The 121896-nt window shown below is 38.0% G+C and overlaps 1 protein-coding gene across 2 annotated transcripts; it reads right to left on the bottom strand.

Annotated features, from left to right (window-relative positions):
* Positions 1 to 411: 411 nt before the first annotated feature.
* KLHL32 (kelch like family member 32) lies at positions 412 to 87397 on the bottom strand. 2 transcript variants are annotated; one of them, XM_065731042.1, is made up of 10 exons: positions 87352 to 87397; positions 84630 to 84810; positions 66141 to 66248; positions 56320 to 56418; positions 34259 to 34474; positions 15504 to 16230; positions 7572 to 7630; positions 4971 to 5163; positions 3469 to 3563; positions 412 to 1737 (listed from the first exon to the last, which is right to left on the bottom strand). In XM_065731042.1, exons 1-10 carry the CDS (start codon positions 87372 to 87374, stop codon positions 1576 to 1578), a joined length of 1863 nt encoding a protein of 620 aa, XP_065587114.1. In that variant the 5' UTR covers positions 87375 to 87397; the 3' UTR covers positions 412 to 1575. The 2 variants fall into 2 exon arrangements, with proteins under 2 accessions (XP_065587114.1, XP_065587115.1); XM_065731043.1 differs by lacking the exons at positions 56320 to 56418; positions 66141 to 66248; positions 84630 to 84810; positions 87352 to 87397 and adding an exon at positions 35355 to 35360.
* Between the last annotated feature and the right edge of the window lie 34499 nt (positions 87398 to 121896).

The following is a 121896-nucleotide window of genomic DNA, read 5'->3' as shown; positions in this document are numbered from 1 at the left end:
GTCACTAGTTACCTGGGAGCAGAGGCTGACCCCTCGCCATCTGTGCAAAGCAGAGCTTACCTCTATGCAACCAAAGGCCGCTAAGAAAACCCACCAAAACAAACAAATGCAAAGCTGTATCACCTGAAAAGGGCTGGAAAAAGCAAGGTGATATGCTGTGACTCCCCTGCCGGTCTGGAGGCTGACAATACAAAGCTGTAGAGCAGGCCCATGGAAGATGTGTTTGTCCTGGAAGCACTGCTCGCCAGGCAAAGCCAACCCATTCCCATCTGGCACACACAGGCTCTTGCTGGGGCATCTTCTGCAGCTGATGTTTGTGTGAGTGTCAGCAGGAATGGCACAGGCCCTCTCAGATAGCACAGGGAACAGATCAGCAGGTAAAGCAGAGAAGTGCATAGTGCCCGTGAAGCATAAAGAAAGATTTAATCATACGCTTGGTTAATATTTACAAACATCAAAGTTGCTGTCAGATATGCAAATAAAAGATGAAAATAAGAGACAGGGGCTGCAGTAGCCAAGCAAAGCCAAGATATAACAGGCTGGAGTATTTATTGTGAAGTGGCATATGCCTGAGTAGGGAAGGGAGACACGCCATATAAACCCAAGGAATAAATAAATATTGACATTGTTATACACCTGTTTAGCCTCCGGAGACCAGTGATTTGTGGGACCATATGTTGGGCAAAATGAGACCGTTTGCTGATAATTGTAAATGTGGTGACCCCTTGCAAACTGAATAGTAAAAATATTAAGTAAATGGCATATTTTAATTACACAGTAAAGAGGCTGTTCTCCACCATTAAAAGACGGCAGCTGCCAGGAGGAACTGATCATGTGACTGAAGGTAACATTTATTTGAGAGTAGACCTTGATAAAAGACATCCCACGTGATCTTTGACTCTCAGACAAACACATCTGGTTCAGACTTACACTTAACTGTGAAGCATCAGCATCTCTGTCTCTTTGCAAATTTTCACATGCTCCTCAGATACCACAGGGCCTTTTTTGGTCTTTAGTTTTGTTTTAATCTGCTTCACAGTATTTAAATTTAAAATGAAGTATTATTAAATGAGAAACTGTAAACAACAGAGTCTGGAATTGGAAGTCAGCACATTTGTTATTCTTTTTGCCAAAGGTATCAAGTAAATTGCATAATTACCACAGTATCATACCAACTTTGTCAACACAAACAGTACTTCCCATCGCCCTTGAAAGTGCCATTGGTGAACAACAGAACGTGCAGACCCCAAAGAGGAACAGCCCAGGGAGGAGCCGAGAGCATCACAATGCCTTATGAGTTGCATAATGGAATTACATAGAGACAGGCAGCAAGTAGTCACCAGAAATGCCAAACGCTCTCATGTACACACCTCTGCAGCTGAAGCAGAGGGGAGAAACCACGGGGTTTGTAGTTTCCTTCCTGCCTGTTGTGATCTGACTTTAAGACAAACGTGCGACAGTTAAAGCAGCAGCCCGTGGGCATGGGTTCTTTCCACATCCAAAGACCCCTTCCACACAGGGGGTTTGATTTTCAGCCTCCACGTGTCATTGTTGATGATGCCCATGTTCCTCATCTCACATCGTGCCGATCCTATGGTGAGGCACTTGCAGGGTCTGAAGGTTGGGGCATGTGAAATAGGGAGCTGGAAGAAAGCACGCTGCTATCCCATTGGAAGCAAATGGCAGCGTGGGCCCATAGAAGACTTCCTCCTTCCCTTCCTTGCTGACATCCAGCACCTGCAGGGCAAAGCATAGAAAACGTTTCAGGGATCACAGAAGCAGTGTGAAATAAAGTTGCTGGCACAGAACGCATACAAGTCCTACTAATTTCAGCAGAAATGTAGTTTCAGATCAGTTCTAGATTGCACGAGGGGATCTGGTGATTTATTGCAGTCCTTATCACCCAACTCTCATCCTAGCTTAGCCACTTCACAGCAGACAGTGACATTTGGCGGTGCAGCCACGCAAGCAGAGCACAGAAATGCTGAGCAGTTGTCACAAAGCACGATTCATTTGTAAACCTGGTGCACAGGGAGCAAGGGAAGCTGGAAAGACTAAATACATGAATGACTTAAAGACAATGAAGATATATGGGGGAAAAAAAAAAAAGGGGGGTTTATTCCAAAGGCAACAGCAAGCTCAGACTTTCTGGATTTGAAGATAAAAGGGCTGATTTCATCGGTGAAAGCCAGGCACAGTGCCAACAGCTCTGCCACAGCATCCTTACCCTCCTTTTCCCATTAACGTTGGGACTGTGTCAGGCAAGTTTCCAGCTCACAGCCAGTTTAAAGACATTTTGAAAGTGAGATCTCAGGCTTATCGTCTCCTGTCACTAAGCAGTACTTAAACCCGGGTGCAAAGCTGCAAAATACCCAGACTATAAACAAGCATAGTTGTGTAGAACGGCCACGGCCTCAATACTACGCTGCTCATTACTCCATTCAGAGTACTGTACTTTAACCAGTGGTACTCAACCTACCTGTGTGATTTTTTCCAAGGAAAAATCATTAGATATGGTACCTGACATCTTAGTAATGATACTGTCAGAAGAGTAAGATTTTTTAACTGCTCATCTCGCTGTGCTCTTTACAAACTCCAACTAATGTGCATTCATTATACCATCAGCAGCTCAACGTGTGATGCATTCCCTTATGCTGGGTCTGACTTCCATCCTCGAGGGACGGCTTGAAGGTTCAATTCTAAAATGTTTAGTTGGAAGCTAATGAAAATATTGCTTATCAGCAAAAGTGCAGCAACTGAGATGGAACCGAGAGCTCCTGTATGACCAGCTGGGCAGGTACAGAAAGCTATGGCCGTGATGCAGATTGGCTTCACTCAGAAGACTGCAGGAAGATAAGAACTCCTAATTTCTGTATGGGAACATCTGAAGGATGTGGATCTGCAGGTAAGCTGCTCTTACACAAGATGAGAGAGCAGAAGAGTTTATTGAACAATCTACTGCCTACAGCAGGGATCAAAACTTCCATTCAAGCTTTGAAGCAGTAAGCACTAGGGCAGGTTGCAGGCTTACTGAACTTTGCCAAAGAACAACTCATTAACTCTGGCTGCTCTTCTGAAAGACAGCTTGGAGAGGAATAACATCACAGGAATGGCTGCAAATGTGTTAGCCCACATCTCACTGCCCATTTCTGCATCTGTTTTACTTTGGAACTCTGCTGTGTAACCTGAGAATATACCCACTGTTTTATGCAGCTCTTATTTAAGAAGAGATTCCTCAACCCTGTTTCCTAGAATATCTCACTTAGAATAATTAGATTTAATTGCTAACCTGGAAATATTTCTTAATATCCGCATTTCCTCTCTGGTTTATAGAGACTCAGGGGCTACTTAAGAAACATCCTTAATCTCTCCACTTCACCCGCATTTTCCTTTTTGAATAACCTCTGTGCAAAACATCTCCTTGCAAAATTATTGGAAAAGACTTTAAAAGAAACCTAAATCACTCACCTGGATACACGCCAGAGGCTCGTTTGTCCAAATTGAATAGCCACCAACTAAATATATTCTACCATTGTGGACTGCAACTCCAGACTCATTTTGACCTAAAGGAAAAAAAGGAATAGAAAACACTTCCAATGTTTAATTAACCCTTCTGACACTCAGTGCTGGAGTTCTGCAGTAAGATGCAAATGCACTTGGCAGTAGCTTGAGTTTCAGAGCTGCTACCAGCTACCATCACACTCACCCCTCTAACACAGACATGCCGAAAGACCTGAACTCCCCTCTCTCCCAATTACAACCACAGGTACAACAGGGAAAACTGCTGGGGCTGCTGTGTAAGCTCACGGCAACAGCAGCAATCTCCTTAACTAATCTGGGAGTTTTGAAGTGTAAATACAGCTTTAAGATCTGCATTACGTGGTGCAACACTTACTGCCAGTTGTGAAAAGAGAAAAGAGAAGAAGAGAAAAGTTCAGGTGTGGGCTGTGGGAACACAGCCAGCTCACATCTGGGAGAGGCTGCTGTCTCACAGCATTTGGTGGCACGGGGTCAGCTCCAGAGCAAGGGCACCTCCAGTGCCAGCACTTTTGCAGTTACAAATCAGGAATCTTTCCCAAAGGCAGTCCTTTTCTCCAAATCATAAAATAGAAGGAAATTAATTAAATGGAGAGCAACACGAATATGATAAACTAGTTCTATCTGACAGCATGCAATTCTTCCTTTTCGATCCAAGCATCTTTTTCCCTCGTGTCCATGAAGGACTCTGATGATCTAAATCAGAAACCAAGCAATCCTTCTGAAGATTGCAGATTAACAAACCCAATGCAATGTCTTAAAGGAACAAAGATGCCACAGAACAGCCGTTAAATCTACCAAAAGGGAAGTGACACCACGTGACTGCCTTATTTGTCAAGCATTCATTTCTCTGACAAGTTGTTCCCAGTTGTCCTGAGCTTCTAGTCAATTTCCTAAATCTTCTGTACCCTTTTGAGCAGTAAAGCAGAAGTTTCGCACAGAAGTGAACGAAAGATTATGAGAAGTGAGGTAGGCTCATTTCTAGGATTCCTACAGCAGTCTGTGCTGAAACATTTTGACAGACAAAACTGTTACTCAGGGAGCTCCAAGTCTGCTGCAGAAGAGAACACCCCAACATTAATGTTGGCCTGTCCTGGAAATGCATCCTCTTCTGCCAGCTACCGCCGGTGCTAAGAGTACTCTGAGAACGTGTCACTTGCCTGCCTCTACCAGGGATTCAAGTGGCAGTACATCTGGGAGTCACATCAGGAGGTGGTGACATTTGGTGAATGGTATGGCAGGGACAGGGAGTTGCAGCGTAACAAATGTTTTTCTAGAATCATGAAGACCAGAACCAGTTATCAAAACTCTCTTGCATGTCAACACCGGCCCCCGAGATGAAGGCAACTCTGGGGAAATTGGTGAAAAGGGCAAAGGACTGATGCTTTAATTTAATAGTAGCTATTTTTCTCCTTTCGGTACGCAACGCTTGCCTGTCAACATGTTGAAGTTGCAACGTGTCCACTGGTCAGCATCAATGCTGTAGGAGTCTATGTGCCGAACCAGGATCCGATCGTTGTTGTAATCCAGGTCGTTCCCACCTAGCACGTAGAGCTTCCTTTGGACAGCAGCCATGGAGTGATACACCCTCCTCTGCAGCATCGGGCTACGGCTTAACCACTTGTTCTGCAAAGGGAAAACAGAACTTGTCTCATCACTACTTGAAGCCATGCCTCTATTAGCGGTACAACATCAGCATTTATTGATGTTCTCTTCACCCTGGCTAGAGATCCCACATGTATATAGTTGTGTTATTCATATGTTAAGCATGCATGTTGGTGACAACATCCATAGACTTTCAACACGTGGTTTACAGTTCTCACATTCAAATTTAATAATTTAAGAGTATTTCTTGCTCCGTTTTTCTGTTTAGCTCCTGAGGCTTCAAAGCCTTTTTCATTTTTTTCCTGCAGAATTCAGTAGCAAATCCTCCTTAAGCAAGACTATTAGATCATGCCTTTGTATACAGCACTAACACATCTGTACCAAACAGCTCCGAGAGAGATTCTTCCACTTTTCATTATTCAGAAGCTTATTTGGTCTTATCCTTCTGGGGTGAAGCAACAGGGAAAAAAATTCCTAAAGAATCTTCTTAAGTGATTCGTGTATTTGGTTTAACACTAACCCTTTATTTGCAGGCACTCATAGAGTAACATCCTTCTGCATATTTTTCCTCCTGTTAACAATATTCAGGATTTCTACTATTGGAGGGGTGGAGGGAAGACACAAAAGAAGAGCAATTACAGCACTGTATTTTAAACGCAGGAAAGCAAGTGCTTCTACTACGCTTACAGAAGCAAACAACCCGGCAATCGACAAGATTAATTTATCTACGTGGAGGAAGTTAAAATCTGTGAGGAAATTCTTAGTGTTACACGTGCTAGTGTTTGTGGTAGCTCAACAGTCTCTAATAACGCTGCCTTTTAACCTCTGCGATATATAGCTATACGTCTCAACGTGTAACAGTTGAGTATTAGGCATTAATGCTTGCATTAGTAGTCCAGTCTCTTAACAAGAGACTATAGGCACCATCTGCTTTGCAAAGCCCGCCTGCATCCCCTGATTATATCTCCAGGTTCCTCCACTGCGGTGCCTGCCAGGTGAGCCGCCGCACACTGCAAAGGCAACGAAAGCGAGGGGCCTGGCGGGGTCATTTCTAATAAGGCAGTGTGTGCATGCTAATCAGTGGTGGGGAAGCAGAGGTCACCCCGGCCGGCTTGCTGGCAGGTAGCTGTGTGCTCTGTGGCAGATGGCAGGCATTATCGACTTGCCACAAAGGCCTCGCGCAGAAGCGAGCACGAGCGCTGAATGATGGAGTTATTGAGATTCTGTGCGAGATGCAAGCAGATGTGATGGTTTCCAGTACCCACCGTAAACAATATGCCAGCAGAATTTTTAAAAAGAGCATGTGTGTACAAACATGAAGCAGGCCTCATTTGAAGGAGGCAAACGCAAGCTTCCTCCTTAACTCTTTACACATCGAGCCAGGCTTCTCGCTACCTGCACCACACGCTCTTGATATTTTGGGGTGCAACTTCCCAAGCCACCTCAGCAGAAGCCACAACAAAAGGACATGTGACAGAGAGATACAGGAGCTAAATGAGTGCCCCACTCGTGAGTAGAATGAGATTGCTGCCTGTAATTATGGTGTGCTGAGGTTAGGGGTAGTACTGACTGCACATGTGCCAGTTAACTGGATGCACCTCGTAAAAGACGAGGCAGCTCTGTGAGGGTCTGCTTTCTGCTACAGCACACATTTGTAGTGTGCCTTCAAAGCCAGTGGGAACCACAGCAAGGTGTCTCTTAGCAGAATTTGGTCCCACACGCTACAACCAAAGGCCCCATCCTGAAATCAGAGAAGTCAACACCTTCCCACACACAGGTGTAAACCAGGCTGTAGAACTCTGATTGCAAGCTTAGGTCTTCTATTTTCTAATGCTAGTGAGAGGGCATAACCATGCCCTAACCCTCTGAAATGCTTACTGAGCCATGCTAACCTAATCAAAACACATGCATAATGTATGAAATAATCCCTAAAAAACATTTTAGGTACTTGAGTAATGAAACGATAGGCAGTCTTGCAGTCAGCAGAATATAAGGTGCTGACAGGTAGCATAGTTCCAAAAATATGGAGAAAACAAAAAGCTTGTGTATCTGTAATTGTAAGCTGAAATGTGAAAGATAAGAAGCAGCTTTGTGACACTGGTTTTGAGTACATGTTGCTCAGGGCTGCTGGATTACAAACAAATGAACCAGCAAAACAAATACTGGTAAGCAGAGGGGCTTAATATACATTAAATGCTTAGAATCTTAGGACAAATCTAAAATGCTTCTATAACATATGGGCTTCATAAATATAATATTCAGTCAGGGTGTCCGTTACTCTGTAAACACACATCAGTGCAAAGGGAATTTACAACACCACCAACTCAAATGGACAACATTTTAAACTTAAGAAATCACAGCATGCATTTGCTAAGAGATCTGTTTTAAACAAAAGATAGGAGAGAAATGCATGCAACACAGATACCCACCTGCTTGGGATCATAGACCATGAGCCTGTTCTGATACTGTGCAGTATTTGTTACTCCTCCTGTGGAAGAGTTTATACAGGTTACATATTTTCTCACACAGGCAAAGCTAGAACCAAGTTGTGGTACAGTAAAATAATCCACTGTAGGGTCCATTTGCTGACAGGGTTACATTGCATACTCCCATGCCACTGCACCTTTTTCAGCATTCCATGACTCTTTGTAGGAAATTCTACATTTGTCATGTTTATTCTGTACTGCAGAGCAAACAACTTCTGGCTTGGACATAGCGTCACATTAGGAGGTTCCTCCACAGTGATCAGAAACAAAGCTGACCATCTGGTATATGAACTTCTTAGTAATCTATAGGGAAAAAAAAAGGTATACCTCAGCACCTCAGGGAGGTCCAGAATAGGGACCTGGACACAAGTTCCTGTCATCCTCACCTGATCTTAGGAATCCCCATTTTGCCAGAGCCCAGCTGCACCTCATCCAGTATTTTGGAAGACAACACGCAGTCTTGCCATGCTGTGTCACACAACGCCTATCCCACATCTGTACATCACACACGAGAGCATGCCTTGGAAAGCAACAATTGCTGTCAGTTCTGACCTCACGGTGTTATTTGTCTCCACACAGTCGTGCAGCCTTTGTTAGTGGCCAGCAGCCACAAGTACGAAACAGTATTTTCTAATATCCGAAATTAGATACTTTTACAAAGCTACTTTCACTCCCAGTGTTTAAACATGGGACATCGGCTTAGTGCGTTGCAAAAATAAAAGCCACAGTTGCTTGGATGGTTGCCTCCAGAATACTAACCTACAGGAGAAACACAACGCTGGGTCTCTTCTTGTTCTGAAAGAACAGCTCCACGTGGGGGGAAAGATGCAGAGGAAGAAAAAGAATGGGGTTGCTCCCTTATAAAATAATGGAATAAGCAAACGAGCAAGATTATTTTCCTCTCTTCACAAAGAGCCCCTCGTATCAAGTACACAGCTTACATTTTTTTCCCCCTGCAATATTGCTCATCTGTGGTGTTTTATCATTACATTCCCTTCACATACCGCTCTTCACTTTTAGATTAATCTGCCAAAATGAGATGCTAAGGATTTGCATACAGATTTGACTACACAAAAATAGATCTGGAATTAATAACAGTCTCTATATGTTTTAATTTCTTCTAGACTGGAGTACCCTTGCCTCCAGCAGTATTCTTGGCTTTGAAAGTCATCAAGCTGATTTGTCTGCTCTTAGGTTATGATGCCACATGCTGCTACACTGTCCCCTGCAATCAAAGTGCTCACAGAGATAGATTCCATGCCTTCCCCTAACAAGTATATTTTATAGATTGGCAGTTTTGATCTCCCCTCCCCAGGGGGATAATCTGCATCTTAACAGGTTTCTATAGATACATCTGTCATTAAATATGCCATCTTATATCTGCATCAATTTTCAAACTCGAGTTCCTCCTAACTTTGAAGTGCTATAGCAAAAGTTTAAAATTTTCTGCCAAAATTCAAATTTAACAAGTCTGTAATGTCCTCTTGAACTATTTTTTTTTTTTAATACTCCAGGCAGTTGGGGAAGGGCAGAAGATAAATATATTTCCTAAAAAAATAGGATAAGGAATAAAAACTTTAAATGGTACTAAAAATAATACATTCTTTTAGGAAAAATAAAAATAAAATTAAAAAGGGTAATTCTGAAATTTCTTTAACTGCCCTGCAGTACTTCTTATGAGGAAAGAAGTGAGATGTATGGTAATAGCACTCAAAGACTTGTAACTACAAACCATGCCATGAAAGCTGATGTTCAGCAACAGCAGCTAATTTGGTAGCAAGCCAATTAAGGGAAGCGAAGAAAATGCCTAGCTGCTCCAACGGCAGCAAAACTGAAGCTCAGTCAGTGCTCAGTGCTCAGTGGGTTTTACAAACCATTCTGGTACGAGCAGCTTGATCTGAGGACTAAAATGTCGGGAAGGCAAGGAATGCCCTCAGGAGAAGCCTGCAGCTTCCTTGTTCCTGCTGGATGGAAGCTATGGGAAGTCCAGCTTACAGGGCCACAACCGCTTCTTGTTCCTGCTGGATGGAAGCTATGGGAAGTCCAGCTTACAGGGCCACAACCGCTTCTGCTCACTCCTTTCAGAGATGCTGTGAGGTAGGCCATAACCCTGCTTTTTAAGCCTTCCAGAACCCTTATCTTCCTAGCACTACAGTGCCCCTTTGCATGAGGAAATTCCTGGAAGTCTGAGGCAGGATGGGATTTATCCCACGTGCAAAATATTTTGGTTCGTTACATCACCCAGACAATCCACAACCTGCATCGAAAGACACCTTCAGTAAAGCCACCTCAAAGATGAGAAGAGTGGCAGGCAGGAGGCTTAGCACCATTTTCCCAATCAGACACTTATCATCCATATTTATATCGTGTCCTAGCAAGACCCCCCATCTGACTTGAGAAATCTCACCCAATCCAAATCCCACAGAAAATCTCACCACTCTCTCCGAAAGTCCCCGGGTGCTAGGCTGTGCACATGAATCCCAGTTTGCTGGGAGATGTGTAAAACCACATGTTGGCAGAGAGTTCCCCGTGTGCGCTCCTTCCAGCAAATACATGGAATATAGCAGGCTCAGGAAGTGTGCCCTACGATGCTCTGCTGTTTTAAAATAGAAATCTCTCTTCTCTCTCCTGTCTCTGTGTTAAACAGGAGATCGTGCAAGCCTCCTATTCAGCCAACATAGGTGCAGCGATGGCAGCTGAGCTACTGGACACAGGACTCCAGGTGGGGTCTCATGAGAGCAGAGTAGATGGGCAGAATCACCTCCCTTGCCTTGTTGGTCACACTTCTTTTGATGCAACCCAGGAGATGGGTGGCTTTCTGGGCTGCAAGAGCACATTGCCGGTTCATGTTGAGTCCTTCATCAACCAGCACCCCCAAATCCTTCCCCTCAGGGCTGCTCTTAAGCCTGGGTGCTTACTTTCAATCTACAAAGACAACGACATCAGATCTATAATGTCTGTGCTTGAAAGCTGTGAGGTTGGAATTAGATATCTTTGAGGTCCCTTCCAACCCTAGCCATTGTATGATTCTATGATTATCTTTATTAAAAGATAATAATAATAAAAACGAAACACTATCCCACATCCAGACAAAGACTAGGTCACAGAGACAATTCATCTCCTTATTAAGCTTCTATACATGGTATTTTTTGTGCCTGCTGCACCACAAAATTGGATTTGGTTAGATACTGTAGACTCCTATTTATTTCAGATCCATTTTTCATAAAACAATATTACAGGGATTTACTGGGGGAAAAAAAATCTCCCCACACTATACAGCATACTAATAGTAATGTAATAGTTTTCACTCCAAATCACTTAGAAATTCAATAATTCTACAAGATACGTGATCTCCATAATTTCATTGATCAAAATCTCACCATTAGGAAAGTCTCAACATTAAAATAAACAAGCAAACTTTGAATCTTGTTATTTGAAGAAAACGTTATTAAATACGAAGCAGTTGTAGGGGGTTGGTTATTTTTCCCCCACGGAATTGAGTTTCCCATGCATGTCAAGATGAGATTTCAGCTGGCAACCTTCAGGTCAGGCAGCTCAGACCTCTCTGGAACAACAGGGCGGTACTGGCTCTCAGCAGCACCTCTCGTGCTGCCTCCTGAGCACTTCACCATGGGGAAAGACTCTCATCTCCCTGCAGATGCAGAAGTGGCACTGAGCTGAGGAAGCTGAGGGCCTGGCAGAGGTCCCCCCCCCGTCTCCACACAATCCAATCTATACGTTCAAGGCACCTAGCGGGAGGAGAAGGGCTGACCCCTATAGAAAAGGAAGTCTCGAGATTTGCATGCACCACGGAGGATGAAGGAAAAAACAGGCAGAGTTCAAGTTCCTGCTGTTATGGAAAATGTTTCACTGCTTTTATAGGAAGTGACTGTTAGTAACGTTGAACTCCAAGGGGCTCGGTGCAGTTTGTGGCTCTTTCACTCAAATAGCTTGCTTTGCTAGCATGTGGCACGCAATTCATTTGTGAAAGGGATCACGGGGTCAGATGAGAACTGGGGCCTCTAAGATGCATCTTTCTGTAAAATTTCAAAGCCATCTGCCTGATGCTGTACTGTCAATGCAGATAACTTAATGAATTATCATTCACTCTTTAAAATAAGAAAGTAAAAATAAATAGAGGGTTGTTTAAAATTTAAAAAAGATGAAGGGAAAAAAAAAAGGATGTTTCACGATATATGGAACTGAATCCAGTGATGCCATCTAGAGAATCATGTTAGTTCCAAAGTGCACCTGTCCCAAGATTTCAAGCAGGTAAAGGGCTCAGAGGGGTGGAGGCATCTTGAAGTTCCCCACACCACTGACCTCCCAGCTCCTGCATGCTCTTGTGCCATGTACTTTGCTCATTGCCCTACCCTTTCCTGCCATCACCACCAAGATTTTAGATTACGTAGGTTTTTATTTCTTCTTATATTCTTTCCAAAGGAGTTATGAAGTAAAGCCAACAATGAATCCCAATAACAAGGACAGAAAACCCATTAGTCAGCCTTTGATTAGCAAAGCCTGAGAAGGCAAGGGCTTGTAGCAAAGGTACTACTGTTCTGACTACTAAATAAGTCAGTAGTCTGTGTGCAGATCATGTTTTGATGACTTCCTCCACAAATACAAGGTCTAAAAATCTACATTACTATTTAATCTATTCACTTGTTAAAAAGCTGGGCAGATTTTCATAGTAGTTGTGCCAGCTAGTAGCATCGGGATGACTTTGAGAGCTCTGGCTGATGACCTGCATTTCCCAGAAAAAGCAGCAGGGATACTGCTCAGAAACATCCCTCACTCAGACTAATTTTTTAGTCATACAATTTTAGACCACATACTTAAAAATTAGGTTCCCTCTCCATTTCTGATTACTCTTACATTAGCATCTTATATTCGATAGTGGAACAGCAGATCTTTTCATCGGTGACTACTGATATTTTAGCACAATAGAACATCTCTATGTACCTTTCCTCTACCCTTGAATATACATATACACACTAAGCAATTAATAGTAGAAAGCTAGTTACAGTGAAAACATCTCCATCTACCTTTGTTTTAAAAATATTTTCAATGTTCAATAGATAAATCCCAGCTTTCAGTGTGTGAGTACATAATTCAGACCGATTTCCTCAGAAGTATTACATAATATGCTCTCATAATCTCCAGTAAACTGTCAGAATCTAGCAACTCAAAGCTGCTAAGCATTTTCCCAAAAGCTATAGAGAAAACAACCAAAAGGTTTTGTCTAGCATACTCTGCTGTCAAAATTTCACATACCATTGTTTTTTCACACAGGAGCAATGTTGCCTTTTCAAACATGCATAGAACAACACTGGTAAAATTTGTTTTTGCTTTCCCATTTGTTAGCAGTTCATCTAATAGGCTTCTATGACTTCTTCTGCCTGATTCTTAATACAAATTTATTAAATACCTATCCTTGAACACAATCTCATAGTGTTGCATTATATAAATGCCAGCAGCATCCGAATACATAGGCACACATGTATTCCACTTCCATAACTAAACATTAGTTATTTCCCAGCAAAATACCATAGAAGCATAGAAAGGTTTGGGTTGGAAGGAACCTTTAAGATTATTTCATTCCAAGCCCCTCTGCTGTAGGCCTTGCTCTAGACCTGGATGCTCAAAGGCCCATCCAGCCTGGCCTTGAATGCTTCCAGGAAGGGTGCATCCGCAGCCCCTCTGGAAAACCTATCCCAGTTTCTCACCATCCTCATAGTAAAGAATTTCTTCCTAACGTCTAGTCTAAATCTACCCTCTTCCAGTTTAAAGCCATTTCTCCTCCTCCTGTCACTACCTGCCCTTATAAAAATCTCTCCTCAGCTTTCTTGTAGGCTCTCTTCAGAAGACCACCATAAGGTCTTCCCCAGAGCCCTCTCTTTTCCAGGCTAAACAGCCCCAGCTCTCTCAGCCTGTCCCCATAGTGGAGGTGCTCCAGCCTTCTCATCATCCCCATGGCCCTCCTCTGGACCTGCTCCAACACCTCAATGTCCTTCTTGTGTTGGGGACCCTCTAACTCATCACAGTACTCCAGGTGGGGTCTCATGAGAGCAGAATCACCTCCCTCAACCTGCTAATCACACTTCTTTTGATGCAAGCTAGAATACCGTTGGCTTTCTGAGCTGCAAGAGCACATTGCCAGCTCACGTTGTGTCTTTCATCAACCAACACCCCCAAATCCTCCTCAGGACTGCTCTCAAGCTATTCTCTGCCCAGCTTGTGTTTGTACTTGGGATTGTCTTGATCCAGATGCAGGACCTTGCACATGGCCCTACTGAACTTCCTGATGTTGGCACAGGCCCACCTCTCAAGCCTATCCAGGTCCCTCTGGATGGCATCTCTTCCCTCTATGGCGTCAACTGCACCATTCAGCTTGGTGTTGTCTGAAAATTTGCTCAAGGTGCACTCAATCCCACTGTCCATGTCGCCTGCAAAGATGTTAAACAACATCAGTTCCAGTACTGATCTCTGAGGAACACCACTCGTCACCAGTTTCCACTTGGACACTGAGCTGTTGACCACAACTCTCTGAGTGTGACCATCCAGCCAATTCCTTATCTCAGTGGCATATGTTGAGAAGTGAAGGCTTAACTATCTTAATTAATCATTTATTCATGCATCACCTATTCACCATAGGAATCTCAAACCACACTAAAATCCTCAGAGACTAACTATAGTTAAGACAGTAGTCGCTGAACATCTTCTTCAAGGGCTGGTCCCATCTAATCATTAGCTTCCACGATATATATGACATTATCACCTTCCATGACATACTGCCTACTTAAAGGTGTTTTCATTTTGCCTGCTGCTCCTTCTGCAGACAGCATCGACCTCGTTCCAAAGCACCTGATACCAGAAAAGTCACTAGAAAGACTGATGACATGATGTCCTCAAATCCCATCAATGAGCACATGTAAAACAAAAAGCATATCAAACTGAGTTGCAAATGATATGTTAGTTTACAATTACAAGGCCTATACTTTCATCTACCTGTGCCACAGTGCTATGATTACATCTAGCCAGTCCTGTGCACTTGTTACTGACAGTCTGAGTCACACAGGATTTCTAATGAAGGTTGTTGTGGCCTGTTAATATATCCTCAAGAGCAAGAAGGAGGAGTTCAATCACCTGCCTTTAAGCCCTGCAGCTACACAAGCCAACAAGCATTTAATTCTCCATTTCAGGAATAAACACAGTAGTACCTGATCATACTACAGAAAGTGGGTTTTGCTTTCTTGTTTTTCAGCAAGCACACAGAATTTGTAATTCAAAACTTGTCATAAAGTACATTACCATTTTGATTCACTGTGAGTTATGGATGATGATTGGAAGTAGTATACATAGCATATGCAACTTCAAACTCAGAAATCACACAATCACAGAATGACTTCAGTTGGAAGGGATCTTTCAGACCATGCAGCTCCAATTCCCTGCTGTGGACACAGTCGCCATCCACCAGATCAGGTTGCCCAGGTCCTCATCCAACCCGGTCTTGAACACCTCCAGGAATAGGACATCATAGCCTCTTCCGGCAGCCTGTGCCAGTGCCTCACCACCCTCTGAGTAAAAATGTCCTAATATCTAATCTAAATTTCCCCTTTTAGCTTAAAATCATTCCCCCTTGTCCCGTTACTATCTGCCTGTGTAAAAAGTTAGTCTTCTTCCTGTTTATAAGCTCCCTTTCACGCTTAGTAGACAACTATGTTCTGCCCTATACTTTTAACCAAGCTTGATTACATGCTTCCACTCTTTCTCACTCATGAGACAAGTTATCGTGACAAAGATGACTTACTAGCATCATTCAAGACTACATTTTGATATCTTGTTAGTACCTTAAACCGTGTGAAATGTTTCTACCTGATATCCAAAGAAGACCATCCACCACGTATCCTGCATGGCATGAAAGCGATCGGTCAAAGGACTGCACAAAGGTCCACTTGTTCTTCTTGGGACAGTAGCGTTCCACAGTAGGTAGGACTTGACGCAACTCGTTTCTGCCTCCTACTGCATAGAGGTATTCATCCACTGCTCCGAGCACAAAGTGCTCCCGGCAGTTCTTCATGGGAGCTATCTCTGCCCAGGAGTCGGTTCGGGGGTCATAGCGACAGGCAGTTCTCACGGCACAAGTGCGCCCCGTGGAGTGCTCAGCTTCCCCACCTGCCACAAACAGAAAGTCTCCCATGACAGCAACGCAGTGGTGGCTTCTCCCCACGGGCATCGGTGCAAGCTCACTCCAGTTTGCGATTCCTGCAATGTGAACGTTCTCCTGATCAACTGGGTTGAAGTAGCGCAACTCCTTCACTTTACAGACTTCACGCTTTTTCCCACCAATAATGTAAAGAGTGTCTGACTGGAAGCGGGGTTTTGTCCTTCTGGTTTGCCAAACTGGCTGTGCATAGATGCTCTGGTGGTAAGCCAAGGCCTCATTAACAAGTGCTGTCGCAGTTTCACTAGCTTGGACGAGAGGATGAGAAAGAGCTACAGTATGCAGTGTATCCACATCCATAAGGCCAAATCGGACATACTGGAGAAGCTCATCCATGTACTGGTAGTGGCAGTTGTGCTCCAACCACCTTACAGCCAGCTAGAAGTGGGGAGAAGGAAGGGAAAAACAAATACCAATTATTTGCATGCAATTCTGTCATAGTTTGGTCTTGAAAAAACTGTTGCCATCCCAAGCAGAGCTACATATTTGCCGCAACAGAGATATCAGTCCATACAAAAAGTAGTCATGAATGCACGTGAGTCAACATAAAAGATACATACTAAATATCCACCTATAATACACATTAAAGTGTTGTGCTGCATCATTTCCCAAAAGAATTTCCACAGTACTATCAGATTGTAACACCACCACGCAATACTCCTACAGCTAGTGATGCCACAGGAGACCACAGTCTGGGAATTAAGCTGCTGAAGCAATAACGCAAACACAGGGACTATGTGATCACTGGAGAACACTGGTCTACTAGAAAGAAATGCAAGATTACAGTTAGATGATTAAAAAAGAAACACAACCCTTTCTTCCCTTTATATTTAATTTTATTTATGAGAAAAAAATAAGATAATAAATCCTTCAATTTTTCTTCCTGCTTCATTTATTTTATTCATAAAATTGAGAGAAGCGTAAAAGGATCACAGAGGAGTAGAAACAAGGTTCTGCTGGTTTGAGACTTGGAGAAAAAGGAGAGAAAGACTCTGACACTGATCAGCAATTGCTTGTATCAACAGCTAAAACAACACACCAACTTGAAATAACACAGAGATATTCAATACACCCAGATCTGAAAAGAGACTAGAAAGGGCCTAAACCATTTCAAGAAATGTAGACGTTATTCTTGAAAATCTCCAGAGATGAAAATACCCTAAGTGCTTCAGGAAAACTGCCTCCCATACTCAGCTATCTTCTTGGCAGATCTTCCTTGAACCCATGAAAGAGCTCTACACCTTTGAACACACTTGCCTCATTTTCCATCTTTGGGTTTGTACCCAGAGCCCAGGAACCACCGTTCAAACTCTGAGTTTGATGATCACTGTCTCCCATCCATAAAGGATGAAAATCAGCTTCCATTTAGGGCAGCAGTTGTAGAGAACCGATTGAAAAGATCACTGACTATAACAGTCTACGTCATTCTTGCTTGTATATCGTTACATGAAACCATTAACATATTACAATATTGTTGACCTATGCACTACGACACTGCTGACCTACTCTGATTTCCACCTTTTTCCCCAAAGAACTTCCACAAAGTGTCACACTTTCACCGTCATTATTAACTTTACCATTAACTTCAGGTCACTGCTCCAGTCTCCCAGTAACAATTCTCAATTCTAATTTTATTTACAAAAGTGAATACCATTCCCCCTTCTGATGGTCTCAAAACATAAAAACATATTTACATCCTTAAGTCATTCATAAAGACATTGAATGGTTCTAAATAAGGACAGGCTCCTCTGCTTGATTTTTTCTGTTATCTTGACATATCCTGGATGGGGAGCTGTCAACTAATCATGCAATAACAGTAGTTTCATCTAAAACTCACTGCCCTGTACTGCCCATGAGGAAGTCACACGAAAAAGCTGAAGACTTTTGTCTTACTAAAGACTTTCATATAAGCACAATATATCAACATTATTGCTGCTTCTGTATTCTACCAGAGAGGGAAGGTGACAAACAAAAAACACTTTCTCATTAAGATTAATTTGAAATCTTTTTTTTCATCCACTGTTCTACTCAACCCCTGTGAAACAAAGAATCAATGAAGGGCATCAAAAATTGCAACAGTAGTTTAGCGAGTTAAATTCTGAATTGAGTTTCAAAACATGCATTAGCTGCGTATTCTTAGTTTTGAAGGTAAATGGAAGTCAATTACATATACTTAAAAGTGCTTATGGATTTGAAGTCATTGAAGATTATATTCACACGTTCTAAACCCACCAAATCTATACATCTGGTATGTTCCATTGAGAGGTTTTGGTTAACTCCCTACCCTATCTCATTCCTCAAAGACTTCAGATCCACTTCTCTCTTAATTGACCAACACTTGAAATTCAACTAGAATTCAGGCTGTCTTCATTAGAACGAAGACAACAACTGAATTCACACTGAGTGAATGATTTGTGGGTTGTTATATTAAAGAAGAATTTACACCTCTCTCACAAGGACAGGCTGAGAGAGCTGGGGCAGTTCAGCCTGGAGAGCAGAATGCTCCAGGAAGACCTGAAAGCAGCCTTCCAGTACCTAAAGGGGGAATATAAGAAAGAAGGGGATAGACGCTTCAGCAGGTCAGTTGTGATAGGACAAGAAGAAATGCTTTCAAAATACTACAGGGAATCCTTCAAAGTCAGCACCTGAAGGTATCTTCAGTCTATACCATGTCCACGTTTCCATTTTGATGAGCAACTGCAACCAGAGAATAAAGCGCATCCTGGGTTGTGTTTTGCGTACAGGAGCTACTGGCCATCACCCAGTACTGCTCAGACTTGGCAGGTCTGAGGTCAGTTTGCAGAAGAGTACTGCAATTCACAATGCTAATTTAGGAGGCAGGACATCACTGTATCACCAGGACTTTCTGCAGGCATTTGATAATCAGCAGAGATGTTCCCTTGAGTCTCAGGGATGCAACTGAGAGGTGGGAATCACAGTCTGCTCAGAATCACTTGTCCAGACTAACTCAAGCTACTGCTGAATTTGACTATAGTGGATGCTGTATTTCTGTGACCAGCACCTAATTCCTGGCACCCCAAGGCAGAGAAGAGGTGGTACAAGCTAAAAATCAATACTGTTTTTATGTCTTTGTCTTGGTATTGATAGCAAAGACTTCAAATGCCATAAACTCAATCTGAGACACTCCTTAAAAAATAGTTAGGCTATATTAAAAGCTACAGATGTAGGCATTTATATGTATTTTTCAGAGAACACATGACAGTCTCCTAGATTGTGACACAGGGCTATGGAGCTGGTTATATGGATTTAGGGGCAATCATAAAACGAGCCTTAGACTCATACATTTCTGATGCAGCGCGCATTGTTACAGTGCTCTCTAGCAGAATGTGCTGTCTCACACCGTGGAGCACGGAAGAAAACTGAGTTATCTGTGAAGTGAACTGACACTCTAGTCAGTGGATGGTTTGACAGCTAAGGGAAGGCTGAAGGGGGAGAAGATCAGAAGAAAGAAAATTAAATTTCCAAACAAGTCTTTTGCACGTAGAAGAAATAGTCACTGATAGACTGTAATACCATTCTAAATTTCCATTGCTGCAAAGGAGGCAAAAGTAACTCATGTACACATAATGGAAACAAACTTACACATAATACATCAGCAAACATCTGTATATTTATCAACGTAAGTTCACCACCTTTACTAAGCTTTTGTTTAATTTGGTCTTAGAAGCTTTGTGCCTTCAAAGAAACTAAAAAATTAACTCTATCTATGTACTAATTATAGGCTGAAAAATGGACACAACCTGGCAGTAGTCATTAGCAACTACACTCAGAACTGGCAAAATAAGCTCAGCCATTGTACACTGTACGACACTGCAAGGAGAGACATTCAGACATTCCTAAGGAGGTACCAGTAGCACTGGAAATTATGTTTATAACGCAAACAAGCAAGGAAGCGAAAACAAAGAGACTGTCCACAATTTTGAGTTTTAAAATATTCGTATCTCTGCTAAATAATTTACAAAAATAAGGAAAGACTCCTACTGCTGGTGCTATATAGGAAAATTCTGTTTAAACTGCTAGCAGCTTCTTTTCCTATTAATTTTAATGTATGAGTGTGTGTAAAAAGGAAGCTACAGCCAAGTACCTATATTAACTTTAATAAATAATATATTTTGCCATATTCATCTTCTAAACTAAGTAAATGACAAAAGTAGACTCTCAGAAGGACAGGATTAATTCTCTTATTCTGAAGCCTTTACCTTGAGGACTTTTCTGTTCCAAGGTTACGTTATTTGACACAGCAATGGAAAACATTCTCAAAATATCAGAAAACAGATGGAAAACATATTGTGTGCAGCTGCAGTGCACATCTAAGCATACCTGCATGTTGGACTGTGGTTTCACTGTATGTACAATGGCAGCTTCTGCCTCCTGCACTGTGCTTCAACAGCCTGACTCACACAGACTAGGAATGCAGCCCTTCCCACTCTGCTGTTTAATGGCCTATGTGCCATATACATACCACAGATGGAGAAGGCAGAGGGGCAGCACAGGTTAAAAGACAAATCAGGAATTTCACTCCTGTTGAAGACATCCCTGTAACAGTTAGCTGTTTTTTGGAGGCTGATAATTATAGCTTTGAAGGGAGATGCTGAACTGGCTAGGCTACAGTGCAAAGTTTAACATACTCGTTAGAACCAAATTCATTTGGAAACTACTTTAAATCACGAAGTCAGCAACAGCAAAAGTTTATTTCTACAGAGAAAAAGCTCCTCAGACCCCTTCCTCAAGGGGCAGGGGTCTTGGAAATTCAATTAAAGTCCTCTCTGTCTGATCTTCAGCTGATGTATTCACGTCAGAGACCCAAAGATTGCAAAGGAATTATGTTAGTTTATACCACCTACAGTTTCTAATAACTGAGATGAGGCAACGAATTGGTGGAAAAACTGAGGAGTTTTTCTTTTTTCTAACAACAACAATTGAACAGAAATAGTGTGTTGTTTTTTTTAATTTTTAAAAATGAACTTTCACTTTCCCAGTAAAACAAATAATCTTAACAAATAATCAACAAATCTTAAATAAAATAGCATAGCAAACATCATCATTTTAGAAGAAAGGATAATTTTAAATATAGAAACAAAAGTAGGGGGAAGTATTCTCCCGGAGTGCAACCAGATATATTCAACATGAATTATCAGCTTTCTGCTTGATAATCTGATGATGATACATATCAGGCGAAGAACGATAACAAATAAACCAAAAAGCAGCCACAAATCTCTCATTTCAACATAAATGTCACCTGAACTGTCTTTGTATCACTTAACATAAGAAACAAACAGGCTGGAAAACTAAATCAAATTTACATCTTTCTAACATTAGTATGTTGGCCAGTGCTACAGATCTGATAAAGAAGACAAGCTGTGTTCTGGAAGCAATGCAGCTTCTACAGCAATCACTTTAAGAGAGTCCAGGGAACTTCACAAAGCAGAACTTGGAGTTTACTAGTTCAGCATTTGGTTTCAGCTTACACTGTATTGCTGCAGGTCCTCTTAAAATGCTGACTACCAATTTGAACATGACTTGGTGTCTCTGTGGAGTTCATCTATTTCAGCAGACTTTGTAGACGGGAACCTCTTGTCTCAAGACTACTGCCTCTTAATGGCTATCAGCAGCATAATTCTAACTTTTCACATCAAGTACAGGCACATAATCTATGGATAAGCCAGGACTTCTACCAAAGCTCTGATCTGAAGTCTGCAAAAAACTGTTGAAATTTTCATGTACTAAAATGAGCAGAAATTTCCAATCTGTGGGCCTGAATTTGGATCTCTAAAGGGCCTCAGTCCTTCTTTCTCCAGAGACTACAGGGGACAAAATCCAGAGAGTTTAGGATACCAATTTAAGCACCTTACTTATGGTGAATTACACTGGACTGTATCAGCCATACAATAAAAGCATACGAGCGAAGAATTCTTCCTGTGGAAAAACAAAAACACACAGGTTTTCAAAGCCACAAGTTACAAGCAAATAGTTAAAGGTGACTTCCATGTTAGCTTTCAAGTAAACACAAGTACAGCAATTGTATCAGTCAGATAGTACATTACATTTTCTGGCATGGGAAGTGAGTGACCTGAACCTAGATGCCATGGAGCCTTAAGGAAAGAAATCTTCATCTTTTTTATTTGGAATTAAGAATGTGCATAAAAATAAGACTGTAATGAGCTGCATGTAGAACAATCAGAATTATGAGGTATTTGCATTTCTTTTGCACCTTGAGCCAAACAACTACAAAATTATGCATAGGATTCTCTCAATCTGAACACAGTAAATATTAATAATCCCTGAATCGGTAATGAAATGTCTTTCGACCCTGAACCCTGAAGAGAGACTTTCCAACTCTAGAAGTTGTACTGCGGTGACGGAGGCATACGTGCACAGTCTCTGAAAATACTGCTGTGCCATCCCCCAACCTCTTTACACAGCAACATTTTAACGTTACCTGTTTGCCTGTTTTACAAATGTATATATGTATGTAAGCAGCACCCAGTGTGGTGCTGCACTAGCAAGCAGGCAAGTTTTCATTTGCACATTCAGATTTTACAATCAGAATTAAAACATTTACTCTGTTCGGGGTGAGTAGATAAACAGGGATTTTAAAATGTCCTTCTTTCCCCCCTGCCCCCCCCCAGTGTGAAAATGAAAGAAAAATGTTCCTCTAGATATATTATGCCTTTGGGCTCCATTTGAGGGAAGGGAAAAAAGACAGAGAAAGCTACTGTGAAGGTCACGGAGCGAAAGAACTTCCTCAGGGCACAGAATAAATTAAATCCCAAGGAAAAAATAAAATGTGATTTCCAGAGTGTGAGGCACAAACTCAAAATGACAATGATTGACAGCCAAACTATATCCGTGCAATATCGAAGACTGCACGTTCTCATTTACCTCAGTGTAGCCAGCAAGCGCCCATTAAACATCCGTCTGATGCCCAAATTAACCTTCTTGGCAAACTGAAAGAGGCACAAACTATCATAATCAACCTTTCATTATCACAGCAGCCTCTAGTTAAAGGGTCAGAATAATTGTGCCATCAGAGCCCTGATTGTTTTCAATCAACAGACGACTGGAGTGACAGCTCGGTGATGGAGTAGTTTGATGAAACCGCACCAGGCCTAATCAGAGCAGATGAAAGGAAGGCATGATTGGTGCAAATGAACAGTCGTGCCTCTCTTTTTCATTTACAATCTGAAATTACTCTTAAATTTACAGGGTTTTTTCTCCCTTATGAGTACCTCTGAAAGAATGTTTGACTTATTATGAGTTCTGACAGTGCAGAGTTATAAAACACAGGTAGGGTTTTCAGCTGAAGCCTTAAGTGGATATTCAGCATAATTTTAACAAATTCACTCTTGAAAAGCACAAAATGACTAAAGACTTCCAATGACCTAACCTTTCAGTGCTGTTTGATTAGCAGAACAATTTATCACTGCTCACATTCTTCATGATAAGAGAAGATTAAAAAAAAATGGGCAAGGATCTCTTGCAAATGTTTTCTCTCAGCCAATACATTTATTGCAGTATTGCTCTCCTGCTCACACACACACACACCAAAGGAAAAAAAAATAAAGAACACTGCATTAATAATCCTTTTCTGCTTAGAATGAATAATGGAATCCAAGCAAGGGATTGTTTAGAGATGAAAGCAGAGACCAATTATCAGTGCAGCAGACAGCATCAATATTTAGTTTACTGGTGGGTTGTTCATTCCCACACCGTAAAGGATGGGAAATAAATTTATCTCATTTTTACCTTACTCATTAGCACAGAATCAAGTGCCTCACTCGTGAAAAGTAAGCTTAAAAAAAAAAACAACAAAAACACACCCCAGAGCTGCTTTGGCAAGATTTGGAAAGGATGGAAGATCAAGGGTTCCTGCATCTCCTCAGCTACAATTCCCTTCCACTCCTGGCCTCATCCAGCTTCAGACACGTGGTTTCCCACCCTCCCAAGGCTCTGTCAGGAAGGTACTGTATATCAAAAGGAACTATTTGTACCTTTGAAGGAAACAACTACTTCAGGTGATGAATGGAAAAATCTTTTGTTCTCTGATCTTGGCCATCATCAGATGTGATTTATTCTGTCAGGCATCACAAAACACATGCCAGTGCTCAGGTCAGCATACCAAAACAAGAAAGCAGCTGAAAAGCAAAGATTATTGTTCAAAAGAGAAGTGGATAGAGAAGACAGATCCAAACACCAGAAGCTTCTAAGAATTGTTGGTTCTTGTACCATGTCCTCACGAGACGGAATGGAAGTTTTAACTCCTTAAAAGCTGTAAGTAGAACATCCAACCAAGTGAAAAACACACAGGTGTCCTAAGCTGAAGTAGATGAGAGCAGGCTTGAATATTCTTGCTGACACAGAAGATGCGATTTCCACTTGTTTCTGTTTCACTTTCATTTACTGATGTCCACTGGTGATATAAGTAAACTCTCAGTAGCTGATTTTCTGGAAAGAAAAGAAGCTGCAAACTGATTTTAAATACCAAACAAATAATTAGCCAATATTTTCAAATTATCCCTCTTCTGGAGGTTGCCTGTATAGGAAAAAAAAGTCATTTTACAAAAAGTTAGGAATTAAAGGTATACTTTTCAGAATTGTGATTATCTTTAAGGTCCCCTCCACCCCAAGTCATTCTGTGATTCTTTTAAACACTTCACCCCTAGTATTTGTTTTACTATTCCTAACTGCAAATGGAAATGAGACTTGACAGAAGCGTACCCAGAAGACATTGACTAACCTCAATAAAAATATTTCATCTCCTTAAACTTGCAATAAAATTACTATGATCAAAAATCAGCTTCATAAAAGGAAACTGAACTACATTAGTATATAACATTATAAATGGTAATGCATCATATTATATTAAAGCAATGAGTTGCTGTAACAGAAAAAACTAAACTTTTCATCTACTCAAACACGAAGTTAAGTAAGGTAGGGACAGAAGGTAAACTCTCAGCTGTTGTAAATTATCACAGCTCATGGAAGTTTGCCATTTTACACCTTCTGGGGAATCTGAACTTCAAAATTATATTGCACTTTCCTTCCAAGTATCTCAAAGCAATTTATAAGCACTAAAACTTGAGTTTCTCTGTGAGAAGTGTACATTTCAATCACTTTCTTAGACATGGGAACTGAGAGAGAGAAAAATAAAGCGATATGACAGAAGACAGCAATGGCACAGCTGACACAATCAAATTTTCTGCCCCTTCAACCTGTCCACAGCTGAGTCTCATCTCCACTACCAAAATTTCATGAAGATTTTGAGCTCCATGCCAAAGAACGAAGCCTGCTGATACATAGGTATCTGAAACACCACAGACAAAATGGATCATCTGACAAAAGTATTTAATAAATTTTGGAGCTGAAAAAAACATTTCCATCCTGACTATAAAACATTGCATTCTTAACTTTCTTTGAGTAGCACAGACTATTTTGTGTTGTACTTCTAGACAATTGCATCCCTGTACAATTGGGTCCTCAAACCATGGAGCAGTTTCCTTTGTAATCAATTGGAGCTCCTCTACAAAGGCAAGTCTACAGACGTGCGTGCTTCTTGCACCTAACTCATTTTTCTGCTAAGATGAATGGAATGAGCAAGGCCCAGTGTGGCCTGTAGCAATGACCCTCCATGTGTACAACTGTGTTTAAAACCTACATGAGCACACAGAGCCCCTACTGCAACAGCCTTCGCGAGAATCTCATCTGCTGACAACTTGTGCATTGCGATAGCTATCACACCTGGATGTGCACAAATAAACCGAAGAAATGAGCTGGGCGTGATCACGCTGGAAAGGCTCTCCTCTCCTTACTGATGTAATCAAAGTCACTTTTGTTCTTTAACAAGATCATCAGAAAAAAGTGGAAGGCGATAGTCTAACCTGAGCAAAGCAATGAAACCAAACCAGATTTTGCATCTGAACCTTGCTTCTTCCTTTCAAAAAGGTCCAGCCATACAGAGATACAGAGTATTAAAGAAGACAAACAATCCTTCTCTTCAGCTAGGTATTTGTTTCTTTAAGTTGCAATGAAGAGGAGCTTATCTCTTTATAAACAGAGCTATCTAACTAGGGCTTTTAATTGTGATTTGATACTTAGTTTACAGGGATTCAAGTTTATCATAGCATTATGCCAACTTAAATAACCCTGGCTTCTCTTTTCTCCAACAGGATGAGAATGGTGTGCATGTGACATGGAGGCAGAAAACCTCACATCAGCCCAGCAGCCATCAGTTCAAAATCTAGAATTGCTCATTGTTTTTATTGATTTCTTTATTTTAAGAGGAAACATTCAGGCTGACATCAAATGGGCTGAAACTTTACACAGCCACACTTAGCATTAAAAATAGGTTCTAGTACATAATTGTAACTGGAAATGATACTCTTTCACAATATGATACCTGTTGTTTTTATTGCTACTCCTCTATTTCCTGCGAAATATATTTTAAAAGTATAGTGGCTCTCTATGGAGACAGGAACCTACAAGCTTTCATCAGTAAAAATGGTTAGAGAATGAAATAGGTACAAAATAGACAAAATTCTATAAAATATGCAGTATAGCTCTAGTGAAAATTAGTCTGAGTGGTTCTTGAATACAGAAAGATTCCTATTCCTTTCCTCCCTATTGTTAGGGTATAATTTTCTATGGATTTAATAGGCAAATCCAACAAATCACATAAAAATGTATCATTTTCTATAATAATCTTGACAACAGCTATACAGGACTTGTATATCATTAATACCTTAGGTCACACAAAAATACACATCAAAGTACATACTCATCTTACTTGGTCTATATACATGGAAGCTCTCAACATGCCATCCTACCACAAAATAACCAAGGTCAACTTTTCCAAGTGAAATCACCAGGTTGTTTCTGTTCTGTTTTGTTTTACACCAGCAATACTACCAGCACCTTAGCTGCAAGAATAAGTTTATTTCTGTTTTGTTCTTTACTATTTTAATGAATTCATCTCTCTGACAACTGCAGTATTGGTTTACCTTTCTGGGTCTGCCTGAGTTTCTTCTTCCTCCTATTCACTTAATTCCTGCAACTATCAAACACCAGCTGCTGAAGTCCAGGTCATGCATTAATGAAGTTGATACTTCAGCTCTGAAGCATTGCTGGAACGTTGCTGTAATATGGATGGAGCCACTAATATTAATTGCAGGGGCATTTAAACCTTTTCCTGTCAACAGATCATTTACTTCTACTTTCTTCAAATTCCATGAAGAACTTATATGAGTGTAAGCGTATGCTACTATGAAGGTATTTCTTTCAGCTGATTTTTAACTTAGGGATTTTCTCCTTCATTTCTTATTTAAATACCAAAACAAAAAGCAAGCGTGCTAGCAAAAGCTCACTCAGCTTCTCTGAGAACAGAGGAATTTCTTCTTCAGTCAAATAACATCTTAAATATAACAGTTTTATTGATTCTGTTTTAGTCCTTAACCCCTACATTATGGGCTTCAGATTAATGCAGGACTCATTACTTGTAAATGATAAGTTAATTTTTCAATATCAACTAATTGTCCTAACAATATCATTTATTTTTAAAATTAATCTAAACACTTAAATGAATCTGCAAACGTGGCTCTAAGATCTCAAGTGTATTTTGTGAATTGGTAACGTCAGAGCTTATCTCCTGTGAGATTAAAAGAAACAAGTTTATTACTAAAAATTAAACCTTATCTGAAGCGAGCTGAAACAACAGCAACTGCTGGAATGTGAACCTCAAAGTGTATATGGTTTTAGCTAACCTGAAGCTTAATTTTCTTTCTGTCTTCTTTGGTTCCAAGTTACATACAGAGGCACTGGCAGCTTTCAAAAGAAAACTGAATGAAATACAAAGCTGCGGATTCTCTAAAGAGTTTCTCATTTTCTATCGTTTTCAACAAGCTTAGACCCATCAGAAACAGCATTAAACAGTTTTACAGGGATTTTGAAAGTCTAGAGATTACTGACATTTGTACCTGAATGGAAGTTGTTAACTAAGGTAGTAACACCAGACTGTCTCATCTGATCATTAGTATTTGTGGGTCTTAAGATTTTTTTTTAATGCTGTTCTTTAACTTAAAAATGAAGATAACGTGTTTTTCCACCCATGTCCGGCTTTCAACACACTAAGGCAAAAGCAGCTTTCTACCATGTAACCATATATCTGTATATTACACAATTCTACAATTATACTTCAGATCACCTCTAATAGACCTATGTCACAAAGAGCAAAGCAGTCAACACAAAAGCCACCGTAACAGATTAATTCAAATGCACAACACAATATCACTGAAGCTGTCCAGCTGCGTGCACACCTTGATGTCCTCTTTTTGGCTTTCTAAATCAAAACAGACATCCATTGCTTAGCTGAAAAAGTGACCTAAATTCAATAGCTGTGGGCACAGCAGCCTTCCTAAATACTTTTCTGAAGTTAATCTGGGATAAATAAGGTGAGGCAACGTTACTGTAGGACACTGAGGCAAAAGTAATGCCCTCCAGTAATTCCACTATTGCTCACAGCAGTGGCAGCAAAATAATCAAGTTTTCTGATAGGAACTGGCACGTAACAAAAAGAAAACTAGGAGAACACACAATTGGTCCTAATATAAACTTATTCTTAATATAGAAAATCCCTTTCAATACTGCTACTGTTGATAAAAACAAATAAGATTAGCCAATATTCAAAAAATTACATGCTGAAACTTTGAAGAGTTAGACCAAAACCACATATAAAGCTCACAAAACTTTCCAGAAAGGCTAAGCCTGGGAGAAAACTAGATTGAAACTAACGAAGAACAAGGGAGAAATGTGTTTCCTAAATTAAGGGGACAGCACAAAAGAGGTAGCATTTATTTGCATCATAAGTCAAAATGTGAATATTTTATGAATGATGCAGGAATTCTTCAAGGGCCCGTTCAACCTAATCCATTCTATGATGATTCTATGAGAATATGAGGAAGTACGTGTGTGACCTGAGCCTATCAGCAGAGCATGGTGTGGAATTCAGTTGCCAACATGCACTGCCTCAATCCACTGCAGCAGGCACGCACCCTGCCCAGCCTCCAGCCCCAAAGAGCTCAGGCCTCCTTGAAGATTCTGTGCTACAACTGCTGATTTTCCCCATATATCAGTGATATCATCCCAAAAACAAGGCACGTGCCTACCTTGACAAAAATGAATCGCACTCAAATCGTCTGGAAGGACTGTAAGGAATATTACCACTGCACACAGTCAGTTCAGGTGAGATACCTGCTACCACGATTAACCTCCAATGAAATTTAAATCCTACCACAGGTTCTGTTTTCACACGATTTTTGTTTGAGGGTAACGTAATCTTGCTTGCAGCTACTGATGGTGGTTCTGTGGTGGTTGCACTAATACAGTGGTCGCAGTGATTCACAAGTGGCTCTTTGGAATTTTTACACTGACTGCTCATGAAAAGGGAATTTAATAGGAGATGAAAACACAGCATAATATGCACAAGAAAATGCTAATTTTCTCACATAGCTTTACCAATTCACCTCAGCTTTGATGTGCATCAAACTCCCTTTTTTTCTCCTATGCCTCTCATGATGAGAGGCTGACAGACACATAAACGTGGTGGTTTTCCACTTAGGCTAAATACTCAACAGGAATGAACATTAGACCACCAGACACGATTGCCCTTATTGCCAAAGAGAGCACTTAAGCTTATTTCTTGAACAGTGAAAGACTAACACACTGTTTAAACACAATGTTGATTACCGAAATGCTATCCTTCGCTTGCTATTTTATACTGTTACTTATTTTGCAGTAAAACTTAAGTTCACATTTACCAAGGCACTTAGTCCACAAGTCCACATTTCGTCACAATATACATGTACCCCTGAGAAACATGAATCTTGCTCTCTCCATACTTTTCAGAATCAAATGATCAATAGCACAAAAGATTGAAGTACTGCACAGATGGAATGGCAAGATTGTAAGTGGAACATGACAATAAACTTCTAGACACTTGTGTCCTCCAGAGGAAGATGTAGGCATCACTGGAGATGCATGGGAGATGTCTTTCCCTGGCAGAGAACTGCTCTATTGTAACAGTCAGCTACTATGCATACATAGCAACATTTCTAACAGTGTTGAATTCTGGGGTTTCTGCTGGAGAATACACTTAGCTGTTCACAATTGTCACAAGGAGATTCCATATGGAACTGAAGTGTAAGAAAACACAGTTAAAAATAGGTCACTTTATTCTCCCCTAAGAAGAGGATAAATAGATGCGTAGTAAAAAATAAAAAAAAAAAAGAAGAAAAAAAGTTGAATTTATGAGTTAAGTGTTTTATAAAATTATATGACACCTGTAACATGTAGTCTTCCTGTCTTATTTTTCAATTTGTTCAAGCAACTGTACTTTTCTAATATAGAAAGAGAAGTCTGTTTTTGCAATTACCCTTCATAGTAATGAAAGGAATAACTAGTGCTACAACTTTCCATGATGAACATCTGCTTTACAAATACAAGTTCAAAAGCTGAACACAAGAAAGTTCACAGGGCTGGAACACCTTGGGAACCTGGTCATGGAAAAGAACTAGCTGCATGCTTTTCTGCTGAATAAACTGCTCATGGAGTTTCTTCTACCCATTGCTCCTAGATTATTTGTTAAGCAGTTGATAATCAAGAAAATCAGTTGAATAGCAAAAGAAAAAAACAACAAAAAGCTTCTTAACTTCAGAAGCAGCACTGACAAATACTAAAATTGATCTATTTTAATGTTAACTATTCAAAAATATATCTTTCAACAATTTAATTAACCAGTAGTAGCATGAGAGGAAAAAAACTGATCTATATTCAATTAATGTGAAAAATATTTTTGCTTGATTTGATTCAAGAGTTCATCTTAGATCAAGTGCAATCTTAAATACAACATCATTTCATCAATATACTGCTAATCCCCGAGAATTATCCAGTAGATATTTCCATTTGTCACTATTGGTATATATGAACTATGAACAATTAAGCCTCATAACATCAAAGTTTTTAATCACAAATACAATAATGGATAACTTTATTATGACTAACTTTAACATGAGTTTATAACTTAAAATTTGGGGGTTTCTACTTTCTTTGTTGCCAACAAGAAGCTCTCCCTTGACAGATATCTCTGAGAACTCTTTCTGTTGTACAATATCAGTTCCCTTATCAATTATCAAGAGAAAGAATTCATCTACTTCCATAGAGACAACGAGCCTTTCTAGTAACGGCCAATTAGGAAAGGATTCACTTCTCACTCTGTGATAAGCTAGACATTTATGTTCTCATCATGATTGCTTCTTGTGAATAGAGCAGCTCACGATGAACAAAACAAATATGAAAGAATTTGCTGAACTGTGTAGTTTGTCTACTTTAACCCAGTTTGGAAGTTGCCTTTTTCTTTCTTAAAGATTCAAAAGGAAATGTCAAGTCACACTATGCTAATCCGCATCCTAATATATTGACATGAATATTACTGATTCATTTTCTGAAGTTGAGTTTGTTCAAGCTAGTGTTTTACAACATTCACTGAAATAAGGCAACTCATAATTGTTAGTCTAACAAAAATCCCAGATGTGACAGATGTGAGGTGCAGTCACTTCAGTGTAAATCACATTCGAGCACCATTCTGTGTATTTTGATGCATTAAAATGACTGCCTTAATCTTTATGTGCAGCAGGATTGAATTGCCCAGTGGACATTGGGAATTTAAACTACCAAAATAACTGTCACTGTCTGGAGAGCACATCTTTTCCAGAGGTTTGTTGAGGGAAGCTTGAATTTGTGCTTAGGGCTCCACTGGAGCCCTCCTAGTAAAGGTGCCTTGGGGACATTGTGAATTTATATAGCCATAACACGCATGAGCATGTATGCACAGGAAGCACCACTAGTCACAGGTAAGACAGACAAATCAAATGGCAGCATCCCCCATCAGCTTTTCTATTATCTGCCCCACTTTGTGGCAATTTCCTCTAGCTTCCCCAACACCTCTTGCTTTGCTGTTCTTCCTTAAGACATGGGATGGGGATTTGTCAAAGTCAATGAGCACTTTATTACAGTGAGAGTGCTCAGTAATGAACAATTCAGCAATTTAATGAGATTCTGTAGATCTGTCTCCAACCTGTCCATCAAGTTTCACTTCTATAAAGCACCCTGACACTAATCCTCTGGCATACCCAATCTTCACCCTGGGCTGAATATTAGATTCTTCCATGGTATATTGCATTACCACTATAACCTTAGCAAAAATGATGAACTTAACTACACTTGAGGCAATACAGTCGGTCTGATTTGATTTTCCACTATGGGGTTGACTATGAGGGAATTACTTATTTACTAAGATAAAGCAAAACTGGTTTCTTATTGCCTTCTGAATGCCTAAATTGGTAAATATGTATGTATGTCTTTTAATTCATTCCAGAGACCTAGAATATTTGTAAATACATACTTATTCCCAGTCGTACAGACTGAATTAAAGACGCACATGTTTTGCCTGAGGCAGAAAAGTAGTTTATAAAAAAAAATCTTCATAACAGCATTAGTAACCTTTAGAGAGGCAATTATGATAACACTTAAATGGACAGCATAGAGTTTGTTGTCACTCAAAAAGCAGCATATTACCTATGAGTATCTCTCCTCAGTACGACCCTGTGACAGAAACATAAGCTTTTTCTCACAGTGTGTCCATTGACTGGAGCGTTCACAATTAAGAAAACTATTTCTGAGTTCTTCCTGCAGGATGGGAGAATCACACAAGATTTAAAAACCCAACTTCACAAACTCTGTTTCAGCAGGTTGCACAGTGCATACAGTCCTGTACATGCTTGCTCATTACAGAGCTGGCATTATATAATACCTGAATGGCTTTCTGCAGCTACTTTTCTAGCAAAAGTATCTACAAGCATAGAGCTAGGAGATTTTGGTGAATCTGCAGGAAAAAAAAAAACAAAACAAAAACAAAGCAAATCAGTCAGACATGCCTCCTATACAAACTTGTACATCAAAACCTTATATGAGAAATGGAATATGGGCTAGGACTCCAGAGTATCCTGCCTAAAAACAAAACAAAATAAAGCAACCAAAAAAATAAAACATCACAGATAGTTTGCTGCAGTTTCTCTTATACAGACATCCTCCAGAGATAAGCAAAAAAACCACTCTAGCTCTTTATTACTATCTGCAGAAAATATCTTCCTAAAATACTTCATAGCCTAGCCTCAAAGTTTTGGGAAACACTGCATCAGTTATCAAACTGAAGGGTTTAGTTACACCTGCATGCTGTCTTTGTGGTTTGAAGAGTTTAACAATACATCTTTATTTTTTAAGAGTACTTTGCTCCTGCATGAAATTATTCATCCACAGGAGCCTGATTGCCCTACAAATGAGCACACATTTTACACTTTGAGAAAACAATGGTATATTCATGAAATAATGTAATTAAAATAATCCAAAAGATAAGTAGATAAATAACAGACATGCAAAAATTGGTAGAAAGCCTCTTACTCTTCTCTGATGGACCAAGATAACCAGCTTCCTAAAAGAAAGGGTTCTTTCAAACAAATGACATTCTACTTTAAAATACCCTGTAATACTTTCCTTCTATTAAACAGCAAAAAGAACCCAGAAGTGTTTGGGCAACAAACGTTGTAGAGATTTACTTCCACTATATCACGAGCTGCAATTTTAATAGACATCTGATAGGACTGTTTCCAGTGACGCGTTTAGTTTTAGGTTTTGTGTTTCTCTTTACAGTCTAGATGGGCTTTTCCTCCCCTCACACTAGAGCTTACAACACAATACTTTAATCTTGTTAACATTCTGTGGCTGGCAACCTAGTGCTTTTCAGGATCCAACTTAATTTAAAGGAAATGTTTGCCATTGACAGCTTATTGCTACAAACCTTTCACTAAAGCTTCCACTCATCTTTGATTGGAGCAGTCCAGTTTCCTCCAGGCAAAGTCAATTGCAGTACAGGATTTCAAGCGCTACCTGAAGTAATGCAGCTAAGTTTGTCTGAAGCAAATGGGACAGACTACAGAAGCAGGTTTACCACCAGCCTCATGGCACTAGGCCCACCAAAGATGGTAACAACTGAGTCACATGCATCAGCCATCTCTTCCCACAAGGCTAAGTTGCATCTGGAAGAAAACCTCTGGCCATAGTCAAATAACACAAGTTACCCAATAAAACAATTTTCTTTTAACAAACTGATTGCATTCGTTTTTGTTTTTTAAATAAATAGGAAAAAATTCCCAGTTGTTATTCACAGCTTTTTCTCAAACATTTATTCTCACTTGAGATTGTTTCAGGGATCCAAAACAACAATGTACTGCAACGGTTTAAGGCAATATCACATGTTCTGCTCATTCACCAGTCTTCTTACCTGCCAGATTTGTTCCTCACTGAGTGAAGTGAGTCTATCACTTTTAAAAACCTCTCGAAGGAGACAGTATGGGAGTGCCAGAACTTCTTCAGGATGATTCTTCAATAGCTCAGAGAGATGTTTTACTAAGAAGTCAACCACTGCATTCTCCAACAAAGTGAGGTTGAAGAGGTCCGCGAGCTTATACAGGTCCAAGTAATTAAAACTATTTAATTCCTAAATGGGTGAAGCAAACAAAATACGTCTCAGAAGCAAAAAAGAGAGCAAAAAAAAAAAAACACCCCACAGGTCTCAAACAACGAAAAAAGGCTGTTCTTTTGGAAACTGAGGAGAAAGAAGGTAATACAACTTGAAATTAATTAACATAGATTCATTCAAAATACACGTGCAAATATTACCAGGATGCATGCAAATATACACGATACTAGTCATTTATACTGCAACAGTTACAAATGCAGACAGCATCTATATGGCTGTATAGATCATATAAATCTATAAAAGTATTGATATATAGATTCATGGATAAAATAATATACCAGTACGGCTTATGACAAGAGCTCACAGGAGTTAACAAGTGTATTTTTAACTACTGTAGTTTGTTACAAAGCAATTATTTGCTCATTATTTACCATCCAGATTAATCTAGACCACCTGTGCAATACAAACTTTAGTACCATGAAACTTCATACAATATGAGACAGTGAACTACATTTTATTATGCATAAGTTTATCTTCAATGAACAAATAGACCCTTCTTTTTCAAATCACTAACAGCAGCCTATAGTGGATGATGGCCTCATATTCTTTCTCCCCTTCCTTTTAAGGAGCAGGAAACCTGCAGAGACAAAAGCTACAGACCAGGTAAGACATTTTCTTCATCCTAGTACCAGGTAACTTATATTTACAGATTAATATTTTTGTCTTGGCACCCCCTGTAAATTAGTGCCAGTTGCTCTAGACCACAGGCTCCTCAGAATGCACTTGTTAGAGAAAAGCACTTAGGCCATTTGGGAAAGAAGTTTGTTTATCCATTCTGTCTGTTCTTGCTGTATGCTCACTCATCTCTTCTTCTCCCCTTCACAGCCCCAGTTTTCACCTTCCAATTTCCTGCATTGCTCCCTCTCAGCAGCCTTCTCCTTGACCAGCTCCAGGTGTGAAAGTGACAAGAACTGTTGTCAGTTCCACTCCACGGGTTCGTTAACACTGGGACTAGAGCAGGGAAGAGAAACAGACTGAATTAAGGCAATTTCACTTTCGCTGCTCTGCTGGATGGGATGGCAGAACCAAATGAAACTGACAAGAAATCTTGTAAATGTCAAATGAGCTGCACGGCTGGCAGATCGAGCAGAGCAACAGGGAAGATGGGAAAGTGCGAAGAGGGTTTTTTTGGAAGGTTTTATGGGCTACATCTCGAACGTGTGAATTGGGTGGCTGTCCCAATGACTGTGGAGCTGTTTATGCATATGCAATGGAGAGTGGAGAAAGAATTTTTTCACCTGCTTGGAGGAGTCAGTGCTGGAGAAAACTGAATCAAATTCCTTCGGAGACCCCTATTTGCTGCATTACCTCCCAACCTGAACACCCGTCTTTACTGCCAGGGATGTAGATTAAAGACAAATCCCATTCATTATCTACTTAAACTGTTGCATAGAAGCTTCTCTTTCTTTTCTCAGAAGAACAAAGAGAAGGTGTTTAAATTGCCAGAATAAACACGGCCATCAGCCCCAAAGCCACAGAAATTTTAAACAGCTCTATGGTGTCACTTCCTCGTCACATTAACATAGAGGAGGCAAGGATAAAACCTCCTGAAGCTGCAGAAAACCAAAGAGCAGGGAAAGAATTTTATATGGAAAGTATCTGGTCTGTGCTCTTCCTCCATGATTTAATATCTGCAGATCACAGACAGTTCCTCATAGCACCATGCAGCAGTGAGACCAATATCATGCAGCATAATCAGAGTACATCTTGCAGTACTTACGAGGAAACAACCATGCTTTTATCGTGGCTGGTTAGGAAGAATATTTTCTCAAAAAGTTCCTTGACTGAATGAATGTAAAACATTTTGAAAGAAATTTAGAACAACTTGGTGTATTATATTGAGCATTTTAGTCAACTGCTCTATCTGGGGAAGATAAAAATAAATAAATGATCAAGTGTTATGATCTGAAGAAAAACGCTCCAACTCAATGGAGAAGGACAGATGGCTTAAAATGGTCTTCAGAAAATATAACAATGTTTTCTCTTTACAGAGACTAAATGCAAGTTTTCCCTAAAAATCCTTCATGTTTTCAGTGAAATCTGGAAAACAATGTCACCCCTGCATTTTTTGTTTTGGTATTTTTGATGAACCCTCAGGCTCCTCTACCCCTCAAAAATGACACCAATGAAAGCTATCATACAGCAGAGAGGCTGAAGAACTCCATCGATAAAAAACACTCTCATCACCTGTTTGTTTACAATATTATTTATTTACTTCTATCTATAACTGTTCATTTACTCCAAGTGCTTATTTATATATCATATGTCTACTTATTTATTTATTACGAGTTTTATTTGTTTACTTAATTTTCCTGGTAGGCTTCAGCAGATTTTCGATGCTTTGTCTAACATAATGTGTTAGTGACCTGCTGGACTCATGGTTTACTGCTTGATGAATACCGCAAGCACATTTTGTCAAAGCTGACCTTGGCCTGTAGTCAAAAACACCTTTTTTTTTTTTTATATAAAGTTTAGATTGATCTATGGGTTTGTATTTCACAGTATAAGCATCAGTGCATTAGCTTGTACGAATGAAAACTATTAGAATGTCATACCAATTTTCCAATCAAAATTATACAGTACTATACACTGCTGTCTCTGAGATGATATCAGAGGGCAAAAAAGTCATGCTGAGACTATAAGACGTATCCTACAGATCAGATAACCAAGCTCTCGATATCTGGTAAGACTTTCAAAAACATCAGAATAAAATGCACTATGCAAGTTATTTGCAAAAAGAAAACAAACAAACAAACAAACAAAAAAAAACCCCAGCTTATCTTCTGGCTTAAAAAAAGCATCAAAGCAATCACTGTTAACTTAGTCTGACTGGCTTCTGATGAACACGTCTTCAAGCTGAATTCCTAATTGAATGAAAAAATTTGTTAAATGAAAAATGAAACAGGTTACTGAACAGGAAATTTAGTTCTGGTTATAAGTAAGAGTTATGGCTGTTTCTGGTTTTCATACATTTTATTATATTGTGCTAAAGTTGTGCACATCTTACTTCTGGAACTGTATCACAATAAACGTTCTTTTAAAAATATATATACTAAGAAGGCCTTGTAACTTTGCATCTTGTTCATAAAAACTTTTAAATATAAGCCACTTATTTTTTGAACCAAAGGATGAAATAGGAACACAAGCAGAAACCTCACAAAGAGTTGAAAAGAATTAGGGAAAGTAAGCAATCCCCTCTTTTCTAATACGACATATGTTACACTGATGAAACATTCAGACTAAGAAGATATGTGCAAGACAAAAAAAAAAAAAAAGCAGATCTTCAACTAACAGTTGAAATGGTTCTAAAATCTCACAGAGAAGTCAAACCAGCTCAACCAATTGAAGGAAAGAAGGAAGCCTGAAATAGACATGTAACACATACCAACTCCTGTCTACATGACAAGTCTCAGCGCACAGGTTTTGGTTTTTATGACATGTAACTTCCTGTGAGGACTGTAACCTGTTAGGAGGAATGGGATCCACCTGTCTAGACGAGGCAGGGCAATTTTTGGCACCAGTCAGGCTAACCAAATGTAACAGGCTTTAGACTGAAGGTTTTGGGGGTTGGGTCCAAAACAGTAATGTTCACATTATTGCAACCAACTGGGGAATAAGCCAGGCCAACCAGATCAATGACAGAAGTTCCTTCACTGCCTTCCATGACATCAGCCAGGCCAGTCACTTCAAGGGTATGTATAGCTATCCAGAATCCTCAACAGGAAACCTTCATCCTCTGCTCCCTTTTCTTCTCTGAAGTGTCTGTATACCAGTGCACACAGCATGGTGAATAAACAGGAAGAATTCGAGACTTGTGTGTGATTGCAGGGCCATAATCTCCTTGCAAACAGGGAGACATGGTGGGACAGCTCACGGCTGAAATGCTGTCATGAATGGCTTCATACTTTCCGAGAAGGACAGACCACCAAGAAAAGCCAGTTGAGTTCCCTATGTGAGAAAACAATTGGAACGCAAGGAGCTCTGCCTAGGGAATGATGAGGAATGAGTGGAGAGCTCATGGGTGAGAATTAAGAATAATATGAGTGACGTAGTTGTGGGTGTTTACAACAAGCTGCCTGATCAGGAGGAGAAAGCTGATGAGGCTTTCTGCAGACACTTGAAAGCATTCTCACAATCACAGGCACTGGTTCCCATAGGGGATTCCAGTAAAAGGATAAAGGATAACTTTCTGACACAGGTGGTAATGGAGCCAATAAGGAGAAGTGTGCTGCTAGACCTTGTCCTTAAAAGGAAGAGAGGAGTGGTTGGGAATGTGAAGGCTGGGGGCAGCCTTGGATGCAGTGACCACAAGATAGAGTTTGGGATCTAAGGCCATAAGTAGAACTGAAGCCTTGGACTTAAGGAGAGTCAACCTTGACCTCTTCAAGGACCTACTTAGAGGTGTCTCATGGGTTAGGTCTTTAAAAAGTAAGAGGGCCCAAGAGAGTTGGCTGACATTTAAGCATTGATTTTTTCAAGATGAAGATTGGTGCATTCCTAGGAGTAAGAAATCAGGTAAAGGCCAATGGTATCCTGTGGTACATTAAAGAGAACACAGCCAGCACATCACGGAAGAGTCATCTACTCCTCTACTCTGCCCTGTCCATTTCTGGAGTAATGTATCCAGTTTGTTTTGTTTTTGTTTTGTTTTTGTTTTGTATGGAAGAGTACCAAACAAAAACAACAACAACAACCAGGGAATTTGCAGTGGGAGCCCAGCAGAGGGCTACAAAGATGATTAAGGTCCTGGAGGAAAGGCTGAGAGACCTAGGACTGTTCAGCCTGGAGAAGAGAAACTTAGAGGGATCTTATCAATGTTTACAAATACTCATTGGGCAGAGGTCAAGTGGATGGGCCAGGCTCTTTTCAGTGATGCTGAGCAACAGAACAAGGGGCAATGGGCACAAACAGGAACACAGTAAGTTCCATACGAACATGAGAAAAAATTTTCTTTACTTTGAGGGTTACAGAGCATGGAAACAAGCTGCCCAGAGAGGTTATGTAGTCTCCTTCTCTGGAGACATTCAAAACCCTCCTGAGCACTTTCTTGTGTAACCTATTCCAGGGAACCTTCTTTAGCAGTGTTTTGATTAGATGATCTCCAGAGGTCTCTTCTAACCTCTATGAATCTGTGATTCTGTAATAAGTTGGCCAAATTATTTATCAGTGTCTTCTAAAATGAGAACTGCCTTTGATTCTATGCAATCTACTTTTCTTCCCTTCTCTTCTTCCATAGCACAGATAAGAGACTCTGCTGTTCTACATTACTGGTCTTCTGTTTCAGTAGTATCAGACTTCAGATGTCAGCTGATTGTTAAATTGGCTTGACATTTAAAATATTTGTAAAAGAAGATCACTTTTCCAAACAAACTTAACCGGAAAGATAATATTAAATATACAAAATAAATGATATGACATTGTCTGTGTTTTAATACAGAGATGTGATAAATTGTCAAACAAGAAAATATATATATAAACATTGTATTTAAATTACTTCCAAATCCATCTTTATTCATTTTTATTTTAAAGAATAATTGCATTGCACAAGCCACAGAAGAGGATGCAAGTAACAGATTGATAAATTAGAGTTAATCATAACCGAGTACACAGCACAGTACTATATACCTCTGTTCGTGTACTCTGTGTTATAAATAGCAGAAAAAGCACAAGGAGAACTAAGGGGAAAGAATGCATTTCTTTATGACCTTATTTGAAAGATAAACTCCTTGGGGAAATACAATTTATTCAGATTATCAAGACCCTGCTGTGCAAATCTACAGTCTGGGAGCACACTACAGAGATCAAAAAATATTTACTTTATTCTGTTGGGTATAAAAGCTTTTAATGAATGCATAATTAAGACAGAAAAAGTATATACAGCTTTAGAAATTCCACTGCCAAGCCAAGCCATTAATATCCCAAGTATCATACCCAGTTGTAACTCCACCTGCTTCCTGTTTAGATTGCAACACTGTTATAAATCAAAGTACTAACCGCCTTGCCCTACTATAGTGTCTCAATGCAACTCTTCCATTATTTCCCTATTTTCCTAAAAGGGGTTCAGCCTCTTTACAGCAAAAAAAAGTAACTCTGAGGTTTATGGAACAGGGATGGCTTACTCTCAAGCAGAATCTAGTACAACAGGATCCTGATCCCAAGTCCTTCAGGTTTTCTGAAGTGTTAAACCAACTGCATTATCTGGATAGAATGTTGACATAAAATATAGCAGAAGCAGACTAACTAGATCAGGAATGTTAACAAAACAAAAAAAAGTCATGACAAAAATTCACTTAGAGGACAACAAAAAACATCAACTCACTTTTATGAGAAAAATCTATTTCCATTGGTTCTCACTCATATATCAGCAAAAGCTCTAGTTCCACAAAACCTCTCTGGCTCACCTATGACCTGACTGATAAGGCACATACATAACAACACAGCAACAGAAATACATATTTCATACTAAGCGTATGCACAAATCCCTCAAAAATGCATTTTATATCTGATGGGAAATGTCACTCTACCAAGCAACAAGGCCATCCAGGTGAACCGTGAAAGACATTTGAGATGCAGTCCAGTCACAGTGGAACAGCTGGGTGAGAATTTCGGTTTAAAAAAAAAAAAGTGTTTACATTTATTACAAGATCAGTGCCTATAAATGTATCAATACACTGCACAGTAAAAGATGAGTTTTAAAGACTAATTTTATAAAATTCTACTTTCTGAAAGATCATTGCTTTCTTAGCACTTTGTTTAATTTTTGCTTTTGTTTGCTCTCCATGCTTAAAAGTATGAAAAACTGTCTTGCACCTTTTATTTCAAAAGTACAAAAGCAGCACTAGTAAACCAACACAAGCCCTCAAGCCTATTATTTTCCCTCTTCCCTGTGAGCACTTATCCCCCTCCTCACTCCGTATTTCCCTACATCTGCTTAGCTTTCAGTTTCTAAGTTGCTGGTGCCAGTGATCACCCTCTTCTAAAGCAGGGAAGAGGTCTGAGACCTTCACAAGTGCAAGTGAAAGCCTCAGACTGCCCATGTGATGAGACTTTAGTAGGCTTTGAAAGGAAAGTGCAACATGTAATATGCAGATACTCAAAAGTAAAACACTTTCTAGAATCCTGGGGGGATTAATTTAAGTGATTAAATAGTACAAGTCTTTCCAAACAGCAATCCAATTGAATACTGTTAGTGACCCTCATTCACTTTCTTTTTATATATTAGATACGTGTTTAATTGTATCATGGAAAGAAATACAATAATATTAACACTACTCAGTTAAAGGTTCGTAGCATCACTTGGAATAACCACAGGTAAAGTTCTGCAGTGTTTTCACTAGTAGCTTTGCGTTGCTAAACTGATGTTGCTTTCGGAATATCTTGGGCATCTGGCACAAAAACTACACAATTTACAGAATTTAGTAACTGTTTCAAGAGAATATAGGAATGGAAGCCAATGCCCCTACTATACTGGACATGCTAATTTTGAATGACCTCATTGACAAACCAAGAAAAATCCATCTTAAAATTAACTCAATTTTTGCTCTCTTTTTGAGACTGCCAGTCTCAAAATCAGGTGAACCTGCTGTCTTTCCATTCCCAGCTTATTTACTCAGTTTATACAAATTTGCTTCTGTGTCAGAATCATCTCTTGGTTTCAGAGCTCCCTCTTTCCCCAGGTATTTATTCCCTTGGCCAATCGTATTCTTTATCGGTCTTAATTTGCTAGGCTGAGTCAGGCTCTTTTATTTCCCCATATACAAGAGGCCTTTCTGATAAGCCTAGCTGCCCCTTTCTACACCTCTCCAAGTCTGACTTCATTTATTCTGTTACACGGGCAAATCATTCACAGTACTCCTCGTGATGTTTCAGCATCAAACAGTGGCATCACCTTGTGTGCTAGCATTAATACTTCCTTGGCTTCCCTGTATGAAACATCCTAGGCTCAAACTGCCTTTTTGTTGATGGTGTCACATTAATAGCTGAAAGTCATAATGTGATTTAAGACATGAAAATTCTCTGTAAACTTGCTCCTCATGTAAGAAACAGTAACAGCCCTTCTGTACGTCATATCATTTCTGTCCTGTCTGACATGTTACAAATGAGAATTGAATATGACCCACTGAAATGCAGTACCTCCTACTGATGATTCTACTAACGATGCTTAGAAATGATTTTCCAATTGCTTCCAAATTCATTTCATTCTACATGGGAGTAATGAATCTCACAATTGCCCTGGTACATACCAGTTATTTAATGGTCAGAAAAATAATTGCAAAAATTTTCTTAACGCTCATTTCAAAAGTAGGTAAGAAAATCCCATTAGAATTCTGAAGCACAAAAATAAACAAATCAACATTAAATACAAAAACTTGCAAATATAGTGAAAATTCTAGTAAAAATGCTTCTAATACACAGTATGGTAAAATGTGGTTTTACTGTTTATCCCTGTTTTAGTTATCAGTGAGAAATAATAAAAACAACATTAGCATTAGATGTGTTAATAGAAGTACTGAGGTGCCTGAGAGCTTCCTTTCCCAAGGACATTATTTTTTCCCCGAAGAATTTATGTCCTAAAGCTGAAGATTTCCAACCTCAAAATTAATTCCTTTATGAAAGCATCCCGAAACACTCAGAATGGAAACAGTTGCTGTGACTGTGAAAAACTTCCACACACTCCCTCCACAGCATCTGGAAAAATAAATGGCTGAATTTCCTTACTACTGACTTGTTTGAACTTTGCAGCTAAAATCTCAACCCTATTCCAATGCTAATGAATAACGAAGAAGATTGTTAATACCAGGGTAGTCACTAACTGAAACAAGAAAATCAATGTTCACAATGCTGCAGTAGGAGACATATAAGCAGCATATTCTATTATTCGTATTTATCAAATAATTATCAGTAAGTTAAAGTTCTAGATATGAATAAGAATGTTTTGATAGATACAATTCAAAATTAGCAGTTCCTAAACACAACATAAGAACAATGTCACCACAGCTGCCTACTAGCTTCTCACTTGTATGAAAACAGTATCAGTAGGGGACCCTCTCCTTTGGAAACATTAAGAAAAGCAAATTCTTTTAAGTATACAATAAACAATACTACAATAAAACAGGGTAAATTTACAGGAATTATTAGAGAAATTTGAATTATAATATTTCTTGAGAGCTCAAATAGTACTGACAAAGGTTTGTGTGTGGTCACCAAATGATCCTCTTGCTAATGAGTTAAAAGAATATGCAGAAGCATCAATAAAAAAAGAATAAAAAATGATAATGTAAGCATGGGAAAAGGTGAAGTAAACAATGAATTTAAAACAAAAAGTTGGTCATTTCTAAAAGTAAATTAGATATCAAGGAACATAGAAAGGGCAGTACATTTTCAAATTCATGTCTGCAAAAATCTACCCCATATATACTCCTAATGTTACAACACAATTTTCTATCTGTAACTAAGGCAGATAAGAACAGAAATTAGATTATTTGATACCGCCACAGAACAAAGTATTTTAAAGGGACCAGTTATGGAGACCTCTAATCCTAAGTAAACACTGAAAGAAGTTTGAAAGTATTGAGAAATAATGTGTGCATTAGACAATCATATGATGGATGGAATTAATTTAGGAGTCTATTTCCAAATATAGACTAAAAAGAAGAAATTAAAAGAAGCACTAAGACCTACTACCACATAAATATTGGAAAATAGTTTGTGTTCTCTCTCTAGAGGAACTGTATTTCATTGTATCAGCAGCACTGACAGAACATGAAGGTCTCCTAGATATCCAGGTGAGACTTTCATTTTTTCATTTTATTACATGCATTTAGTAGGATGCACCTTGGATAAAAGATTTGTTTAATGTCAACCTCTAAGTTACCAAGCAGCATAACTCTTCCCAGCAAAGATCTCAAGGAATTGAGTCTTGGATCAACACCATTAAAAGTTTAATTGAACTAGACAATGGTAAATTTTGCTAGTACAATTTGCAGAAGACTCCACAAAAGCATAGGGGTCACAAATTATGAGAACAACAGAACACAAGCATTGCCTTGATCTCCTGGCATAATTTTCACTTTAAAAATACAAACTAACAAACAAATAACACTTCCTAGAAGCAGTAACATAGCTGATACAGAAAATAGAACAGGCTCTATTTGGAACAAACTTACAGGCCATCAAGAAAAAACTAAGAAGCAGTCAAAATCGCAGTGTGAGTTCACAGCCATGTGCCGTAGCGAGGAAAAAGCTCATGTCATAAAACACACACTGAGTGCTGACCAATAAAAGCAAGAAGCACTCTTGCTGCTTCACAAAGCAATTTTAAGGTTACTGCACAAATATTGTTCCCAGTTCTTAAGTCCATACTTTAAGGATATGAAAATACTATTGCCTGGAAAATCAACCTTGTAAGATTTAAGGTGCTTAGCTTAAGTTTTTTTGTGGAGAAAAAGAGAAAGACTCCTGGAGGATTTGATCTTGTGCAGAGGTGTTTATAAAATTGAGACAACACAAAAGCTAGATAGCTCTGACATGATATTCAGCAAATATAATCTCCTGGCTTGTTGATATAGGATCAAAATGATCCCAATCATGCTAGGTAGTACAGGACCATTTGCATGGCCTGCATGTGATTTCAAACATTTTGCAGCTGTGCATTTTAACAAACCTGTTGCAGCTACAAGATACAAGGGTACTCATGAATTAATAATATGATCATAAGGATGTGAATGATAAAAAAAGGCAACATTAAAGGTATCACAAGATATATTTCATCTGGAATACTATTACTTATTCAGGTAGCTCTGTACTCCTGTGATATCTGACCACCCAAAAGTAACTAAACAATTACGTACTTGCAGCACTAAATCAAAACAAATTTGCATCTTAGAGAAAAAAAGGGAGGCAGAAAAATTATTTAAGAATTTTTCCATAATACAAAAGGTACAAAAAGCAGAACCTAGAACCTACTCCAACACATTGCTACAGAATTCTTTGCCTACCCCCAACCATCAAGGATTCTATAGATACAGAACTTCTACTTCCTTGGGCAGAAGTTACTATAAATCTTACTCTCAAAACCAGAAAACCTAGAAAGGGCAAAGCTCAGATGTAGAAAATAAGCCTTGACTCAGTGCCTGGTTCAGCTGTTCCTGTATCTGACCTTCACTGTTGTAAAAAACGTGTGTCCCAAAAACAAAGATGTGACAACTTTTGAACATTTATACTATTGGATGTGCTAAGCCTCAGGAAAGTGTGAGTGTTCAAAAATAAAGATTCTTCTTTATTTAGCTTCAAGCTGTTTTTAACCAAAAATTAAAAGCTATCTATCCTCCCATTCCCAAACTGAATCTACTACTTAGAATCCCACACTTTACCACTAAGGCATTCCTTCCACAGAAATACAGAAAATATTTAGTCACTGCTTTATATACACAGGACAAAGAAACAAATGGCAAAATCATAATTGGCATAGATATGCCACTTAGAAGCTACCACCTTTATAAGCAGAATAGATTGATGTAGGGTCAAACTCCAAGTATTCACTACTACAATTCCTCAACACGCAGAAGTATATGACATGTCCGACACCTGCACCAAACTAAGCTAAAAGTAACTGAGTTCTAGTTCATTTTCAGTAACTGTTAAAAATGCTTCCTTGATCCATGGTTGTAACAGAATGTTAATTAACTATTAATCCTTTTAAAATTGAAATTTGTATAAGAAATGTTGCTAAAACATCAAAATTTCATACTTCAACCATCGCTAAAGCAGAACAAAAGATGTTTAGAGACTACTACAGAGATGCTGAGTTTTCGTTCAATTTTTTTCCTGAACTTTCACGCCAAAAATGATAATTTTGGCTGCTTGTTTTATTCCTTTCCAACAAGTTCCATCTCACTGTTAAAGATTTTGGTCCAGAGCTGATTGGTACTAAATGACTCCATATCTTGAGTAGGACTTTTAACCTGCATATATATGCATTACGCAACATTGGTGAAGACTCACAACACTAACTTTCAAGTACCTACTTACTGTAAACATTCAATATCAGTCTCTGGGGGACCTTGACATCACCACTGTATGCATATACTCCCTGCATACTTCAGTTGCTCAGGAAGATAGGGATGATGCAAATATGAGCAAAAACATCACTGAGCAGGCAAAAACAAAATACAAGCACATAGAAACACTGATTTTGAAGCCCATGACATTGGACACATTCCCATCATTTTCTCCATGCCTACAACACGCCATTTCAAGTCGATGAGAATTCCTACCCTGATGTGTTTTGAAGGCTGGACGTATCTATGGGTACTAAACATCCTTCCCATGATAAACAGGTGTGCTTGTGTACTGTATACATTCAAGGATTTTTGCACATACGTGGAACAGCTTATGGCATACTATGAGGGAACTCTGAACTAGAATTTAGAATCTCCTTTGAGCAGCTCTGAAAACTTTCACAACAAAGGTCAAAGTGCTTACAAAGGGAAAACCAGCAACATACTCTAATCCAGAGGACACAACTGCTCCTATAAAAATTACAGTAGGGACAATTCTGTATAATACCAGCTCAATTCCCCATAAAATGCAATTAGAAGTTTTAGTTTAAGTAATTCAAGATTCACCGCCACCTCAGCAGCTAGACACATGCTGTGGTACAAATCCCACGTTCTGAAAGACTAGTGAAACAGATGGGAAATTTAGCAGCAATTCCTCTAAATTTATAAACAGATGTTGAGACTAGATTATACAGGAACACAAGTGAATGAAATCACAAACATTTTTCAGTTTGGAATAACACACAGATGTCTAATGAAGTTCTTAATACCACTAATCTTCAGGTTTCTATCTTTAATTTTTTTAGAATTAGTGAGTTGAACAAGGACAACTTTTAAGTTTTAGAGCTCTCATTACATATTGGCTGAAGACTCCGTGTATACACTTATATTCATTTTGGGTGAGAGACCTATTCACTACCCTCACTAGGCAAAAATTGAATTTTTGTTTTAAACAGAATTATTCTAGAACATAACTCTGAAACAAGGTATTGGTTCCCCAGCAATCTGTACTACTGTGCAGTTGTGCAAAGCCACTATACGTGATGGAGTGTGCTGAAAAGTTGTCATTTACCATTAACAGATCTACTGGAAAATATCAACAGCTTTACATATAGCTCAAAGAACAGCAAAAAAGCAAAGGAAGTTAAATATTTTAGTGAAGAATAATTGTCTATTATTAGGTTTTTAAGTAGTTTTATCTACACATTAACTTGAGTACCACTTTTACTGAAATTACTTGTATATACCTTGGGCTTTGGAAATGGGCATTTTCTTTTCAAGTTGTTCTTAACTAGCACAACACATTAGCTGAGGGTGTTGCGATGTGTTAAGACAGATGTATTTAACAGCAATGATTAAGCCATCAGAAAAACACTGAAATAGGAAAGAAGCAGTTATACAGATAGGTATAAAGTTCAGATATTTAACAAGAGACGGTTGAAATGAAATATAAATGAAAATAAAATGTTCAATGCTTTTCTAATATTTTTTAAGGATGGAGCAGACTGAGACATCCACTACTTTCCTAAGTTTAATACTTCAAGTGCCGGGTTGCTTCTCAAATTCTATTAAATAACACATTTCCTCATTCCTTTTCCTGAGAAAGGTTTGCCTCCTGAGTAACATTTAACTTGAAACTGCTTCCCTTGAGAATAATAATACAGCATTTAAAAACAAAAAGTACAGAGGAAGCAAGAGATTTATTTCATAACTAAGAAATAAAAATTTTAGCTAAGCCAATACAGAGAAGAGTTGATTGTCCAACCTTCTTATCTACCGCAGCGCTACTTCTGAGATAAAATCAGATTTTACTCACTTCAGGCCCGATATTCTCTTTAGGTTCATATGTTACAAATGATTTATAGTTGCCACTTTGTACTTAGCACTCTACCTTTTCCCATATTGGTAAATACTTTATAATCAAAGCACTATCATGTTTCAGAAATACCTCTGCTAAAATGGCTTAACACAACTCAAACTGTTTTAGATCCAAGCAAACGAATAAAATGCCCCTCTGCTCCTTCACAGGAGGTAAAAAGGCTCTGTCTATGTGGTGCCTGTATTCCCATTCTTCCACATTAGAACTGTAAGTCTCCTCTTTCAGGTCACGTCTTCCACATAAAAGTGCTAAACTAATGCCGCTTAATGACAAATTAATGTCCATGAATAAAAAATACACCTCTAATAGCATAGAGTAATTTGCCATTACAATATCATCATTGGACATGCCCCTGGTTTAATACGATGTATTTAATTCATAACTTAATGAGTGATATATAAAAAGAGAGAGATGAACCCTGCAATTACATTTATGTGAGTCTGTCACCTTATTTGTAAAACCTTAGAGTCATTTACATTCAAATTAGAACAAATGAGTGATTTCACAAAGTGCAGTGATAAATGACCATTGCTGCACAAGACAGAACTGTATTTCCTGTGAAAACATTAACAGTTTCCTATTATTTGTTAAAAATTACAATGCATATTGCCCAGTGTTGTGTGAATAATGACTTTTTTACTGATTAGGTCAGAAGACGAATACGGAGTGAAAATAAATTATTTTTCTCTTCATTTTTCCTGATTTCTGAGCTCACTGCTCCGCAGGCACTGCTGTGGACTCACAGTGCCACCTGCTGCCCAGGCGGGCTGCCAGGACCCTCCGCCAGCTCAGTGCAGCAATTCGACCTTTTGGTGTCACCTCTCGCAATCAAATGCATTTTCCTGCCAGATTGATAACTGTACATACTGTTGGTAGCACCAGCAGATAAGGGGAGCGACACTATCCCAGTGCAAACCATGCAATTTTTTGGTTCATGCATCTCAACTGCCCCAGTTGGTATGGAGAATTAAAAGCAGAAGACACTGGGGAGAGAGGGAGGACATGAAACATCGGTATTGATCAGATGGTAATAAAACCAAAGAATTCCATACACTAAGCATTCTGGGACTCATCAGCCTCTCTTCTCAGCTCTCTTAAAGCCAGCTGCATGCTCCCAGAGGCAAGGGCCTCTCAGGGGCTGGGGGACAGGCAGGTCACACAGAGTAGGACACACAGGCCAGAGAACCATGCGAGAATGGCAGCAGGGGAAGCAGCAAAGCAATCAGGATTCTTCGGTACCATTTACAACACAAATCAAAGCTGCTCTGCCTTCCTGACAGACATTTCTAAGAAAGGAGGAGCAGCATCTGCCTCCTCCCAACTTGACAGCTCTCCTATGAGCTGATGCAGCCCGCTGCAGACAAATGGATTTTTAATCTTACAGCAATAGTTAACCCCAGCACCATTTTTCACACATCCATTAGCAGCTGCAGTTCAACTTTGCCAACTAGTACTAGTATGAAAAGCAGAACACGCACAAAAAGCTGGAGGGCTGCTGACCACAGCAGCACTATGTTCTCCTAATAGCCAGATCTCCAGGGGTACAACATCCCCTGTCAGGTCACAGCTTATCAGCAGCACGTAGACCATGGAAAGAGAGGGATTAAGGGGGACCGGGTATACAATTTTTACTTTTCTCAGTGAGCCCAAATGAAAAAAGGGAGAAAAAAAAAAAAAACTTATTTATTTCCTGAGTCCCATTACCTGTATCTCTGCAATGTGTCCTGGTAGTTTACGTAAGAAAGGAGCTAAATTCCACAAGTTACTTTTGAGCTCTGTGCAAGAGCTTTCCTAATGACTGTCAATAACTCAAGTGACAATGGCTGACAAAACACATGCCTTCAAGAAGCAGGCCAGCACAGTAAGAACAGGTCACATAACACAGAAAACCAACAAAACATGACATCTCTGTTCGTTTTGTATTCATGGTATGACAAGACCACTCCTGCCACCACTGGATGACATTGGTGGACTCAAGTATGATGATGGGGTCTATATATAAAACACTGTTCTAATTCTCTCTGTGTGTATACATAGATTAATAAATAAATAAAATAAATCAGTATTAACTTCATTATAAAAAAATAAACACCACAAAAATAACCACAAGCCTTGGTGGCTAGATGATCTTTAGACTATTTTTTTCCAGCAGTTTGATTTGCTTTGTATGAAAAACTATAAAAAGCTAAAATCACAACTGAAATAGTGCTTTTAGCAATACAAAGGTGGTGCTCCCAATATCTGGTGTAAGAACTAACTCATCTCCTAAGGATTGTATCTTATTGAAAGTTGAGATTGTGTTGCTGGCACAGCTCTAAGGGGAGAATTTGGGTTTAAGAAAAATAAATAGCTCACGAAGCTTTAGGTCCCAACATATAGCTAATTCAAACACACTCCTTGCAAATTCACTTGTAAGTTTGACACCATTCAATTAGTAAAAACATCTTTAAAATTACTGGACGATCCAGATCGTTACATGTGCACGCACCAGGAAGATAAATTTGTTTTATAAGCCTAGACTGACCATTAGAGTAGAAGGTTAAAAACCAAATGCCCCTAATGCAAGACAATTTGCCAATTTGCCTGCTTCCATTATTGAAAAAAAAAAAGATTCCAGGAGATCTTATTTTATGGTCTGTGAGCTCATTAAATTGATCTAATTCATGCATTCCATACCTGATACAGCTCACTGTCTACTTTTGTGTCCAAGAATGCAAAACACACCATACAGAGAAGACTCCAAGACAGCAGTGTTATACAGTGCGTTTTTCTCCAACTTATTTTATTCACTCATCTCAAATGTTTTTTTCAGTTTAAATTAACCTCGTTATAGATCTTAGGACTGACATTAGTAGTAGCAGCCAGGAAGATAAACCTGTGGCAGAGTCCCATCTACAGCAGTGATGTTTCTAATAGTTAGCATGGTATGTTTATCATAATTAACCATGATCAATCATACCATATCCTGCTTCTGAAGTTAAAAACTAATAAGATTGGTTTAGACGGTTCTGCACCTCCTTCCACAACTATCACTATTACTTTGAATGTAATACAAGGAGCACACAGAACTCTGCTAAAGACAACAAAGACTTGGTCTTCAAAAAATACAAAAAAAAATAATTATTCAGATTTCAAATGTCAGGCCTGGAAATCCATACATCCAAGTCTCTAAATGTCAGTAAAAATCAGCCTCCAGTTTAAAAACTGATTACTAAAGTTATATCCATAAAAGACTAAGTCAATGTTATTCAGTTGAAGGAAATTGCATGAGAAAACTAACATCCTCAGTTGCATTCCTTCCTTACTAAGACTCTTAAGACTGTTGAAATAATGTGCAGTTTATAGTTCTCTTTGCTACTGAATACGTAAAGAGCTGATGAAGAAGAAGAATCTTACATCTACAATATGCTATAAAACTCAGGCACATTTCTGAAACAAACACTTGTATGTTTGGAATAAATCTTTCAACACATATATTCTGCTGCATAAGAAAAAGGTTACAAAGCATCCTCCAGAAGAACATTAAAGCTTTAAAGTACAAAATATATAATCACACAATACCTACTACCACGCTCTCAACAGCTCTAAGTTGTCCTTTCTCAGATCTCCATCTACACATCCAAAGCCTCCCACTAGCTTTCTCTTATATTCTTCAGTATTATAGTAGGACAGATATGACAACAGATATGACACCCTAAAACTTCAAATGCCTTAAATTTTTAAAAGGAAACACAGATAATACTATCCCATTATATTTCAATAAACATCTACCTGCTGGGTGCAGCTTTCTACCTTAGCCTTCTTGAAAAAGCGACAGCCAAAACTGGCTATTGATTTGAGCTGGAAGAAGAATGAGAGTTTTATAGAACTGAATGTACACTATGCAAGTAAACAATGCATGCTTAACCCATGGATTTAAGCATAACTCAAGACATACAGAGCTCATGTCTTCAGCTTAGCTTTTTCACACCTACGTAGCAGCAAAACAGCTAAGAGCAATTAGGCAGCATTACTGTTTGTTCAGGTTGAGATGGATGCATGAGATCTCAAGCCTTGCCTCGTTGTTTAAAGTACCTGAGAATTATGCAGACATCATGACAGGAGAGAGTCAGAATATGTATATAATTCAGCTAAAATACAGTAGCATGCTTCAAAAAGTCTCTCTCTACAAAACAAGCTAAATACAGAAACACTCAAACAGCAGAAGCTGAGGAATAAAGACAGTCCAAGACATGACACCGCTATGGTGAAAGACTGCACAGCTTAAGTCTGGAATTATGACCTACAGTGAGGAATGCCTGGGTTACTCTACAATAAACATGATATGGGTATTTCCTAACTGGTGGTTCAAGGTAAGATTGTTCCTCTCTTCCTGTCTTCCCTTTGATCTAAAACACTTTACTATATTCATGATTCAAACAATTCGTTACAGAAATCTTTTTGAGCTCTGTCAGTTAGTTAAATGAACTGCTTTCAGCTGGTTGGTCAGTAAGAACAAGAATACATCTTAAATTCAATTTAACATTCTATTTTTTTTTTCCTGAGACAACTAAGAGGAAATTCCTTAAAGAGCTCAGTGAAAAGTCAATTTTGGCTCAAAATGCATCTACCACCGTGTGCTGCAGATCATATTTGACATGATAAATTACATTAATTAGATCAGTAGAGCCTTCTTTTGTACCTCACAAACTATACCTACACGCTGGTACCACTATGGCACAAGCAAATCATGTTCATAGCTAAATAAAAAACCTATTGATATCTATGAAATATCAGCACCAGGTAAGCATTTAGAAGAGATTAAAAGTACCCTGAATTCAAAAAACATTATATACTTTTGGAGTACCTATAGAAAACAAGAGGTGTGAAAAGCTCAAACAGTACAACATCTGTACAGGGTGATCCATTCCAGAAAATTGAAGACAATCCTAACAAGTTAAAACTCAGCATCATCACTGCACAATAATAAAAAATGACAGATTCCACAGATTATATTTCCTGAATTTATTCTAAACTATGCTAAACTAAGTTCATGGTAACTGAACAACAGAAAACATCAAAAATAAAAATCACTGTTATAGTAAAGAAAGAACTCTAGAGCATTCTTAGACTCAAAAAACACCAGAAGGAAGAGGCAAGAATTATTCCTATCCCAGCAACTGCACCAAAGCATAGAACTCAGGTGTGACAAGATACACCAGTTCCCAAATCCAGCCAGTGGTTTAAGAAAACATTCTTGAATTACACGAATTTTACTTTTAGATTGTACTAAAATAAAACAATAGATATTTTTAAAATCACTGTATGCAGAACAAACATGTATTTGATAGAAGTAATTTAGACACTGTAATATATCACACTCTTTACATACAGGACTTTCTTGAACTCTGCTAAAAAGCATAAATGACAATTCAAGGCTGATTAGTTGCACAGACTGTGCTTCTGAGGAGCAAACAAAGCAGATAAGTTACTACCCTGATCTTTTCAGACCACAAATCTCTCTACAGGTATGTCTTGTTTGGGTAAACCTGATAAATAAATACAGTCTAGAGCCTTGCATGATGTAAATTAGTCATCTCACAGATCTCTATGCTGATTCAAAACCTTAAAATGAGACCAATTCAAAAACATTTAAACTGTCTCCTCACATACATTCTACACTTGTAACACAACAAAAAAACAGCAATGATAGTGGAGTAGCAAAGTTCTAGGCTGCAATGAGGACAAGCTCAAATGCACTAGGTAAGGACACAGAGACAAAGGAAAAGATATACTTATCTTTGAAGACCTCAGATAAGCAGGGATCTCCAGCTAGATACTACTGCCTCCACTGCGAACCATTAAACAAGGTCTGAGGTTTTTGGTCACTCCAGCACATTGCATGCACCTGAGCTCCCCTGGGTAGGCTCTGTCTTCCCACCTGGTGCTCAATCAGCATTTCAAGCCATGACTTAGCATTTCCACTACAATACCTTACACCCTACCGTTTCTCCCTTCCTTATTTCTTACCACCTTTACAGTAAATCTTGGGTCCAGTATCCTTTTGATTTTCAAACTAGTGTAGCTCCAGTTACCCTACCTGGCAAACACTACTCAGAGTACAGCAGATCTCTTTGACATTGTTTGAGTAACTACATGCGAACAATCACCTCTACAGGATTTTTTACTAGTCTGTTAATAACAGAGTAATTTGGCAGAAATTGTTTTCTCACTGTTTTTTGTTGTTGTTAGGTTTTTGTTTTGCTTGTTTTATTTTTTAATTCATTAGCAGTCTGTTCCTAAATGCTTGACTGTGGCTTACACATCAGGGACTAGGTCTAAAAGCACTGTTACTTCTGTTGTGGTCTTCCATTTCAGTGATATCAGGATCAAGAAGTATTAGGAGAGTGTTGAAGTTAGAGCTACTATTATCAGAGGTTGCTCCACACAAATCTTTATGCTAACTTATTTTGTGATCTAAATTAGGCAAGTACTTGTTGCTTTCTTACCACCTTCTCGTTTCCCTACTTCACTCTCACTACAAGATTCAGCTCTTTCCCTACTCTTTAGTATCCTAACTTCTTTACTGCAGTGGTCTCCTTGGTCCATTTTCTGACAAGGAGTATGTGAGCAGCAAAGACATGAATGATTTTCTTATGGGGAGCATTAAACATACAGTATGACTATTAATTTTGGGTCTGTTATCTTCCTTGTCATTATAATAACCACTTCCCATGCCTGCTTAACAACTGTTAGGTTTCGTGGCTCGCATTTTTTATTTCTTAAATTACCATCTATCCCATTACATTCCACACCCATTGCCTCAGAAAATTTCAATATTCCCCTACATTTCTGAAAATAAAACTGAAAAAAAAATTGCAGTCCTTTACCAGCTACTTTAATTTCCTAATCATTTTATAATGCACAAATTAACACCATCTGAGTGTCTTAACTTACCTTGAAGGTTTCCCTGAGGCTACACTGAAACAGGCTCTCCATAAGACACAAAGCGTTCAAGTACGTCCTAAAGCTCTTAGCACAAGATCCTGCATGCCCGTGGTACTCAGCAGCTCAGTGTGCTACCAAGCACACTGAACAGATTTCAAAGGAAGTTCTGCTGGTGAAAGGCAAAGGCATACAGAAAGCACACTGCTGACATGTACTTCCATACCCAGTTGTTGCACAGGTACAGCTAACCCATCAATTTCAGAACTGAGTAATGAAAGATTACAAAGGAAAGGTAATATTTTAGTAGAACTACCACTATCATTTTTTTAATAATGCTTTTCATAGTTACACATTAAAGCTATGTTCATGCTACCATCACGAGCTATCCCCTACATAAAATGATTTTACTAGATTCAGGATTTTTGTGTCACAGTGACAGACCTAACGTGGATATTACTTATTAACGGTATATTACTTATTAACGTGGCATTATAGGTATGAGGCAAGCTGATAAAGAAAGTGCTGTTGTAATATAGCCTGCTCATTAAGTGAGAGGTAGTCGTGCACTGGAACACACATCAATATTCTGTGGCAAACATTTAATCATCTGAATGTTTCACAATACTCATGATTGCCAAAAGGGAAATGCTTAATACTTGGGAAAATATAGAAGAGAGCAAGTCCTCTGGTAAAAGGGGCAATCAAACTCCTGTGTGCTGACACTAATTAATGGACCATCCTTGTTTTCAGGACAAACAGACAAAATGTATGGAGAACAAAGTACCTACCAAAGATTAATACCCATATTACACAGAATTCAAGTCTCATGAGATCCAATATATTACCACTTTGGCTCCACCAGATATTTTACTAATACTCTCCTACTGAAATTAGGCTTGGAACAGAAGTTTACCCATCATCAGGAAGATAAATCTCACCTGTATGAGATAATGAGAACATAAACTGAGAAGCTCCAGCAGCTGCAAATGACTCCCAGCTGCTAGCACATCCTGTATCACCCCTGGCTCCAAAAGAATCTGTAAAGAAGAAAATGGAAGGTTTGTCATGTCGACAATGCTAGAGATTTTTGATAATTCAGACATTTTAGTCTACATAAAGAACAGAAAGAATGAAACAAAAGCACACAGAGAAATCTTCGCAAGATGGTTAATAGTTTTTAGAGTTCACTTGAATTGCCCAAGGATTTGTAAGCAGATTTTCCTGTAAGAATTCATAAACCATTCTATTCTTTAACACAAAATGCTTGTTATTTATATAAAAGGAGACTTTTTAAAATAACAGAACATTTTTCAGTTGTATGCATGCACGCTCTATGTGGTTGTTTCCATATATACTGATAAACCAGACCAATAGAACTGCCTGAGGAGTCTCCAGAATTAATATTCATGTAAAATATACACACTAGAAACACCCCTCCCATTCTTCATGGTACACTACTTCATAATTTTCCTAGCCTCTCTCTTTATTTTACAGGACAAGGCTGTGAAGGCACAGAGTGAGCATGCTGCTGGGGAAGTGCCAGAAAGGGCTTAGAAACCAAGACTGATTATCCTGTCACTTCCTCAAATGAAACTCGTACTCATTTCAATTAAAATCACGCACAGGCAGCAGCCAGGATAATTGGGCCTCAGCTCCTAGCATGCTGTCTTGGGGTCAGCTTGTTAGAGCATCCCTCTCAGGACACAAAAAGTCTTTGAGAATACAGACACTGGTCAATCCCCTTGAACAGCAGCCATATTACAAACCATCTAAACCACTATTATTTAAAGATAAGTGCTGTTTCATCCAACAAAAACCAGAAAAGGATGAGAAATATTAATTCTTCAAAGATATTTCATTTATTCCATCTTATGCTTATTTCCCCTGGCAACTTTGGTTTTACACCACATGAGGTCAGTCTCTCACTGTTCCACTGGGAAGTAAAGCTTTTTTCAGATCCTTTTTCTTCTGCCCATACAATTTAGTTTTGACACACAGTATCACTTAAGTATCTCAAAAGCAGTGAAGTATAGCAGCAGAGGATAGCACACAAAAGGTGAGATGCTGATCTGCAGTTTTTTGCAGTTAAATTGTTTTTGAGGGAAATTAAGAAATATGTATGCATTTTTTCAAGCTAAATAACTCGAGTGACCTCCAACATAATCTGTATCTTAGGAAAAAGAAAGAAAAGGATTGATACTTGTTTATATCAATAATTTACTTAAATTTATTTCTGGTGGTGTATGACATGCTTTAAGTTTGTGCAAATCCCTATGCATTCATACTAAGTTTCAGGTGAATGTGTATGTAAATTACATCCAGCAAAACAATTTATTTATGTAGCTAGACAGATGAGTAAAAATGTTGATGTAAATGAGAATCAAGCCCAGAAAAATGCAGGCTTTTGGCTGATGCTAATTAGGTGGCTATACATGATAAGAGGTAGTCCAAGGGAAAGACAGGAAGGGTATCAGCTACAAAAATATCACCAACAGGTACAGCTAAAAAACTGTGCAGCACCACAAATGATTTTCAAGTGAGAACTCAAGGTCAGACTGACAAGAAAAAAAAAAAAAAAAAGCTGTTTAGACCTTAGATCTGTTATTCAGACAGCATTTACACTGAGCAACTTCTGTCATCTGAACTGACTGTACCACTTATTAAATGCCAGCCACCAGCTAAGAACTGTTAAAAACACAATATAAGAGAAACAGAACACTAAGCAGATTAATATCTTGTAGGCATAGACAAACTATATTTAACTGCAATACCATGAATGTATTTTAAAGCTACAGCAATCCATTTACAAACAATACGGGTAGCTTTATGAGATGAGAGGTAAGATGAGAGGCAAGGAAGGTGAGTGGTTACTTCTTAGAGGTGATCTGCACAAAATCAGCTACAAAGTTCATTTCAAGGTGGCAGAAAACATTTTTTTCAGTTTTTACACATTTCCTACATCGTACAAGATGTATTCCACTGAGATAACATATCCAACATATTTCCCAAGAAAGATGAACGAAGTCTGTTCAGTCTCTTCACAAACTTCACCTTGAATAGAACTATTTGAACTTTTATTAAATACTCATTATTCAAATGGGTATTTAATGAGCCAACTACACTAATTTACTGTCAGCAAACTGATGCTGGGGACACCCATAAGAAAGGAAAAAATACTAATTAAGAAGGAAAAACTATATTACAAGCCTTCCATCTTTTGAAATCAGGGCAATTCACAACTATTCCATGCCTCAATTTCTATTAATACAGACATTAAATTTCTTTTAATCTCCAGCATAGTTATTTATTGTATCCTATATATGCAGTTCAGATTAATCTTAATAGTAAATGCACATAAATACAACCATTTTGATACCATAACAACACAGGGATCAACTCTCCTCTCTAACTCAATGCAACAGCTCTGAGGTCTTTGTAGGAACAACTAATTGAAAGTCAACAAGAGGGAAATTAAGACCTACTTTGGATTCACAGCTTCAAAATTGATCACAAATTATTTTTGTGGAAACAAAAGAGAGAAGCTTAGTCATTTTCCCTGTTCCATACTCAACCCAACAGTTACGAGGTATAATTATCAGGACAGAAACTTGGGAGTAATGGCAACCATCAACTCCAGATAAATTTTGCTATAACCAACACTAAGACATGTGCCTTTATATGAAAAAAGCCATCACAAGCCTGGTTTCTGTGCTGTTTCTATATAAAGATTAATTAGATGCAATTCATGTTTTGCACCTGGCTGAACCTTACAATCTAACTTCTATTCAAACTTTCTTTCTGAAATTTCTGAAAGTTCTTTAGGCTCTCAACTTTTCCCTGGCCTATGATGCTACCAAAGAAAATCAGCTTAACCACCTTCTCGCTATATACTATGGGCAGATCTTTCAGATAGCCTTGGTAGCTTACTTTTTCAAGCCCTTGGTGTGACATATTGCTTATGTTCAAACTGATCTTATGCAAAAATGTGGTGTAAAGCCACATGGAAATGCATCTGTTTATGCTTGGTTGATGTACCAAGGAAAACTGTTCTTTAAATGTAAGAATTAGAATCATTTATAAATTAAACCTGAGCTTCTGAAGCACAGTAGGTTGATTACAGACACAAAAACCATGGTCACATAGCCCTTAACAACTTCCTTTTCATCTTCCTCTGGGAAATAGTTCTCAACTTATAATTTATTACTTCTCCATCCATGTTTTTCCTCTTTCCTTCCCAACTCACCTTGCCTAGTCTAATACATTTTAGGAGTCCAGATAGTAAGCCTTCATAAGAAAGCTAACTGGGATCACACATCTTGCCTCTCTCTTCAGTGTTTTCTCTAGGACAATTCCTGGTTACACAAAGCGAATAGTGGGTATGATTTCTTGAGATAAGAATCACTGTCCTTTCTCAAGGACAATGCTGGGGCAAATAGTCATGCCTCACTTCTATACAGCTTGAACTAAGAACCTCCTTTTATTCTTCCTTTTTTTTTTTTAATAAACAACTATTCAGCATAAGCCTACCAAAAAATTGCATCATTATAGCAAAGAGGGAAGTAAAAGGTAGAAGGCAGTGTGGAAGAAGCCTCTTTGAGTTGTCCTTCCCAACAAATGAAACTTACAGCCTGAGAAGGTAATGTCCTATTCCACAGTCAAATCCTATGGAGTCTCACGGGATTTTTATCTGGAAAAAATAACTAGATCATTCAATCTATTCCCTTTATACTGTTGGCCATTACCCTTTAAGAGTAAGGAAATACATAACGTCATATCAGAAAGTAGTAAACCATATGGAATTTAATGCATAAAAAGGGAAGAAAAAAAATCTTAAAATTCCTGACAGTCTAATGCCATAGAAAATTCCTTCTTGACTCCACTTGCAGTGATCAGCATTTCAAACGAGACAGGCATCTAACAAAAGCACCACTTGTTTCTCCCCTCTAGAGTCCATTCTGCATGCTTCAGAGCAATCAAAAACTAACTTTTCTTTTAGAGCACTTCAGAGCGCATTTCACTCACAGCCAGTTATCACTTTGGCCTGTCTCACAGCTCACTGGTGTTTCACGTGAATTCTGTACTTCCCACATCTTGAGAAGGACTGCTTTAAAACAAGGCAAGCAGGGCAAGAACATTCCAGCGTCCTGCAGGCAACAGCTCAATGCATGGGCACATAATGTTTTATAATACTTACTGCAAAAGCCAGCTGTCTCATTAGTCAATATCAGAAAGAATCATGGCCAGCACTTCTCTGATACTTACCAGAGTATTTGTCCAGAAAACTCGGAGAAAGTCTGTGTTAAATGCATGACATATAAACTAAGACTACAAGCAAATTCACTTTTTCATTGGTAGCATGTTTCAGAACCTTGATTACTTCAGCTCTAGGTAAACTGCCTCGTCCAGAGCTTTGTAACTTATCCAGAACAAACAACATGAAACACTAAACTTTCTCTAAAAATAGCACGCTGAGTAATTATGTTCCATTTTATTCTAAGCCTTCTAGACAATCTCTGGTTGAACTGCAAATCTGAGACATAGCAGTTGTAACATAGCACTACCTCATGGCAGCCTACAACTCCTCTAGAGGGTAGCAGGAGGGCAGCCCTGACCTCTGCTCTCTGGTGACAGCAACAAGACCTGAGGGAATGGCATGGAGCTTTGTCAGGGCAGGGACAGGGTGGGTGGTAGGGAAAGGTTCTGCACCAGAGGTTGGTGGGCATGGAATAGGCTCACAGGGCACATGGCCCCATACTGCCAGAGTTCAAAGAGTGCTTGGACAACGCTCTTAGACATAGGGTTTGAATTTTGGGTGGTGCTACGTAGAGCAAGGAGTTGGACTTGAAGACCCTTGTGGGTCCCTTCCAACTTAGGATATTCTATGATTCTAGGCTCAGAAACAAGATTATCCTCCAGTTAGCCTGAATTCATATATTTTAACTTTGAAATCACATTGAAAATGATGTTAAAACAAATATTTTCAATAAGATATAGTCCTTCTGTAGATATATTTTCAAAGACCTTGGTATGTTGCCCCAGGTAGAAAAGAACATGGATATCTGAAGTTAACAGGCAGTTTAACTGAAATCTGTTATTAATTTTTTGTCGAAAGGCAACCAGTTGAACTACCAGAAAAAGGAACTGGGAGTCAATTACACAGGAAAATCTCCCACCACAATATAGCTTTGCAGTACATCTCATCCACAAATGAGCTAGAATGGGCTTAGCAGAATAAGAGGTGCTAAGAGAGCTTCTTCCCCTCAGTCTTAACTGAAAATGGCAAGTGAAATACTGGTTAATCACTAGAAAAACTGCCACTATCAAAAGAGGGATATTTTGATGAGAGACGAAAGGCATCAAAGCAATTATCAGGAGAAACAGTTGTACTTACAAATGTTTATTTGTGCTATTTATTTACTACTGAGACCTTTGACATTCCTTGTTAATGGAAGAATTTCACAGGAAAAAAAAAAAACAAAAACAATCCAAAACAACAACAATAAAATAAGTTCACAAAGGAGCAGTAGGATAAAATTTAAATAATGGTAATTTTGTGTGTATGAGTTTGAAAAGAAAAATCACCAGATGTTTCTCATATTAATTCATGAAACTTGTTTGATAAAGCAATGTATCTGTTAGAGGATTACAGTGTGTTTGTTTTGTTTTTATAGTGAATAAAGGTTAAAGTTGGTAAATAAAATCAGTAAATAACAGATTAAATGAGTAAATTACTCATAAAGAGAACTTAAGAGTTAGAGTAATCTTGAGAGCAACGGAAGATAATAATATACTGACTGCTTCTGTGGTAATACTTTGTGAGCAGAAAAATAAAATTTGCTGTATTTTTTTAATACATAAATAATGGAAAAGTGATGTGAAAGAATTAGCTAAGAACAAGAAAAGTTTAAAGCCCATCTTTGAATCATTACATATGCAAATTTTTATGTGGCTTCCAAGAATTGGAAATATTTCAACATTCTTTCTGTAGAAAGTGTGTAAAGCTGCACTAATCTTGGATATCTAAGAAGATACATAGCATGATCTACCCCAAAAATTTGCTTTTGAGAAAGAGCTGAACATAAACCAGCCTTTACACTAGGGCTACCCCTCTGATTCCTTCCTTCTTCCTTTGTTGATTTAGAATAATTTTATAACTTTTTATTAATACAGAAACAAAATAGTATTGTTTAGAAAAAGAAAACAGAAAACTGACAGTTAGAAAAATGGAACTGCCAGGAGGATAACTATATATTAAGACTCATTAAGCTGCTGCTTTCCCACATGGCCTTTGGAAAGTTGTTTGCATCAAAGGATGAAATTATTTTTGAAGAAAGACATTAAAGTCAGTGATTACTTGATTTTGTTATGCACTTTGATGTTCTCCATCAAAATTCTACCTAAATGCAAACTGTTATTTATTACTATAGATTAAAGACACATAATAGAATTTAATTACAAAGAGAGATCAAAGTCTGCAAAGCATTCCAGTACATATAGAGCTCCAACTGTATGTTTGTATTTTTGTTGAATTAAGATCACAATCCTCTACTGCAAGTTAAAGTCAGTGTTCTTGCACGATTCTTCTTTCTTGAAACAACAGCAGAGTACCTCTCAGATTATTCAAATGACAGTATTATTTAAATAAAGTATCAATGAAAATGAAGCAGTTTGCAGGATCTAAATTTGAGGAAGAATGCAAGAACCTCATCTAAAATAAGGAGCCTCAAAATTTCAGTTTAAGCCACTTATTCAGTCCCACTAGATTTAACATTCTCTAAGATTCTGTCTTCAGCACTGAAACTTTTCAAATGCCCAAAGGTTTTCTTCTGATCAGAAGTGTATTTTCTTGTAATGAGGAGAGATTTGCCATCCAATTAAACCAGCTTATTCATGGTTTAATTGGATTCCTTGTCTCCAAATGAGATTATGGTTACATAGAAGAAAAACTCAAAAACAACAACAAAAAGACAGGAAGAGCAAACAACAGTGCTTGTGACTCCATAACCTAGACTCTTACTCATTACCCAGTGGTTGAGACGGAAGGAACTGTGAACTCCAAGCTCTGCTCCAAGAGCTGTTACCTGCTATCTTATTTGTATTTCATCCACTTCCCTTTCCAATGCACATCTAATATTTGCAGAAAGCCCTGCGAGAAGGAAGGGTGAGTAATCTAATCACTGAGATCGCTACCACCTTGAAGTAAAAAAAGAGAATGACTCTAGTACCCGTTTCTGAAGAAAGGACATGGCCAACTACAGCAGGGAAAGAATCCTTTCATTGAATTGTGAGTATGTGGACTACATGGTAAAAGTAGTAAATGCCCAGTCCACCAGGGAATGTATTTAGGGCATAGTTTTCTTCAAACTTCAGTATTTCCTCATTTTCAGCCTCACCTGAAAAGACTGTAGGAATTAAGCATGTTACACTATTACCATTCATCACAAAAGCTTTCTTCTTGAAGATCAGACATTGTAGATTCAGCTGCTAAATAAAAGAGGGATGTGAGAACCATTCCTTAATGACGATGTTATGACCATGACAGCAAGGGCACAGAAAAAAATGACTGAGATCTCTTATTAGAAAGAACAGCTATGATGGTGACACAATTCCAAAAGAAAAATCATGCCTGCAAGTCCTGACATGATCTGAAATCTAATCAGTGTAGGTATTGTATTCAGGCACTGTAGATTTGCAAGAGAAAAACAATGCAGATAGGTTTGAGGTTCAAAATCCTCTTGATGCAGAAAACAAGAAATGCCTTTGTGAAATTCATTGTGGGAATAAGAAACTATTAGCTGCACTTTTTACCTTAGCCTTTTGCAATTCCATATAGCACTTGGGAAAGAGCCTGCCAAAGGGAAAGCATTCCACCAAATAAATCTACTGTATTTTTGCTGCTGAACAGTTAAGTAAGGGGAAAGGTCACTTTTACCCAAGATTTCATAAGAGGATTACTGTGAGTCTACATGCACAGAATATGCCACTGAAATTATATTCAGTATTTTATCTTATCTTTACTATTCAGGAACAAAACCAAATTCTACTGCTACTCCTCTTGCAACTTTTTATTCATTTCTATATCAACATTTATTTATTTGTTGTTATATGATAAGGGCCATAATAATGGATTAATTCAACTGGAATTCTGAAATTATTTAAATTTAACTTTCTGCTGAAAAATCAATTTTCTTTTAAAAGCAAAAGATTTACAACAGTTATTACAAGAAGGCTTCAGCAGATAGGACAATAACATTGTTAATATATGTCCATAGAATATCTACTTCAGCAGATAGGACAATAACATTGTTAATATATGTCCATAGAAGCATTTCAAATTTAAAAACAATAACATAACAATGTTAGAGTTGCATTTCTGATTGCAATATCATGCTAAAAATTAAATGTGTTAATTTTGAACATTTTAAACAACTGCAGGCATCAAATATTACCATCATGCAATATTGAGTACTTCCAGCAGATGTCTCTGATGAACTATTTTACACAGAAAGTTACATTAAAGTTATGTTCCAATTGAATGTAAGTTTAGTAAAATATTTTCAAAAGTAAATAGTGAAAAGCTGAAATTATATATTGGCATACGTGAATTTTGGGTTACAAAAAAAAGCCAGGAGGAAACAGAAGTAGTTTGCAGGCTCAAATTAAAGATGTGTGGTTTCACAACTCTTGTGTAAGCATGCAATAATCCAGCTATTTATTAATAACCTTTATTATAACCTAATTACTCCCACTCAGTATCTTGAAACATAAACATTGACCAAGATTCTATTAGTCTGAGTTAGTACATAAGCAATGCTCAATATTTATAAACCAAGTGCAAGAAGAGAATTTCAAGGATATAAGGGAAAATTCAATACTGCATTTTCATATATCTGCATATCACTGTGTTGTACTTCAAAAACATCTTTTGTAAGTAAGAGAACTCCTGAAGAATTCATGTTATTTCTCTGTGCTTCAAAGTAGCATTCAATGCATCCAATAGAGCTGATAAGAGTGCAAAACATTACCCTATATATAGGACATATATGAGTCAGGTGCTTTTATTGTGGGTTTTTGCTGTTATCATTTGGTTGAGTTGTTCTGCGTGCTTGTTTGCTTTTGGGGGGTATTTTTTGTTGGAAAAGGAATCAAGTAGGAGTAGAAATAGGAGCATCACTTCACATTCTCCAGTTCTCCAAAGTTTCATTTAGACTCATGCACTAGTAACATGATATGATATACAATCTGCTGTCATAAAAATTTCAATTACAAAAAAAAAAAAAGATGCACAGTACCTATATGCATTTAGAAAGATAATTGGATAATGAGAAAGTAAAAGACCGTATTTCCCCTCAATTATATAATTAGTCAAGTACAACAAAGGTTTATAAATATTTATTATTAGAAAAAATGTCTATTGTATTTTTTTCTCTCTTACTTCGCAAATGGATCAACTCACATTAAATTTTTATGAACAATCAGACCACCACAAAAAGGGCATATAAGCCCTGCGTGGTTCACTGCCCAGATACAATGCACACATACATGTTTTTACTGGAAAATCCCTCTATGGGTGGGGAGGAAGAACAACAACAAACAAACAAACTACTCACTTAAACAATATATCCAAAGTAAGATCTGTTAAATCAAAAGACCTTGCATTGGGCAATGCACAAGAACAGTACTTCTCTAAGGGTGGTCTTCTGTTTTTATTGCAAATTGCTTTAATTTCTCTCTCTTAATCTTAAGAGCTGCACAGTACCTGTCCAGTATATGCAAAGTCCAGGGCTTGTTTTAAACCTAGGCTTGTGACACCATGCAAATTCACCTCATCAGCTTCACTTTCAACCATGCAGAGACTGAACATTGCCTAGGAAAAGAAAAGAAATGTTAACAATTAAAATTAAAATAACCCCAGTAAAGTTCCAGGAAAAACAGGATTCATTTTTCCATCTTCACTAACCTTTGATTTTCCTTGGATAAGAATTCTAAACATCAGACTTGTGAGGTAAGAGTGAGATGTACATCATGCTTCCAATACTACAATTTACCAATCAATCTTGAAAGAGAGTCCTTTTATCAATTAATACATTAAAAAAAAAAAAAAACACCTTAATTTGAAAAAATTGAAACAAATAACTTTGGTCCATGAGTATATACTCCCTAAGTAATTTAGGCAAAATCAATGGGAATAGTCTCACACAAGGCATTGTTCAATAAAAGTGACAAAGAACTGGCCTCAGGGGGAAAAAAAAGAGAAGAGGGAGAGGGAGAAGTACAAACGTCATAAGAACTAATAGTTATGGCTATGAATAGTATCACTGTATATAAATATAGGAATTATAATAAACCACATGCAATTACTTGTATAAGAAAATGAGACAGTTACAATAGTTAATACAGTGATTCTTTCTTATAATAATCCCCTCCAAATAGCACCTCAGACTGGAATGTGAACAGTGTTAAAATCAAGTTATTAAAAGAGGAGTAAGGACAGAGGTGCAGCCACCTAAACCTACAACTGCTCTTTACTTACTATTGTCCTATCTTCTCAGACTATATCAATACTCCAAAAAAACCTACACTAAGGTTATATTAGACTTCCCTGCAAGTAAAACTGAGGAAAGCAGTTCCTTTCATCAAGCCTCTCTTTGAAGATCATCAGCTTTCAGTGCATCCCTGGACTGAAGCAACCTTGCTCATCTTCTGGATCCCCAAGAGAAATCTTTTCCTTCCCAAGCCTGACTTTGCTCTGTACTCTTTCCTCACCCTTGTAGGGTCCCTATTTATTGCTCCTTCCTCCTTCCCTCTCCAGCAGGTCATCCCCCCACCTGTACTGATGCATGAGGTTGTTCTTTCCCAGGTGCAAGACTGCCCAGCTCTCCAGTCTGTCCAGGTCTTGCTGAATGGCAGCACAGCCTTCCAGTGTGTCAGCCACTCCTCCCAGCTTTGTAAATCAGCATACTTGACATTCACCTTGGAGAACTCCTGTAAAGGAGCACTTCCAATGAACTTCTATATTCATACACTCTTCTACTTTTGTGGTTATTCTGACTGATACCTGCAGAAGCTGAGACAGTCAACAAGCACACTGAACTGCATATACATAACCTGACGCCAAGCACTACTGAGATTAAAGGAAAAAATAAGCCTTATCCTAACAGTTCAGCGTGTCATTCACTTAAACTCAGGCAGCTTCTTTCAAGAACTGAGAATTTAATGGAAATAACTAATTTCTTCTGAAAGCATTAGTTCTTTCATCATTAAAATACCATAGTTTGACAAAAAATCTGCTGCCTAGAAATCATCCAGGATAAGCAAGAGTGATGTGTATCATATGGTCAGTCCTTGTATTTTCACTGTTCTTATTTCAATGAAGTGATATCAGGGTTTCTTCCACAATGGCAACAGAAATGCTGAATAGTTTAACGGCTTTATCATGCTAACTCAGGCATGAAACAGATGTGTGTGTATATATATATATATATATATATGTGTGTGTGTGTGTGTGTATGTATATACACACATATAAACAGAGCAAGTTCAAATGCTTTTCTAATTCCATTAAAAATGTTGGACATTTCATTGTCATTTAACTGTAACAAGAGTTCTAATAGCTACTGTGAGGCTTCAGGGTTTGCCAGGAGCTGCAAGGTTCCCATCAGCCATCTGCTCCCTGTAAAAGCAGACCTACAGTTTTTGTCAGGAGGAGAGAATTTGAGGCCAAAAAGCACCAGTTGACAACTAGCCTCACAACAAACAAGGGCAAAACCCTGCCCTGCATCCAAGACCCTTAAACACTTTTGGGAATGCAGTGCCTCCCAGCACGTCTGAAAATAATGCTTCATTTGCTAATTGCAAAGGGACAATGACAACTGTCAGTTTCATCCAAAGCCATCATCTGCATACTGGGCAGGGTTAATGGTAAAATAAAGAAAGTACTGATCTACTAATGCTTATTCTTGGGGTTTCAGAAAGAGCTATTGCAAACCAAACTATGTTTTCCAGAACATTTTCTGCATGACTTTATTGGGGTTACCAGTTGTATGTTATTTGAGACAGAATTACTTCTAACACTAAACTGGTTACTATTTTAGTTTGAAAATATTTCAGAAGTCAATTGAAAGGACTGCATATTTATTAGATAAATTATACTACAGTATGATAAAAAGGAACAATTGCAGGATTTCTTTGTCCATTAGAAGTAAGCACATTTAATCTTGGTAATGATTATCATAGTATAAATCATGCTCTCATAAAAAAAGGATAAATAAATTTTACATACTAAGCCATCTTTATATCACAGTACAAGACAGACAACAAAAAGTGCAATACAAGATTTGAGACAAAAATCACACCAGATAACTAAGTCATTTTACCTTCACTAAGCCTTTCAGAAAGGATTATTTGTTAAGCATGAGCATATTCCCAGTAGTTTTATACTGTGTTACTCACTATTCACAAATACCATGGTTAGGAGTTCTGATATTTTTCATTAGCATACAGATTCTTCCTTAGATAAAGAATCTGTATTCACCATACCAATGAACAATTATTTTTGGATGTATACATCCCATGTATTTAAGCGTATTATCAATATGCTTAAAGTGTATGAATCTGTGTTACAGAGTATGTTCTGCCTCCTGGAAACCAGGAAAGGTGTTTAAATTCTTGCACAAGAGTGCAAGAATGCTGTACATAAAGCATTCTATGCCTCAGCTGTTGCTATCTCTATTAAGTAGTAATATGAGGAACTAATAAAGAGAAATGTTGTGATAGGTCATTTTTTTTCAATTTTACCTGTGTTAGACTGGAACAGAAAACCAAGGGCAACAATACGTAGTTTACTTAACAGTCTTTATCTTCCTTTTATTTATTTTTTTTTTAATGCAAAATACATGGGCTAGGTCCTGGTAGAGAGTGCTGCTATGTGGGTTTTGCAAGATTGTCTGAAAATTATAGTCAGTACCTGGACTGGAGCTAGAAGAAAAGGAATTTTATTTACATTTATTTTTAGTAAAATGTATTCTACAATTCAGAAGCATCCCTTAATCATTCTGAAGCTCCTTAAAAGCTCTTCTAGAATCACTTACATCACTGTATGTATAGGTTCATCCTTTGTTGTAAAGAGTAATTTGACATATCAGAAATTCATAACTAAATATACTATTTTGTATAATATTTCTTTACCACATCAACTCCTGAATGAAGAGCAAAGCTTCAGCACACACCATGCCTACACAGCCCTTATGGTGTATATTTGCATGCCTTCATTGCACCCATTCACTGGCAGATGACCTGCAGGAAGCTGTGAAATGCCTGGTGGTATAGGAGCCTGCAAGCTCTGCACTGCATTAACCATCTGCACACTGCCTACTTGTACATAGGAGCCACCTAAAGACACTGTTGTTACTAATAAATATTCTATTCTGATCGAAGACTGAATGCCTCATACAACCTGCTAAACTTGCAGATACAAAGACACTCTTAACAGAATACCATCTGTAGACAACGAATCACTTCTGTGATGAACTGGTACGTGTTTTCTTTGTTGGCTTCCTAGACTGATGTTTGCAAGACTTTTCTACTGTTCAGCAGCAATTCTCATGTCCTTACACATGATTTATTGCTAAATTAGTAAACTCAGCAGCACCAGGCTGCTAAGTAAGACCATGTCAAGCAACTAACCACAGCGCTTAATGTACGTGGCCTCCAGCACAGCCCTGACTCCCCTTGCCACCCAATGCTCTACCAGGCAAGGCCAAGGCTGCAGCCCACGAGCAAGATAGCTTAAGTCATGGCATGCATAAGGCCAAGCTGCTTGCAGAGGTTTGGTCATATGGACATTAATTATGTTTAAGGGACAGAAACTAACTCCTTACCCATCTTATTTACTAGTATAGACAAAGTCTAATTGAGCACCATGTTGTCAGAACTGCAATGGCTTCATGTGCCATCTGCTACAAGGAGTTTGTTTTTGTTCCTGCTATGCTCTGAGTACTTTGTGGAAGATCTTGATAGTATCATTTATTTTTCAGACAGCATTGCAAAAGAATTTAACTGCAAGGTCTGCAATGGTCCACAGATCATCCACGTTCAGAAAATAGTCTCCAACACAGTAGAACGTAATGCTGCTCAGTGATCCTCAGTGCCCTTTACCAGTAGGCAAATTTCCTTCTCAGTCTGACACTTTAAATGTTTAACCTGGCATGAAAGAAAGCTGTTCAGTCATAGGCAGAATTTCAGCTCAGAAAGACCAATCTTTAATTTGCTCTACTGAATATGAATGTTATAGTTATAACTGTAAAAACACATGATCATTAAAGTTTAGCTTGAGTTATGGTTGGGCTGTCAAACTCAGATTTCAGATGCATCTCTGGAAATACTTTGACATTCTCTGCGCTTAAAGAGATCCATCAGTCCTACTTCTAATGCAATGCTAGTAGCCTACTTTGTTTTTTCCTTAGGTACATTAAAAATAGGCAACAGAAAGAACACCCCAGGTGGATGGTGTAAGTGATAGGCAGATAAGAAAAATAAGGAAATATATAATACTTCATAAGTGCATAATTAGAAGTCAAACTTATCAGAAAAAAATAGATTTTCTGGATAAACATGATGTTAATTATTTTACATTATTAATTTAATTCAACAATACTGACAGTTCAAAATTTGTTTTAACATATCTGCTTGGATAAAACAAAACCTTTTGAGAATGTCTCCATCCTTCCTCCAGGACAATCATGAGTGTGGATAGCACCCAAGCTGACAATATATCATCAACTGATATTCCCTTTTACAACAAAACCCACTGGTGAGAGGATTCATCTTTTCTCCCAGCTCCTTTAAATCTCCAGGCCTAGATCTGTTACTCAGGAAACAAGTGAACATTGAGAAACATCAAGTGACTGCTTAAATATTGGTATTAATCTGTTTATTTATTTATGTCCAAACTTTAATCAACTATGCCAGTCTCTCTAAAGGAAAGTGATCTTCCTGCCATTCTGTAGCAATTGCATCAAAATTCAGTGATCAACATGTACTCAGACACAAATGGTCCCAGATAAGCTTTAAGGGGCTACAAATAGGATGGACCATTTTCTGTGGAGTGAGAAGACTGCTGTAGAAAGAGAAGATGGGGAGGAATCAAAGCCCTTTCGTCTTGTAATCTAGGCCTGAAACAATATCAGAGCTAGAGAACTTCTCAAAAAAATCACAGAATTATAGAATATCCTGAGTTGGAAGGGACCTGCAAGGATAATTGAGTCCAAAATACATGAACCTTGGATAAAAATAATCAAACAATATTTGACAAAAGCAGCTCTCAGATTCTTGAAAATTTGACTTTGAAGTAGCATAGAAAGCTGGTGAGCCTTTAATAAATGGCATATTTGCAGTTTAACCAGTTTGACATCAGCACCCAATGGCACATTTGCAAAACAGCTTCCATAGAACATAAAATAAGAGGATTTCAAAACTGAGTGACACAGAACAACCAACACAGATGCGATAAGAACTGATGTAGCTGGGTAGAAGGCCCTGAGTAAATGATGCATAACACAGTCATTGGGTCTAACTTCCCATGCTCAGTACTGTAGCAACATGTAGACTCCTTCACAACATACAACTTTAATATAGAAATATGAGAATAATATTCAAAATCCCCCAAAATACAAATTACTGTCAAAAATGGTGAGGGACAATATTATTCCTTGCCTTCAGAGTCACTTTCTTACCCATTCAGATGATCCATATCTGAGAGAGTGGTGAGCTTGTCCTCATTTGTACATGACATACATAACAAGGTTATATATAAATAATATATAGTATGTAAATATATTTACACATAAATATATAAACATACATTTAAATACATGTTTAAATATGTATACATTTGAACACTGATGCAACTTCAAACAAAATAAAGGAAAATATTTGAAAGACAGCTAAAAGTTTTAGTTAATAATTTAAATCTGTATATATAACCTGTTTGACATTTAACATGTTTAAAAGACAGTAATAAAGTCATTAAACAAGCATTAATATTATACATTATGTAAATACTGGATAGAAAAAAAGTTTCTAAAATACTGAGAAACTTCAGAGAAATTGAAAGCGAGTTGTCACTGTAGCCTAGAATAACAGTATCTATATAGATAGGCAACTGAATCAACAAAATTAAGTGAAAGTGTTCTGTGGGCATTCAATATATAGAAATAGGTATGTATGGACATCAATTTACAGGATGTAGTGGGATGAAATATCCTAATATCCCTTTTATTTTTTGGAGACCAGAACTACACAAAATATTCAACGTAAGGCCAAACCAAATATCCTTTCTATTCTGTAACTGAAGAGGAAGCCTAAACAAATAGCTTAGCCTAGATAACTAAATTAGGTGAAAAATTTAATTCTAAGAATAATGGGTTATGTGAACTGAATCGAGGAATACAAATTGAAGAGACAGAATTGAATTGTTTCCTTTTAGCATACTCATTTTAGAACAGAAGAAATTCAAAAGATGGGTATTTCTAGAATGAAATCTACAAAACATAACAACATCAGTTCACTGGAAGGTATTTGGACATGTTAGTTTCTTTCATGTGACGAATATTTTTAAGAATCAGAGACTTCTTCCAGTTATCAGAATTCACATAAAGTCATTTCAAGTTCAAAAGACTTAAGGGTATGTGGGTCTTTAAAATGGTTGCAGATCACCAGTTATGAAAGGCTGAATCCATCCTTTCATTTGCCCATCTTTATTTTCTTATGCTCATCGCTTACTGCAGCTACATCAGTCCCAACCAACTCTTGTGAAGTCTTCCAAATGGAAGATGTGCAATTGAACGCTTTAATTTTTGCCTTCAAGAAATACTTTAGGTACTCTAGGAATAAAGCACATTGTTTCAATATCTCAAATTCCCTCAGCAAAAATGCAGAGACAGTCATCTTTACCTATTTTTCTTTGATTTATTTCTAAAAATAACTTTCAAAATAAACCTAAGCTTTCAAAAACCAGAAAGTAAACTGAATCAGTTCACAGTCACCCAAAAAAACATTTCCAAATTTTCTGCCTTGGTGCTCTCAAACATTGTTTTGCTAACTATCAGCAGCACTAGTTCCACATCTACTACATCAAAAAAAGCACCTTGACTTCCCCCTCACTAACACATAATTCTGAACAGCATAACTCCTGCTTAACCACAGTGTTATCAGACACTCAAGAAACAGTTATTAAGTCTAATTAAGTTCTAGTAATACATCAGAATCATCGGAATTAAAAGCTGCATTCGCCATGATGTTCATAGGATTTCAGCAAGACCAGGCTTGCTTTGCACAACACAATGAAAATATATCCCATTCAGCTTACTTTGTCACTTTTTATCTTCGACTCTAACTTTGCAACCCATGTACCAGAGCGTGCCTTTACCTTCAGCCGTTTTTCTCACATGGCTGTCCAGAAATCTGACACATTCTTAACAGTAAGAGTCACAAGCATTTCCTGCACTTCCTCATAATCACAACCAGATAGGGAGAATGGAAAGTTGGCACAGAGCAAACTAGCATTCTTGTAGTTCCTTTCATTGCAACACACTAAAAAAGATGAACTAAAAAGGATGTCAAGGTGAACTAACAGAGAGAGTCTCAGTGCACATGAGCTAACTCTAAGTATAGAGTTGTCCTTTTCTTGAAAAATGATCAGCTATATTCTAAGTATTCTAGACAAAGGTCAAAAGTTATAAGAGAAAAAAACCTTATCAGTCTTACCCTGAATTAAAACTTAAATATGCCATCCTAACAAGCCCCTTCTATCACAGAGGCTAAACTTTTCAGGTAAAAAGCAAAGTGCAACAAGCAGCTTGTTGTATTATCTAGTTTAACTAACTTTTCTTACTCAATTCAGAAACATGTCTGAAGAAAACAAAAACAAAAAATAACCCACAAAAAAACAATGGCATGTACATGTAGGAGCTAAAAAAGCAATTCTGAAAATGAGTGAACATCTATTCAGTCTTTCAAGCAAATTAACTGATGAAGAACAATAATCAGTGTTATTGCCAAATTTTTCATAGCTTTCTGCACTGAATTTTTAAGGTAAGCAACACCATTGAGTATTGTTTCAGAAGAGAAGAATTACCATCTCAAATTACTATCTCCACAATTCCACAATGATAACGCTCAAGGTCTTCTCAAAATTATCTTAAAACAGACAGGCATCTTCATTAAGTGCAGTGTTTTATTCAGATTCATTTCCCATGGCATATTCATTTACTTTTATGCTCATCTGTTGCACATCTTTTTCTTTTCAGAAAATTGATTGTCCTTCTCTGATGCCTCATAAAAGCTATTGGAAAAGTAAAAGAACACTTAAGAAATCTTGGATCAGTTTCCTACACGGCTCAGGGAGCTCAGTTACAATTTGATATCTCAAGATTTTTTTATTGCATGCATAATCTTAAGCCTATGAAAACTCAAAAAGCATCAGTGAAACAGCTCACAGTCTTAAATTCTTCCTTATTTAGTACCTAAGTCTATCTGTGTACAGCTTATCCAAAGTTACAAATATCCAGTCCCCATACTATCTGTTTCTCCTAGGAACTCTTTCAGGCCAAAACATTCTCCTTTGTGGTTTGTACTAAAAATAGCACCTCACTGTTCTTGTAACAGTAAATTAAATAAATAAATCATCATCCATTTAATCTCTTTTGTACTATCCACTCCTTTATTAAGCTTTAGTTTTTCTTAACTTCCAAGTACTAATCCTTCATCATGTAAGCAATGTTGTTTTTCCTTTGCTGTTTTTACTTATCACAACAGCAACAAAAATCATACAATTAATTAATCAAGATTCTACTTTCACAGATGACAATGTCTGCACCAAATATTAACCATGTTGTATATATGTAACATACATTTATCCAAGTAATCAACTTAATAGGTGAACATTTCCTTACTTCATGTGAAAACATGGCTTGTTCTTCTCATAACTAGTGTGTTATATTTTGCTTCTTTTTCATCTAATTATAAGCTTGTCTGTCCTAAATCAATCATAAGTCATGGCCTCTGGAGTCTCCTGTGCACTGAAAAACAGATCCATCAACATCAACTGCATGAAATATGATTAAGAGGCTCATTACATGATTCTTCTGAACTAGTTCTGTACAAATTCTCAGCAAAAATGTCACATAACGTCAATCATTGATAACTGAGCCTGCACTAATACATCTGCTCAATGATATCTATCTAAATATTTTTTAAGCATTTGCTATGCCACTAAAATGAATTCTGTAAAATGAAAAGGTCAGCAATAATTCCCAGTTTATGGGAATATGTAGTTAAAGAAATTAACAGAAATAAAAATAAAATAAAATAATTAATAAAAACTAAGCAGCAAAAACACAATTTTATAGACAGTACTGAAGGCTCACATGTTACTGTTGGCAAAGTAAGTACCACTGAGCCTCTGGTGCTTCTTTCAGTACATCAGAGTGATGCACTGTACCTAGAAGAATATCAAATATCGAAAGGAATATCATATATGTAACACACAACTGGAATTTCGCTGTTAGTACACAGATATTAATTTCTTAAGAGTTTATAGTAACAACTAATGAAAGTGAAATTACATTATTATTTATGGGAACTAAGGATGTGATTTGTGCACTTTTGTTGGGAGCTGCTCAGCAAGATCAAGCAAGTTTCTCGGTTGGAACAAGGCACAGACTCTTCAGTCCCAGTCAAAATAACCAAAACAGAAGCATTTTGTTGCAAACAAGTTACTTGTTTGGCTGAACCTGTATCAAACAGAATACATATTGTGATGGTTCTACTTTTAGCAGTCATTGTAATGCTTTTTCCCTTAAGTTTTGCTTAGATGCACAAACATGATTTGATACTCAAGGAAGAGGATAGATTGTGGCACACTATTCCTAGTGAAATTATGTATCATCACTAAAAAGACTTATACTGAAAAGTAGCTAAAGTTGTGCTGTAGAAACAAAATAATTCTCAATTTTCAGGTGTAATCTCCTACCAGAACTAAAGAAAATTAAGTGAACTACCACAGCTACAGAAACCTTAACATTGTTAACATTTCATAAGAAATGAGTCACTATAGTGGATCCCGAATGCCAAAATCATTTTCATTGTGGTAGAAGAAAGAAAACTGAATTGCAAGGAGGACCACGCCATGCACAGCAGAAATCTGCAGTAATGCATAGCCTGTCCTAACAACAGTTGTTCTTAGACAGGCCTGCTGTTTGAAGCATAAAAGGAGCAGCGTAACTGAAAACTGATTTTATCCAGCATCTCCAGTTAAGCATAGGAAAGTATGAGTCATATTTGCAAATTTTGGTTTAAATTGGCTTAATGCTTCCCAGCAAATGCATAAGCCTATTGTTCCTTTGATGATTTTAGCAAGCGATATCAAAATCAAGCCCAAAATAAAACTGAAATAAAAGTCAGCTCTTCAGCTAGCACCAGCTACCACAATGTGTTTCGTTTAGGACACCTTGAAGGGGGGCTACAATTAGACATATTCTTCGTACATCAAGACAAGAAGTTTCCCACCTCAATGTATGTCAACCATAACTTAATATCTGTACAAGAAAATGTCATGTAAAAGATCTGCAGTAACATAACATTAGTTATTAAAAATTAGCCTTTAAAAAAGTTAGTCATTATATGATGTGTCATTAGACACTGAAATCCAAATGTGCCAAGCAATAGTAAACTGCAATAATTATCTTCTATTCTGAAGAGTAACTACTAAAGTATATTTGTTATGTTAGAAGCCTAATGTAATTTGAGATGTCATTTTATTAATATTTCTACTTCCATACCTTCCATATCTGACCCATTTTATAAAGGGTTGACTTAGATATTGTTCACATCTTTTCAAAAAGAAACTTGCTTTTCCTTCATGATTACAAACATATTGAAACTACAGGATAACGTTGCTAAAGGTCCCCTAGCATTTTCTGACTATTTGATACAAAGTCTGAAAAATAAAACTGGCTCATGGAAGATTTTTAATTTGACTTTCCACATCATTTAATGAGAGCACATAAAACAATAATTAAAGATTAATTATTTACTAAATAAAAGAATTCCTTGACTAACCCAGCTTCTGTTAACAGCAGCTTTCATCCTCAACTGAGCTTTCGCCTCCATCAGGTATCTCCTCTAAAACAAATATCTCTATAAAAACATCTTTTCATTTTATTTTTATAAGTCTACATTTTTTTGGTCTCATTTATCCTTAATTAAGGATTTTTCCTTAATTCCTGCCCCCCCTGCCCCCAACAAAACAAAACAAACAAACAAAAAAACTTCACACCAAAAATAACAGAACACAACTATATCAATTTAATTTTCCCCATTAATTCTTGATAACTACCCTTTTTGAGTAGAAATCAAACTCCAGAAAGGTAGATCCTTAAATGTCGTGTTTGGGATCTTCTAAAAACATAGATGTGTCCTACTATCTAACAATAATGACTTCAAATGAGCTTTATGTGCAGTTGTCACCTGCTTTCACAGGTGATACACTATTAACTTTGGAAGACCAGGTTTTTATTTCAACCATAGCTGAAAATGTCACATACATCTGAGTTTGTAAACACTTTACTAGACCGAGTTTTGTTTGATCTCACATATGTAAAATTGTTTTTATACATCTGAAAGTAATACCGATGAAGAGGATGAGCTCTGTCATTCCACAAAGTGGAATTCCAGAAAACTTTTTGACAAAATTATACAAAGGCCTTTAAATGAAGATAGGCAGAAGAGGAAAAAAAGAAAAAAAAAAAGAAAAAAAGAGAGAGGTCTTTGCCTGGATAAATGAGCAATTGAAGCTGGAGAGAAAAACAAACAAACAAACAAACAGAACAACAAAAAACAATCCACTTGAGAAGAGCAGACCAATCTTTGCAAGGGAGTGATGATTCCAGTGGAGCATCTCAGTCTTGCATGTCTAACACACAGACAGACAGTGTGGAAAAGAGTAAGACCATTGAGCCTACAAAGCCCACTGAGACAGAATGTGATTAACTATATAAGTATAGCATGAAAAGCTCAATACAGAGTGACACCATGAGAAAAAAACATCCTAAATTTGAAAATGATACTTTTGCATCCTATCTTTACAGCTCCAAAGAAATGTCTTTGAGTATGTGAGTTTCACAAAACATCAGTTCAGTGCTCAGCTGATTAAATAAATAAATAAATAAATAAAACAAAATAAAACAAAAACTTGAATGCTTTTGGGCAAAAGAGAACAAAATGGAAAACCCACGCAGAAGTCTATGCTTTGTCTACCACTGCAGGTAATTTTGTTTCCCTCATCTCTCAAAAGATACACTACAGCTAGAAAATACTCAAAGAAGGACAAAAGCAAGATCAAGAATAGGGAACAGCTTCTATTAGAGTATCACCTGAGTAAGTGAGAAATTTGCTGTGAAAAGAATACCTATGAAATGATGGTTTGTCATCTTTTCCAAAAGAAAAAAAAATCCAATAAAACTTGTAGAAGTCTGATTCAAAGCAAATCAGAAGTACTTCTTGACACTAATACCATGCACCACTTGTCAGAACATGCAGTAGATTACCATCTTACATAGGTTCAGTGGGAAACAGGATAAAAGCCTGGATGAGACCTGTATTCAGTGTTACCAAATAGACAGAAAACGCCGTCTATTAGAAATGCCCGAGCTAAACACAGCTGAAGAATTCTCAGGGATGCATTAAGTTCAGTCTGTTTTCACTCTTCTGTAAGTATCACAATGGCTACTACTAAAGTAGCCAACAATCTAACACAGCAGGGCCATTCTTACATTCTCATCAAATGTTGTCAATGATATCTCCCTCTTTTGAGCCATCAGCTACAGAACAGAGACTGCTGAATTCACTGGCCACTTGTATATTAAGTCATCCAGTATAAGCAGGTTGAGACTCAGTCAGGTTTTAGAGGTCTAAGTTTGAATATAGGTTGTCTTAGGCAGATTAATTTCCAACAGTTAAACAAACAGCAGTATTTTACAAAGCTGTTTAGGTCAGTCAAATATAGAGGTTTCACTGCTTAAATCTAGCCTTTTATTAAATGAAGGACAACAATGACATGAATTCATCTAGCTGATGCTGCAGTTCAGGCTACTAAAATGAAGTTAACATGGTGGGAAAATATGGTACTAATAATAATTAAGTAATTGATTTTTTTTTTTTTAAGAAAGAAGATTTAGAGGAAATTGTCTAACAATAATAATGTGCTACACAAAAAGCAAAATCATTTGCAGTGTTACAGACTTCTCCTAGTAAAAATGAAGAAGAATGCAAGAAATTTATTTCAGCTGAGGAAACATCCAAAAGAAAAGCAGCTATGTGGATGGTATTAAAATATCCTAAAACCACCACATGTACACTTTATAAGTACAAGATATAGATCACGATTTTAGCTCTTCAGCAGTTTTGTCTCTTTCTTTAGACACTTCTTGTGGTATGTCAGTGTTATTCACTGAAGCCAGGAGTGACACACTGCCCAAATAATTCACTCAGGTGGTTTGAGCACAAGGTGTTTTCAGCTTCACTACACCCACAGAATAATAGCTTTAATTTCTCCTGAGGTTGTGTAGGAAGATACTAATGGAGACCGAAAAAAGAAACTGTCTATGCATCCAGCATTCTAAGATAGAAGGTTTCTTCACCAAAATACAGAGATGCAGAATGATATAGGTATGAAACATTTCCATACTACAGCTCTGCTCCATAAGTTGACTTTCCATTGTCAGACACTTAGAGCAAGACAGAAGAGGCAGCAGAGCCCAGCTTTGGGATGCTTGCCAAAGAAGCACTGTAAAACCGAACAGAGAGCATGGGGAAGCAAAGGAGAAGGCTTCTGTCCTTCTTTTAAATAGAGGGAGCTCATCAATTGCACAATTAGCAATCACCAGGTGCTACTGTTCATTTGAGACCGTGAGTTACAGTCTCTTATGGCCTACCTCACTAACCTCAGATTTGATTCTGCCACACTTACTGCACAGGGAATTCAAAAAATAATAAAAATCAAGAGGATGACTCAGAGAGCAAGACACCATACTGCCTACCATCCACCAGTGGCAGGATTGCAATTAATTCATTTTTGTACTATGAGAATTACAACAGAAGCATACTTACTCTGACAATAATAACAACTGTTGGGAATTTGAAAGGAGAATTCATAAAAGATAACTGTAAAAGCTTGTGATAGTACCAACACTGCTGTGCTGTAGGAATTCTATCTGCATCAATGGAAAACTGCATCAGAGCCTCACAGAATAAAGGAGCATTAACTGCAAAGAAAAGGATGAGTAAGGGTGTTCTAGAATTGCATTTCCTTCCCTATAGTATTTTCTTAATATAGAATTAGTATAACTTAGAATGTTGTATTTCACAATCATTAAAACATTTGGGTTCGAGGTATAGGTAGATAACAGGCATATAGGAACTAACTGCTTGAAAATAGCAGCAATATCCTTATAAGAGCTATTGTTCATCTAGTAGTACTCATAGTATTTGACTGAAGAGACAAAAATAAAACCAAGATGATGAATTTAACAGAAGAATTTTACATGCTTGGGGGAAAAAAAATCAGAGCAGTTGAATAAAAATTAAATGTCACAATGAATCCATGTGACCAAGATCTACCAAAGCTGTATTTGGTAATTAAAATAGATACAATACTTCAATTTCCCAACTAGATCATAATTTCCAACTGAGAAAATGAAAGGAAATTGATCCCAGGAAAAGTTTTAATGTATGAGAAATACTCAGCCTACTGAGGAAGCTAATACTGAGGTTAACGGCCTCTTTTTGCACAAAAGTCTCAGTACCAAATAGATGCTAACAGAACCAAAGAATTTATCTGATCCAATGTGAAGAACTAACATTTTTAAGGATTACCTGGGAAAAGGATTTCTATATCAGCATCACTTCTAACAATAGTATGTCAGTACTACAGATCCTTAAATTTATCCCTAAGTAAAGGAGCTCCTTTTCCTCTTCCTGACTCACATAACACTCAAAAACAACTTTCTCCACACAGACAGAATTTGTTCATAATAATAAGAGCAATCAACACTTCTATGTACACAGGAATATATACTCTGTTTAGAGAGATGAAAGCACAGAAAACCTCTCTGAAAACAAACGGTTTAACAATCAACTGTGGCAGCTACAAGTGCCAAGGCAGTAAAGACAGTAAACAAAATTAGAATCTATTTGGTTAATTTTTAAGAAGGATTCTCTTAAGAATTGAAAATGCTTGCTGTGGGAAAAAACAAACACAAAAACATAGAATGCTACTGATATTTTGTAATAGATTAGAAATATTAACAACTACTAGATTTCTAAGTCTGTTCCAGTTAACTGATATAACTGTTCATTCAGATAACATAAAAAAAAATCATTTTTCTGAAACAAAAAAAAATCAAGCCCAGTAACTATAAACATCCTCAAGTGAAAAATAAGGAAGGAGAAAGGAGTTGTTCTGAATAAAAAAAATCCGTGTATTTTCTATGAGAAAAGCTTGAGCTTACATAATCACCTGCCAGCACTGTAAATGCCTACAAATGAAGTCATGCAGTAATATTTCATTTTGATCCCAGAGGGAAAAAGGGGGAAAAAAATCTTTTACGTGGATATTACTTATCTTGCTAGAGCTATCAAAATGAACATATACTTGCCAACTCACTAACTCAAGCTTCTTGTCTCACTGCAATATTTAGGATAGTCAGTTGGACTCAGATGTTGCAAGTCCTTTCCAATTGAACTATTCTATTTTCAATTCTGATATTTCAGCACAGCTGAAACTACAAGATTAGTTATACCTACTGGAAGACAGGATGGCAGGCTACTACCCAGAAGATGGTCAAATCCATTGTTTGCTGAAGGTCAGGTCCCTGTTTTGTCTTAAAAAAGCAAATGAAGAATTTATCTGAGTCAAAGAAAAAAATGATAGTAAGACAATCTCTGACATTCACCACTCTTCTACATACAATAGTTCTTGTTCCCTCATCAGTTTCTAACAGGACACACAGTCATTCTTCAAGTGTTAACAAATTTTCATTGCAGTAAATAAAATAAATAAAAATAAATCACAATTAGGAAAAAAACAATGCTGCTTATCTGACTTCTTATTCTCATCAAGAAATACAATGTCAGCAGTTGTTTAATTGGAATCAAAGTAGACCAAGAACATGTAGAAAACCATAACCAGGATCTTTATGAAGCAATATCCAGCCACTTGTAGGGATTTTTTTTATGAAAGTGGTGAAAAACAAGAAAAAAGAAAAAATACCTGTGTTGACAAAGCTTTTTGGAGAACTAAGCACACTCCTTGGGTAATCTATAAAATAGTAAGCATTGGATGACAGCCCCTCCAGATAGAGCTGAAGGTAAGCTAGTATATTAATCAAAAGTCTGAGCTACAGAATTCTGAAGCTACAGAAGGCAAGCTTGTTGTGTCACATTGATGCATGCTGTTGTCATCTGAATTTTATCCAAGGCAACTCCAACATCTAATGTTCTCAGAATCGTATCCCCTACAGTCCTGTACTCACATGAAAAAAATCTCCCAAAAATTAGTGAAGTGTCAGTTTCTCATGGAAATGATTTCAACGTGGTTAGAAAATCTGCTACATTATTCCAACATTCCTCCAAGAAAATACAGGAAACACTACAGGTAGATCTCATCTTTTTGTAATTTTAACAGATAAAATTGAAGCACTTAAGTCTTTCTGAGTAGTGAATATAAAGCTGGCATTTCCAGATGGTGACTATATATATTTACTTTGACTATATTTATATATTTATATTGTATATTATTTATATTTATATATTTATTTGACTATATATAATTCTATATAAATTTTCCATTTCATTTACCAGCCTCTGGAGATGCCAATTTCTCTCCACTGACTCTAACTAAAAACTGGGATAATTCTCCTAATTCTTAGAAAATTAATACCTGGATAGCACAAGATAGGCAACATCTACCCAGCTACAAAAACATTTATAATCCCAGTTTAAATTCTCAATAGTTAATCAACGAGTGCTCTTTTCTCAGTGATTAGAATCAGGAATATATATATATTGTTACTTTTTTCAATATCCTTACAAAGCATAAATCAAATTTCTCAATTTTTTAAACAAAGCTTTTTGTCCACTAATAACAGAAGTTGTTTGTCTGACTTTGGAAAGCACAAGTCCCATATTTATAGATGATAATTAAAAGTTTCAAGAATATGTCTTACCAAAATATAACAACAACTCTAGGTCAGATCAGATTACCAAATTTTTGTTCTGTAGTACCATTCTAATTGATTTTCAATTAGATAAATAGATAAATCAATTAGATAAATAAATAAATGCCACCATAAAGGTGCTTGTAGTGCTACAGTTATGGTATGAGCAAAATACTATGCAAACTTGCTTTTTCTAAGAAGAGTTTTTTAATTTCAGCTTTAGTCTTCAAATTACAACAGAATAATTCGAACTTCAAAAAAAACCAAAAAGATATATGTCAACTAAAGAGCTACAGACAGTCCAGCGTTCTGAACAGATATACCTTCATGAAGGTTAGCACCACTGCTTCTCAAGAAAAATGCCCTTCCTACCAGAAATCTCAAATTTTCAGTTATTCCAACTATATTGAGCGGGCACAATTTTGAATGCTGAGTGTCTGATTTAGCCAGATTTCACAAGCAGTATTTTAACCTTTGTAAGTGACAAACATTTGCTTCTAAAACCAAGTTTTGATACACTTAAAATATTACTACAGAATCTGAAAGAAGAATTACTATTCCTCTTCAAGAGTAATTCCTTTGAACAGATTTAAATTTCCTTTCTCCAGTTTTCTGTGCTCTAATGAAAAGCAGTTCAAATGTCCAAGTTCTAACACTTTCTGACTGGAGCCTAAGATTAATAAGATGTGTACTGTCCATCCTTATAGTGGGAAAAAAAAGACCAAACAATGTGTAATTAATGTAAGTTAAAAAGAACTTACTTATGTCCTTGATATTTCTATTTCTTCCCTATTACATGTATGTGCATATGTAACAAAGTTGTAATATTTTACCTGATGCAAAATAATCATGAATTTTATACAGGTTCAAGTATAATTTGTTCAGTATGATATGGATAACCATTCTCCCTCCAAAACTCAGGGTTATTTTTAATATTACTATAAGAAAGAAAAAATAATAATCTTTAGACTTACTCGAAAGTAGTCACTACAGGCTGCCAAGACTGCCTTATGTGCATGGAATTTCTGCTCTTCAGCAATAAGGGTGATATCACAAAGTATGCCATCACTTCTTTGTTGGTTCAGGGCTGCCAGAACAGCATCATTATGGGAGCTCGACTGACAAAGCCTCTGACCTGTCAACATTTCTTGAACGCTGAGAGGGAAAGGGGAAATATTTTGTAAGTAAATGTAGAAAAGCAATATGAAACAATTCTATAAGCAGTATAAAACAATGTTTTCTAAGATTGTTCGATAATTTTTGAAAATAATGTTATGAAGCCTATAATGTAAAATCTTTACATGGCATATCCATTTCAAGAAAATCACAGATTAGCAGTATTGTGAGACCTGATTACATACTCAAATGAAAATCCCAACCATTCTGATTTGTTGCACTGGAACTCAGTTGTACTCAGAATTAACCCAAAACCATTTTAGAGTTAAATGAGAAGAAAAAAGCCCTATATGAATGAAGTGACAGAAAATCCAAACTGATGATTTGTGGAAAAGAACATGCCTGTATGTAACCAGTTCTACTCAAAAGAATGAGGACTCTTGATCTCAAGTGGCCTGTTTAAGTCTGATATTAGATTACTAAACGTGTTCAGATTATTTCAGGTCATACACATTTATAAAGTACGGTTGTTGGGTTTTTTTTGAATTCTTGTATAATTTGTTTTAATACTGAGGCCTTCCACCACCTCTGAATACCAGATTGTATGAATGCAAAACTTTTGTGTCATCCAGTCTAGGACTGTCTGGTTTCAGCTTCCTTTTATAGCATGAAAAGAAGAGACTATATAACTGCAGATGTGTTTTTATGTGCAAATACAGTTGTAAATAAATAGAGACAAAACTTCAGAGCCTTTCTGAGAACAAAACAATGCAGTTCATCTGAAATCTGTAAGACTACACCGATTTATACTGCCTGAGAAGCTAGGTCCTTTAAGAAAATGAATTTATATAGAATCAATCCTGAATAAATCAATATGTGATTACAGGATAAATAAGCTATCATCTTTCCACTAAAATCATGCATGTCACTACATACACAAGCTATGGAAGCAGCCGTACAGCTGTGAAATTATCCTTTCCCATCAACACTTACTATTCTACCATACGTCCCACTCCTGCACCTTGAGGTTTTGCAAACTAATGCAGATCTGCCTTGTGTGCTGTTTACTCTAATCTAATCTTTTTTTAGAAAAAAAGGTAAGATATTACAAAGAATAGCTGAAATGGAGTTACCCATTATACATACAGGAGAACCATAGAATCATAGGGGTTTGAAGGGACCTCTAGAGATCATTGAGTCCAACCCCCTGCCAAAGCAGGTTCCCTACACCAGGTCGCACAGGTAGTTGTCCAGGCGGGTCTTGAATATCTCCAGAGAAGGAGATTCCACAACCCCCCTGTGCAGCTGTGCCAGTGCTCCATCACCCTCACCGTAAAGAAGTTCTTGCGCACATTCATGCAGAACCTCCTGTGCTGCAGTTTCTGTCCGTACAACAACCTGCATATGAATTTCATACCCTGATAGTTTAGGTTTCACACATGGAACTCCACATTCCAGAATCATTCATTCAAACAAAACTTTGTCCTTAATTATTCTGTAATTTCTATAGTATAGTAACCACATCAAATGATTGTTTTAGGGAAGCAGTGCTACCAGCTCAACTTCTGCACTGAAATAATGAAGAGTAAACTAATAAAACTATATTCTTTCTGCAATCTTCAGCAACAATAAAGAATCTGTAACAAAATATTAACTATCAGTTCTGCCACTCATTCCTGAAGAAGTGCAGAATATAGTCTCCCCAACATGGTTTCCTTCTTCTGTATCAACTGTAAAAACATTTTCTTCCTAGGAGAACTGTGAAAATAACATTGGAAGATTAACTGTGGAAGCATACAACCTAATTATACCTAGAGATGGTTTCTCTCTATTTCTGTTCAGAAGAGGAATTATATGATATCCTAGTAATATCAGGCAGACCGCTGAGATCTCAGATCAGCCCATAAGCATTGCCTACTCTCCAAAACAGAACAGCAGGTGAAACTACCAGCATATTAGAATAGAGCAAAGTTCCACAGAAAAGCAACTGGATAAATAAACTTTGATGGATGTTTTTTTCCCTGACAGTACTCTCAGAAACTAATTAAATCATAAATATCAAAGTCTCTGATGAGACAATAGGCAATACAAATTAATGAGAAAGTCTAGGCTAGGAAGCAAAAATGGATGACTAAGACTCTGGAAGAAGGAGAAAGGCAGAATGGAAGGCTGAAGGATGAACTTGGAAAGAATACTTGAAATGATTTGAAAGAACTGGAAGATCGACATATGTTCTGAATACTGGAACACTATAAACAACAAAAATGATCACCAGGCACCATTTCAGGTATGTACACGCAAAACAGTAGTTGCTTTCACAATCAAAAATTCCAAGTATAAACGAGACCATAAACAAGATGATAGGTAAAGAGACTGTGAGACCCAACCAAACCCCAGCATGCTTCCCTTTGATAGACATAAGTGACAGCAAGAAATCAATCAATCTCTTGCAGACCATAACACAAACAATGAGTTAAAAAATTAATTAATTAATTTGACATTTCATTATCTGCTAACTGATGCTTTAGTAAACATCACACTAAATGGGAATAACTTACTATGTGCTATCAAGTACTATACCTCAGGCACCTCTCAGATGGCATCTTTCAGTTTTGCTCTTCTGAACATCAAAGCTTAAAATCCCATAGAGAAAGCTGCAAGCATTCCAGCTAGAGAGAGAGAAAAAAAGGAGGAGCACATCAAAATTCAAAGCATACACAGCCTCAGCCTTAAAGATTAATACTTTTAGGAGACGCAATTCTAAAGTGACTTTTTTTCAATTCTTCTATTGCAGAAAGATATATATCACATAGTCTAGGTGCATGTGAAATTGTACTGGCAAGATGAATTGTAGTCTGAAACTGGCCTTTATTCTAGTCTTTTCTAGGAACACACCTCAAGGGCAGCACTTTCTGCAAACTCAGAAAGGAGTATTACCTTAACAGGGTAGAAGAGTCACTCTGTTTCTTATTGGAAAAGTAACTTTCCATTAATAACATGAAAAAAAGTTTTTAGAGTAGGCCAGAAGCAACTACGGCCACTTGCTTACTTATTTGAATAACAAACAGCTATGAAAACCTTAAATCTACCACAACACAATCTCACAGTCCTTTGTAGAGTTTAAGAGATTTGCCATACACCAAAACACACATTTTGACTACATTAATTTTTCCTAAAGACACAACTGGGGGGCAAAGAGGAGAGAGAGGTTTATCGTGCGTATTTGAAAAGGAACTTTCCTTCCCTTGCAGCAACCACTCTTGATCAGCTAATCGATACTGAAATACCACAAACACCTTTTGGAGTGTTACTCATGAGACAAAGTCCAAATAATCTAGCTCTTCGCTTATTTGGTTTGTCCTGAATTTTGTTCTTTATAATCTTACGCTAACTAGCAGCCTTACTTTGAAAGCCACAGCACTAACTTCAGGGAGACTCTCTAAGAGATGCATGAAGGCAGAATTAAAACACTGGCTATTTCTCAGATAACAAACAAACAATCAGTGTGAAGGGAATATTAATCCTGCTCCCACTCTCCAGTTCATCACACAGACAAGCTCCTGCTTTCCAGAGAGGCATCGTGACATGTACTTTTCTGCAAGAGCTGTTGACTGTTCCACAGCACTAAAAGAAACAAGTAGTAATGCACAATAGTTATGAACTCTAGATGCTGACAACTTAGTTCAAATCGATTTTCTTGAAGTCAACACACAGCGCGTTCTCAAGAATTCCCTGCAGATTTCGAGTCCTTCCTCCAATCCACAGAAGGAGTAACAGCCACTCAGTTGAGATAAAATCACAGTTAGACACATCAGCCTAACTGTGCCCTTGAGGTTACTAAGCACTTTCTCTTAATTTCTGTCACTCTCCTGATCAAGAGATAGCACTACAAGAAATACAGCTCAATAAAATCTTAAAACTTCTTAGTAAAACCACTCCAAATTTCAGCAGTTCACCCTCCCTCCTACCTACTGGGGCACAGTAAAAATAAGTACTCGTGTAATGAACTCCCTTGAAAGAAGCTCAGCTCAACTCACTTTTTTTGTAAGCATAAGTGGAACAGTGAAAAACATTAATACATTTTTCTTCCTCATCATCTCCAACTCAACATTTTTTTAAGTTAAATCTTGATATTCAGTTCAAGAGAGTTGGAGATGTACAGCCTGCAGAAAGCTCCAGGGAGATCCAATAAGAGCCTTTCTAATGAAGAGTTATAATAAAGAATAGGACAGACTCCTCAGCATGGACTGATGTGACAGGACAAGAGGAAATACTATCAAACTAAAAGAAGACAGATTTATACCATATATAAGGAAAAACATTTTTACAACAAGGGTGGTGAGGCACTAAGTTGCCCAGAGAGGTAGTGGGTGCTCCATCTTTGGTGACATTCAAGGTCAGGTTGGACAAGACTCTAAGCAACCTGATCTAGCTGCAGGTATTCCTGTTCATTGCATAGGAGCTAGACTAGATTACCTTTAACGATCCCTTGGAGCTCAGATAATCAGTGGTGCAGATTCCAGTTGGAGGCCAGTATTTAGCAGTGTTCCTCAGCAATCCATGCTGGGTCTGGTCCTGATCAACACCTTCATCAATGATCTTTATGAGGAAACAGAGTCCACCCTCAGCAAGTCTGTTGATGACACAAAGCTGGGAGGAACGGCTGACAAGCTGAAAGGCTGTACTACCATTCAGCAAGACCCAGATAGGCTGGATTATTGGGAATAGAGGACCAAATGAGGTCTAACAAGAGCAAGTATAGAGTCTTGCACCTAGGGAGAAATAACTGCATGCACTGGAACAGGTTGGAGGATGATCTGAGGAGAGGGACCTGGATGTCCTGGTGGATGACAGCTGGCCATGAGCCAGCAGTGTGCCCTGGTGGCCAAGATGCCAATGGGGTCCTAGGGTGCATTAAGGGTGCATGGCCAGCAGGTCAAAAGAGGTGAGTCTCCTCCTCTACTCTGCCCTGGTAAGGCCTTACCCAGAGTACTGTGTCCAGTGCTGCGCTCCCCAGTACAAAAAAAAGACAGGGATCTCTTTGAAAGAGTCCAGGAGAGGGCTACAAATATAATAAAGGGCATGGAACACCTCCCTTACAATGAAAGGCTGTGAGAACTGGGTCTGCTGAGCCATGAGAAAAGAAGACTCAGAGGGGATCTGATCTATGTCTATAAATTCTTAAGAAGCAGGAGGCAAAGGGATGAGGCTGAACTCTTCTGAGCAGAGTGTGGTGATAGGACAAGGGGAAATGGCCACAAACCGAAGCATAGGAAGTTCCACACAAATGTGCGTGGCAGCTTCTTCACAGTGAGGGTGATGAAGCACTAGAACAGGCAGCACAGAGAGGTGGTCGAATCTCCTTCTCTGGGTTCTCTGACCCGCCTGGATGCCTACCTGTGCAACCTGGGCTAGGGAGCTGCTCTGGCAGGGGGGGTCAGACTAGATGATCTCTGGAGGTCCCTTCCAACCCCTACAATTGTGTGATACTGCTAGTAGATGCTAGGAAGTCAACAAGACACCCAAGTAGTTCCATACTCAGTTCAATCTTTTGCCTAAAAAAATCTTCTCTAAATTCTGCCGTATATTGCTTCTTCTATCAAATGCCAGTGCACATCACAACATTTTTTTTTATTTTAAAAATCATCATCACATATAGAAAAATACTCTAGCAGTATTGATCAATAACGCTATCATTTTTATTTAGATATATAGCTTCACTTTACACAGCTTATAAATTTTCATCACTAGAAATTATTTAAAAAAAACAAAACACTTCCATATGCTGTATGGATATGCTGTGCCAGAACAGTTTCAAAATCCATTTTACCAGTATTTTTTTCCTGTTCCAGACAGCTGGATCCACCTTTAAGTAAACTAACTTTCACTGGTGTATAAGGAAACTCTCTCTGTTAGAATGTTTAAAATATATTATTGTCTCTCTACTTAACTTCTTTAAGTAATTAAATCGGTTTAAAAGATTAGTTTATATGTTTAAGGATAAGACTTCCAGTTTAAATGGAAAAACTTTAATTCCACCTAAATCCTTCTGTTCTAGTGAAATACTCCATTGTGCTGAAAAGATTAACAGGAAAATATAGGCCAAACAGAAAACATTCACTACATCTTACGTTTGAGATCAACCCTAGATGTTTTATAATACTTTTTATTTCACATATGTTCACAGCATAGAAGAATGCAGAAGTTGTAAAACAGAACCCAGTAATGATTCAGTCAGGGCTGAAAGAATACAACAGTAATATGGAGGGTGAGTTGAAGTTTTCCATGAAAGCACAGAACACATTTAGATGATACAAAAGAGATGACACTGTCCAAGCAAATTAAAATGTGCAACTAATGCATGAAAAAAATGTTTCTTGAGGCTATGTCAGAACAAACACCAGTTTTCCCATGTATTTTGCATCTTAACTTTACAATGCATCAGATTAAAAAGCAGTTTGATACTCAGAAAATACTGGAGCAACATGCCACTTGGCTGCATCATTGTCATCACAGCACATTGCCAGTGCAGTTCAAGAGGTATTTGTCCAAATATTTGTTTTAAAAAATAATTATTTATTTAGGCACTATTTCCTGCTTTAATTCAGTTGACAATAATATTGATTTGGAAATATTACATAAAGCAGTGTAAATACCTAAAGGTATTTACTATATACTATACACATAAAGGTACTTCTTAGCAGAATGCACATGCCCTTTTTCAGAGAAAATCTCTCATTCAATTAACTTGGTTTCACCTTGAGAAACTGATATTACATACAAAGTTTACAAAGGACACATTCAAGACATTTAGAGAATTTCAGTCACTCCTTCCTTTTCCTTTTGTACTGTTAACAGAGATCTGTTGCGGAAAAGGAAGTACTGAAATTAATTCTTGAAAATACCTGCTAAGAGAACACAAAAACATTAAAACATGAGGTAGGGAGGGGAAAGGTGTTTGTAATCAAAACTAAACTCACATTTAGTCTAGTTTACCACTGATAGCAATTAAAATGCTACAAAACCCACTATTTTCCTCTTAGATAAGCTTATTTTTTTCCAGCTCATGTATCCAATTTAACAGGATTTCAGCTATAGTCCAGACCCCAGAACTAATTCAATGCACAAACAAGTTCTGTATTTAGATTCAAATGCCCTGAATGAAATTAGGCACATCCTTCTCAGAATGAAAAGGACTAAATTACTTAATTAACCCTGCTGGCATTCATTCACTTAAGACAGGTGGCACCACGTTGAGCCCCAGACTGGGTTTAGGAGCAAGTAAGGATACAAGAACAACTAGCTATGAATAAGTCAGAAAACACTAATTTGATGGATCCGTACAGGTTAAGCAGGTTGTAGATGTCACTGGCAAATGACCAAATACTTTTTCAATGGCTCACTGCTATCCACACAGCTCTCATACCTAAACATTCACTGTGACCAGAGGTGGCAACCCTCCTCTTCTGATGATGGGCATTTGGAGAAATACTGAGTACCTCTGGGGATACATTCAGCTGAAGTAAAACAGCTATTGCTTCACCCCTCAAGGCAGCTCCCACTGTTTCTAAAAGTCTCACATAGCACAAAAATGATCTACTTCCCTTTCTGGAGGTCTACATTCCTAAATTCCTAACAAAGGATGAGGCAAGAAGCTTTGGGAATTGTAAAGCCTTTTCACATTCAGACCGCTCAAGAAGGCTTTCACCCAGTTTATCACAAATGTGGTTGCTTATAAAATATAATTATTACTAATTTTACAGAATAACACTGTAATAGCTAAGCATTACTCTGTCTTTAGTTTAGATCCTTACTCAAAGGGCTTCTGATTTTGTCTTTAAAGTACACTGGTTTTATTAAGTCACATTAAATGAAGCTGTACTTCACCTTTCAGACACAGAATAAGAATTGTCCTTGTCAAGTCTCTTCAGAAACAAGACATATATATGATATTAAAGAGAAAAAGGACAGCATTATGTTTTATTTTTTTATCAAAACTCTGATAAATTATGAAAAGGAAAACATTTGGAAACAAGAAAAAGAACAAATTTAGGTCTTCTGAGTATGTCAGTACACTTCTCTAGCTTGCCCAGAAGACACTACTTTTCCCTTTAACATCTTTGAGAAGTGATTTTTTTTATTCCATACAAAAACTTTCAAGAACATCACAACTGTGTGGAAACCTGCCACTGCCCAATGATGTCAGTGACAGCATAACTCTGGTCAGCTGTGGGTTTTTAATTTCATTTAGTACCTGAATATAGCAGCTTCCAAGAGAAAAAAATCATAGTACCAAACAAAACAAAAAAGTACCTATTAGACTTGGTGGAAAAAAATTATTATACTGATAGAGAGAGAAAATGAAAAATTGGATTTATTGGGAAAAACACAAGTCAGTGAAAACAAGGAAATATTCAGCAAAATCAGGGAAATTAAACAGAACATAATACTCCCCTGATTAGGTACAATCTATTTTCCTGTGAGGCTGAACACGACATTGCTATCTTCAGGCTACTGGCTACTGCCAATTAGAATAAATTTTATTGTCTATCACTAACAAATTACCACAAATTGTTAAGATTTCAAATCACAAATATAAACTGAAATCACAGAGGTAAAGGATGTACAAGCAGAATTACAACTTTATGTTTATATTCATATTCTCTATGTATCTGAACACACTAGTATTCAAAACACTTCAGAAGAAGCATTCAGATGAAAATAAATGCCAGGCTTACGGTGGTCCTAACTTAAGGCTTATTTTATACACACTATTATTTCAGCAAGAGTTAGTGGCATACTGCTGATGAAACCATATGCAGGCAAAATTGAACACAGTAGCATACTACACATGAACCAGGAGTTTGCACTTCCACTCAAAACCATGCATTTGGAGCTCAGTAATTTCCAGGAACCCACTTTATTATTTTGGAAAAAATATATATAGTTTTATGTAACCGTATGCAATAGTGATACCATTCTGTATCATCCCCTTAGCTCTACAGAGCCACTTACTGTTCCTATCATTTAAGCTATGATACTAATTATTTACCCATCAAAAGGCTATTCCATACAACTGACCTATGTGTCATTATTAGAGTATGGCTGGGAGAGCAATGCTATAATTTATCTTCTCACCCTTCCGAAAAACTTGGGAAAAAAAGACCACAAAGCTCTGTCAAAGTGAAGCAACTAAACCATACATTACGTCTGCAGGCATTATAAAGAATTGATGTGAAATCTCTATTCATTTTAGTTTGAATGCATGCTACTGCTGGCATGAAACTGACAAAGTATAATTTCAAGACTTTCTCTGTAGAACCCAAAAAGAGACAAGACAGTTCATAGTTTGTTACTGAATTTTCATTTGGAATTTCATTTGCATTAAGTGGATTTTTAAAAATAAACTCAAAAATCTGATCTTTAAACCCAAGCACTTTTCTTCTGGGAAATGTGACACGTCTGTTGCAAAATGTGGAAGACTCAAATGAGGTCAGTGCAGAGTAACAGAAACTAAACTTGAAAGACCATAATCATTTCTGCTGATAACTAGAGAAACTAATTTTGAAATGGGCACGCAAGAATGAGGCATGCTCTGAGCTGCTGTCATTTTCATCAGTGACTCACTCAAATAAGCCTGAATTTTCAACTGTCACAACCACAAAGGTGCTTTTATTGAACACAGCAATCATTCCTCTTTAGAGTAATGAGAATCAAAAACAACTGGGCATGGTTTTGAAACCCTTTGAAATCTACATATAGAATATTTACATGAGAGAGAGGCATATTGCACTGTGGATAGACTACAACCTTGCCAATTAGTCAACATGATTTTTTACTTCTCATGCTTATGTTTGAAGTATGACTATAATATTCATATGTGCTTTTAAGCAAAAAAATTGCATAAAGCATGAGTGATTTCTGGACAGTAGACCGGCATGCATAACTTAAGTTCTGTTAATTTAATGGCATTTTCAATTGTAATGCCATAATGGGAAGGATAGTACTGCAATAATAGTATCATGGCAAAGACTTTGACTACAGCTAATGCAAACTAAGCCCAAATACAGCAGCCACAGCTACAGCCACAGCTACAGCCACAGAAATGAAGGAAAGGCACTGCTTACCTTAGAAGGGCCTCAGGTAGACAGAGATCTCCACCAAGAAATACCCCTGCCTCCACTGCCAACCCTTAGATGAGGTTTGGGAAGGGGTGGATCCTGGCTCCATCCCTTCTGGTTACTCAGGTACATTGCACACACCTGAGTTCCACTGCATTGGTCCCTCTTTCCCACCAGGTGCTCAGTCACTGTTTCAGGTCATGACTTAGCATTTCTGCTGCAACATCTAATTTGAGTACCGAGTTAATATTTACTTCAATAAAAGAGTAAAGAGTTTATATAACCCTTTGGGATTTATAATTTTCCTTCATTTTTGTCTATTTTTTTTTTAGCATAGAAATAGCACTCCAAGTTTAAAAGGAAAAAGAGTAAATATCAGTAGCTAAATAAACATAACTTTAAGAACAGCATTCCTTAGCCACATGGTGGCAGAACTATACTTCAAGATAACCTATACCTCCAGGACAGTGACCATAATATTTCAAGGAGTCTTCTTCCCCCTCAGATTATATATAAAGTAGCATAAAATATTGTCCATGTGTACTTTCAACACTACTACTTCTACAAGAGGGAAAAAAAAAAAAGAGGGCTCTTTTTTTCTAAGATTTAAATTATCTTGGTACATAAGAGTACAACCAATCAGCATTTTTCTACATATCATATGAGTACTGCAACAGGATAGCAATGGGCTTACATTTTGACAATTTAATCATGTCATTCAGTAACTGGTCACAAAGACACTATTAATTTTACATAGTATTCATTAAATTACCATGATTTTTTAATATATATACATTCACTAATAGTTCAAAGAAAATTCTGGTCAATTCCTTATTGGAAAGGTAATTACCTTCACCAACATCCACTCTCAAAAGAGAGAGAAAGCTTCATCACCATTAAGCAAACAACAGTGCCAGCCCTGGCTACACAGTGTCCAGGCTGTGCGGACCAGATGGTCTCTTATGGCCTCCAAAGTAACATGGCCACATCCAAACAACTAACTTGGAAAAGTCATCAACTAACTCCCAAGTCATGCCAGGAAATATTTTGTGGAGTGCTTGATGGCTCATATTAAGTCTCTGTTAGAGGTTGCTGTAATGATTTATAGATACAGATGCCTGAGTTTCAAGCTCTGGACGGGAATGGGCACAGTCACTTGTACAAACAGCTTTTGAACACTCTGCACAAAAAACAACAAGAACTGTGAGAATATTCGAAGTTCTTGCAACTTCTAACACAGGAACCATCCTAGACAGGTTTTCTGTATTATATTTTGTCTTCTTAACTACGTGTCAAGAATGGAGAATAAGAGATGTGAATCAGCTACTAGTGAATATATATATTTCAAATATGTCATTAGACATCATATAGTAACAGACACTGATGATTTAAAACATGCTTTGTGTGAAGTTAAAATTTCAAGTCAAGGTAAGGAAGGAAGAGAGCATTTTGAATTTTCTTTTATTACATAGCTTCTGGATTCTCAACTTTTTCCTCACCAAAAAAAAATAATAATTTATCCTTTAAATCTAAAACTGAAGTACAAAATTATGCTTTGGATGAACAGAAATTGCTACTAGCCTGTTAAGACATAACTTGCTTACTGACAACTCTTCCAGTCTCCAATGAAAGAAAGCAAAGTTATTTTCAAGTACCTTTCTGCAGAGAGCAGAAGGTATCAGAAGATTTATAGAAGCTTTAAGCAACTTGGGAGCCATTCAGCTTGATGGTGAAACTAATTTAGAGAAGGCCAAGATGGCTGGAAGATGAGGAGTGGGAGAGAAGATGGAAGAAGGGATGATAAAGAGCAAAGTGGTAATGAAGATCACACAAGCCAGCTGCAGTTGTTTCCAGCAGTCTAATGGTGCATGTTAACATCAGAGAATTGTCTGTGAAGAAAATAAAGAAAAAAAGGGAGCGATTTTTCTACAGTAAGATCACTGGAAGACATGTCAAAGGCCAGCTGGGAGGAAATGTAATTGCTGGGCAAGAAGGCTGCATGCTCAGTTCGGTAGTGAAGACTAGGAACATACAGAGAAGAAAGAGAAGACACATCTTGGACTCAAACTTGCTTATGACATAAAAAACATCCCAACAACCAACAAACCAACCAACTAGCCAAAACACCCTCGAATTTTTAAAGAAAGCAGCCCAAAAAAAATCAATTTAAGTCCACTTCCTTTAGATTTTGGAATATAAATCAAGCACACAAACCATGCTCTACATCTTCTTTGTGAAGAAGTGTTTGCACAACAGCTGCCTTCACTTTCTGCTAACTATGCTGGATTATAATGGATAATACCTGACAGTTTAGTCAGCAGCAGAGCTCAGTGCCAATGATTAGAATGGTTCCAATTCTGTTGTTGTTTCATGCGATCACCTCAGTGCTTCCAGACTTGTTATTTCAATTTACCCTTCAAAAGTGTTAAGAACTTAAACCTCTAAAAACATAAAAACACTAGAAAAGATAAAAAGCTAAGTGCTCAAAAGGAGCTTGTATATGATCATCTTACTATAGGGAAAAGTGTTGGATATTTCTAATTCAAATACCTCCTAACATAGGAATGTTGGATTTTTATTAAAGCAAAACAAAATGAACACCACACAAATCTAAGTAGAATTTTTTCGTATGGCTTATGTTTGTGTTAAAAATAAAGCCAATGGGTGGCTCCTATAAGTCTGATTAATGCCACTGCAGCATAAACTTGTTTTACAGGGATACCTGTTGACCTGCAAGCTGCTTTTGGTATAAAAGGAATTTTTGCATGTAGCTTTCAGTACCATTCATTTCTAATTGACTTACAATTTTAAGTAAGTAGTGGTGCCAGAACTCAAACTTAACTACAGTTCTAAATTAGATTCAATTAATCTGGCACCTTTATTTATAACAAACTTGCAGTGATTAAAAACACTTTATAAAATTATACTGATATTTTTATTAAAGTATTTAAAAAAATCTAATTTCAAAGAGAAAATTCAGAGTATAACAGGATAACTGGAATAAATAAGACTTATGGACAAATATATCTCTGGTTATTTTGTTTGAGGTGAAGGGAAGGTGAGGAATGGAGAAGGTTGCCCAAATTTAAACTTTGTTATGCACTGCATTTAAGAAAGCCATACGCAGTAAATACATACAATTATCTCAGTTTTGGGGGAATTTTCTCTTTCACCCAATAAGTCAAATAGGCATGTGCTCTCTGCTCTTTTGAGCAGTCTCTTAGTCTTTTCTACTGCACTGAAAGATCACAGCTCCTTGCTGCAATTCTCTTTTCCCATCAGCTCCATCTTCCAGACAGTTCTCCCTCCTGGCTACTCCGTTGCCCCAGGGAAGGAATCATCTCCTCCACCTTCACTTATATGATCAGTGTGTGGGACAGACAATCTCCTCTATAATGGCGAGCTATTTTATTCTCAATAGGGAAAGTCAAAGTTCCTTTACAAAGGTTTTTTTCATACCCACCTTGTGGTAGGCTCTGTCCAAATTATTACTGCTTCCTACTACATAATATATATCAGAAAGTTATAATCTGACAGGACCTACATCAGACAGCTGTGAGATTTACTTATCAGAGGATTTTTACAGTATCAGTTATACACATGTGGACATACTGACAACTGTCATAGTTACACATGCAGTGATAACCGTAAAGATCTTTCTGTATGTAGAAATGTCATGCAGCAAGATCTAATCAGAGGGAATACATGATAGCAGAGGTTTACAAAAGTCATTTTCTTTCTGTCTCATAAAATTGTGATCCTGGTTACACAGTATCATTCAAACTTTCATGACTATATCTGCACTGGTAAATTCTTTTGCCCCTCTTCCTCCAGGCCTCTCAGCATAACCACATAGTATCTTTTTTTATTCTAAAATTTCCTTAAATCATTCCAAAGTTTCATTCTGAAATGCTATTAGCACCTTGGTTACAGATTAACTGAGCATTAACCCTATGTCATTCTAGAAGGACACTGGTTTCCCTAGCTACAATCCCTTATTTCATCATTCATTTCACCAACCATTTGGCTTACATGGGCTGCACTGAGTGAAGAGGAATTGTATAAGGCCATGTCTATGAAGCTGCTCCAAAAGTAATGCCTCCTAATTATTTCCAGGGAAACTACAACCAATTTGAAGTGTTTAGCCAATGCGTCAAAATCCATTAACTTATTTGTCATACCCTGAGTTAGCACTGCACCGTGCCCTGGTTTCACCTCAGACAGTATTAATAGTGCACTGATGTTTGGTTGTTGCTGAGCAATGGGTGCATGCTCAGGGCTCGGTTGGGACACTTGGTGGGATATAGCTGCTGCCATGATGGGGCAGGGCAGGGCAGGGGATGGCTGCATTGAGAGCTGTGTCAGGCCACATGTGGTCCATGGGCCACAGGTTGGATGTGTCTGCCTTACTTATTATCTCCCTGGCAGGTGGTTTCTTCCAGTCCACTAGAGTCTCCATCACCTAAACAATTCTTTTGCTATAGACCATTTTATTTTTTATGCTTATGGCCTGTAACACATTTATACAGTCCCTGCTCCCTCTATAACCTTTAGAAAAGAACACAGGTAAATCTCATCTGAGATGGGTACAGTGTAAGGTACTGCAGCAAGGAGCTGTGATCTTAGTAAAATGTAAGGGACTGGAAAAAGCTTCAGTTCACAGATCTATTTAGAACACAGAGGAAAACATCAGGAAAACCAATCCGTTACCTAGCATCAGATTATAAAATCCATAGAAATAAAGTAACATCTGACTACTAGTAATTATCAACACATTTAGCATCCAAAATAAAGACCAGTCATGTTGACAGATCTCAGAACTGCATCATCAATAACCACATCACAGCAATGGAAATGCATAAAAGTACAATAACTAGAGACCTCTCAAGGGCTGGACTTCATTTCAGCTCTGTTTTTAACTGACCAAACAAGAAGAAATACACTCAAATTATCATTTCCTTAACAGTTAGTCTGTACATGAAACTTGTATTACAGCCCTGCCTTCAGAATGCCAATGTAATGTTTAGGCACAGCACCCAGAACAGAACCAGGTCCCCCAGCCCTAACGTAACATCTTCATCATGGGATTATTGGTAACTACTCTTTCTTATGCTCTTTCTGACCCAAGAGTGCACTTACCAGCATCAGGCCCAGAACTCCCAGCCAGTCAAAGGAATGATCGTCCTGCTCTGCACTGGTGTGGGCTCACCTTGAGCACTGTGTGCAGCTTTGGGCACCACCATACAGGCAGTCATAAAACTATTAGAGAGCTCTCAAGGGAGGGCTATGAATTATTAGCTGAGTGCTGTAAAAACAGCTCTTAGATCTTTTTTTTAAAATTGCTTGTTAAAAAACAGAGAAACTGAATTTTAAAAGAAAGAAGTACATCACCTGTTTTCTAAAGAAAATTGCTTCCTCTGTTCATAAGGGCACTGTGAATCTAGGCACTTTTGAAAGACTTCAAAATGCTGCAGTTAATTGCTTACTTCCAAAAGAGCGAGGCATACCTTTGACTTTTTGTATCAGCTATCTTAGACACCTTGTTCTTCTTTCATATGCAGGCAGATAATTTGCAGCCTGCTGAGAATCCTTGTTCTTAAGCATCTGTCACTACCCAGACGCTGAACTTGATTCTCAGCAGGCCTCTTTGTGAATGCCTCTCCTGGATAGAACCAAAGAGAAGACAATTTGTGGAGATAGTCCTCAATGCCTAACTCAACTTGATGTGTTGGATGCCAGCAATTAGAAATCCACTATATTTATGAAAACTAAACATTTTCAAGTTTAACTATTTGTAAATGTCTGGAGCCCAACTTTGCTGAAACAATAATCAGTATAACTGGCAATATGAGAAATACAAATAAAAATGTTATAGGAGCATTTGTTTATAAGTACAAGGTTGTTTTTTTTTTTAAGTTACAAGGATTGTAACGAATTACTGAATACAAGGACACTGATTCTTAAGTTACTTTAACTGAAATCCAGTTAAGTTATCCAACTTAAATACTTGGCTAGCATTTCTTACAAAAATTTAAGTCTAAGCTCTATTGTGTAAAATACTGAACAACTACCATGTTAGCTAATCATCCTTAACAACATTACTGAAGCCCCTGGAGAAGTCAAAGTTCAATTTGGAAAACTCACAGTCTTCCTATCAGTTCAGAAGAGCCCACAAAAGTATCTCTTTGCAGAGCAGCTATGCCTGGGACCCTGGTGGAATCCAAGCTGAACATGATTTGGTAGTGTACTGCTGCAGCAAGGAAAGCAGAGTCCTGGGCTGCATTCACAGGGGTACTGCTAGCAGAGATGGAGTTGTAATCATCCTTCTCTACTAAGTGCTTGACAGGCTGTACCTGTAGTACTGTGTCCAGTTCTGATACCCACAATTCAGAAAGAACTGTACAGTCTGGAGAGGGTCCAGAAGAGGGCCAGAGAAATCATCCAAGGAATGGAGAATCTGTCCTGTGAGGATAAACTGAAGGAGTTACAAGTTCTAGCCTGGGAAAGAGAAGACATGGGGAAGCTCATTACAGTATCCTAGAACTTAAAAGGCAGCTTCAAAGAGGGTGAAGGCTGTCTCTTCACAAGGAGCTGCACGGTAAAGACAAGGGCCAATGGATACAACCCATCATCATATAAGAGTGGGTTTTTTTATTTATTTTTTACAGCAGAATCACTGACACAACCTCCCTCAAGACACAGTCGAATCCCTACCACTGCAGGTTTTCAAGATGCAATTGTACAGTGTGCTGGATCGTTTCATCTAGGTTTGATTTTCTCACAAAAGGTTGGGCCTGATAATCTTTCAAGGTCTCTTCCAAGATGGGTTGTTCTACAACTGACTGATTATCACACAGTCACCTCACATCCCATCACTGCAGCCAAGAAACTGTGGGTCACCTCTGCTGGTGCAGATTTTTACAAATGCAGCTCACAGGCTCTTGTTCACCACTGACAAAAACACATGGCTAACAGTGGTGACTATGTTGAAGAAGAGTGTTTTGTAACTGAGAATTTATTTTATCATACAGTGTTATTTTCATATTTGTAACTGTTGTAGTTTGTTTCCATGGAAACAAACAGGAGGCACCAATTTCAGAGCAACTTACATACAAAGATCTCACATTAGTATTTTTAATTACTTAAGACAGACTAAATACTAGTGGTGTCAGCACAATCAAAGATTAACTTCTTAATAATCATTCTTGTTCGAGTGTAAAGCATTTTATTCCAGCTGTTGATGAACTATTAAAGCAAAAGCAACTTCTGCTAACATAAAAGAACATACTTACTTCATAAAGAAATACTGAATCAAACTGCATAGATTCAACAAAAGGATACTCCTTCACAAAGCTTCTTTAACATGCAAGAAAATTCATGAGCTTAATAAAAGTTAAATTGCCTTAGTCTGAATTGCTGTATTTCACTGTGTTCTTCTGACCACTACACCATACCACAGTAATTTAAGGTTTTTTTTCATCAGTAACTGCTTCATTAGTTCAGATGCCTGGACCCCAATCATATGGAAGCTACTTACGTTGCCTCTAAGTCTGTTTCATAGCAAACAATGAAATGTGAATATCTTAGTGCCAGTACATTTCCAGAGAAATCAGCAGGACAGTATTTTCACTACAACCAACATACCTTCTAAAGTACAGTTTGACAGACTGATGTAAGAAGAAAAATGTCACCTGAAAAAGTTATTGCAGTCAAAGATAAGAGGTGAACATAAAATAGACTCATTTTAAGGTCAGAGTAGGTCAAAATAAAGCAGCCGTTACTATTTCCTTCCCTGTCACCAAATACAGCTTCTGAAATAAATAAATAAATAACACCCCTGCACCTGAAATGAAGCTTTCATTTCAAACAAGGAATCTCAAGATTGCTGAAAAAAGCTTGAAAACAACATAACAGGCCTATAAGTTATTCTGAAAAGTGTCTGAATGCATTTAATTACTGATGTCTGGGAACTGACTTCCAGTGTCTGAATGCTTGAGATTGGCAATAGTGAGATTAAAAGGCACTGAACGATATAACAAATGAAGCTATTCATCAATGTCTGGAACAGGGAACAGAGACACACTGGCCAAAAAGGTGCTGACTGGCATAAAGCTGGCCTGAAGTACCCATCCATTCTTTCCAATGACCAAGACCAAGGACAGCGCAGATGGATCTGCACAGGATAATTAAATGGTGCTTGATTTATCTCTCTAGCAAATGGCACGCAAAAACTTGGATTTCAATCAGAGGATTTGCAGGGGGGACTGACTGCTCTTCACCTTGCCAGTTAACTGAGTAGTTCTGTTGTGCATGATCCAGCATCTGAAGCACAGATTTAATGGTTTGTTTTGTTTTGACTCTTTCTTTCCATCTTTGGATGCTAACAACTGAATGCAGCCAAGAAGGACTGAATGCAGGACTGCATCCAAACAACTAAAGTCACTGTAACCAAAATGCTGACTTCTATGTTTGGCTGAGTTCCTTCGCTTACCTGGCAACACTAACTAATCAGAAGACATCTGTTCTCTTTTTAAGGTATTAAAAAATGATACAAAAAATTGGTTTGAAAGATCTCCACAGTCCTCTAACTCTTGGGTCTGTCAGTGTTGCCAGTCAGTGAGCAGAGAGAAACTGTTGCATCACCACTTCCAAATACAACATGAGTTGCATACTGCAAAGCAAATGCAAGTTTTTACCGCTGTGTTTATACTGCACCTGTGATAGACAAACAAAGGCTCTTGCCACCGATTTCCAATATAGGAAGAGTATAAAATGCAGATCAGTAAAGTGAAAAGTTATTTGATCTCAGCATATTTGTGAAATAACTCAAAATCAAAAGCAAAAATATTGCTTAACTTGAGCATTTCCTTGAGTTACCATTATGCAAACATGGTCTTTGAAGTCCACATCTCAGCCAGGAAACAAAACTCCTGAATCTGGGTTGGAATTTACCAATCTGAAAGTCTTCAAGCATCAGCAGCTTGCTCACATTCAACAAATGCTAAGACATCAAATGGTTTCTCAACACATTACCTGCATAAAACACTATACTAACAATACTGGTCCCTGTAGCTAGCTCTTGCTACTCTGTTCAAAGTTAAGAGGATACTTCTATGCAGCACAGTCAATTTGCACACCCTAAAGATATTTATACATGGAAGATTTCAACCCTTCCATAGAAAAAGCTCGTGGGTTTTTTTTCCCACTTACTGCAGTCACAAAAGCATTTCATTTGTAGCCCCAGTTTTCCAGGCCACGTGGTTACAAGCAGAACCACACTAACATGAAACTCCCTGTAAATATCCTGGGATTGCTGAAGACATTTTTCTGCTCTCCGGAGGTCATAATTAAGAAAAAGGTGCAGCTTCACTTATGAGTTTATTACTACCTTATCAGCTCCACTTCCAGTCTGAGCCTAATCCTTAACCTTTGAAGGCAGAAGAGTTTCTATTGAGCACAGGTATGTTTGTGTAAATGCAGCCATTGCGAGTTATCAGCTATCACAATATTCAGACATTACTCAGTCACAAAAAGCATATCAGTACAAAGCAAAAATGGAATAGTGATTCGGAGATTTGGTGTCACTTAACAGCTAATTAACTACTATCTTAGCAACAACAAAACCTCACTAATACACAAATTCATCCTTTGACTGTGCAACTGAAAATAATCTGCTCATCTTAACAATTCCTACCCATTATCTATTGCATCTACTCATCTATTATGAATGTTTGAAATATGCCAAGAACAAAAAAACAATATGGAAAATAATTTCAAAGGTGTAGGAAATCTCATTGATTAAAAATACTCCGACTTCTCCTTGTACCTAGGCTTTGGTTAGGGAAAAGGGGCTTTCTTTGCTTCAGCTAAGCGCTGCATTGTGAATGGTTAGTACCACTCTTGGAAACATACAGAGACAGTGCTACAGTATTCTTGGAAATACCTTTGGAGAGTGGGAGGGGCGGGGGGTGGGGTGAGGATCAGAAAAATCATGGTAGTGCTAAATGCAGTACTTATTTTCACCCTGCTCTGAGTCTATAGTTGGTTGAAATCATTGCCCTTGCTTAGCTGAGATCTTCTAAAGACCAAAAACCGAAGAACATGGAACATCACAAAAATTCACGCCAGGTCTGCAAACAAGGGGCTTCCATGTTTTAAAATAACTTGCTCCTTTTTAGGCAGCATCTCTGCTGCGTTTGTAAATCAGGGATAACAGCTCATCTTTTATTTGTTTTCAGTTTCTCACAGAAGCAGTTTGTTATGATTGCTCTCTCCTACACAAAAGCTGGTCAGGACTCCCAACCACTCTTCTGTTTACGATAAGTAGCAGCAAAAACACTGCCTTACTCCAACCCAGTGAAAAAAATCTGGTAAATAAAACCACGACTTTCAACAGCTTTTAGCCCTTACTACACAAAAGAACATCAAGCACCTAGAGTCCACGTGACTGTCAAGTCTGCATATATTAATTCCTGGGCAAAGCAGTTTGTTCCTGTTCTTTCTAGGCTGGAGGGGTACAGTCCAGCAGCAACAGTGGCATCTGCACTTCCTTCTCTTGCCTTGCCTGGCACAGAACATACAGACAATTATCTGAGGCTAATATTTTTTATTTCTTTATTTTCTTAAAGCTGATCACAACACTGGTTAACTTTAAGAGGAAAGCTGGGGAACTAGTTCACAGCCCACCTCCACAGACAGTCATACTAGCTCAACAGAAGGAAGATGGAGGGTACCTTAAGTTGGTATTGCTGAAGAACATTTTGTACCAAACCATGACAGAAAAGTATGGAGAGACTAATTTGCAGCTTCTATTCAGTTGTTATCCATCTATACAGACAAGAAGCATAAGGGATCATAAACATTGATTTAAATGTTGTGAGAAACTCCATTTCTTCTGACAGTTTTAAAATGCGTGCTTTGTACAGACACACAGACAGAAAGCAATCTGAACTGAGAACAGATAGTGAGGTGTTTTCTTTTGTTCACTTTGGGGTTGGGTCACATTGTTTTCTTCTTCAGATAAAAGGCTGCAAATTACAGTTAAAGATTTTCTTCAGTCTTTCCCCATACTTTTCAGTTTGACATACTTATTTAAAGAAAAGCCTGCATTTTAAGGAAGAAAATCCTAAAGAGATCATCTATAATCTTTATTAATCTGTGACTATTAACTGGGTTCAGAAATATAATTAGAAAACAAACAAAAATGTTTAGACTTCTGTGACCTCATCAGTTCTAAGCAAAGGAAACACTGTTTGGAAGCCTAGTCCTTATTTCTCCTTCCCAAAGATTATATTCAGTTATATGCAAACAATTCCCTTCCATCACTACCCACAGCCACACCATGCTCACATTCACTGTTTGGTCTCCATAAGCATCACTGAATGTCAGCGGGTGCAATTTCTTCCACAAAGAGGAATTCAGTTGCTCACTTTTTCTTCATATGCATTTCCATGTCTGACTCCATAGTGTCAGACTGCCCCCCGCAGCTACCTTCTGTCACATGGCAACAACATGTAATACAATATTCGGTGGGAAGGTTCAAACCCTACTGCCATAACACCAACATCTACCTGGGACATCATGGGCCAACATCATAAAATAGGAGACATTTTCAGAGCAGCACTCATATATTATAGATTTAATGTATATAAGTAACAAAACTTTTAAATTAAAACTCATTAAAAATTAAAACATATAAAAACAAGAGTAACAAAAACATAAAGCCAGTGACCTTGTTTTTGTGAAACTAACACATAAGGCTGTTTTGATGGCAGTGGCTGCAGCTTAGTGAGCTCTCGAGGTGTTTGTCAGACATTTTTGATGGAATTATATTCTTCCTGTTCTTCTTCCTTGACAACTGTTGTTCACAAATGTGCATACTACCAAAAGTGATGACACGAGTGATGCACAACTGTGAAGTGAGAGATATTTCTCTCTGGTAAGATAGAGCTTATAAGTCTAGTAAAGAGATGTAATCAGATTTTTGAGTGCAACTCCATTTATTCCCTTTGAAAATTGGAATAAAATTGGAAAGCATGGCCAGTGTATCAAAAACCATAAACTTATTTGTCAAAACTTGAGTTAGCACTGCACTATGTCCTCCCTATGCTCTGGTTTCAGCTCAGATGTGGCTATATCTCAATCTGATATTTGGTTGTTGCTCAGCAAAGGATGCGTGCCCAGGGGCTGGCCCACTCAGCAAGGCTAAGCCACCACCATGATAGCATGGGGCAGCTGCAGGACAGGCTGAGAAGTGTTGCATGCGGCCTCTGGGTTGGATATGCCTGCATTACATCCTTAATTCTTTTCACCTACCCAACAGCACCACTAAATCAATACAAGCCCAGTGTACAAGAGATATTTATAAAGAGAAGATGCGATGAATTCAAACAGTTTGCCTAACAGCTTTCCACCCTTTAAAATAGTTCAGAGCACTATGACAGACCCAGGACACTGTGGAAATATGAATAGCCAAAAAAGAATGTTCTGTGCTAGTTTTGTGCATGAGTTGTTCTCGTTTTCAGTATGTCCCTTCCACCATTTGCATCCAAACAGCACACAGAATATATCCTTATGGGACCAGTCATGCTGGTACAAGAGAACTGCTCATATCAGAAGGCTGGCATTGGCCACAGGAACATTTTACAGTTTGACTTATTTTCTGTAGATCTTCAATCCTGTTTCTGTTTCTCTATTCATAGCCATCCTTCATAAGTACGCAGGCAAAGAACACACAGTTCTTTCTTACTTTTCATTAACTTCAGGTTTTTTTTTTCTGCTCCTAACTGTGACCCTGTAAGGAAGATGAAAACCCATGCGCTGAAAGAAGACATGAGATTTCACAGCTGTATTACATCACTCAATTTCCTATGCACTTTCCTGTAAGCCAATACAGTAGATGTACTTGCATGCAAAACTCACCATAGACCAGAAAAGCTATGGGGCGTGTTTTAATGTAAGCCCACTGAAGGCGGGAAGCTCAGTGTAGTGAGGGTACAGCAAGCTTTTAGTGTGCTCTGCGGTCCTGACGCACTAAGATTTGTGAGAAAAGGGAGCAGAAAGCCCTGCTCCCTTCCTGTTTGTTTGCCTGGGCTTTCTGCTAATGGAGAAAAAGAATAAAGGAAGCTCAGCTAAGGAATACATCCCCAAACACAGACGCTATTATCCCACTTTAAGAAGTTCCGCACTTCAGCTCAGCTTTTAGCTTTTGAGATCTCGTTTGATCTCCACAGCTTGCTGAAGTCAAAGTGACAGTACTTTTCCAGAAACATCTCCTCGGTTCTATTTTATTTTATGCAACTAAAATAAAGGTCACTTTGTCTAAAAGAGGGCCTAAAAAACTAAGTATAACACAGAAAAGACAAGAAACAATCAAAAGGTGCGTTCCCTCAAGGAGGGAGCCTCCGACTGGCTGTTACTGATTTAAAGATACCATTTTAAATCCTATACTAGATATATAGAAAAAGATACATATCCAAAACCACTCTCTACTTATAAATTTAAATATATACATATATAATATATATACATATAGTATATATAGAATTTATGCATATAAATTTTGAAAAAAATGCTATCAGTTCTAGAGAACAGAATTTCAAAACTGAACCTGGAAAGAATGCATCCTACATATCCTGATGACATCTTTCAACCATCAGTGTTTATCTGTTCTGTCTTGATTTGGCAGGTAGAGTTCCAGATTAGCTCACAAAGGGCAGTAGCTCTTTTTATGTACTTTATTTAACCTGAAGTGAACCCTGATGGAAAATATTTCAGACATAATAAGGCCACAAGCTTGCTCATGTCCACTTCAGAATGCATTATTAATCTAAGCAATGCTGCTTTCATTCAACCAGCCAGGTGTTTTGGTGAGTCTTTTATTTTGCTTGTTTTAAACCAATACGGGATAGAAATCAAATCTTATCAAGACAGCAGAAATAGATGTCAGACATTCTTAGATATGACACCTTCAAAGCAAAAGCCCCATTGCCCAAAACACTGATGTTGAAAATTCTTTGAAGCATATTCTTATTACACAGTTAAAGGAGAAGGTATTCCAGAGGCATAAATGGGTTAAAAAAATTGAATGATAGGAGTTTCGGCTACCGGAGAAAAAAAGTACACATACACATTCTTAGGACGCAGCCTGAGTAAGCACAACATTCAGAAAAAAAGACAACAATAAATTAGGCTGTAACATCACATCTTCTACACTGTCAAAAACCACCACTATAATATCATTTCTGTCGGGAAAATAAAGACAGATGGTTGCAAAAAAGATACTCTGCAAAACAGCCATAACTTCTAAGCACTGATGAATCAAAATATTTACAGTATTTATCTCCCTATAAAGCTCATTCTCCTACAATTAAGGTTCTTCAACATTACTGCAGCATATTGCTACAGAAGTTTTGGCAAAACACATTCTCAATTTACATAATTGTTCAGGGTAGTCATCTACTATAAAGAACCACACAGTTCCAGAGTTATTGATGTTCTGAAAGCCTCTGATTTATTTCACTCGCAACTTCATATATTTTGTTGCTTTCTCACTACAGAGAGATCTCTGACTGTTGATAAGGAAGCTGACAGCATTGTATTTGCATGAAAGCAAAGTGATTGGCAGGCAAATTCCCTATCAGGACTTTTTTGAAGTCACACCTTTCATTTCTCCAGCCATCTGATAGACATAGTTTGAAGTGTAAGCAACGTAGGCATGTGTACAAAGACATCAGTACTGCCCGGTCCCATGGAGTATCCACCCTATGAGTGACTTAGCTGTCTACTGACAGTGTGGAATACAGAAGATATTCCAGCTCATCTATTCTGTGCAAATGAAACCTCTTCCCAGCAAGGAAATCAAGCACGGCTGGTTCACATTAAGTCTGGTAAGGGACATCAGCATCAAAGCTTGTCTATATCCAAGTTTTTCCATAGCTGAAAGATCAACTAAGATACAACCTTAATAAAAGCTTGATAAAGCATTCTTCTAGTTCCACTCCTGGCAAGGTAATTCAGTTGTCTGCACAAAGTTTTCCCATGGGTGCTGAAGATAACGAAGACTGCAGGCTAGAACAGACTAGCACCTGTCCCCAGCATGCTGCTCCTTTCCTGCCTATATGAGACACTTCTGTCCTTACGAAAGCCAGGCTGATCCAGCGTGACCAGTCCAAGCAGGAACACCCTAAATCAGGAGTTTCTAAGCAATTCTGATCTCCTAGTTCAAAGTCTCCATCATCATTGCTCCATTTTCTTATCCCCAAACTGACTTCTGGTCTTTCTTGGAGTCCCTAGAATTTCTCCACAAATGCAGCAGGAATATCTCTCGAGTTTGTCTCTTAAATATCTTTCTTCCCAAATTTCCAGATGAAAACCATTTCAAGTTCAAAATTTAATCAGAGGCAAATAGCATCCATGAGATGACATACATTAAAAAAAAAAAAACAACAAACTGCTCTCTACTCTCAAAGTTCAAAATTTGATAGCATAAACTCTAAGTTTCCCACAAAATCAAGTTACCAAAAGCCTATAAAATAAAGAATCCCAACTACAAGCACATCTCTTCCAAAAGCAGAAGCATATAGAATGGCAGACATAGCGTCAACCTTAATTTGATTTGAAGTGGTTAAAATGCCAAAGTCAGAACACAAAGTACTGTTTCAAGGATCTTCCGGTTTTTTCACTATAAAGTATAGCTGTCAATTCAAGAAACTGAGGAGATATACCAAGACAATCAGTTAGTAATTATTGTGAAGAGTAAATGAATAAACAGTTAAAAACTTGCTTCTGTAGCGTTCCACCTTTTGACACTGTTCCTCTGTACCTCAGTTCTTTGAGGACAAACACTGAACAAGGCCTTTTTTTGTTTGTTTGTTTTTTGCTTTGCTTTTTTGTTTGTTTTCTCAATCAGTTCTGGATTAATTAAAGGTCTGAGAGCACACAACACACTGGCAGGCGACATACACAAGTTTCAGATAAATGAGAAGTATGAAGAATAATTTTTTATACTAGAAAGAAATAAAGTGAGACAACTACATGGTTACCATAAGTGAGCATAATGACAGTGGATGGCATTCATTTTTGGTTAATTTCTTCTGATAACGCTGCCAACTGTTCTTACCTAAGCATTTAAATTAATTTCATCTTTCACTTCATCCAATTCCAATTTCTCATCCAATTTATAATCATTTCCCTGTACTAGTGTGGCCGTTAAGTCAATCATACTCTGCTCAGCAGAATCAATCAAAAACACCACAGCAGTGCTAGGAATTTTATACTGAGTGGATTCCTTTTAGCTCTGCCACAGAAGCTACACTATTCTGATATCTAATTTTTCAGTCAGAAGCAACACATCCTGAATAAAAAAAAAAAGAAATAAAAGAAATGTAACTTTTCAAAACAAACACTATTCTCTCTGGTCAAACCTAGCTCACTTAACTTTGCAAGCATCCCCTGCAGAACAGGCCTATTCAAGCATAAATTTCCACCCGCTACAAACATTTCAATTGAACTTTTCCATAGGTAGCTCATGTGAACTATAAGTTCATTGGTCCCCTCATTACCAACAGAAAGATCAAAGAGGGGAGAAAAACAACAACTCTTCACTGATGTTATTTCAGGGTTTTTTGAGTCTCGAAATACAAATCTTCAGCCAAATTCACTCATTAATGTAGAGAATACACAGATCTTTTAACAGGAATTGCCACCTCAAACACTGCTGCACATGTCCTTACTAAGAAGGCACGCTGAAGTAAGACCACAGCTCAGTTCGTGGATGCCAAGAAATTGCGAGTTTGTCAGCTGAGGAAAAAACTACATTTTCTCTTCAGGGCCAATCTGAAGTACAGACACAGCTTGTGCTAAAAAAAAACAAAAAAACAAAAAAACAAACCCAAAACCTGAAAACAAACAAAAAGCCTCCAGAAATTATTTTTGTTTTCAATAGATATCTTTAACTTTTAAAATATCACACGATTTTCTAGCAGAAAATTCATAGTAAGGTATCCTGTGATTTTCTTGTAATGCTTAACAAATACGGATATTATAACACATGGCACCTCAGTTTCTACAATGAAATTCCCTTTCTTAGAAGCACCTGTTTGCTCATGGAATTGAAAGCACGATACACCTGTAAATTGAACCAGCTCAATTTTGAAGAAACTGAAAAAACCTCTTTGGGAAGGAAAGCAGTAGGCCTTCCTTTAAAGGTATTAGAAGTACTATATTCCCCACACCTGCCCAAATGTACGTTTTCTCCATGTATGCTTATACAGTAAAAAAATAAATAAATAAAAGGAGACTTCTGTTGCTCACATGCACGACAAATCCCAACACAAATGATATTTTTCTAAACACTGTATCTAAAAAAATGGTATGCTGAAGAGGTGTTAATTGGTGAGACTGCATTATTTTTAGTGACCTACTAAAGCAAGAGCTTATTATTCCGCAACAGTTTCTCAGAGTAACCGTGCCTAGCTTACTGCTTCATACATAATCACTGCAAAGTGCTGTACAGATACTGTCAAATTATTCACATTCAGGAAGGCAGACAAAAGATGGAAGGATTTCTCCCTAAATACTTCCAACATTAAGTAAAAATTTCTCCCTGTTCATTTGTGAACCTGAACGTAACACAGAGATCATGCTGAGCAGCTCTATACTGGGAGATTTTTAAGCAAGAGGGGTAAGTACGTTATTTGCTCTGTGTATCACTCAATTTCTCCAAGTTGTGGTTAAATCACAAACTTTGGGTTTGGATGAAGACCTGTAGCAGGCGATGAACACCTTGCCCCTGCCAACAGTCCCACCCAAGTGGGATAGCAATTCTTCACCTTGAGTGCTGCGCTTAGCGCCGGGTCTACTTCTGAGCCTTTAATGAGCATTGTCATTACCGTTGATGCAAGCTGGACTAACCCAACTTGCTCGGGAATGATACCATCCAGCCTGTGCGTGTCATGCCAGCCCGCAGCAGCCGCAGGCCTGCAGCACAGCTCAGCCCCCACGAGCCCTCTGCAACCCGCACCGCCGGAGCAACCCGAGGTCTGGGGAGATGGCTCCAATGGAAAATACAGCGCTGAGCACCAAGCCTTCCTCCGCTCCAAGCGACGTATTTAATCACCTCAGGAACACCTTGAAAGCTGCTGGGACCGCACGTTTAATCTCCCAGAAGCGCAGGAGCTGAGAAAGAGTCAAGCCGCCTGAGCGGCCACGCGCGGAGCTCTTGCCCAGCTCCGCTCGGCCCCGCTTCATCCCCCCCCCACCCCGGCCGCGTCCTCCCGCCGAGTTCAACCGAGCCGAGCCTGCTGCCCGGGTCGGCGCTGCCGCCGCCGCTCGGACCGTCTCCGTGGCAACGACGAAACGCGCCCCCCCGCCGCTACCCCCAAGCCCCAGCAGCTCCGGCGAGGGCTCCACCTGCCCGCCGCCTCGGCCCGGGGCAGCGCCGGCTCACCTCGGGACAGGTGCCCGCAGCTCGCTCCGACAGCCGAGCCCGCGAGAACGACCTCCCGCGCCGCAGAGCCGCCGGCCCAGCTGTGCGGCTGTGGCGGAGCGGGAGGAGCCGAGCAGCCTCTCCTCCTCTCCCCGCTCCGCCCAGTGCGCAGCGGCGGCCCCGGAGCCCCCGCAGAGCCCGTGGCGGCTGAGCCGCACCTGCCGGGCAGGAGGAGGAGCCGCGGCCTGGCCTGCGCCCTGGCGGTGCCTCCAGTGGTGCCCCTGTCCCGGCCCTGTCCGCTGCCCACCGAGGCCGTCCCGAGGGAGGTCAGCGGGGTGGAGGCCCGAGCCAGCCCGGGAAATGACTCCCGATCCGGGGCAGAGCCCCCAGCTGGGGATTTTAGGACCAGAAGTGATGCTGGAAAGGTTTTCAGAGAGGCATATATCGGTTTTTTTACTGTTTCATGAGTTGCTTTCAACAGATTTCATATCCTACCACTGGATTTCTTTAGGAGTCAGTTTTTGTTTTCTGATCACTGCACTAAGAACCAACAGATCCCCAGAATCTCTGCCTCCATCTCCAACACGTTCTCACACTGCACTTTGTGTGCTTGGCACATCACAGGATCCCAAGCCTTTTCTAGCTAACAAAACACTTTTGGCCTTTAGCTAAGCCTACTGGCGGATGAATGGTTCCTCTTTAAGGGGTCCATTAAAGGAGTTTAAAATATCTCAGTCCCCCATCTGCAGAGCAAACAATGAAAACTGGAAGGTCAGCTCAGAGAATGAACAGATGTACATTCTGCCTTTTGTGCAGTAATGCAAAGCTTCCCCAAGCTTCAAGCAGATTGCTGCTGATGCAATGCAATACTAGGCATTTGTTTTTAAAATAGGGTCATAAAGACAGAGGTACTGCTTGTTATCTGGGCCACTCAACTCATGTGCAACACAAAACTGTTGTTTAAAGATTACTTTTGCTCCAGGGCTAATTTGAGCCTTACCATCTTAACTATGTTCACACCTTGCTGCGCTACACAGTGCAGATGTGACAACATAAATGATGGGCAGTCTCCCTACACTCAGAAATTTATTACATTTGAAATATTACAGATTAAGGCCTCACCACTTGATAGTAAACCTTAGTTTTTGAGGTTGACTGAGGAGTATATATGTGGATTAGGAACAGCATTAAATATCTTGACATCAGTGGTGGAAATTGCTCTGGAACTAACCTGTCAGATTCAGAATAGAAAGAAGAAACACGCTGCTGTGGCTGATGAGATGGAGGGCTGTATAAAGAAATTAATATCTTCTTTGGAGACTTCTGTCTCACTGACACTTTACAGGAAGAAACAGCCAGTGATTTTTCTCTGCTTCAAAACACAGTGAGAATTTAAGAGAAATGGAAATGGCAAAGCTATATATATAGAGAAAACACAAACTTCTGCCTCAAAACAAGTTTACTGTCTCTCAATAATTTCTTTCAAATTATCAAGGACATGAGTGACAAAAATAAGAAAATGCTGGTGGAAACCACTGTATTCTCAGCAGCTTAACAATCTCACAGACATGTTTCAGAATTTGACTAAATGGAGGTAATTTAGAACTTCTCAGACAGTGAGCATTGTGGATCATCAGCAGCCCTCCTTCCATGTTTACAATGGAAAACAAGATATTGCTGGCACTGAAACAAGTGAATTGACTATTTTAAAAGCCATGTCACCTGTGAGAGCTATAAACCAGCAGTCTATAATGACCTTAAAAAAAGAAAGAATATGTCATGTTGCTGCCAGCCTTGTTGAGGAGCTGCACAACCATGCTCTCATTTAGAGGCCTGATGTGAATGGCTACTAAAAAAAGAATCTTCTCATCGATACCCAGTATGTACTCACTAAAAGCAAGTCAGTAAGTAAGAACTTACTTATTCAAAGAGTGGAATTGCACTGTGGCTGTTGGAAGCTGGGAGATAGCAAGCAATTCTGTGTAATAGAGAAATGGAATGGATATATGGATTATATCCTTCTCTCAAGAACAATAGTGAACTGCAGCTTGTGGCATCTACAAAGTGCATGACTGTTAGAGACAGAAAAATTATCCTTAAATATAGATTTGTCACGCTTTTTTATGCTCCATATATATTAAAGCTTATATTCCTGCAAGTACACTCACTTAGATATGTTTTATGTCTGACTTTAGGGATTGGCATCAGTGTAATTTCTTTATCGCTGCAACATATGGTAGTCTTCCCTGCTGCCAAAACATGGACATGTTTCAGCCTCGGGGTACAGCTGGGTTGAACTTAAAATGGAGACTGTTTTCAAACATAGACTCAGAATTTTATTTTACTCCAACACCATAAAGAAAAAGTAAATTCCAAACTCCATCTGCACATTGTCTCTGGAACCTCTACGAACATCACAGTGCCTAGTGGCAGCAGTTGGTAAAAAGGAAAACAAATTTTACTCAGCTGTGTATTTTCCTTGTACTTTTTTGTTAACAGCTCAAATGGCAAACAGTAATTACTATCTCAGGATCATGTATCATTCAGCTGTCTACACTGATGAGTTCTTCAGATCCCAGCATGGATTTACAAGATGCTGAGGCTCACAGTGGTTCATGGTGAGTTTCCCACATAACCACAAATTATAGGAATCTCAGTTCTTGTGCAATAAACGATTCTGTAAAACATCTGTTCTTGGAGGCTCCTTACAATTCATCTGCACTAAGCCCATTATTTCTTTTTAAAGGTATCCTCCTGATTTGAAAAGCTGAATGTAACACATACTGGTATATATTAGCTCAATGTTCTGAAAATTAGCTGGACCAGCATAGCCAAATCCTAGTTTTATTTGAAAGAATAGCAAGTAGTACTATTTTGAATAAAACCATAAAAATATCAGATGTTAAGTTCTGATCAGTTTGCTCAGCTTACCGTTTTCCAGATCACATGGCATAAGCATATAAAGCAAGCAAACAGGATAAAGGTCCAGCATTAAAAAAGGGGGGATATATACATGCAATTTTATTCTCCAACCTTGCAGCTAGAGCTAGGAAAAAAAAAAAAAAACAACTTCTGGATTTCTGCTTATTGGGTAGAGCAGGCAGACATCAATTGCATGATAGCAACTGCTTAAAAGAAGTCCAGTGGGCAGAAGAAAAGTCAAAGAGGTGAGAGAATAACTATTCCCTTCTCAATAGCAGATATATAAATAGTAGCATTCACTGTAACACTGGAAGCTACTCTTTGACGTGGTTCATTCTTTTGAACCAGGGGACATTCCTTTCAAGCAGAAGGAGGTATCTGCTGAGCAGCAGGGTACTCAAGGTCCTGTTTGGAACCTTGCAATAATTCCTCTGCTATGCACGTTCTGAATATGCTTCTGGATGCAGCACTTAACATTTACAGAAAGAAGAATGGAAGAGAAAGACAAGAAACTAGCAAAAGTCAATTATTGAGAGGTAAATTAGCTTCTACTTTTTGTTGTTGTTCCTCAATCTCACTTCTCTAGATTTCCTCTATTCACAAAGAAAAGTTTGGCATGGCTCAGGCTGAGGCTGCCTTAAACAGAATCATTCTCTGCTTCTCAACTCTTGAAATCAGTATAGTCTGGCATGTTAAATGTGACAATCCACAGCTTTTATTTCTGTGAAGTGGGAGGTGTATGTTCAACATCAAGCAAGCACATTTCATTGCTAGTATTCTGAAGCTGTAGTTGCTTAATTTAGTATATGACTGCTACAAGAGTGGCTGGAGGCTCTGCTTTCTGAGGAAACTCATGACCAGGGGGAAAAGATTACAGGATGGCTATCAAAGGCAGAGCAGGGGGAGAGACTCAGGGAATATTTTCTGGAAAAGAGAGAAGCATAAACCTCAGTAGAAAGAGCTAGGTAGATTCCCCAGATAACGATGGATGTAGATGTGTTGTAAATATCATTGATATGATGTCACTCTTTCATGAAAGAGAAAAAACATTTTTTCTCTGAAAGAGTGGTCAGGCACTGGAATGGCCTGCCTAGGGAGGTGGTTGAGGCACCATCCCTAGCGCTGTTCAAGAAGCGTCTAGATGAGGTGCTGAGGGATTTGATTTAGTAGTTCAGTGGGTAGGGATGGTGATAGGAGGATGTTTGGACTAGATGATCTTGTAGGTCCTTTCCAACCTAATGTATCTATGAACCTATGAGTCGCAGCTAATCCATGTACCTCAGAATTTGAATTGAGACCCCTTCACTTTGCCAGTTTCTCCCACATCTGTGTACTGGAAGCAGAAGAAAACCTAGTTACCACAGTCACAGTCATCAGTATAGATGAGTAGGTGTCCATTCACAGTAGGACTTGTGCTGCCTGGAAACCTTTCTCTGAAAGCCTATATTTTTTCATGTGCATGGCTGGTGATGTTGTACCGCAGAGAGAAGAGCTTCTGTACTCATGCTGGAGGCAGAACCATGGCTCTGCCAGGTCAGTGGATTCTCTTTAAGTCAACAAACAGTTGAACATTTTTTTAGCAGATATAATGTCCAGAACACAATATGCCTCTTTTCATCACTACAAATAAGAAATCAACAAACAAAAACAAAACACAGAAACCGACAAACCAACCTCGAATGGAATATTTGATGGATGCACAGAGAAACAGTTGACAACTATATGGAGTTCAGAAGAAGTCTGGGGAGTCAATTATGAACAGACATTTGCACATACGGCATTAATCCTTGAAATTGGAACACAGGATTCTCCTTAAGTCAACAAACAGTGGCAAATGCTGCAATATGGATAAGCGGTGTCTTATTTCAGGTAGAATGAATCCTTTGTTACAGGTGGTTTATCATCTTTCACAACTGTGCTGTAGTTGTCATCCTGTAGGTATAAAAGTGTGTTCTTGCCTCTAGGCAAGAAATTGAACATATAGAAATTGCAAGGATGAGACTAGGAACTACCAGTGTGTCTAAGCAGAATGGCAGTATGACTTCTGAGTAACCTGAAGTAGAAAATGCAGCTTGTACTCCTGTGATTCTGCTTTGTAAAGTTCATGGTTTTATGTGATTAAGGAAGAATTCAAAATATGACCTGAATAAAGTGCAGATTAAGTCTGAGTCTCAGTTTAAATTTAAAATCTTTTGCTGACATAGATATCTTGGTTTGGATTTAAAAACAAAACAAAACAACAACAATCATGGTAATTTAGCATGGCTGTTTGACTGTTTCAATAAATGTTAATACATTGCAAATATACCCAAGGCAAAAAAAGCTACTTTATTGGCATACTTCATTCTGCTGAGTAGAGATAAATGTCAAGGCCAGTATCACAGTGTATGGATGTGCTGTTATTTCTGCAGCAGTTTCTAAGCTAACCTGACCAAACCTGCACTGAAACAGATAAGTGCTTACACAGGCACTAACAGCATCTGAATGGGACTGCAGTTAATGTCAGCATGCAGCACTACAGACAGAAAAGGATAATACTTATCTGTATGGATTTGGACTGTATGCTAACTGACCCAAGGGACAAAAAATTTTCCTTGACCTATTTTATTTGGTTGCATTGATACTCCTTTATAAGCTGTTTCGTGTTTTCAAATGGAAAACTTTGACAGATAAAAAGATAGAAACAAAAAAAGCAAGTGGTTTTCTTTCCAAGCACCGCTGAGTTAGCTGGTATACCACGCAGCCAGATGAGCATTTTGTTCAAGCAAGACATGGGTGCTAGTAGCAAAAGGATTCTCCTCTAGAGGCAGCACTCTACTAGACCACAGCCTTCAATTGCCCTTTTAAGCACAGAAAAAGATGTTTGGAAGTAGTTTCAGAATGACGGGTTCCACACTGGGAATAAGATGTGCATTTTTTCTGCTCAGGCAGATAGCAAGTCACAGCAACATGTGATACTAAAAAGTAGGAATGCATCTAACTGTGAAGAGATGTGCCTCTGAAAAAGTCTAAATCCTACTGAAGCTTAGTTAGAGTTATAACCTTCCATTCCAGATACAGGTAAATACTCTTCCCCCCCTCTGGGAGGAAAATAATAAATAAAATAGAATAAAATAGAATAGAATAGAATAGAATAGAATAAAATAAAATAAAATAAAATAAAATAAAATAAAATAAAATAAAATAAAATAAAATAAAATAAAATAAAATAAAATAAAATAAAATAAAATAAAATAAAATAAAATAAAATAAAATAAAATAAAATAAAATAAAATAAAATAAAATAAAATAGAATAAAATAGAATAGAATAAAATAGAATAGAATAAAATAAAATAAAATAAAATAAAATAAAATAAAATAAAATAAAATAAAATAAAATAAAATAAAATAAAATAAAATAAAATAAAATAAAATAAAATAAAATAAAATAAAATAAACAAAATCTAAACACTTTTTTTTTTTTATTATTTATCCTGGAGACATTGCTCAAATGACCCACCAGAATGACAGGATTTGAGTGGAAATGGAACAATCTGGTCTGAATCCAGGAGGGCTGGGATTTGATTGTGGGGTAGCTCTGCACATGTGAGGGAAACAGACAAAAAGCTGCAGGGAAAGAGACACTCTATGGAATTTTTTATAGGAAACATTTGGCTTGTGACATCAGGGGCTATGGATGACAACAAGCCCTCCTTTCCATACACAAACAAGGGTGTATGATTGTTTGCGTATGTCTGTGTGTGACTGTAAATGATGTCCAGAGGGGGGCTGAAACTGTGAGCACGGAAACTATCTCCTCTCTCCTGCTTTGTTCAGAAAAATAGAGTTGTATGTATCCTGCTTGAAAGGCACAGGACTCAAATGAACAAGCCATCATCTGATTCTCCCAGTAGAAGCAACCTGCAACATCTCAATTGCTGGCTAAGACTAGCACAAGAACCAATCAATACTGTTGCCGTTCCGCTCCCAGTCTCCAGGAGCAATAAAGAAAACATAGGAGTGATCATCTCTGGCAACACACAGATCATTCATTAATAAAATGCTAAATGGTAAAAAGTAGCTACATCCAAATTCCTCAGACTTTTAGTAAAATCAGGAAATATCAGGAAATAAGGAGCACACTTTCACAATTTTTTCTCTATTTTTTTGTAACAGCTTTATTTTCACTTCAGCCTACTATATATTTTTTTACTCTCAATGTCTTGAATTTATTACTTCAATAAAAAAAAATCACAATTTATGACTTAGAAAGAAAGAACACATTTGAGAAAAAGATTGAATTTTATCAAGAAGAGCCACCACTGCTATTGAAAACTGCAGTGTTAATTTCCACTCCACTTTCTAACCATTACTAGGGAGGTGCCCGAACTTGATGCGATGGAGCAGGCTGCCCAGTGAAGCTGTGGACGCCCTATCCCTGGAAGTGTTCAAGACCAGGTTATATGAAGCCAGAGCAACCTAGTCTAGTGCCTGATCTGGTGGCTGGCAACTTTGCCTGCAACAGGAGGTTGGAATTAGATGAACTTTGAGGTCCCTCACAACCCAAGCCATTCTATGATTCTATGAAACAACGGAAGATCCTAAAACACATTTAAAGCAATAGACCAACTATCTGGTATCTGCAGGAATCTAACCTACATAAGGTTCATATTATGAGAACATTCATGCAGAATATGCAGTAATCTGCTTATGGAGATCACTGCTATTCCAAATTTAAGCACTGGTAGAGATGGAGAGAGCAGGTTATTCTGTGTCTCTGCCTGTGACCAGAGAGGAAGTAGAACACATCCACAGAGGGTAAGAAAAAGAATAAAATACTGTATCATTAGTGCAATTAACCATTTCATGCTCACCCACTTTTTCCAAATGGATTAAGTTATTAAAGAACTAAGAAGTTTTCATGCTTTCTCTGACCATGGAATAAAAGGTAAAAGAGTGCAGGAGCAGCTTGAAGAAACCTAAAAGTCAAAGTTGTTGTCGAGTGTGAGGTGGAATTTCTTCCTGGTGCACAGAGGAAACTGCTAATAAATGCCCTTCAGGGATCTCTCCTGGAGTCCTGTGAGGAATTTTATTCCAGGATGAAACTGTCCCATGTCACAAACTGCTGAAGAAAAGTTAAATTCAATAGAGTCCTTGAGCTCCTGCTCAAGATTGTGGATGTTGCATTATCTTATGCATGTAAGAAAGTGGTAACATTTCTTGATCCTGACAATGTCTTACATTCAAGAAGTCTCTGTAAATCCACATTCATGTAACAAGTTATAATGCTGGAGCCTTGAAGGTTATTCGTGCCCTCATTATAAAGTCTAAAAATGAACTTTTAGTACATAGAGATAGTACCTCTTTAAATAACTTGGGACCTTAAAATAACTCTAAGTGGTCTATATTAGAAGCCCACAGAGCAACCTGACGCTTACATATTTAGATACTGTATCTCTTATATATAATTAGTAAATTGAGTTGTTCAGAATTCATCTTAGCCCCACGTTTCTTCCAGATTTTTGATGCTGTGGAAAGAAGAAATGCAAAGGTCTCTCTAACTTCAGCAATAAATTCCAGTTAAATTCTAATACTGATGGCCACATGTTATCCCTGAGCTGTATTCTTGTTTCTCTAGTGTATTCTTTATCAACACAGTTCATATATGTCAACTG

This window comes from Cyrtonyx montezumae, unplaced genomic scaffold (genome assembly GCF_038088225.1).
Source record: "Cyrtonyx montezumae isolate F1298 unplaced genomic scaffold, pur_monq_1.0 scaffold_13, whole genome shotgun sequence".
Taxonomy (NCBI): domain Eukaryota; kingdom Metazoa; phylum Chordata; class Aves; order Galliformes; family Odontophoridae; genus Cyrtonyx; species Cyrtonyx montezumae.
The sequence above is the reverse complement of the archived record's forward strand: the minus strand, read 5'-3'. Positions and strand labels throughout refer to the sequence as shown.

What these genes read in the sequence shown, in the direction of transcription:
- KLHL32 (XM_065731042.1), bottom strand. Translation starts at nt 87,374, where the DNA reads ATGCCATCTGAGAGGTGCCTGAG. An exon ending in GTTCTCATTATCTCATACAG is followed by an intron (nt 34,475 to 56,319) that starts GTGAGATTTATC and finishes TCACCCATTTAG; the next exon opens with GAATTAAATAGTTTTAATTA. An exon ending in GTGAGGAACAAATCTGGCAG is followed by an intron (nt 16,231 to 34,258) that starts GTAAGAAGACTG and finishes CCCCACTTCTAG; the next exon opens with CTGGCTGTAAGGTGGTTGGA.